The sequence below is a fragment of the Citrus clementina genome, unplaced genomic scaffold (genome assembly GCF_000493195.1).
Source record: "Citrus clementina cultivar Clemenules unplaced genomic scaffold, Citrus_clementina_v1.0 scaffold_6, whole genome shotgun sequence".
In the NCBI taxonomy this organism is placed as follows: Eukaryota; Viridiplantae; Streptophyta; class Magnoliopsida; order Sapindales; family Rutaceae; genus Citrus; species Citrus x clementina.
In genome coordinates this window covers 18,865,129-18,988,006 of record NW_006262139.1, presented here as the reverse complement: position 1 = coordinate 18,988,006, position 122,878 = coordinate 18,865,129, and the positions used below count along the sequence as shown (strand labels likewise).

Genomic DNA, 122,878 nt, shown 5'->3' with positions numbered 1-122,878 from the left:
AAAAAAAAAAAAAACCCCTTTTGGGGGGGGGCAAAAAAATTTTTTTGGGGGGGGAGAAAAATTTTTTTTTTTTTGGGGGGGGGGGTTTTTTTTAAAAAAAAAAAAAACCCCTTTTTTTTTTTCCCCCCGGGGGCTTTTTTTTTCCCCGGGGGGGGGGGGGGGCCCCCCCCCCCCAGGGGGGGCCCGGGGGTCTCAAATTTTTTAAAAAAAAAAAAGCTTTTATAAAAAAAAAATTTGGGGGTTAGTTGGGTTAGTTTCAGTTCTCCCTTAATTATTAAATAATTCAATGAAGACAAACTCTCCCTTACGAAATGTGAGTGGAATAGACATTCTTAGAAAAATGTAGATATTTTATCAAATAAGCTAACTAGCACCCATAACCACAAATGCTCAAGACTATAGTTTTTTATTACCTTTTAAATTTATAAAATAACAATACTTTACTAGGTATGAAATTCAATTGATAAATTGAATGATATAATAATAATAATAATAATAATAATAATAATAATAATAATAATAATTTTACTAGTTACAAATGCACTGCATTACATAACAAAAAAAAGATTGCCAATTTCCCATTAATAAATGCCATTTACTCCTTTAATATTTCCATAATATCCAAAGAAACCCCTAGCACAAATGACTTAAAGAAAAAGAAGGATAAATGGATTATTTGTTTGATAAGTTAGCTTGAGAATATAAAAGATATATTTATTATAAAAGTACTTTAAAAATAACAAAAAATTAAAGAAAAATGTTTTATAATTAATTTTATATTCAAACTGAAACATATATTTCTTATTTTTAGTTTTTATTTCAATTTTTGCTCATGCGATTTATTTATTTTGTAATAAAGATGAACAAAAGTATATTTGAAAATAAAGGTAATACTGTGAAATTATGTTGCCAAAGAGAAAATAGTAAGGGATAAGTGGTGCGAATTGATTTCTGTAAGAGAAAAACTGACAATCTCCCAAAAAAAAAAATACATTATATCAACATATCTAATAATTTTTACATAGATATACATCTTATTCTATTGGATGATATAATAATATTAATTTCACTAATTATAAAATTTACTATACAATATATGAGTGGAGCACGGAGCACATAGTTAGCATTACTGTATAAGTTTTTCTTGCTAAATTATGTCGACTAGTTAATGTAAATGTAAATATGTCAACATTTTGTTTATTTAGCAAATGGGTTTTATTAAATAATTTGGAGGGTTCAAATAGTCTCACCCTAAGTCTATTTGAATTTATTGATTTTTGAATAAGAGTTGGAGGGCCCTCTCCAAAATCTTTTTAAAACCCCTTCATTAGAAATTATTATAATTTCAACCCTGCAATGTTTCATACCTTAGAAGCACTGCATCATGATCAAGATCTTTTTAGATCAAGATAATTCTCTTTCTGTAATCTTTCAAATTCTGGGCACCTTTGTAAAATTACAGAAAAAATTATTTAGAATGTATATTGCCGAGCTTTTATGTTGCAAGTCCAGTGGCAATAAAAATTGAAAAGCAAATCCCCGCTTAAAAAGCAAAAGAAGTTAAAGAAATTCGAAATTGAAAATGATTCTTATTAATCGTATTGAAGCTTCATATTAACTAGTGAAACAATAATTGTTTGACTCACTTGATTCGTCATTAATTGACAAATTCATTAGTCAAACATATTTTAAATTGAGATAAATTTTTTTTTCCAATGGGATTTATTGAGATTGGAGAAATAAGAATACAGAGGGTTATTTTTTGAATTGAAATGGATGTCATTGAAAGTGGCGTAGTTTATAAATATTTTCAATAGGGTATTTTCAGAAGAGGGTTTATGAGAAATTTAGAAGTCCGGTAAGCGATTTTCTAACAATTTTCTTTGGTTGGCCGCATGTGATTGAATCTTCAGATATGCACTAGAAAATCAATTTGGATTTTGTCCACCTCCTACCTTTCAAAATAAATTAAACTAAATAAATAATACAATCTCTCTTAACTCCACCTCCTTTATTTCTTTTAAATTTTTTCTTTACCTCGAAGTTTTTTCGATGACTTCTCGATGGTGTTACTCCAGTATTAGAATCGAGAGGATATGCCCATGTTAAAGTCATTTTGTCGACTTTGATGATGGTTCATGGATCTTTTGATGTCCCTATGGCGCTAATGTTCGTATAGCTAGGTTCTTCGGCGATACATTTTGCGAGGGTGGCTTCTATGTGATTTTACAGTATGGTTCTTTTTTTCTTTTTTTAAAAAAAATTGTGTATAAGTTTCATTTTGTGAGTTGTTTATTAAGACTGATAGACTGATAGTTTGTGTTGTCTTCGTGTGCACTACGAAGAATTTTGTTTTCAATTTGAATGAAGTCTTCACCTACAGTTATTGAGGTAAGTCTCAAAACAAAGACTGGCTAGAGTTGAAAAATTCCTTTTGTGCGATCATTAAATCCTAGTTGTGAAATAGTTCATTTCAGTTTGGAGGACATTTTTAATGAACAAAGTGTCTCCTGTAAGTTAGGCAACTGTTCTTATGGAGATTTTTATTTGTATTTTTGTCCAATGTGGCATGCTTTGTAATTCTAGCCAATTTGGTCTTTGTTAACGAAGCTCCATTTTTCATCAAAAAAAGAAAAAGGAAAAATGTGCAGAACAAGGACGTTCTTCTCGCTTGCTAGATGCATGGCACGAATCCTCTCAAAACACTTGATAGTTCCAGCAATAAACACGAATATTGATGGCATCAAAAGCTGGGACTTTCCTCTGGGATGCGTCTGGAAGAAGATATAGCCAGCAGCAACAGCTTGGGCGGTGACTCCAAACAATTGCCTAAGGCATAGTTGGTTGTCTTCAAGAGAGTCTGCAGTTATGCTGTTAGAATTAGAGGTGTTCGCAGATCGGATTTTGCGGATTGGATATTAATCCATATCCGATCCGCAATTTTACGGATTATAAATTTTTAATCAAATTCAATCCTCGGATTAGTGAAATTTAACTCAAATCTAATTCATACGTCTGCAGCTTGGATGCAGATTTGACCCAATCTATATCAAATCCACCATTTTGCATATTGGTTTGTAGATTAATTTTTTTTTGTTTTATCAAATCCACGAACTAACTGAATAAAAAATTTAATATAAAAATTTAAAATATAAATTTTTTTACTACTAATCAAATTTAAAATTAAATAAGATTTAAATAAATAAATTATTTAAATAAAGCTAGAAAATAGATTTAAAGTTTCAAAATATAACACATCAAAAAGAAAAATATCACATCTGTTTAGATCAATACATGAAAATTAACTGTTTAGGAAGCTATATTTGTTTATTTAATTATTTTTATTTTATATATTATCGGATGAGATATAATACTGTGTTAATGTAGCTATATTTTAACTTATTTATTTACTAGTAAGTACTAATGCATATTTACAAGTTTTATTTTTAATTAAATAAATACTTTTTTATTTTTTGACGGATTCATGGATTTTTGCGGATTTATAGAAGTAAATCCATATCCAATCCACCGATTGCGGATTATCAAATTTTCAATCTAATCCAATCCATTAATCCACAGATCGAATTTCTATGGATCAGACGGATTGGGCGGATCGGATTGGATTCTGAACAGCTCAAGTCAGAACCCCCGAGATGTAATAGTAGAAATTGAGCCCAGATCAAATGCTCCAAGTTGATTGGTCCCACTCCCAGAGTCGTCGCCTTCACCAGTAGCAGCAACATAATGCTTCTAATCTGCAATGAGTTGATATAGGACTTTATTTAAGGATTTTAAAATTTTTATTATTTTAGGATTTTTTTATTTTTAATTAAAGTCAATTATGATATGTGTCTTAGTATTTTATTTTTATTATAATTATAATTATAATTTAATTTAGGAAAGTATGTTTACTCTATTATAAATAGAGGTCTTGTTATTGTAACTTCCATCTTTGATCAACTATTCAATAAAATCTCTTTTTATAATTCCATTTGAGACATTTGGGATTATTTATCAAAATTTCTCTTGTAAACTCGTTTGAATTAGAGCGTCATCTAATCTTACTTTATTTGTTAATAAAAACCTTATTGAGTTGTTTGGATTAGAACGAGATCATATCACACTTCAATAAGCTAATCGCGTTGGCTTGACCCGGTACTAAAATGATATCTACTGTTACCTATCCTATCAATTCTACTTCTGCCATGCCCACTCCATCATGAGCCCTGCGCCAAATTTAGGAGCCCAGTCTGCAAGCAAGTAAGCTGACTAAATGAGGAATGTGATCAGTGTGTTTGAGGTGCTTTTTCGGAGGGGACCAAACAGAATAAAGATGGTTTGCACTCACAGACTTAATAAGATAAAAACCCTTATATTCCATGCTTGCCAAATATTATTGGCGCTATCAAACAGCTCGTCGTTACCAATTTTTCCATTTCTCAAAAAAAAAAAAGTTTCAGAGGTACAAAAAGATAAATTTATTAAAGAGAGAGACCTAGCTAGAAGAATTTTTTTATTAGCTGCTTTACTTGTTAGTCTTACAGCACTTCGATATCATAATATATAATGTAATTGATTGATTTTACAATAATGCTACACATCCCAAATTTTTTATCCCAAAAAATTATCCCAAATGATGTGGCATTTATCAATTGGTTGATAATTCTTTACAAGATCCAAGTGAATTAATTGTATTATCTCACCAACCAATTGATAAATGCCACATCATTTGGGATAATTTTTTGGGATAAAAAATTTGGGATGTGTAGCATTATTGTTGATTTTAATAGGCTTCTTTCCTTCTGCCTGGCCTGGGGATACTTGTATCATTTCAGAAGAAAGAATTTAGAAAAGAGACTTTAATTGAGTAAAGGAGAGCAATTCTTCGTATGCTCATGCAGCAAGAATCAAGAAAAGAATAATTCTGGATAAGGAAAGAATACTTTTCTTTTCAAAACTAGCAAGATTCAAGCAAAGATTAATTAACTTGCAGTAAGAATCAGTTCTCCATTGTAAAATCAAAACTCTCATATATATTTTTTTTTTCACTTCCTCGTTCAATCACTTACTTTAATTTATTTTTACTTTTATTTTTACCTGAAGCTATTTACGTCGCTCATCATGATACTTATGCCAATACTTACCATAAAATTAAAAGAGGAAAACACACAACGTGATAATTAGTTTTCATATTAGACGGTATTGAAATAAACAACTTTGTTGTATTCTGATAATTAATTATGTCTTAGATAATTGTGTTCAGACTCCCATTGAGTTCTTTCTCATTCTCATTATGGCTCAAGATAAAGAAAACTTAAAGATGGATACAATTTTTTCTGCATCATTTTATGTTAGGATTTGGACGGTTTCAAACTGATTTTTGTTTTGCCAATTTAAATTCAATTTGATCATTAATGAAATGATTGATTATCGCTCATGGTAATATTTTAATTGATAATGGATATCTTACTCATAAATCTATATATATATATATATATATATATATATGAACTATAAAAGAGTTAGTTTCTAAATTAATTATAAAATTGTGGGGTTTAAGAGAGTTAAAACCTAATTTTCTTAAACCCCACAATTTTAAAGTGCATCCGCATGAAAATAAAATGAGAATGCCCGCACTAAAGAAGTACTATATATACATATATACTATCATATAATGAGATAGTTTGTAATGAGGATCTTTTATTTTATTAAAATGAGGATTAAATTAAAAGACAATAAAAATATACACTTCAATACAGTGTATTTTATTCTCTACTATTCTATCACTATGTGCAGCTCGTTCCCTTTGAATTTAATTGTTTAAAAATCTGCATAATGCAGGTTAGCTCTTCAATATCGAATGAATAGCATTCATATTGTGAATTCCACATAATAGAGGTTAAATCACTCTCGTGGATCAATTTTTTTTTCCTTGAAAATTTTCTACATTGCCTATTTCAGAGACTTAAGGAAAATGCTACATCTTTTCCGGTTGAAATAAAGAAGATTTCATTCAAAATGTGTCATCAATTTATTAAATGGTTGTATCACGTAAGATAATTTTATAAATATAAAATTGGGACTTAGGGCTAAGTTGGTAATATTATAATTTTTAAAATAATTTTTGTTAGCTTTATTGTAGAAATAATTAGCCGTGAAAATAATAAGTTAAACCTTTGGTAAAATTTATTTCTATAAAGTGTTGTTAGTTTTAAAAATAGTCGTATATATTTATTAATTCTTACTGTTAAATTGTTGTAATAATACAAATAACTGAGATGGATAAATGTTAAATAAAATTTATTTACATATTTATATACATGTATATATAATATTCTTTATTGTGTATATAAAATAATTGATAACTAAAATAAATATTTTATTTTATTATTTATTATTTTGTATTTTGTCATCTCAGTTATAATTAGTAATAATAATAATTGCTTTAAATTTAATGGTTTATTTTCTAATTGAATAAAGATAATATTGTATTAAATATAAAATGATTTTTAAAATCTGTTACAAGACTGAGTGATTTTGTTAAAAATAATTTTTTTTTAAATTTATTAACTATTAAAATTAACTTTTAATTTTTTAAAATTACTTTTGAAACCTCTTGAAAAAAATTCCAAACATTTTCTCAACCCATCTAACACGACAAATTATGTGACATTCTTAAAAGGCGCATGGAATGTTTAATGTTTTAAACTGTATCTTTAAGGGTTCGGGCCGAAAAATTAAATAGATGTTGGGCCCAAAAATGAAACCCAAAAATTGGAAAAATAGATATTGGGGCCAAACTTAAAAAGATATTGTCCACTGCCCTACTTTAAGCACATAGCTCCTCATGATTTTATTGTTGGACTATTAATTCTAAAACATATCTATTAACTTAGGAGAACGAAAGCTCAAAAAATAATCAAAATCATCTCTTTCTAATAATGTGAGATATTATAATCTTCTCTCTTAAGGCTTTATATTTTCGTGTGAGAATGGATATAAAATAGAATAATAATATACACACACATCGAGTCACGAGTTGCTAATTGTAACAATTTAGGCTCAGACAACCGATTATTAAGCACAATCTAAAGGATTCTCAAAGATGTAAAGAACTACAACTAGAATTTAATGCTTAAAATAAAAAGTATCAACATCCGGTTGTGGACTTTTATTGTTACGTTATCATTTCATAGCACCTGATTGGTGCGGTATTTAGTGCGACCAAATACATCGTGTGTTCCATTAATACTCTAGGTCAACAACTCACGCCACCCTTGAAATACAGTAACTAATCTTTTATTTCACTTGATCTCATGTTTATCTATATCGCTCTAAAAATCCTATGGTTAAGTAGCATCGGGAAGAAGAAAAAGTGCTTAATTTGTTAGTGCTTGTTATATATTAGATGTAAGTTAATTATGGCAGAAACAAGAAGAAGAAGAAGAAAGTGCATCGTGCTCGTCATTTCAGATGATCCCTTCTACAATAGTATCTGAAAAATATCTTCGGAAATATAAATCTTATTAATTAATTAAATTACTCATTTCATGCGTGCTTATTTTATACATACATACACTCAAGTATTTATATATATATATATATATATATATATATATATATATATATATATATATGTTCGAATGTTTGTTTCGTGCAATTAAACTTTGACAAAGGAATATAATTATGAAGAAAATATTGTCTCACACAAACGTGAAAGCAATTTAAGTCCTAACATTTAAATAAAGCAATAAGGTATCATCTTTTCTGTCACCAGACAACAAGTAATCAATAATACAGAAAAATATCAATAAATATAAGGAGGCAACTTGCACTAGCACGTTGACCTTGGTATTTTCCAATCAAATTCACAGGATTTATAGAACATTCGATCACAACTTTAGTTTAAATCATAGGGGTTGTTGTTTAATTATTTTTGAGATATATGGCTTCAAAGGGATCAAAATCAAAAGCTATTCGGCTTCCTATAAACCTCATGTTCTTCATTTTGCTCGCCTCTATTCCTTCGTCGGCGGCGGAGCAGACCACTTGGTCGGGTAATTTTATGGAGTTGGAAGAATGTGTTGATGTATTCAGGGCCTTGAGCCGTCAACGTACCCCGTCAAAGAACTTCTGCTGCAGTTTGATAGGCAATATGGTTCAGCTTGAAGCCATGGGCACTTGCCTTTGCACTGCCCTTGAAGATATTGTTTTAGATGTGATCAAACGAGAGATTCCTTCTGCTTCATTGTGCTTGTTGTGGAATTATTGTGAGTCTGAGATCCCACCTGACTTTCAATGCATTAATGTACCCTCTCATGGTTCTATGTGACGATTGCCGTTTAGTTTAGCAAATATTTTGAATGGTAATTAGTTCAGCCAATGTGACATACAAAGATTGTTATTGATTTCTTGCAATGTTACAGCTCCAGCTTAGCCAATTATATCGCTTTGTCTTTTTTTTTTTTTCTGTATATATGTATACTGAGCTTGGTGTTGCAGGCTATGCATATTAATATTGTACAATTACGATTTACCCATCCCCAGATTCAAGAACAGTAAACAAGGAGAACAGAGAAGATCATGACAATTTACCCAAAATAATATTAAAATCATAAAAGTGAATTTACAAGCAAACATTAATTACTCTTTGAAATTATTAATATAATTTTTATTAATCATTTAGGAAAGGAAAAAACTATGAAGCCCACCACCGACGGTCGTTGGATCACTACTAGACCGGTAACTTTTCGGTAGTTGCACAATGACTGTCAGGTGCTTGTAATTAACTGTTAACTATTTTTATTTTTTTAAATTTTTACAAAATAATTTTAATTTCATTTGGTTAAGTACACTTCCTTTGTTGACTTAAAAATTAAATTTCTGGTTATTTATATGTGATTGTAAAAATATCGGCGTTAGGAAAAAGAAAAGTATAAACCAAATACCACCTTAATCAGTTAGTCCTTTATCACCTTTGAATTAAATTTAAAAAATAATTATACTTTACATTTAGTATTGTTAAAGATTTACTATTGCAACTATAATTACCACAAGAATAAATGGTAAGTTTGGTGAATGGTTACAGTAATTAGTTACTTATCAAATTAAAAAGCTATTGTGTTTAAAGATTAGCTGAACTTGCTATATATATATATATACATAAATTTATATTTCTTTCTCATACTAATGCATCGTCCCGAAACTCGTATATGGTTTAATAACGATGAGATGGAGGCGGAATGTTTTTTTTTTAATGCTAAAATATGTGATTCGTGAGAAAAATGAGGAGAAAAAGGAAAATAAGCAGCTCTAGCATGGAGAGAATTAAATTAAAGATTAAAAATCATTATCCTCTTTTTAATTATCCCTTCTAAAATAATTATCAATATTTAAAAAGATCTCCAGAATTAGAGGAATCTTATTTTTTATACTACACGTTTCATGAGTGTACTACTAGAATAATCTGATGAACCAGACAAATATTAATTTGCTTTTAGTTTCTGGAATATCTGAAACATCTTATTGCTTAACGAGCATAATAAGAGGAAAATTGGAACGGGCTCCAGAATTAGAATTCTTTACTGATTGTAATTATAATTTTTAAAGGTTTACAAACCCCAATAATCCAGAGAGCTAGCTAGCGAGCTTCCCCCTATAAAACCTCGCAGCACGTTTATGCATTTTCATCAGTTACGCACACTACGTTAAAGTACGCTTCACTGTCAAAAGCCTCTTTGCTCTTCGTCAACCTCCCCTTACTTCACTTCCTCAGCAGCCGAAGACGATATAGAGGTGAGAAAAATTAAGTGAAGAAGAGAAGGTTGAGGGAGAGTAAAAGGGCTTCTGATACTGAATCCTTTGAAGCCATCAGCCATGTACATGTCAAACACAAACCCTTAGCATTTGAAAGTTTGTGAGCGTATTACCGTGTGTTATTTTGTTGCTTAATTTTTATACACATATATCCCTTCTCTAGTGCGGGCGCCCTCATTTTTTTTTTTCATGCGGACACACTTTAAAACCACTAGATTTAAGAAAGTTAGTTTTATCTCTTTTAAACCGCATGGTTTAAAAATGTATCTACATTAAGAAAAATGCAGGCGTATGCACTTGATATATATATATATATATATCACAACTGTGAATCACTGAATCTTCGTCCCTAGAAATTATTCTTATAGCTTTTGATGTATTAGCAATCACGCTTGTCTTTTGATTTATGAATTGATTATTTAGAAAGTTCATATGGCAGTTTCTTTTAGCCAAGTACTTCTTAAAAGCGAATAACATTTTCCTTAATTCATTAAAGGAAGTCGAAGCTTTCTTCTAAGGTGAGATGGGCTCTCGTCTTGCTTCAGATTGGGATCGCTCAATACAAAACTGCTTCTCAACTCATCAATTATTATAAGGATATTATCTCCAACCACCTTAAGAATATCGAAACAGTAAGTAACCACCACAAATTTTTGATAATATCTCAGAATCACCTCAAGTTTTAATTTTATATCAACTAATCGTGTTTCCATTAACTGCCGTTAAAGAATCTAGGAAAACTATTCCTCAACTATCTCAAGAATATCACAAGTGCGAGTAACCACCATGATTTTTTATAATATTTTAAAACCCTCTCAAGTTTTAATTTTATATCAATTAGCCACTTTTTCGTTAATTACGTCAACCACCATAAAATAATTTAAAATAAAAAAATTATTTATCCCAAGAGCCTCCGAAAACATTGTTTTATCCTTTTAAATGAATCCAAAGGTAAAATATTTTTTATTTCAGATTCTTTCACAGTGGTTAATGGAAATATGGAATTACGAGAAAAATGGTTAGTTGCCTCGAATGGAAAAAACATGAAGCTCGTCCACATGAGCTCAGCCTCAGTTATGCTCTTCCAAATAATGAGGCTCTGTCACGTTCTTGTGATATGTGCCACAGAAATTTGGACTTCAAGTTGTGGACATATAGTTGCAATGCAATTTTCATGGGCACACTACTCGCGCCACTACAATCTTTGATGTTGGACATGAAACGGTGCCGCATCTGGGATCTCATAAAGTAGGTATTGACAATGTTTCAATTATGATGAATCAACCGAAGCCAACATCGTCATCATCTGGACGCCCGGTTGTCGAAACTCAGAGTGATTCATTTAACCAGCAACTTGCCCAGATTAATGCATCAATCAATGCTCCTGGACATATAGGATGAGGACATCAATTAAAGAATCTTTTGCAACAAATTAAAAGATCTTTCAGTTCGTTTCATTTCATAATTTGATAATTAAACATAACAAATAACTCAGTAGAGTTATTTGGCTTTGCAGATAGAAATTAAATTATTCGTATGTTTTGGTTTTTTTTTTTTTTTTTTGGTTCGTTTCGATAAAAAGCCAAGAGATAATTCTGTGTCTGGTTTTAATGTTGACTTGGATACTTGCAAAATTTCAACGGGAGATGAACTTCACAAATTAAGCGTATGATAATGGAGCAGGGAGTAAAATTATTTACACTTTACACAGCCCTGACTCCATAGACTCATTTTGGTTTTGAGCTATGTTGATCATTTAAATATTTTGTGTCACCTGTTTAATAATGACAATATAACTAAGATCCAATTATGTTTATATTGTTATTTAATAATATCAAAGATTTTTCTCGACCCAAGGTCACGTTAGCATGAAATACGAGTCCCTCACTGAGAGGGTAAAATAATTCATTTTTCTTCCCCTCTTGAATAGAATTTCGATTATTTTTCCCCTTTTAAAACTGTATCAAAGCCATTGTAAATTGTCGGTGCTAGTTAATGGAACTAGCTAGGAGAACCTCTTAAAGTGCTACAGAGTTCTAGAGTTCTCAAATCTAACTGACACTAAAGTTGGAGCTTTTTTATTTCAACTGCCCTGGTCACAAGCTTTTTTTCTTTTTCTTTTTTTTTTTTGAAAAAATCTGCATTCAAACATGATGGTAATCCGAGCGAAAATTTGTAATAACAAATAGTCAAGGCGTGCCACAGTACTGTCCTTAAGAAACACTATGTTCTTAAGAATTCTTAAGAACATAGAAAGTATACAAAAATGAAGAGGAAAGAAGAAATAAAGAGACAAGTTTTGGAATAGTGATTGGGTGATAAAATAAATCAATTTGTGTTCTTTTCTCCAAGTAATATGGGATATTAGTATTTTGAAATAGCAACTCAAATCTTCAACAAAACAGCGACAACTTACGAAATTATCAGAAAATATTGGAAGGAATCTTCCCACCAAGACCCAAAAAATAACGAATTTACAAAACTAATTTAGCTAAATAATGAGCCGTAGAATTTGAGGTACGAGGGACATGTCTAACTTCAAAATCTGGATATGTTGATCTATCCAAATAATCTCTTTGCGAGTACCCTTTAGATTATTCACCAACCAAACAGCACTTATGACTGAAAGCTGAAGAGTACTTTATGGTTACAAACTTGACTCAACGTGGGCAAAGGGCAACGATTAATTAACAAATATCTTCCAACAATTCTTTTTGAAAAAGACTAATGAATTTTTTTTTTTAAGCTCTATTTGGTGGTCCAACCATCCTTTAGATCATTTGTTCAATATTCTTTATTTTCTTGTTATTGAATTCTTGTACTTTATGCTTAGGCTTTTTGCTGAACAGAGTATATTATTCTAATCTATTTTCTTGTCAAAAATAACACTAGCATCTTATGACTTCAAGCTCACATTTTTATCCAACAAAGAATTTAGCTATAAAGCGAAATGACTATTACCTCATCGCAGTATTTAATTTAGTCAATGCATAAGAAAACGAAAATAATAATAACATTGACTTATGGCATCATACTCTTGTAGGTTCTTATAAGACCTAACCACTTGAGATTAAAAGTCACTTGCAACGATGTGAAACTTCCCATAACTTGCTTGTAAGTCAATGCTTATATTCTATTGGCAGTTGAATTGTTCAACCATCATAGTTGAATATCATTAGTAATAAGTGATTAACAATCATCAACTTGAGTTTATGTACATGAACAAATCTGTTTATTAGCTAGCCATGAGCTATATTAATTGGTGAAACTTGACTTGGTCCATTTGATTTGAGAAATTAGCTACAGGTTTATATATATAATTATATATACTCTAGCTAGCTGATCTTGTTAATTAATCTAATCACAGTGAAGAAAACTGAGAGAAACTAAATCAATGGAGTACAAGCATTTTAGCCACCCACATAACCTAAGAATTTATCAAGTGCAGCACGGCAATGAATATAGCTGCTCAGCCTGCGAATTAATCATCTCAGGATCAGCATACGGATGCTGGGAATGCAAATTCTTCCTGCATGAACAATGTGGAAATGCAAGCCGCGCAATGCAGCACACATCTCATCCTATGCACCACCTCACCCTCGTCCCCACCACCACCTACTCCGCCGGCAACTTCTTGTGCAATGCATGCGGTGAACCTGGAAGTGCTTTTTCATTCTGCTGCCCCTTGTGTGATTTTGATCTCCATGTTCAATGTGCTTTCTTGCCTGAAATTTTAATCCATGATTCTCATTTTCATAGCCTTAACCTTAGTTATGCTTTGCCTGCAGCGCATCATTATGAGTCATCTAGTTATGTTTGCGATATTTGTCATAAGCAGCTTGACCAAAAGTGCTTTTGGTCTTATAATTGTTTTGCTTGCAACTTCCATGCACATGTTTCTTGTACCAGGAACCGCAACAATAGTGATAGTGCAAAGCCAGAGCCAAATTCTGCAGCTTATCAAAAGGAAGAAAGTGCTTCTGGGTCCAGTCAGCAGAATCAAACTGACCGAACAGAGATTGAAGACCCAGTTCTGGAAGCTCAGCTTGAACTACAAAGGCTTCAGCTTGAGATGCAGATGGCTCAGGAACTTGCTAAAATGATGTCTTCTTTTAATCTCAGTTCTCTTGTTTGAAATTGTTCTAATCTATCTGAAAATTTAAGCCTTAATTGAGTTGTTTTTAACTTGATAATAATGAATAAACTTGCTGTCTGAGGAATGTGGGAGAGAAAATTGTTTGAAAAGATCATTTTTGTTTTAGTTTTCAATAATTTGGTTTGTACTTGGAAATTAAACAATTGAGATTCTCTTTATATCGCTCTCTCTCTAGTTGATTTAGAAACAGTTAGAAACTTTAATGAGTTAATAAAATTAGATGTGCAAACTTCTTAAATCCTTAAAATCAATAATTAATCGTAATATAATAGTCATGTTCAGGATCAAGGGCATTTGGTCTAGTCGTATGGTTCTTGCCAATTCCATAGGGATTAGAAAGATTTCATCATACGCCCCAATATTTATAACCAAATCAAATCTTGACAAATCTGTTTTCCCGAAAAAAAAAACTTTAGAAAAGAATCTAAAGATTTCATCTCTTTAAATTATGTATGGGCTTCCAACTTTTGTAAATAAAAATCAATTGTAATTTTGCTTACTTCTCGACGACACTTAAAAGGGTTAATCTAATATCAATCTTCAAAATCTTAAACTTCTATAAACAGTTAACTTCCTCTTCTGTTAAAGTAGCTTTTTCTCTTGGATTGATTACTGGCCAATTGAGAGTTTCTATCTTCTGGCTGAAGCATTCAGGATGATATACTTGGTTTCGATCCTTTACCTTCTTGCTACAAATTTTTTCTTTTTAATTTCATTTTTTCCCTCGCGCATTGTTTGGGAAAGAAAGAGGACAGGGTCACTTATGGCATTAAAGTGAGTTTACTTCGAAAGAGAGTATTTTTTTATTTTATGATTTGATGGGTGTATTTTAATAAAGAGATGTAGTTGCTCTTGCTCCATTCTCCAGGTGCCAAGTTTAATTTACCGAATGCCCTTAATTTTTATTATTAAGAAAAATTTACTTTGTTTTTTTTATAAATAAAATACTATCTTTTATATTTTTCATGAAATATTTAAATATTACGTTCATGTTTTTTTAGGATTTAATTTTTATACCATCGTTGCCACATGGCAACATGTGGTGTATGTTAATTTGTGGACACCACGAAGATGATGGGGGGGGTGTTATCACCACAAAATATTCTCTCTATTAATCATAGAGTCATATGGGGGGAATTTAGTTGTGGGGCTTTGCACTGGAGCATGCTCAAATGATGCACCCAATCAATGAGTTGTTTGTCATTTGGACAAGTCAGATAGATTTTTTTAATAGGATCCACAAATTTTAATTATTATATTTTTTAAAAGTCAGATTTAATAGCTGACTATTAAATCTGACTTTTATGTAGTAACTGAATTTGAATAGTATGTGGAAAACCCTATTATGCCCTAGTATGTAGTAGCTGACTATTAAATTCATAAAAGTCAGATTTATGACTCAACCTAGCAAAAATCGATAGTGGTACAGCTGTTAATAATATTATTTGTTTACGTAATCGGATAAGGTATCCAGTGCTCGAAAGGCAAAAGCAAAAGCAAAAGCAGTATCATTCAAAAGCAAAAGCAAAAGCAAAACCCCATCACCATTTCCAGTCTCTCAGATGGCGAGGACGCCGGCAGTACTCACTGCTTCGGATGCGAGTAACGCATCTTGGGTCCATCCTGACGTTGTTAACGATGCAAGCTTTTTCTTGAGACAAAACATGCATCGAACCTTCTTGTCAGGTACCACACCCGTTCATCTAAAACAGGCTCCCACCTCTTAATTAATTAGAAGTTTTTTATTATCAGACGTGAGGGCTTGTTTTGGGTGAAACGGGTGTTGCACAAGGCTTGATGTTTCGGTGCATGTTTTGTAGAGAAACAGCTTTTGTTGCTTGTGACCCTAGGCTGAACCCATTATGCTTTAATCGCACCTGAAGCCACTATTAACTCCTTGATATATGCAGCTCGGTGGCTGAAATGTTTAAAGGCTTCAAGGACATAGAACTAATTGAGCTGAGAATAAAAATTTGCCAGCTTTTACCGAATATTTACATAGATAATCTGTTACTTAATGCTTGGTTTATTTGGTGCTTTTTTTTATTTTTTTTTTCAGGTACATCTTCAGAGTTTTTCTTCCACGCTCTGGAGAGAATCGAATCCCATCTTTCATATTTTGTTTTACTGATAGAAACCACTCAATTAGTGTATGGTTTATTCTTTTGCTTTTATGCGTTTCTTATATGTATACTTAAGTTGAGAAATTGTAATTATTCTATTTTAAGGTAAGGATTAAGGATTAGCTACAGCTCATCTTAGTTTTCGATTATTTTATAACTCAATTTATAGCAAGTAGCAACTACTCATTGTAATTACCAATTAAATTATTATTTTTTTCATTTTTGTTCTATTCATTTTATAATTCTTTACTATGAATCACTTAATTATTCATCATTATTGGTTTCTTACTTCAGGGTTTAGATATGATCTCTGTTTCTGGAATTCTACTAGGATTTTTAGAGCTCTTATCATTTATTAGTAATTTTATGAACACTTAGATTTTGATTCAGTGCCTTGGCTGTTATGAAGCAAATTAAAAGCTTCAGATTTTTTCATTCTCCAAAACGGATTCAATGACCGAAATTGCCGTGTTTGCAATGGTGAAATCATTGGAGACCATAGATGTTACTGCTGTTCTGAATGCAACTATGTTTCAAATGTGATTTACGGTTTTGACTTCCTTAATTGACACTACATATTCGTGCTCTGTGCTCTGAAGTAGAAGAAGCTGTAGAATTTGAAGATATGGAGCACAAAGCAAGGCTGGTGTGAAGGATATCATCCTTGATGATCGAGAAGATGAGATAGCAATAGAGATTGAATATTCAAACAATGATGGATGCTCCATTTTCTAAATGCCGTCTCAAACATTTTTGTGACAGGCATTGCATCCCCTGCTCTTCAATGAAGATAATAAGAACTACAACGAACAAATATTATGCTTTGGATGGGGGGAAAAAGTACTGATGGGTCCGAGTTATAATTGCTACCAATGCGATGACTTCATGCTTGATAAGACTTATGCGGAGCTGCCGCACAAGATTAAGAATCCTTTTAACGGCAAACGCCCTTTAGTTCCTTTAAAGAATCTCCATCTGCTGCTTGGATACATTGCTTTTGTTGTTTCTGCAGAAAATTTTGCCTTAGTTTTGTTTATGGTTGTTCTAATTGCAGGTATGAACTTGACATCAAGTGTGCTATGCTGCCTTGCATCATTGAGCCTGAAGTTCACAAGCACCAATACATTCACTTCATGAGATTTATGTCATTCACTTGCAATGCCTGAGGCAATGAAGGTGTCGATGAAGATGATCAATCTCCTTTCTTCCGCGCTGTGTGCAAGTTAAGTTTCACAAAAGTTGCATGTTTTACCAAAGAGTGAGACTATTGGCACCTCTCTAATTAGCTCTCAACACCTCTCTCAACACCTCTCTAATTATCTCTCAACACCTCTTTTCTTTAATATTTAAAAATATTATAAAATTCTTTTAACACTTCTTTAATGACAAAAATATCCTTAATTTAAATTTATTAATATAAACCCCATTTAATTTTGACCGATTTTGAGACAATTAATCATCTACTGAAAAAGAAAGAGAGAGAAGGAAAAAAAAAAAAAGGAAAAGGGAACTTGCTCCACGAAACTTCTACTTTAATGTGGCAAACCATTGAAACATCACATGGCCAGCACTTTAAACTCATTGTAATTGATAATGACACCTCGCAAACACTTGGCTACCATGCGTGTAATTCTAAGGCCAAGTGCTAATTTGGTTTACTGATTAAGATGTTGAGCACAAGCTTCTGAAATGCTCGAAAGACTTCGTGCCTTTGTGGAGAAAGACAACTGGGGCACTGGAAAACATGTCGGTGGGAAAATAATTCTGATGATCATTCAGCTCGTCCTTTGCTTCGTAATTACCTTCTTCTTTCTTAATTTCCCTCATGGGTCCCGGTTTCTTCTCTGAAGTTTGTTGATGATGAGTTGCTGATGCCGATAATTTCTCACCAGAAAATAAGATGAAAAAGTAACTTTCTTAATTTTTAAAATGCTGAATTTTAATTTCAGGTACTATTCATTTTGTCTCTTAATCAAGTTATTTTTTATTTTTCTGCTGATATTTTAATATTTACAGTCACTTGTGCCATTACTTAAATTTATAGTATGTAGATCATAATTCATAAATTAGTTTGCAGTTGGAGTAAACTCGAAAATGTTAAAAAAATAAAATAAAAACAAAAAGAAAGGGGTGTTAAGAGGTATTTAGAATTGTAAAATTCATGATTGCCTTATTATGTAATTTTAATAAAGGTTAAAATTGTAAAATAACTAAAGGAGTTTTAAGAGGTATTTAAAGGGGTGCCAATAGTCCCACTCTTTACCAAACACTGTCAAGATTGCACAGCATGATCATCCCCTGGCTCACATTTAATTTGCTGATGATCATCAAAATGAGTCATCCGGCTGGCTGGAGAGATCATGGAATTTGTCGAGAGTGAAGTGAATACAGAGTATGGAGGTTACTACTGTCCAGATTGCAATTTTGTTTCCCTATGTAGTTGTGCAATATAAACTTCAGGGACAATGGGCGTGGCCGATTGAATCTGAATTCACCTAAGTTCTGAGATATTTGTTCAATGAATTTTCTTTTTACAACTACAAATTACCAATGCGTTTTACTCAAATAAAACATTATATGAAGAGCGATTCTGTTCATCAATGATTAAATCAAACTCTTTCACTAACTATATGATATTTATTAATGGATTAGAATCTCCAATGATCTCTGCTTTCGCCCATTAGGAATAATAAAAAAATTGAATGAATGACTAGTCGCAAGAGGGAGTGAGATCCTCTCTTGATCTGATCACTCCTGATCTTTTACAGATCTTGTGTCACCTGTATTTTAGTATTAGTGAATAATTAAAATTTAACTTTTTTTTTCATTTATTAACCATTAATTATATTAATAGCACTTGCTCAAATAAAGATCCGATCAGGAGAGGATCCTGATCCTCGCAAGAGAGGCTTACGGTTGACTTCTGTTTAATATTCTCTCTCTCATTTAGTGGTCTTTTTGAATCAGTCCATGTAAGCAGCTCATACGTAATCTCGTTCACCCTTATTGCCGCAGGCATTGCAAGTGAATGACGTAATCTCCTTCACCCTTAAGCCTTTGATGAGTTTGATTATATTAAACGGCGGTCAAAAAGAGCTTATAGTTTCAGTCTCTTGATATAGAATCTAGATGACGTTAAAATTAAAATCTTGTTATGTGTACCCCTTAACTACTAATCATGAAACACTAAATACACACACTGCATGAATCTAATTGAAGTGTGTGCACGTACCGATTATGCCCAAAATTTTACATGCAGACATAGTTATACAGAGATACCTGTTACATAGTAGAAAAAACTTCGGTGAAACGTATGGTATGCCACGTAATGCAAAAGAAATTTTAAAAAGAATTCGGCCAGATCAAGAAAGATGGGCAATTATTTGTCAAAAATTACCCAACCAATTGACCAATTAAATACTCAAATCCCGGTCGAGAATGGCAATTGAATGTTTCATATTAGCCTTTGAACATATTTATGCACAATCGAAGCTAGGATGCTACCACAAATCTGAAGCCGCTTAACACAGAGAGATGAAAAAAAGATGGAGCTTCAACATTTCAGCCACAATCATCCATTAATCTTCAATAATGATAAGCAAACCAATAACCATAGTATTGACGAAACTTGCTGCTCAGCATGCGGGGAGAATTTATCAAGTACTAGCCCTGCTGGCCACTACGGTTGCGTTGAGTGCAAATATTTCCTTCACAAAACCTGCGCCGAGCTACCCAATGAGATCAATCACTTCCTTCACCCGCAGCATCCTCTTACTCTCATTGCGGAATTCAATAGCTATAACTATTGCAATGCTTGCACTGATCTTTCTGATGGTTTCTTCTATGATTGTGTCAAATGCAACTTCTGTATTCATAGCACATGTTCTTCGCTGCCGCGGGTTCGCAAATTTGAATGCCACCAGCATCCCATCACTCTCCATATTAATCCAGCGGAAGAATCAAGCATCGGTATTTGTCAAATTTGTAACATTAAGACCACGCCGTCTTGCGTGGCCTATTATTGTACTGATTGCAATTTTGCAGCACATTTCTTGTGCGTTCATGAAGAGATCTAGAATTCCAATCTCTATTTCATTTCTAAAAGCATTAATTTACTCCCATTTGTCATTCAAAAGATTATGGTGAATGAGGGTACATTGATGAAAGTTTTTTTTTATCTTCTTAATGAGGGGTAAATTATTGTTTTCGAAGCAGGATAAATTATAAATTGCCATTCTCGATAAGAGTAAATTGAAATTGACCAGAATTAATAATGAAAGATGCCATATTGTTGAATTCATATGATTCAACCACTCTTGCTCGTAAGAAGAAAAATTTCGAGGATGAAATTGCAGCCGAGAGCCTCAGAGCAAACACAATTTTAGCTCTGCAGGTTGCTTAATAATAGTCTTCTGAGTTCTAGTTAAATTTTTTTGAGACAGTACGAGATGTCAATGTTACGTCTTTTATGTCGCCAAATTAGTAACTACAGAATTTTAACTCCTCTCCAAACATGTTATCAAATTTGGCCGCCTCAAGATAATTTTATGGCTAAAGCGACAGTATTCTGATATTATCTTTTTAGTGGAATTTAATTAAACTTTGGCCTAAATTTAATGTGGGTTCTAATTTGCCTAGTTTTCTTGAGGTTAATTAAGACGAATATTAACCTGAACTAAAGTTATTTTTCACTCGGAAAATGTAGGTAAAGCCTATCTCTCAGGGTTTACAAATTGTCAATTCTAACATGTCATTTTAAAAAGTTAAATTTGCCCTATGATCGATTCCCAAATTTCCAATTTGACATACACAGTTAATAAAAAGTTTTTACAAGCCAATATCATAATTGCTTGGCAAAAAATTAATGAACAAGATTATCTAAGATTGACGTCATGAGATGACGGGATTAAATTAATCCAAGAACCTTCCTTATTGGCTACAAGGTAAGATGCATTCACATCAATATTCATTTTAAATATTCTTCCTCTTATCACTAACTCCCAATTGGCGACTTTTCTTTGGACCGTCGAATGGACTTCTTGAACAAGATTGAATATAGAATGCATCCTCGTAGAAAAGGGGGGGGGGAAGTAAAACATTCATTTATCCTTAGATTAAAGTTCATGGAAACTTCAATAATTTAGTATTCTTGCAAAATCTTATCATCGACCAAAAATCTTTATGGATCTTTTAAAATATCATTAAAGAATTCCCTTTACAACTGTATAACATTCATTGAAAGGGTCCAACATTTGCTAGTAAATTAAGATGAATATTACATTAAAAATAAATAAAAGAAAAGAGAAGAGGGACAAAAGTTGTTGGTCATAAGGAAAATCAAACTACACAATACTAAACCCCCCAAAAAAAAGTCAATAAGATCCTAACACCCCCCCCAAAAAAAAGTCAAAATCATGGGAAACAGCCACGTTTTCCTTAGCTTCATTTGTGTAGGTGCAATGAACATATAATTTGATGAGACCCTGTCCTCTTGTACTTCTGTAGTTTTGTTTACTACTTCTAGAATGCAACTTTCAACTTACACCAAAGAATTAAATTGTTACCGTGCGCTAATGTTTTATTGAACAACTTCACCTATTAGATGGTAAGAGTTATATATGTAAGTAACTTAATAACAGCTCATAAATAATGAATTCACTAGAGTATAGCACGCAGCATTATTCGACAATGTCATTTAATTAGCACAATATGAGTAGCGTTACCCACTATATCATTTACTATCTTTATAGTAGCTGAATCGATTCACTCATCAATTGAACAAAACATGATTATTTTAGTTAAAAGATAGCTCTCAATCCTACGGTGACTTCAAGTTTCTTAGTGTTATTGAATAAAATTTGCTTCATTTTCAACAGACTTAGGTTCTCTTCTTTCATTTCTGTAAATTCTAAACTAAATTAACGAAGAGGTAGACAAAGTTAATAACGAGGATGTCTTTATCAGTTAAGTTTCGTTGTAAGTACTGAGGAAAAGCACGTTCCAAATATATATATATATATAGAAACGAGGGGATACAATTAAACACATGACATAACACGATCCGTTGACTACCATTTTTTATTGAGACATTTAAGAGAAAACAACAAGTTGATTGTGGATTAATAGCGAACGTTTTGACGACGTTAATTCCTAGACTTGTTCTTCCTTGAATGTATTTTAAAATGAGTTCCACTACAATCTAACCGCCTACACTCAAAGATACATACATTCAACTCATTGCAGAAGAATTATTAAAAGAAAAATGATATTCAAAGCAGTAACAATTTGTCTATAATTTGTAATTTTTTTTGTACCCCAAAAAAAAAGAATGTGTCAGCATTTTAAGACACACGCATGCATTTCTATCTGCACTCGAGAATGTTAATCTTTAAAATAACGTACAATTAGCTTGTAGGAGCAAAATGTGTATAAGAGTTGTTATAAGCATTATTGTCAAAAAAATTAAGAATACCATCCTATCAAGTCAATAACTTCAAAAGTCAAATTGTAAAATTTAGTATATATGCAAGTCGCGTAATCAGATTATGAGAATTTAACAACCTTTCACAGAGTAATAATTAGAATATGTATGTTCAATTACAATAAAAATAAAAATAAAAAGATCAAGAAAACACGAGGAAGTTGCTCTCCGCCCCCTACACATGAATTCAACTTTATTATAATTTATAAGAACGAGTCTCACCACTTCACCTTCAACCTCACATTACCTCAAATCAAACCATCTCAAAAACAACAACCTGCAGAGAGATTCGCAAGCAAGATCATCATGTGCTTCGCTCTGATAGCTAAGTTCTTGATACTTGCAATCTTAATGGGGAGTGCTGCTCATATCCAAGTAAGCAGCCTTCATTTCAATTTCCAAAGCTTCACTGAACAAAATCGAAATGAGCTTTCCTTCCACGATTCAACGTTGGCCAAATCCGCCATCCAAGTTACGTATGATGTTCGAGGAGCTCCGATTACAAATCAATCCGGACGGGCCATCTACAAAGATCAATTCCAGCTGTGGAGAGATAATAAAAATGTCAAAGCAACTTTCAGACCACCTTTGTTCTTAACATCCTTAACCAGACAGCTCAGCCCGGCGAAGGCCTCGCTTTTGTAATAGCCGGGAACAAAGATCTTCCGGAGAACAGCGAGGGGCAATGGCTTGGAATTGTAAACGGTATCACGAATGGGACTAATCAATCTCAGATAGTCGCGATAGAGTTTGATACAAAGAAGAGCTACGAGCAAGACATTAATGATAATCATGTTGGCTTGGACGTGAATAGCGTCTACTCGATCAGACAAGTGCCCCTAACAAGAGTAAATCTTGCAAATGGCACTGATATCACAGTACAAGTTCGATATGACGGCCAAAATATTACTGTTTTTGTAGCAAACATGGAGACTCCATTGCTTTCCGAGCCTATTGATCTTTCCGAGTACCTTCCGGAGGAAGTCTTCGTAGGATTTTCGGCTTCAACAGGGGATGATACACAGCTGAACTGTGTGAAATCATGGGCATTTGATGGTTCAGATATTGGCGGAGATTCGAAGGCCTTTCGGGTTTTGATTGCTGTTCTAGTTCCAGCTGTGGTTTTACTAGCCGGTGTTGCTTTTTACTGCTGGAGGAGATACATAGCTAGGGAACTTGATGATGACATCGAAGGCCTAATCAATGGCACCAATCTGGCTCCGAAGAAATTCCGGTTGAAAGAGCTTAAGAAGGCGACGGGCAATTTTAACCCGAAGAACAAGCTCGGGAAAGGGGGATTTGGGACGGTTTATAAAGGAATCTGGAGGAACAAAGAGATAGCTGTAAAAAGAGTTTCAGAGACTTCGCGCCAAGGTAAGCAAGAGTTCATTGCAGAAGTTACCACAATCGGGAGCCTTCGTCACAGGAATCTTGTGAAGTTGATCGGATGGTGCTATGAAAGGCATGATTTTCTTCTTGTGTATGAGTACATGCCTAACGGTAGCCTGGACAAGTTCATATTCTACGATGAGAAGAACAGTGGCCCCGGGGAAGTGACACTGAACTGGGAAAAGAGGCTGAGCGTAATACATGGGACATCTCAGGCGCTGGATTATCTGCATAACGGGAGCGAAAAGAGAGTTCTTCATCGGGACATAAAATCGAGCAATATCATGCTGGATTCGGAGTTCAATGCAAGGTTGGGAGATTTTGGATTGGCGAGAACCATCCAAGAAAATTTGAAGACTCATCACTCTACGAAAGAGATAGCTGGAACTCCTGGTTACATGGCTCCGGAGAGCTTTCTGGTGGGCAGGGCCACCATTGAAACTGATATTTACGCGTTCGGAGTTCTGATCCTGGAAGTTGCTTGTGGGAGGAAGCCTGGAAATCAAAGTGAGCAGAACAGTTATAACAATAGCATTGTGCACTGGCTGTGGGAACTTCGTAGGAAGGGAAGAATTCTTGATGCGGCTGATTCAAGATTGGGAGGAGAGTTTTCAGAGAAAGAAATGGAGTGTGTTCTCATTCTGGGTTTGGCATGTTGCCACCCGAACCCGCACCTGAGGCCATCGATGAAGACGGTTTTGCAGGTTCTTTCCGGGGAGGCAGATCCGCCGGTGCTGCCACCTGAAAGACCCTCTTTCGTGTGGCCGGCCATACCTCCATCTTTCGTTGAGTCGGATTACACTCATACAGGAAGCCAACTTGATCCATTTTCAGATCTCACAGGGCGATAGACAGAAAGTGTGTGACAATTGCAATGACTTTTACATTCTTAGGAAGCTTGTTTTAGATATTTCATGGTGTGTTATTAGCGTGTTGTATATAGCAACTGTATATTATTCAACAATAGTATTTCCGTTGTCAGATTTTGGATTACCTTTTCAGAAATGTTGTCCAAACTTGGATTCTCTTTTGGAAATGTCAAATTTTCGTGCAGTTCATCGTATAAAATTTGACTTGCCAATATCTATGTGCGATTGTTGTTTTGCTTATTGTGACATGACACATCAATCAGACTCAGAAATATTGTACTAAACTATTAAAGCCGTAAAGTTGTCGGCAATTAACGAAGTAATAATGGGCATAAGGCAGCCAAATAACAGAAAAAGATGCTGAGAACGTTGCCAACTGACATTTTTTCAGCAAAGAAGAATGAATTACTTACAGTATGTGTATTGCTGAGAATGATGTTTTAATTACAGAGGAAATTGATTTATTGTAGACAATAACAGCTGAAGGTAATGATGAACTTCAATCTAAAGCTATTCTTTAAGCGTCAAGTATAAGAAATCCTGAAAAATGAAGATGAAGATCATGGGGAAAAAAAAATGTAAGTAGTAGAAATTAATTTTGTATTGGATGGGACAAAATCTGAAATTCTGATTGGTTGTTGAGTTTCTATGATTGTAGCCCATCATTGAACCAGTCTAGCACCATTAACCATCAGCCTTTTTTTACCCGCAACCTTCCTATCAATTAAGAATTATCAGCTTTCATTTTAGCAAATATAAGAATATAGGTTCTTGTTGAGTTACATCATCTTAAACTTACATCAACCATATATAATTAATTTATTTTTTTTATATAACTCAATTGTTGCTTTTCAAAAAATTGAGAGGTTATAGGAAATTGATTTCGGGTCAGCTATAACCTATAAGTTATAGATAATGTAACTCAGCAGCTACCAAAAATATGACGAAGTTAAAAAGATGTTGAGTTGTGTACTTTTAAAAATAGTCACTTAACTTATATGTTGGATAAGTCCATTTTACTAATAGGTTAGTCTTTTGAGTTAAGATATACAAAAATTATAGGTCCAACTCCTCAATAAGTGGTCTAACAATAATTGTGTTCAAAGAGAAATTGTTGAATTGTATTCTATATTGACTAGTAAAACAAATTACTTAGACTTATAAAAATAAGATAAATTCTTTCACCTAATAAATTAGTTGAGCAAAAAGTAGTCAAAAAGTAAAAATAATGAGAATATAAAAATGATAAAGATTAAGTTTATCATTTTTTTTAAATTAATTAAAAAAACTTAAAGTTAAGGACCGGAAAAGTCATTAGACATTATCATCAATTGGTGAATGATTTTTTTAATAAATTTTAAAATAATTTATTGTAATTGTCTTTAGCCACGTGATGGGAGCCGCCACATTTGAAATAAATATTTTAGGATAAGGTTTGGAATACCTAACATAACTTTTCCTTTTTTTAAGTAATTTTTTTACTAATGGAGGTTCTACAATGGAGCTTTAGAAAAATAATTATTAGATTGTTAATGAAAATTTTATTAAAAAATTAAAAAATTATTTTAATATACAATTTTTTTTTCCACGTAATGTTGTGAAAGGAATAAATATAATTATTAAATAAAAGGAATAAAGGTAAATACACCATAAGGTTTACTTAAATAATTACATAGGCCCCATTAATTTCATTAACCAAACAATCACCTAAATTTACTTAGCTGTCTAGCGTTAATTAAGACAACTATTAACTCAACTAAAGTCGTTTTTTACTCAGAAAATGCAGGTTTCAGGTTTTACAAATTGTCAATACTAACAGCATGTCATTTTATGAAGTTAATTTTGCGTAGGACCGATTCCAATTGATATAGACAATTAATAAATAAATACTTGTACAATCCAATGTCTTAATTGCCTGGCAAAAATTAATGAGCATGATTATCTAAGATTGAGGTTCATGAGATGATGTGATTAAATTATTTCAGGAGCCTTGCTTATTGGCTACACAGTCAAGGTCAGATGCCTTCACGTCAATATTCATCTTATTGATGGTTTCTTCTCAGAGCCCTACTACAGAATGACGTTCTTCTTATCACTAACTCGCTTATTCTATGAACTGTTGAATGGGATTCTTGAACAAGATTAAAGGGTACATTATTTGACTATTGAATACATCCTTAGAGGAAAACAAAAATATTAAAATCATTCATTTTCCTTAGATTAAATTTCATTGAAACCTCATTAAAAAAAAAAAAAAAAAAAAGAAGACACTTACATCTCCAAGATTTGAGAAGATGATCATATGTCTACTCCTAAATTTTTAATAAAGGACACCAAAACGCTAAGGTCCTCTTTTGATTGTAATAGCATTTGACTTTATTAACTCAACAAATTTACTCCAATGTTTTATAATAAATAGAAATATAATATTAAAATAAATATAACAATATATGCATTTGAAAATAATTTCAATATTTAAAAAAATTTAAATACTTTATAATCTTATATTATATGAAACTAAATTTTATTAAATAGAAACATAATGTTAAAATAAATATATAAAAAATTAAATTATTTTCAATATTATATAAAATAGTTTTGATATTATTAACACATGAGATATATTTTATTAATTTCAAAATCTATTTAACCCACGATTTATTTTAAATTTTATAATAAATACAAATATGTTACTATAATAAATATAATAATTTACATTTTAAAAATTATTTTATAGTTTAAAAACTTTTATATTATTAGTTACTAGACAAATTAAACCGCTTAAATTTTATTTTGTATTTATTAAAAAATTTTAAAGTCAATGTTTGTAGTTACTATTTATAAATGGTATTATAGTTAACCAAAAAAGAAAAAAGGTTTTGATATCCCTTATTAAAAACTTGATATTTATATGACTATTTCTACGAACCTTAGAGGTGTAGACATCCTTTTCCAACTAAAAAAAAGAAAAGAAAAGAAAAATTCATTGAAACCTCAATCATTTAGAATTCATGAATAATCTTATCATAGAATTCTAAAAATCTTTATGCGTATTCTATTAAAATATCATTAAAGATTTCCTTTTATAACTTAATAAAATTTTGCTAGTGAAATTAAGATGAATATTGCATTAAAAAAAAAAAAAAAAAAGAGGGTCAAAAGTCGTCGGTCATAAGAAAATTCAAACAATGATACTGCATCTGTCCCCTACTACGTAGAAATATTATGAGGAACAAAAACCACTTAGCCTCTGGTCAAAATTATATGCGTTGGCGGCTTGGTGCAATGAATTATTTGATGAGACTGTTGTCCTCTTGCACCTTTGTTCACTTCTTGCAGAATGCAAGTTGCACCGATGAATTAAATCAATTTTGAAAGCAAGTCTTTCGGGTTAAATTGTTACCGTACATAAATATTTTATTGAGCAACTTCACCCATGAGTATGATAGCATCTCTCTCATAAATAATTGATCATTAACTAGACATCATATATAATTATGTGACAACTTAACTTAACTTAATTATCATAACATAAAACAATGTCACCCACTGTATCATTAATTACTTTGTTACCATAACCGAACCATTTGACTCATTGAACGAACAAACATGATCATTTTAGTTCGAAGATAACAATTAATCCTACGGTGAGTTCATGGGGTTCTTTTTTTTTTTTTTTAATTAATTATATATATATATATATATTGTAATGAAATTTGGTTCGTTTTCAGTAGATTTATTCCCTTTCGTTTTTAGTAAACTCTAAAGTGAAGTAACTAATTAACGAACATGTAGGCAAAGTCAACAAAAGTGGATGTCTGTATGAGTCCAAGTTTCGTTGGAAGTTCCGAGGAAAAGGCAAGTGATCAAACAAAATTATAGAGGCGGAGGTGATACTTGTCATAAGCAACATTAGTTTGTGCGAGTAAAATGTGCGTAAGAGTTTGTATAAGCATTATACCTAGTAGAGGTCAATAACTTCCAAAAATCAAGTTGTAAAATTTAGTATATCTGCAAGTCATGAGATCAGAATACGGGAATTCAACTCCAACCTTTCATAGAAGAATTAGAATTTGTTCAAATAAGTAATTTTATAATAATTTATCCCTTATTTATAGAGTAAGGAGATACGTTAAAAGATAGTATACACTTTAATACAATATATTTTATCTTATAATATATTAAAATATATATATATATGTCTAACTTGTCACTTGCTTTATTTTCTTAGGGAAAATGACACGTAAACCCCTAAAATATGGCGAAATGGTCATCAAGACCACCGAGTTTTCAAAAAGGGATACTAACACCTATTTTTTACTACAATAACCTTTAAATATAGTAATTAGAAAATTGACTTTAAAGTTTTTCAATTAATAAGAATTTAATATAAATAATATAATCTATCTAGTGGACTAATAAAATTAAATTATTTTTAACATTTAAAATAATATTAAAATTTTAAGTTATTATATTTATTTTAATAATATATTCGTATTTATTATAAAGATTTTAAATAAATTTTTGGGCTAAATAGATTTTATAATTAACAAAATATCTACCAATTAATAATATTAAAATATTTTTTTACCTAATATTCAAAATAATTTTAATTTATTTATTTTAAGATTATGTTTCTATTTATTAATTTAATATAATAAAATAGTTCTAACAGATTGTAAAATATAAAAAAATATTTTTAAAAATATTAAAATTATTTTAACATGAAAAACCGCCTTTCAATTAAACAGGAAGCCAACTTTCACAATTTTTGTAAATCACAGGGAGACAGACAAAATGCGTAACAGTATCCATAATTTTTATATCATCAAGAAGCTTGTTTTTAATATTTACACAGCCACAGTGGCGGACCCAGAAACTAAAATGAGGGGGGATTTAGTTCAAAAACTTTTATTTAACTTAGATTTTTTTTAATGTTCACTTGAATACATTTTAAGTCTTATAAACTCTAATTTTATTACTTTTTTTTTTAATTCTAAATAATAATAGTAATAAATTATTTTTTTAAAATGTGTGAAAATATCATTTTTCGAAGTAGTTTCCACAAAATATTTAAAAAAAATAAAACAATGTAACTAATGGGATTTGAACCAAAGTTTTGAAACCATTAAATAACATTCTTACCATTGAACTACAAGTCTTTTAATATATGAAAAATATGTCCAAATTTTTTTATCTAACTTATTCAGAAGGGGATTGGGATACATTTAAAAAGAAAACTTAATGGCCCAAGGGGGGCTGAAGCCCCTCCTGGGCCTTAATTGGGTCCGCCCATGCATAGCCACTGTATTTTACGCAACGACAGTATTTATGTAGTCAAATTTTGAATTACCTTTTTAGAAATGGTGTCAAAAATTAAATTCTCGAATGTTAAATTTTACATGAAGTCCGGCTATGGTACAACTGTGGTACTATACCACAGTTACTTCCAACCGTTGGATCCAGCTTATGGCAACAACTGTAGCTGAATCTAACGGCTGGAAGTTTTGCCCTTTTGCATGTAGTTAATTGTATAAAATTGACTTGCTGATATATCTGTGCGAAGGCTGTTTTGCCTCTTATGACATGACACCTCAATCAGATTTGAAAAAAATATTGCGCCAAGGCCATACAGTTGTTCGTCATTAAACAAGTAATGAGCACAAGGCGGCCAAATATGAAGTTAATATGAAAAGATGCCAACTGAATTTGTTTCTGCAAAGAATGAATGAATAAATTACAGTATGTGTATTACTGAAAATGATCTTTAACTACATAGAAATTGATTCAAAATCTTGCTACTACTAACACAAGTGCTTGAGGGACAACAGCAGCTACAAGTGATAATGGCTTCAATCTAAAGCTATTCTTTAACGGTCAATTGCAAGAAATACTGAAAGACAAATGATTAAAGCTCAATCATAATCAATTTGCACTGTCAAATCTTGTACTCCTAAATCGTGGTATAAACCATGCACAAATTGAAGTATTGGGCGGTCATCCACTCCCTTCTTCACCTGTTCGTATCATCCACCAATGGAAATCACTAAATTACAACTTTTCACGACATATGGCCAAAGTTAAAGATATTTTAGACACCCAAGTGGCTAATAACTTGCTGCATCGTCTTGAATACACATAAAACAAAATTTTGGCAGCATACCTGAAGTGAGAGAGAACCAACAACATGGCCAGGCACTAGCTCCCAAAAACGGGCTTGGGAAACTTCTGTAACATCTTCCCGAGAAACAATCTGTCCAAAGTAGAATTTTGAATAAGATACTACGAACCATACAAGAAAGAAATAGTCTGATGGAAACTTATACTTTCAAATAAAAAAGGAAAGAAAAGAATCACCTGTCTCCAACATTTACTCAATGCTGAAGATGGAATGCTAGGAGGTGCCATCTGAAGCAAGATACCACCAGTCACTTTGAATAGTGGCATGACAAGCATGAAGACTGCAACTGAAACTATCCCCAAACACAAAACTTCAGCATTCTGGACCCTGCAGGGAAAGGAAATCAGAATCCAATAATTAAATTGAAGCCTGCAATCAACGCTGCAAGGAGAAAATATCTCTCTGTCCATACATGAACAACACTTGTGAGATGGTGATTACCCACCACCCACTTAAAATTTAAAAAAAAAATGAACAGAGACTTACCCAAGGGACAAAAACCAAGATGCCAATATCAAACCTGCACTGCAAATAATAATTGTAATCCAGCTTAAGATCGATATGTGGAGAATAATCTGAAAAGAAGCTTGAGAAAGAGCAAGAGAAAGAGAAAGAGAGAGAGAGAGTATTACACCTGCGAATAGAATCTGCAAGAACATGCAAGCAAACTGAGTGGTAATTCATGTCTTCTGGGTTCCGGTAAACTGTGACAAAATATGCATATCAGATGAATAATCAGAAGAGTTAAGGAATAAAGACTACATCATTGACTCAGTCCTCAACCTAGAGATAATAATGTTCCCTATATATGCCATAAACAAAGTTGCTATTCAATATATAAAACAGAGATCGCAGTCAATAAAAACGTGGGTCTGTTGACATGGTGAATTTAAAGAGTATGCTGAACAGATAGAGCTATAATCGCATCAGAGCACTCAAATGAGGAAAAGCCATCATATTCTTCTGGCAAGAAGCAGCTACAATCTCCCAATGACAATGCCCTTATATTCAAGACTCTGTAATAATTTATAAACTAAGCACCAACGCCAGATAAAGAAGCTCTTCCAGAGAGTTCTTCACTGCCTGGTGCTGGTTATCCACATAGAAGAACCCATCCAAAATCTTCATTTTATCAAAGCCTTGAATTCTTCATTAAACCCTGAGTGGAAGGCATAAACACGGTTTCCCTATTTATTTGAAGTTTTAAGGAGGTTAATTTACTTAAGACTTTGTGTTCTATGTTTAGCCCCACTTCTTATCTAGAAACTACTCTTGACTTTTAGAGGCTCTATCCCTATTGGGAATACCCCAAAGAATCTCCTAATTAGACTGATTGGAATATAGAACAATAAAATAGTTTATAGTTTGCTTTTTCAACTGTCTGACTGCACGGTTTATCAAAACCATGCTGGGTAACTCATCATGTCATTAATACATCATACAGAAACTGAAAAACTCAAATCAAGATATCAAAAACTCAGTCAGGTCATTAGATAAATTTAAAAAAATTGTAGCAGTCCCATCTAACTCAAATCAAGATGATCACTTAAAACATTTATAACAGTGCCACCACACTTACCAAGATTAATGCGAGCATAATTCCTGAAGAACCAAACCCCTATAAGATTTACCAATAAGTTTGTTACTGCTGAAACAATCAAATAATGCCTGCAAGCAATCAGATTGATCAGCCACTACGAAAGAAAAATTCAATAAACCAAAAGAAATCCTAAAAAAGCGAAATTGAAATTCAAGAGTCAACAGACTTCATAAAGATCAATGCATCCACTTCTCTAGATTTACCAAGTTTGTTATAGCATCACTAAAAAAGGTCAGATTGAACCAAGAAACTTACTTGTGCTCAGATTCGTCTTGTATGAATGCATGAAGTGCTTCCACAGCCAAGGAGAATGACATGAACAAAAGAAACAGCTGTCTAAACAAGTAGCAAACTGACAAAACATCAAAATGGAGGCCAGTCCAAAATTTTCACAGAAAAGAAAAATAAGAAAAAGAACATGTGACATGGAAAACCTTTGGATATGCAAAATAAAGAGGGACTGGCAAAAAAGAAGTATCAGAATCAAATCCCACTCGCTCCAAATTTTGATCAATTCTGTCAGGTTAACGAGAGTTTTAGCATATATGGCAATTATTGCTTTCGTTGGGATCAACATTCATGAAAATTATCTTCAAATGAAGAACCAAGTTTTGTCAATTTTTAAGAGCTGGTAATTCTAATATTAAAATTCATTCATAATGAAAGAGCTTACGGTGGAATACAGGTGCTTTCAAACACAAATTGTAATTTTTAAACAATCATTGTCTCATCCTTCAAAATTTTCTCAAGTTCATTACGTTATACTTGTTACTTAAGAGAGAAACCGAAAGGAAAATCATGCCAACTACAGTTTAATGCAAGCAGCCTGTACAGAAAACAATATATAAGAACAGCAAAAATGAAGGAAATGTAATATACTTACAGCATTGGTAAAAGCAGACAAAACTTCAAGCCTCTTGTACCTAAATATTGAAAATAAGCACAATAGTTACAAGCTAATCATTTACATTCATATGCACACGTTTCAGCACGAGTGAAACCCATATATTGTCAAGTGACTTCCGTATATTATTAAAATTCAAACCATGAAAGCTCTAACACATTGACTATGCAACTCTTTATACAACTCCATGTAGACAGAGCTGAGCAAATATTTGTCTATCAGCAATTCTATGTTTCTAATGCGAATTTTAACAAAATGTGAACTAACAACTTGTATAACCATTACCCGTAAGTATAAGCAAAATCAGGCTTTTGTCTCGAAGCAGCCATGGCAAACATCGAAAACGTCAACAATCCACAGCCGAACGTCAAATGAAATGCATCAGACACCAAACCTAAACCGCATAAAGCAAAAATTAGTAAAAATATAGATAAATTTAAAAAAAAAAAGAAAAAAGAAAAAAATTCTAAATTCATACCAACGCGGCCGGTGAAGAGTCCAATAGCCAATTCAGCTGTAGAATAAGCAACATTAAGCGAAATCAACAGAAACAATCGCTTCATCTGCCGATTCCCGGACCTTAAGGCGCGAAAACATGACAATTTCTCGAAGTACTTGTCGTGGTGAGAAATTGTATCTATGTTTGAAATTGAACGAGAAAGAAAGGGTTTTGCTGATTCGTCTGGGAATATTGAGATTGGCGTATGTGGCGGCTCTTGTAGCTGTGACTGGTTGTACGAAGCCTGCCGCACGTACGCTAATCTGCGATCGGTTGTACTCAATCCTAAATTGGATTCTTGTGTGTGATACTTGAATGATTTGGTTTTCTCCATTGCTTTTTCGAAGAAATTGGAATCGAAAATATAATAATATCAATAATAACAAATATAAATTTATGAATTTTATTTTTTTAAAAGAAAAAGTAAATACAGAAAAAATGAAAAGAAACGGAAAGACGATGAAATCAAAGCTCTCCTTCAGAAGAAGAAAGGAAAGACGAAATGGAAGAAGGCGACGAAGACGACTTCGACTTGTACACTTGAGTCTGAAGTAAACGAAGCGAGTAAACTCAGTTATACGAAGTTTCTTGGCATTTGTCAAAATAGTTCATATGATTTGCAAAAGTAACAAATAGATCCATGAACTTCTGGCAATTAGTTCATGAGGAATTTGCACCGATACGGCTATTTACCCAAATGACAAGTATGTATTTGCGTCTCACTATTTCAAATGTCACGAAAATGGCCGAATTTGAAGTGAAATTACCTAAATACCTTTATATTTAATACAACTTAATATTTTTAAATATTGTCGGAGACTTGTAGAGTTATGTTCCTCTAGACTTGTCTAGTATGATATCAATGAACGTCCGAAGAGTTTGCATGTAAAACTCTTTTTTTTTTTTTAATTTAAGATTTCATATTTTGCATTTATTAAAATTTCAGACTTCTTAACTTGAGATTTATCTAAAGATCCAAAAATCGAGAAATCTACATTCCAATATGAAATGAATATTCAAACACTAAACTTATTTATTAGCGATCAATATAATAAATTCTCCCCCCCCCCCCCAAAAAAAAGAGAAAGATATGTTTATTTACATACTTAAATATATTTCATCATATTTTACAAGAAAAAAGTACTAAATCAATAGCACCAAAAACTTACAAATTCAACACTAATTAAACAAAACAAAACAAAAACTTAAACTTAGAAAACCAATCTTATGATAAATGTGGAAGAAAAATGCAGCTTGTTAAACATGAATGTGATTTTTAAACTACTTTGAGATATGTCTATTGAAAAAGTATTGAATTTTATGTGAAATTTAGTAAAGAGATGCACAAACTTTTGTAAAGAGAGAGATTATTCTTGAAGAGAGGGGTATTTTAGATCAAATACCACCAAAATATCATATACATTATATTACGAAAATGTTGTCATATATTATGCAAAGTGAAAATTATTTTATTATATATAAATAAAAAAAGCCCTCAATATTTTAAAATGACAATATTGTCCTGAGTCAATTTTTTTTTACTAAATTGAATGGTAGGGAAGAAAGAACGTGTATACTTAACATAGCAGTTCTTTTTTTAAAAAAAAAAATTGTATGTGTATACTTAATATAACAATTCCTTTTTTGTACTATAATTTATTGCGTTTCTTCCCATTTTGTCTGTGTTTACCTTTTATAAAATTCATAATTTTCTCAAATTATTATCATTATTTTTATTTATTATCATTATTATTCAATTGTCGATTCCAATTTCTTCGAAAAAACAATGGAGAAAACCAAATCATTCAAGTACTACAGTAACTACACTCAAGAATACAAATTAGGATTGAGCGCAAATGTGGATTCATTTGTTACTTTTTTAAAAAGGCTGGGGTAAAATTGCTATTTACCTCTACTTCCTAGAATGGGCTTCGCAACTTGGATGAGTTTGAACGCAAAACGGGCAAGCAAGTACCAAACATTTTGGGTTAGCCCAACAAAATTTGCTGGGCATTATTTTTTTAATTTTAATTATCTTTTTTAAATACAACTACAGTACTACTAATATTTTATAATAAGATTTATTGGGACCAATCTTACATTATTTCTATTATGATACGTCAAAATTACTGCTCCCATTGTAAAGGGAGAAAACTACTTTCACCTTGGGAAAAATTGCAGGGGACTCATTGTCATACTCACTTCATTAATTAATTTATGCCATGTCAATTTGAATGACAAATCTCCAAATTAATATCGTATACTTATATTATAATCTTTATAGTTTTTATTCTCAATACCTGATTAATTTCAATTTTGTTAAAGAAACAACACACCCCTTAGCCTCAAGGGGTTGAACGAATAATTTCGAAGCCGTTTTCTTTAACTATTCACTCCAGTTTGAGTCATAGGTGAGGTAAGGAGCAAAAATTTGATTTGAGTACTGTCGACAAAATAAAAATAACAAACTGCTTAATCAGGAGGTTGGTGGCTCAGTCTCTCCAAACTTGGGAGCACATATCACCCAACCGTAGGTGCATATTTCACAGGCCGTGTTATAGCAACAGTCAATGAAAGTTGATTTCTGTTATTTAAAATAAAAATGACTTCTGTTTTTCATAAGATCCAGACTGAAGAAAAAAAACTGAAAATTGTTACTTGCAAGTTCCAACAACAACATGCTTAACCAAAATGATTCAAATGTTAATCCACATGAACTAACCTTAAGCTTGGACGTAACCCCTCTGCACAGAAAAGCTCCGAATTTGCTGCAAAAACTTCCCAATTTCTCTAAGTTGAAAGCTCTTGCTCTACTGAAAATTAACGAAGCAGTCGCCTATTCCGATGCCATTCACTTCATTATTACGGCGACTTCATTCATCAAAGACCCTTGATGATTGATCACAATAACATTAGGCTGATATCCAAAGGCTACAGTGGTGCAAATGCTGGAAAAGAGAGAGTTGAGTTTTAATGTCCTGTGGAAAACCAGAGTCTCACTTGATAAGTGCTTTCCAACTTTCAGGCTTCTATCGCCAAATGAGCCCTGAAACCGGCAAAACAAAAGAAATGAAACCAAATTCTTTGGTTGTAAAAGATTATATGAATTGCAATTGGAAAAGAAATAAATACACAATAGTATGTCTATACATGTTATCATAGATTTCAGCAGATAGGATATAAACCTATATATATATATATATATATATATATAACTAACAATTTAAGGCCTCATCTAGGTATTCTGTGTATTATATGAAAAACAGAAAGCCTCAGCACTAGATACCCTCAAACATTAGATGGAGCCACAATAACAATATATATGCCAGCATTCACTTACGTACAGTGATTCATTTCGCAAGATACAGAATCACATGTCAGGATTGCAAATGATACTCAAGAGAAAAGGCACACATATCAGAAGGACTTGATCCGGGCCTGCAATTGAGTGTCAAGAAAGAAAATTAACTTTGAGAAAAAATTCATAAAGAATGAACAAATGAACTAGTTTCATTTTACTTATAAAAGATTGAATTCTACAACCGAGTAAATTGAACTTATCGATTCAGGATTTTACACTAACAGCTCTAACAAAAGTTAACATAACGTTAGTAAAAAAAAAAAAAAAATCTTAATGGAAATATTGCCCACATACAAAGTAAAATACCTTTTATTTATGGTACCGTAGTGAAAATTAAGTTTTCCCATTCTAATATCATCAATAAACTGCAGCACGAGATATACAATAAAACAGCATAAGATAATATGAGTAATGCAAGATACTAATTAGAGAGACATATTAATGTCATTTGTTTAAAGTAGAATCTCACCAATTTTAAGGTAACAAAGATTGATGAAAATGCCAGAGAATCAAAAGGTATCTCATCAAGTGCAAAAAGCCGGCACTCTGATGATTCTGGACCAGGAGAGAAGTGAGGCTTTTTCAACTTGGCTAAGAATATTATGTAAGTCTGCTTCAACCAGGGATGGGAGAAATAAATGAACAAATTAAGCACCTGCAAAGGAGATAAATTAAGATAATAGGAGGGTTCTTCCATACTTGGCCTATACGAGGAATGTCCAGTTGAGCAAAAGGTGACTGCACTTCCACATCTGCACGTGCCTCTTCCCAGGTTTCCCTGATTGCCCCTTCTGCAGCCGACTCGCCAATTTCCATGTAACCAGCAGGAAGAGTCCTATGTTAACAGCATGCAGTTATGGGAAAAAAAAAATCCAGTGAGCATCAATGATAAAATGAAGAAAGAATCAGCATTAACATCTCAGGTTGTTAATGCCCCTGATTCTTTATTCTTTAGAGGGAGTTGGCGAAGAGAAGGAACACACAGGTGGATTCTATTCATGATCAAAACTCCAGTATACGTACCAAAGACCATAAGATGGTTCAATTTTTCGCTTGCAAAGTAGGATCTTCTTATCATGCTCAATGAGGCAGCCTACAACCTATAGCAATCAATTTTGAACAAATGTTAACAAATCTTGCATGACATTAAGAGGATCACAGGCATCACTAATTTAATACCCACAAGCAACTATTCACGTTATTCAACATTATGTTTCCATATTTTGCATATTTACTCACTCTAATTTACAGCAAATTATGGCAGTATCTCTAGACTACTTTTAAAATACAATAGAAAAAGTAAAAAAAAATCATAAATCAAATTATTTCTCCACACTTTCCAATGTATTATCATACATCTCAAAAGCCCACCATAGGGACACCAGTATGGAATATAATACTAATTCACAAATGTTGTGATACCATGTCCCAAAAGAATGATAATTTCATCAACCCAAAATTTAGTTTAGAACATACTCTGCCGCTCATTAAATTATTTGGCACATGATGATACAAATAAATCCTGTGATTGATATCCTGCCAATGCTCATATTGCAATCAGTGCAATCTTTGAATGCATAGTTTTATTTACATCGTGAACTGAGAAGCTAGATGAATAGTTCTTCAGTGAACTTAGGAGAAGCCACTATAAGTATACTTAACTTTGCAGTTTGCACCATCCAGAACAATTTCAAACGAAGCATAATAATAATTCCCCATCCCATAAGATTTCCAAACAACACCCAAGTGAAAACTAAAAATAAAAAGGTCATTTACTCAATGCTGATCTGAAAACTCAAATCTTTAACTACATTCAGAGTAATAAATGCCATGCAACTGCAATAACCGACAGAAAGCAACACTAATTGGAACAATGCAACGATAGACCATACCATTTTCGGATTTTGATAAGCAATTTTCCCACAAACTGTGCAAATGGCCCTCATTTTCTCTTCTCCATGAGGAACCTCATGCTTGGTTTGACCTCCACACCACTGACAAAAACTGATCTTGCGAACATTGCCCTAACAAAACATACATACAAGTTAAACTACGAGAATTGAGAATAAAGAGCTCCTATCTCCTCATATAAGTAATTAGCCGATTTGAGCTTATTTAATAAACTCGCTCTCAAAATTACACCGAATTCAAGATTTTCACATAATTCAAATGGAACCCATTTAAGTTAAGGACATAAACTACCAGAAAAAACTCACAGCTGAATGAACTGCAGCTGATGAAGGATGAGAAGAAGTGGCATCTTGGTTTGACTCAGACCTAGTTGCACACACTCGACTCGCTCTAAAACAGCGGGTTCTCCGAGTCAAAAACGCCGGCGAGACCAAAGAATCTGTCTTTGATACACTTTCATGTCTTCTTGCAGTAGAATACGGTAATGGATTTGTTGAAACTGCGACAAATGAAAGGCCGTAACAGCTATTATGTGATTTTTTTAATATAAGTGAAAGAAACCCAGATGAAGAACCCATAATCTGTACAGATTTTAGCATTTTTCACGACTGTATCGTGACTGTTTGATAATTTTACAAGGAAAAGATTGAAAGAGGGAGTTAGCTGAAGCCAAAGAAACTGAGCGTTTTCTTGTTTCTGTGATGAATGATGATTGGATCAGTTCGGTCAAGGCAAATGCCAGCCAACGAGAACCCGCGCCGATAGAATTTCTGAAAACTTGTGACAAGTTGATATTTGTCCAAAAATGAGGGGTCACTTGAAATTGACCTATTTTGCAAGTGATTTATCACCATCCCATTATAAACACTTGCCGCAAATTTGATTATTGAAAAAACAACAATAAACAATACATTCCAAGATGATAACAGGAAATTTGGAAATTCCATTGTCATTCATATTGTTTATTTATTCCAAAAATAATATATTTATGGTACAACTCAAATTTAAAACATAAAGAAAGAATGCACAGGAAACATATAAACTATAGCCATGCTTTGATAAATATGGCCTTGTAAAATCACATGCCATTGCTATAATTGGATTATCATGGCCTATTACAAGGTTTAGAGAACCTATTCTACTCATTCAAGCACCATTGCCTGAAAACTCTATAAACTACGAAAATTTTCAATCTCGATTTGATAAATAAGCATGATACATGTACTGGACTGCCCACAGAACTGCAGTCAATTTGATGGAACCCTTAATCCACAGCCAGCTTATCGCACAAAGATTGATATGCTGCACTGCAAAGCTTGAATTTTTCCTCTGCAACAGCCTGTACAAATTATGTCAATGGTTTTCAGCCTTAGAACAAATAAATTTGCTTTGAATAGTATGCCTAAGAGTTAAGACTATGACAGCTGATGCAATCAAACATTCCCATGAAAATGGCTAAAAGAGATTGTTTAATTAGGAAAGCAGTTTATTCATAGTGAAATGTGGACCGTGTATTAAGATGCTCTTATATCACTGTTTTCTATTTGAAAAGTTCGATAAACTGGAATTCCTGATTGATGGGGAAAATACCTTTGAAGACCCTTGATGACGATCAGGATGCCATTTAAGTGCACAGGCTCGATATCTGTAATTGGAGAAGCAAGATGAAGATCAGACAAATGAGGAAAAATCTTCCAGTTGGCAATAGCGATGCTCGGGAAAAACTGGATAATCTTCAAGAGCAACTGAGCAGTGACATAGATAATCTATCAAGAACTTACGCAAGTTTAACATCCTCAAGTTTTAGAGGACCAGAAGCACATAGTCCAAGAGTCTGCCTGTCTGAAGCCATATCTGACTCTGAACTCTCTGACTCCTCTTCAAACTCATAATCCTCTTCCACTCGGAATCTCCAGTTCTGACGATCCTGAGATCTCCAGTTCTGATGATCCCAATAATTATAACCATAACTATATGAGCTCCTCCGTCCAGTATTATCTTCGTAAGTGAAGGACCAGTGAGAGCGTTGTCTCCTGCCAAATAGAGATTCAAAGACATGCTCTATGTCAACAAAGCCTTCATCTTCATCTAGCTCTTCATTAATCCAGGCACCTCCTAATCAAGTGTTCAAAATACATAAAACATCCAAAAGTTAGTGAGCCATTCATATATTTAAGCTTACAGGATAAAAATTTTATATCAGATTATATCAGATTCAAGTCCTTGAGGTGTTCTTACTTCTACCCCCACCGTGGTGTCCCTGATATCGGGTCTGTTTGGATCTCCCGTAGTCCTTTTTAAACCATGATGTGCCTCTGCTTGACGATGGATCATCATCATTTATCTCCTCCTGCCAGTGCTGAAACACACAAAAACAACTTTCATATGTCGCAAGATCCCTTTATAACGAAAAGCCTTACTACTATAATAAAAATCAACAGTTCAGCTTGTGTCAAATTCCATGAGAGTAATGCTACACCAAGAGATTCCATAATTACAGCTCCATGGACTATTGGATAGACCAAGACCAACACAATAGGGTCATGCGCAACAACAAAATTTACATGACACCAATAGGAAACAACTCATAATAATCAAAATAAATTTATCTTTCTTCAGACATACATTCTGTATGGTCATTTTTCCTTTTACGGGTTTGCACCATCTCACTCATTATAAAGATGGATGCAATATTGGCAAACAAATAAATTTACCAAATTATGATCCTGAATAGAGAATTTTCATAAGGTCATAAGGTAATCAGTGGCGCAATTCAGATCTTTAAAAATTCATGATGTTTTGAATCAACAGCTAAACAGGGAACTATTTTCCATCTTTAACCCATGCCCTAATTCTGCATATCTGCAATAGTTTCAATGCCTCACCACCTCAATCATCTCTAACTTTCTATTAGTTAAGCATAATTAAACAAGGCAACACGCAAATCTGAAGTGATGACTATACAGAGTAGCAGTGCCATATCAACTCTAATAATCCTGCCAAACTTGAAGCAAACCCCTTTATGTAGATCACATCAATCAAAACAAGGAAACTTAAGCACACATATCCTCTCTGGGACTGGACCAGTATCCCAATGATAACCTTTGCAGCATGACAAAATTATCAATAGCCCAAAATAGTCCCTAAGATACTAAAGGCAGTACTATATGCACAAACTATCTGCAGACATAAGGCACACAGTTAGACTCAGATGAGTCTATTCCAAGTGGCAGTTTGGATGGTGTGACATCTGTTTTCCAATCAAGAGAATGGACTGTTTGAGCTTGAGACAACCTTGGAGCTGCCTACCTAGAACATTATATTATACAAGTCACCTTAGGATTCAACAGGGGATTTCTGAACTGCCACAATGAACATAAACCTATCAAGACTTTGATTACTACTTCTCTATGCAAGACTAGTAAGAGCTGTTTCACTGATTCTGATCCCCCAACTTCCAAAGCCAGATAGAAAGGCAAGCAGAAACTCTCTATTTCATCATAAGAAACACTCAGAGTTGTTTCATTGTAATGATTATAACCGTACTTGATGTCCACGAAATAAGCATCCTCATCATTTTCAAGGGACAAAATGGAGCTAGGGTGTAAACAATTCCATATTTAATAGTAAGCACACAGATATATAGATTTGTGGAGAATCAACTCAGAGCGTTGAGTTCCATATTAGCAAAATTGAGGAAATTGAGAGGCTGATACATGGCTTAAGGATTTTCCGAATTGGTCTTGAACACGTTATCAAGGGCCTCACATGTGCGCCAGCCTTGCCAAAACTCCCCAGATTGATAGATTTGATAAATGTTTAATTCTAATGAGAAAAACATTGGTAGTGTAAATGGATCATACTTAATATTCCCTGTTTACTTTACATTACCTTATAAGTAAGCCCTGTGTCAAAGCAGGGGCCTTCTCAAGCTAGCTATAGCTATGCACCTGTCTAGTAATAAAAAAAGAAGTGCCTAAGATTAACAACAGAAACTTCAGATCCTGATGGGAAACAATTAATAAAATAAAGTAATTAAAAAAATAAGTGGAAAATTCCATAATCCTGCTAGAAACCGTTTGGATTCCCAAAAGAAATTAATGTTTTAAACAAATCAATTATAAAGTCTAACAATTGCAAGCAAAACGAACATGATCAGGAACTCGAGTTTAAAAACTAGGGGATATAATTCAACGAGGAACGGAGGAATCAGTAACTATGAGAAACATAAGGAAACGAAAAGATAATAGTAGCACAACCAATTATCACTATAAATATTATAAAAAAAAATTAGCGACCTGCAAACTAACCTGAAACAGGTGGTCTGCAAATGCACTAATATTACGCAATAAAGATTTCTTTGATTGTACCCTTCTGAACCTTTTGGAATAAGAGTTGAAATTATGATGGGATCTCTGCGTGTAATCAATTTAAGCACCACATAAATTCGCATTTGACATCAAAGCTAATTAGGCAGAGATATCTGTCTGATTTAATAGAAAACTAAACAAAAACAACAGCATAATTAATAGAAAGAGTTGCTTACAGTCTGAAAGACCAATTGAACCATTTAGTTCAAAATACAATTGAAAACAAGATTAAGAATAAAGCCAATGCTTTAAAATCAAAACTACATAACATTTCGTGCAAGGGAAAAACCAGCTACCTTGGTTAAATTTACAACCAAAAGACAGGCCATTATGACAGCAAAACCGAAGATAGTCTACAATTCTCTAAGAGAATGTGATTCACATGGTAATCATGCCCATCTTCGTCACATACTGCTAAATTCAACTTTAACAACCTAATCCTTAACTAATCATCGACACCAATCATGTTCTACAATTTTTCTCTATTTGGAATTGCATCTTGCGCTATGTCTATCATGCTGTCTCTCAAAACTCCTAAACTAAAATTTGTTGACCATTCACGCTACAATTGCCCTCTTTAAGCGTGAATAAACTAAATAATCACAACCTTCATTAAACACTCTTTCCATTCATAACACAAAATCTTCTAATCAGGAACCCAGAACTGTTTGAGATTGTTTACATAACTCTCATAACAAGCAGAAGAATTAAACAATAATTGGCAAAGCTCTACCCTTGAGAATAAATCCCCAAAAATTAAAGTCGAAGGACGCATATACAATTTCCCATTACCCTTTCAGATTCACACAAAAAAAAATAAAAATTAATTTTTTCCACTTCACATTACATTAATATCCTAGAAACGTAAGAATAAAATTCAATACGAAATAACTTGAAAGATTTGAAAAAAAAAATCTTTTTTTCCTCCCACGAACCAATACCAATCAAACTATGGAGGACATAAACAAAATGCACAAAACCCACATAGGAAGTACAGAGAAAATGATAACGAGACTAACGGGTGTATGCCAATGACTGCGCCTTTTACGTTCAAGGACTGGAGTGGAATGGAAGAGAGCTGCCCGCAGACTAATAAAGTGGTTTTGTGGGTTAAAAATGGCTGCTTTTACAGCACTATTCATTTTCCAAAAATTTTGCAAAGTGATCCAGAAATTTGGGAGAAACAGAGTGTTTGTGTAAAGCTTCTCCGCTAAACTGGTAGCTGAAAAAATGAATTAGGGAAGAGAACCATGGGCGAGTCGACGGAGAGGCGACCCGCTTCGCTGGTGGCTTACATGATGGAACATGGTGCAACTTTTGCTTGGGCCGTGACCGGAAAATTCGTCCCAGCTGAGTCGGTCTTCGGCTTTGTGCTTTCAGACTAATTTGGGTTGATCTGGTTGGACCCAAAGCCCAAAAGAAAACTAGATAACATTGGGCCGGAGATTGAGGTTGGGCTAAATCCAATACTCCAGATCTTTTTAGGCGCAGTTTCAGGCTTCTAAATATGAGTTGATTAAGTGACTTTCTTTTTAAAAAAATTTGCTAATACATTTAAAATTAACCACCTCAAGGTCAAGGTCAATAATTATCTTATAGTTAGAGCGAAATTTACACCAAAAATTTCCAAACCCAATAAAAATGCAATTGTTTCTAATCATCTTAATTAAATTAAAAATTTTGTATGGCTTTTTGGTTAGTTAGTTGTGCAAGACTCCGTGGCAAAAAAGAATGGGAATAAATAAAAAGAAAGATTGTGGAAATTAATTAATAAAAAAGCACTTTTGAACACCACCAACCCATATGCCCAACGCATTCTGCTGTCGTTAACTTTAGGCAACAAAGGCTTCTCTTCTCTTCTTGCTACATATAGCTGGATCACAGGAGGAGACCTTGCTCAGAAGAAAAGCTTACTTTAGCGTACGTGCGGGGCCATATTTGAAATGATAGCGATCTTAAAGAAGGTCTTTGGTTCTTCACATGAATAAAGTTGTGTGAAAATCAAATTTAACTAGCTCGCTTGATGATGATGATGATTGTTTCCTGTTTATTGCATATGATTAAAGTAAACTGCAGTTTTGTTGCTTTCCCATCAAACAATATTGGGCGGGAATCATAATTCATAGAGAATTAGAATCCATTTTGACATGCTAATTTGGGTGAATTAATATCGGGGACCAACCTAGTAAGGTATCACCAAACAAAGAACCCCTGTCGACTTTTTAACTTTATAATTTCATTTATTGTTTTAAAAAAAATGGAATTTTTAAGGCATTTATATAATTAAAAACTACCAAAAAAAAAAGTTGACAAATTCCACAAACTTTGAAAAAAAAAAAAAATCTTCCATTTGCAATGCTTGATTAAGAAATATTGTAAATTGTTATGCCTTTTTTTTTTTTTGGCATTACATTCCTAAAAATAGTTTTTTTTTTTTAAAAGAAAAAGAAAATTAATAATTTATAAATTTGACTGACTCAACTCTAACACTTTTCTAAATTACATTTATCGCGACTAACAATCAGATTTTTCAATTTTCAATATAAAAATAAATAACTAAAAAAACAAGATTAGATAGGCCCTCCTCAACTTTGTGTTCGGGTGACCGACCAATGACCACGTTGTGTGCTAGGTTGGTGGTCATGCATGGCACGTAAGCGGATCCTACAGTTTATAACGGATCAAATCACCGTTGATATATTTTGGCATTGACAGTTTTAGTCGGTCAACTCTGACCGAGCCCACCGGACGATAATGAAGCTGAGGAATACAGGTGTCAATAGAACTGACCGCAGCCGAACAACACAAGCCGGCGTGATCTCCTGACAGTTGGAAACAGATTGCTGAGTTGGCAATCGAGCTTTTTCTATCATCCCTTGAATAATTACATGCACCCACCCCCCCCCCCCCCCAATAAAGTTATTTTAAAAAAAGAGGAAAAAAAAAGGCATTCTAAATTAGATTTTCTTCCTTTTATGGCGGGGCCACTATTTAAGACTAAATTGCCCCTATTATATTTAACAATTGACCATCGTATCCCGAAGGGTAATTTTCTACTAAAAGAAGGGTATTTGTGGAATTGAGAATGAATGCGGTCAAATTAATCATTCTAAGATAAATTTGTAATTACGTTAACTGCAATATTATCATATAGATTCCCTTATAATATTATGTCTCATTGCATATACAAAAAATATATTATTATATTCATATTGTATACTTGTCATGCTAATTGTGTCATTGTAATTATCAAACAACTTATTCAATTTAAAACAATTGATATAACACATAAATTCTTTAAAAAAATATCTTAATTGTAATTTATATAATCGTGCCATGAGTGTAAATTTAAATAAAAATATCTTATATAATTTGTGACTGTATAAAGGGATTTAAGATTTCAAATTTGAATTTCGTTGACATCAAGATACGATGATACAACCACAAACTCTTGTACAAACTGATGCGGTATCAATTCATTAGTTGAATGCAAATATAAAATGATGAAAATAAATCATGTGAGCCAAGAGATATTTAATTTAACTAATTTTATCATGTTACATCAATTTATATAAGATAAGTTTATACAAAAATTTATGACTATATTATTACTCAGACATAAAATAAAACGTTTGGATTGATTGCAATTTTACCTTAAAATCAAAGTAATATTTCTTAATAAAAAAAATCAAAATCGCTATATTAGGAATATGGTTAAAAAAAACGGTGACAGAAGTAGTTGAGGTATCTTAATAAAAGTAAAGGGTATAATAGTCATTGTGTCTGAAACAGACCAAAAGCGAGCCAGCTGTAGCCACGAATGCAGTGAGCGGAGAGATAGTCCGTAGATGTGATGATGTAGGAAAAGAACGGCCAGGATTTAAACAAACAGAATTTGAGGTTAATTTAAGTGGAATTTGATTTCATTTGAACGAGCTTCTCTTTTTTTAAAACAAGAGGGCGGGTAGCTTAACGCACAGCGCAAAGTCCGTTAGTGAGAGAGAGAATCAGAACAGAAACAAAAGAAAGAAAAAAAAATATTTTTTTTAGAAATTCGAAGGTTAGTTCTTTCAATATGAGCTTCTAATTTTGCTTGCTTTGATTGAATTCTTGTTCTTAGATCTTGGTTGTTTAACGGTGTGATCTTAATTATTAGATTCATTAAGCTCATTGATTGAGATTCGGTTTTAATGAATTACAATGCATCGACATTTTCAGATTATTGGCTGCTTTTTTTATTTATATGGATTGTTTTGATTTTGATATGGGTTTTTTTTTGCTTTCCAAAATTGAATCTTTATGCTTCGAATAGGCAGTGGGATTCTGTTTTGTTTTTTTTTTTTCCGGTTTCTTTCAAAAGTTTGAATTTTGGTGATCTGTTGGCATCGGGCAAATGCTGTAAATTTGTTTGATTGGTGCAATAAAAAATGATTTTTTTGTGTTTTTGCAGTTAGAAAATGGCAGATACTGAGGATATTCAGCCTCTTGTTTGTGACAATGGGACTGGAATGGTGAAGGTATTTATTCAAAATTCAAAATCCGATGTATCTTCTATTATTAACCCAGAAGTTGAATTTTGTGATTGATTTTAATGGCAATGTTATTATGTTAGGCTGGATTTGCCGGAGATGATGCTCCAAGAGCTGTGTTCCCCAGCATTGTGGGTCGCCCTCGCCACACTGGAGTTATGGTTGGTATGGGTCAGAAAGATGCCTATGTTGGTGATGAGGCTCAATCCAAAAGAGGTATTTTGACTTTGAAATACCCAATCGAGCATGGCATTGTTAGCAACTGGGACGATATGGAGAAAATCTGGCATCACACATTTTATAATGAGCTTCGTGTGGCTCCGGAAGAGCATCCGGTTCTTCTCACTGAGGCTCCCCTTAATCCAAAGGCCAATCGTGAGAAGATGACACAGATTATGTTTGAGACCTTTAACACCCCTGCTATGTATGTTGCTATCCAGGCTGTGCTTTCTCTCTATGCTAGCGGTCGTACAACTGGTAAGCACTTCTATCAATTGCCTGATTCTTTGTTGTGCAATCTGATTCGTGGATAATTGTGATATACAGGGTGGTGAAAGTTTTTGGACATTAGGGGATTTTAAAAAATTTTGTATATTTTAGGTGATCTATGAAGTTAGATATGATTTTCCTTTTTTTCCGTCAAAAAGATCAAACCCTTTATATACGCATCACATAGTCATTCCTTTAGTTAAAAAGTTGCCATCAAGGCAGGGTTCACATTTTCAAGTAGTTATAACTAGATCGATTATTCTCACAGACCTGATTAGTTGTGCCTATTTCCTGTGGAACTTCATAATCATAATGGTGACAATTGTGATCTCATGCTGACTGAATTATTAACCATAGAAGGTTGTTGGAAAAAAAATTATTTTTTTGCTTTGTGTTGAATAATACTTGCTTGTGGAGCCTATTGATTACATTTTGGACTCACTGTGATATTGGCAATGCATCTTAAATATCATGTTTATAATTGTGTGTGTTTAATTATTTAGGTATTGTTCTGGACTCTGGAGATGGTGTCAGCCACACAGTTCCCATCTATGAAGGTTATGCCCTTCCACATGCCATCCTCCGACTGGACCTGGCAGGTCGTGACCTTACAGACGCCCTTATGAAAATCTTAACCGAGCGTGGTTATTCTTTCACCACAACTGCTGAGCGGGAAATTGTTAGGGACATGAAGGAGAAATTAGCCTACATTGCTCTTGACTATGAACAAGAGCTAGAGACAGCAAAGACCAGCTCAGCTGTGGAGAAGAGCTATGAACTACCTGATGGGCAGGTCATCACTATTGGGGCTGAACGATTCAGGTGTCCAGAAGTCCTCTTCCAACCATCCATGATCGGGATGGAAGCTGCTGGCATTCATGAAACAACATACAACTCCATTATGAAGTGTGATGTCGATATCAGAAAGGATCTCTATGGCAATATTGTGCTTAGTGGTGGCTCCACCATGTTCCCAGGTATTGCTGACAGAATGAGCAAGGAGATCACTGCATTGGCTCCAAGTAGCATGAAGATCAAGGTGGTAGCACCACCAGAGAGGAAGTACAGTGTCTGGATAGGAGGCTCGATATTGGCTTCCCTCAGCACCTTCCAGCAGGTACATTTATAATTTTATATTTCTATCTTTAGTTTCAGGTGGCAGACAGAGATGAAATGTAAATCACTTCTAGCTCTAGTAACTTGACATTGGCCTGTTTTTTATTGCTTTGGTGACAAGTGACAAGTAATTGTCAAGATTGTAGTTGTTGTTTGTGATAGAAATGGAACTTTGAGACAACTGCAATCTATATTAGTATAGTACCAGGAGTATAAATACTTGTACAATTATACTGCATTAAACAGTGTCTTAATCGCAAAGAGAAATCTAAACAAAATCATAAAGACATAAAATATATTTGTCAAACTAGGACTTTCATAATTTTTCTTATCAACAGCTTCGACTTCTCATTATAAGTGAATGTAGTTTTGTGGAGGCCATGTCTTTTTTCGTAAGTTACTTTCAAGTATTCTTCACTTTTCCTTCTTTTTTGAGTGCAGATGTGGATCGCAAAGGCAGAATATGATGAGTCTGGACCATCAATTGTCCACAGAAAATGCTTCTAATCGTGGAAAGAGAAATGCAATGAGGAAACATATACCAGACATTTTGTATTAAGGAAAGGCTTCTTCCAATCAAGCGGTTGTTCGAAGTTTCTTTTTTCTCCTTTTTTCTCATCCTTTTCGTTCTTGTTTCTTTTTCGTGTTTTCGTCCTTTGATGTCTGAACAATGAATATGGGGGGATTCAATTCTTTACATTATTATTTGTTAGTAGAAGAGTATTGGATTGTTACTGATTTGGTTTGGGTTGAATTAAAGATTCTTTTCCCAATTCTTCTTCCAAGAGCTCATTATAATTTAGTGCCAAACAATTGTATTCCTTTCATGAGTAATATATATATATAGTCTTCTGAGTGAGCAAAGAGCCAGCTGTTTATTTACAGACAAATAAGACCAAATATTGAAATTTTCGGGGAACCCGGTCGACATCTTGCATTTGCCATTTGCGTAATCTGAAGCAAGTTTCAAAGTCATTGCAGAATAGAGGTTACTGAAACTGTAAAATCAAGTACAATATTATTATTGACATACAGTGAATAAAATACACGACTTTTGAGTGCACGCAGGCCTCACATGTGGAACTGCACAAAAGAGGTAAATCTTTAACCTCTTTGTATGCATTATCACCAAAGGGCATATCAAAATAATTAAGCAATCGAGGGACAATAGTTTTTGGGTTAAAGATAGCTCGGTAGGAGGAGATTAGGAAAAAGAGAAACCGACAGAAACAACAATCAAGTGCTGCAAAAACATCGTAGAAGTAGAAACTTCTTGAAGCCAATCTTCACGACCCAACTGACCATTTCAGGTGAATGGGCGGTATTTCAGATACTGGCTCAAGTTATGCATCAATTTTGTAGAATGTTAAAGTTTGACGGTCCAACAGTATCGACAAACCCTCGAACAGATAGCTCTGGTACAGAGATCTTGTTCCCCAGCAACTCATGGTTTATAAAGATGACAACCACAGTAATATCATCATGATAAAACCGCCTATCCCCCTTATCAATCTTCTTAAGCTCATCATAACCCATCTGCCTTTTCTTTGCTGCCGCATTTAAAGCTGTTTTAAGAAGCCGTCTGGCAACTCCCTGACATTTAAAAGAAAAAAAAATGTCAAAAACAAGTGAGTACAATGAAGAGAAAAGACAAAACATAAACCAGATGCATTTAAAGATAATACATACAGCTTGTGGGCAATTATAAACAATATCAACTGCCTCTTGATTTGTCAAGTGTTCCCACAGCCCATCAGATGCAAAAATGAGAAATTTGTCATTGGGTTGCAAAACTCTCGTGCATATGGATGGTTCTGCTGTTAGCACAGGCCGACGGATTGGCTCGGGGAGGTGGAATCGTGGAAATGAAGGATCGAGGGAAAATTCAGGTCGCTTCAGGTATGCATCGCCAATAGATCTGGATACCTGATGAAGATACACAAAGGAAGACAACGTAAAGACCAAAACCAGAGCAACTGTTTCAAGTAAGGAAATCCTAATTGACATCCAATTCAAGGAAATCACATATTGTGAATCTCGTGATGCAGCAAGTATTAAACTGAGATTGAAAATGAGAGTCAATTTCAATACAGAGAAGCATGCAACATATACAAGGTTAAGTTTGATATAATTCATGCCTAACAAAACAAAAAGAAACAAACAACTCTTAATTCATCTTATTTTGACGTTCATATGAATATTTCTGGCCAGAAAATCCATTGAAATAACTTGTGATTGATAATTATTGAGACAAAGCAACTCCAAGTTACAAATATGTAGTAATATATAGGACCATGGAATGGAGAAGTTATCTCTTCCATATTTATTGAGACAAAGCAACTCCACGTTACTGTAAACAATGATCAGTATAAAATTAAAACAATGTCAATTAATAAGCAAAGGTGAGTGAATGACAAGTAATACAAACATATTATGTTCCAGAATGTCTTTATCTCTTCCATATTTCATATGATAAAGAATTGCTCGTGTCAATGAGTCAAAAAAGCCAATTAAACTTCCTTGCATCATCAATTTATGCCCAAATGTTGGTCCATACATGCAACGATAAGCATGTGCACTTGAACATGGAATTGAAAATTGCAGTAACATCAGATAAAAGATAAGCAAACCTGAATAAGGCCTTTGATACGCCATACTCCTTGCTTCATCACTACAATATGCGAATCATCTGGATGCAAGGACCTGAGTTCTTGTCTAACCTCCTCCATGCAAGCATTGTGATCCATAGTCAATTGCTCGGCAACTATCTTACCTGATTTACCTAAAGAACCAATTACAGCTCGAGAATCACCCACATTGGCAACATATAATGTTCCCTTCCAGATAACTCCAACCAGGCAACAGGACCCAATTGCTGCGATTACTGGTTTTATTCCACATGTCCTACGTACAAGAGTAAGGAATCCATCCTCGGTTGCAGAAAAAGCACTTCTAAGAATATCTTCTGAAATGGTTCCACCTTCTCGAGCAAACCCTGTAGAATAACAAGGCACTACTTGGTGATGCCCAATAAAATACCTAGAGTCTTTAACAAAAAGAAAAAAAACAAAATCAAGCATATCAAATTAAAAAGAAAATTCTCCTTGCTCTAGAAGCATCCAATGAGGACAGATCAGTGACTGCATCACTGTGGATATGTCAAACATACATCTCTACTATTATCACACAAAATTGCGCCTTCAATATAGAAAACCATTTTTTCGTCTCTCCAATTATGTCCTCGTGAAAACTACAGTAATTCAAATACTTTTTATCCTTCACCCATGAGAGAATTTGTTTCATTCTCTAATAGAGATGACGAAACGAAACAGGATCCAGGAACCAGACAACAGCTTATACCATGTTTTCTTAAAAAGAATCCCGAGCTTGACGTGGAACCAAATTCTCAATTTCCAAATCAACATTAGGAGCGCTTTAAATTCACAATAAATTCCATTAACACACTCCAAATTCACAATTAGTTATAAACTTAAAAAATAATAATAATAAGAAACTCAATTTCCGTTCACAAACCAAATGCGCAAGTAACTCCAAATGAAAATGAATTCTGCACGACATCAGACTATTTGTGTCCACTATAGAACAAGCAATCAAGCATCGCATCCAGACAAACAAAGCGCACAAAACATTAATTTTAATATTCCAATTTTGTCCTAAACCGGTATTAAAATTCCAAGAAAATATATAATAAAAACAAAAACCAAAACCAATGCACAAAATCCACCAAAAAAAGAAAGAAAAAAGAAAGAAGAGATACTAACTCATCAAATGGCGAAAAAGATGGTCACGAATAAAGCGAGAGGCCTCAGGGCCGCCATGGCCGTCATAGACACCAACAAAGAAAGCATCACGGCCAGTCTCAACTTGGCTGTGATCCTCAATAACTTCATTGGCTTGAACAACAGCAAAGGAGAAGTCACCATAAGAGTGCTTCTCAAGGTCTTTGCACCAAAGAAGTGAGTCTTGATGTGAAGAATCAGAATCACTAATATCAATGTCATTGTAATTGAAATTATCCTTGTTCATACGCGCATATCGCCTCACTGATCTCCAACAAGCCATTGCTATCCTTGCCAACCAAGAAAGCATCCCTCATTTCCCTTACAGCAATACCCTTTTGATTCAAACCACTAATTCTTGAATTTCTCAAATTAGTTTTTATTTTCAAGTTAAAAGAACAAATAAAAAATTCAAAATTTAGTGAGAAAGCAAAATAAAGATCGCAAATTTAAAGCAGAGGAAGCAGAAAGATTGAATTTTTTATATGAAGGTGAATGAAAGGAAGTGAGTGACCCGATCAAAGTGAAGTAGCAAGCAGTACAGAGAGAAATTGATTGAAAGAATGAAAGAGTTGGATCAAAGTTTTTATTCTTTCTTTTTCTTTTAATTGTTGAGTTCAAGATTCTGATTCAAGAAAAAAGAAGGGGAAAAAGGTGGGAAGAAATTAATGGATCAAAGTGGAGAGAGAGAGTGTGTTAGTGTGAAACTTGAAGACTTCATTTTTTTTTTTTTTTTGGTTGGTTGAGAGAAAGACAAAGAGGACGAAAATGGCTGAAGGAGAAAGAGAAGAGAAAAAGAAGAAACAAAGAAAGTGTTTTTGGGAAACGTATTTTTAGAGTTTGTGAAAGCAAGTGGTCAATTTTTGAAAAGAGAGAGAGAGAAGTAGAGAAGAAGAAATGGAGTGGAAATTAGAGTGAAAAAATGAAAAGCTGGGTGTGTGTGAAATGTATTAATTAATTAATGATTTTGGGATATTGTTAAGTTGTATAATAACATGATTTAGTCATCAAATGTTCTTAGATTATTAAGATTAATTTTTAAATGAATGTAAATTACAGCTTGACCCCATGCCGCTAAATTATAGATGAGATGAGAAATGACCCAAGAGTTTCATGGGATCGGGACCAAAGCTAAAAGTTTTGTGCCAACTTGGAAACTTCTAAATAGATTGTAAATTTGAATGTTTTAAACATTTTGCGTATGAAATAGACAAAATTTCATCTGAATCACACCAGTGCGTTAAATTAATGAGAAACTAAAAATATCAGAAAACTATCGTTGAGACCTTAAAATCGTGACATATTGGAGTTATCTAAATAAAGTTTTGACATAGAGAGAGAGAGAGAGAGAGAGAGAGAGAATCAATAAAAAAAAGAAAAAAAAAAAACCGGAGAGTGAGAAAAAGATGTGCAATTAGAGCCTGGATCACAATCTGTCAAAATGAATGGAAATGGTGTAAAAAGTAATCTGAACCAGGAAACAAATTCACTCGATAAACTTTCAAAACCACCAACCAGAAAAGCAGAGATGCCCTGCTTCTGGAATCCAATAAAAAGTGCTTCTTTGATGGAGTAGGTGGCTTGTTGCTATAAGCTTCAGCAATTACCAGTTGGTAGATTGTAGAAGCCTGTTGTTTTCCAAATCTAAAAGTGCTTATAATACATGTGATATCGTGACATGTGAATCTGTCTTTTGTATCACAAGTCTATCGCCCGTATTTCTTCGTGTCTTCACCGATTTTTCACCCTTATTTTTTTTTTTTTCAATTTCATCAGCCCCGAAATTAATTTTGATGTAATCGTAAGACAGTTGCAATAAAGATAAAGGTGCCAGCTTCCCAAGCCACGACCCTACCAAATATTCATCAAACGTTTGTGATATATTTATTGGTAGGGTCGCCATCGAAGTCCAATCGGACAAGTGCTTCCTGTGTGTGTGTGTGTCTCACGTTCATCCAAAAGTACTTCCAATAGATTGGGGTTTTCTGCAGGCTTTTTATGAAAGCTTTATTGTTCAGTGCATGCTTTTTTGTGAACTTTGTTTGGATTTACATATTTTCCCAATTGTATTTCTATGAAATCGTTCAAACGGCCTAATTTGATTTTGTCAATGAAGTTCTTGGCACAAGAACATGAAGCAAATACCTCAAAACTAATTGTTTGAACAGTACATGTTGACACTTTATTGCAAATACCTTGTAAAGCAGGGGCGGCTCAACTAATTTTAAAATTTTAGACAATTTATTTTAATCAAGTATTTTTTAAAAATTTAAATTAAATATATCTATTAGTTTTACTAAAAAATCATTTATTTAAAATCAATTTTTCTAACTTTCTTAGGTGCAAAATTATTGATTATATTTTTATATTCTAATTTCGCTAATATATTTTTATTAATATAATTAAATCATTTAACTTTTCTTTTGACTTAGTTGATCTTAAATAAGTTTTTATCAATTTTAATTTTGGAAATTTCGTCAATTACTAATTTTTCACTCTAATTTATATCTTTTTTATTACTTTTGACAAACTTATCAAGAGCTCCTTTTTTAGATCAAACTAATTTTTTATTCTTCTCTTTTTTTCCCAAGTTTTTTTGTATCTTTATGCACATTTTCTATTAGAAAATTTGTCTTTTTTGGTGAAAGAAGAGTAAACAAGCAAACAGTTATGCTAGATAATTAAAAGAAAACAACTATACTATTTAAAAAAGAAACAACAACAATTGAATAACACAACTAATTAAGAAGCGAATAGGAAAAAAAAAACCTGAATATTTGAAAATTTAACTTTGATGGATTGAAATTTTAAACAACAATGATCAATGGAAATAGTTGATTTTTTTTTCTTAAGCAAAAATTAAAGAAAGCTTTTTTCCCCCTTATGCACTAAAGCATTGAATGCGTCGTGCATTTTTCTTTTAATTGATAAAAATAATAATGGATAACAAGTTAACAAATGTGTGACTTTTATAGAGTTTTAAATGAAATAACATTAAACAGAGATTTCGTAGGAATTTGATAATTTATTTGAGCAAAGATTATTATAGATTATAGAATAATAATAATAATAAATATAAATAAATAATTTAATAGCTATAATATTGAAGAAAATTTTGGGACCTTCATATATAGTGGGACTCTAGGCAACTGCCTAAGTTGCCTAGAGGAAGAGCCGTTCCTGTTGTAACGAAGTGTTTTTTTTTTTTTTTCAATTTAACCACACTAACATCGGTGATAGTCTTAAAATTTACAACACCAACTATCTATTTGTAATATTATATCACAATTTATGGTTTTAAAACATATACTAATATTGTTTTATTTTTGTTACCAGTTCATAAGTTCATATTGCATTAACATTTATAATAATATTAGGGATCTCAACATTTGAACTTGAATCCCAATAACATGTGTCACTTATCTATAAGATAATGAATTTCATAACTTGTAAAATTAATTAACCTCCATCTAATTAATGAATGTCATATTAGTTGGAATTTAAACTAGGATACTCTAATAGTTATGGTCTTCACCTTCCCACTATGTAAAATATGGACTTAAGTTAGTTTTTAATATAAGACAATATTATTTAATTGTACACATTTTCTTAATATTTTATTATTGTACATCATAATAATTTAAATGTTAAAAATTTTCGGTATATAATACAAAATACATACCCACACGATATTGTGCATAGAAAGAGGAACCATCAAGAATTGAACTTTGATTTATTCCTTGCAATAGAGCAAGCAATTCTATAATCATTATAGAAGGAAAAAAAAAAGAAGGGAAAATTATGTTAAAAATATACAAAACTATGAACTCTCTTCAAAATGAAATTTCAAAATCCTAGAAAAACAACCATGAGAGCTAAACGACATCGTTTATCAAACGCTTGTGCCTGTTGTAATGCTTCTCCATGAAAACTCTCGATGCCCCTTCCACAGTCTTACGCCATGTCTGCACGAACTTCCAAAAAATAAATAAATGCAAATAATTAAAAAAAGAATTCATTAAATTTCAGAACATATTAAAAATGCAAAGAAACTTTTGGTGACTTTATAATGTTAATTTTTTTTTATAAAATGTATCCCCAAAAAGAACCGACGTAATAAAATGTAACCTTTTCAATGGTGCCAAAAAGTGATTTATTTCTGATGTCCCTAGCTCTGAGCTGAGACCTCCCAATCCCAAGTTGCCGGAGCAATGGCGGCCGCCTCGCCGCCGCGGCCGGAGGAAGAAGCCATTTCCTCTCTACTAAGCTTCCACTGCCGTTATTATTCAAAGGGCTCTCACAATACTCACCTCCTCTTCTTCCACTGCTCGACATTATCCTTTTTCGCCTTTTCGCAAGCCTAAGCTCCTTTCTTGCTTCTTTTTTTTCATCACCCAGTTCGGCAAATTTTCTCAGCAATTCATCCGAAGATTTCTTGTTCACATGTTGAATTTTAGCATTTGAATTTTCAGAATCCATTAGGGGGAAGAAGAAGCAGATTGATTGTTAAGAGGGAGAGAGAGCAACGAAATGTCGTAAGAGACAATTTTATATGAGGCGCCATTTTGTTTTGTTGTGTGAGAAATGGACCGTTGGAAGGATATTTTACATAAATAATTGAATTATTATTTTTTTTAGAAAGGAGAGATTTATGAATGTAGCCGTTAGGGAGGGGCATGTAAGTTTGGGCATGTGAGTCAGTGCACAAGAGAATAATTGACTGATGAATTGGCAGTTTGTGTTGGCAGAAAAATGGGACCTCGTTTTTGATAGAAGCAATAAGCAATTTGGGCGAAAAAGTGATTATTGCTATCTAGATTCTATGGGATTTGTAAGAGTTATGCCTAGCAGCACTCTTTTTTCTCTTCAAGCTCCTGTAACCCACTCACTCAACATAATAACATTTGAAAATTTTGCCTAATCCTTGCTTTTTGGCTCAAATGGAATCAAACGATGCTACGATGATAAATACCAATGCCCACCAGAAAATTTCAGTAATACAAGTCTAGTTGAGTGTGAATTTCATGTCTATTAATAAATCCTTTTTCTAGAAAGCACTTTCCTTTTCATTTTCCCCCCCCTGATGTAACAATGAAAAATCACCTTTGATAAAGCAGCATGCTGATACTTTTACCATCAATAGAGCTTGAAATTTAACATCAAACGTTTATAATGGTACAAGTTAACATACATTACATCGGTGTTAAATGAACAAAGGTGTCACAAATGCAAAAATTCTACAATCAAATGTTAGGCTGCCAGAATTTGTGATTCAGGTTCCGGTTAAAGGTCCGAGCATGATGCTGGTTCCGGTCAACTTGTGAATTTATGGCACATCAAAATCCTCCCACACGAAACTACTACTTTTCTGCAGGAAATGTTCATTGAGGTAGCTGCTGGTATCCTGTCAAGTAAAAATTGTTTTGAACTCGGATTAGAGTTTAGCAGTATATTTCAACGATGTTTCTTTTAAAAGGAAACGAGGTCACATAAAGAAGTTTGTCACAGGTTATCCATGAATCATAAAACTTAATTCCTTGCAAATTTCAAAAGAACTCATGCTACCTGCCAATCTAGTTAACTTTCTGAAATGGGCTTTGAGTTAAGTCTTGAATATGGCTCATTCGTTCCTTTCACCAATACAAGAATCACATGGAGCCAAGCTCATGCATCAAGGAACCTAACAGTCTACATCTCTAACCTTCAAATTATGTCTTATGTGCAGAGTTAGTCATTTGATAAGTAACTATGGATAATCAACGTTGTGCTCAAGTAATTTGCCAACATACTTCTATGTTGCTCTCTAAAAATATACACAAGAAGACACTCCTAAATTAAACATGTGACATTTTTTAAATGCACATTGCAAATTTGCAATGATGTTAAACATGCATAAACATAGTGGCACGGAAGACGATACTGTAGAGCACTTCAATGGAGTGAATCTTATGAGTAATCAATTGAAAATGCCTTGTATCTTTCTCTGATGCAGGTTTCATTGTATTTATTTCCCAATTAAACTTGTTGCTCAAATTAGTACACCGGGCAATACGCAACGGTGAAAATTTATCAAGTCAAATATTCAATTTCATACCATGCCATCATCAGCTGAATTGAGTCCCAAAACTGAGAGTGTGGCACTCGAGATTTTTGAGGTTAACCTACAGATAAGAAAACAAATTTAAGCAAGAAAAGATGACTGTTGTCCAAAAGAGGGGGGAAAAAGGAAAACAACAGAAACTTAAGAACAATTATTCAAGAACTTTCCTTAAGCAACAAGTTGTTAGTTTTAGTTTTCCTTTATCATTTTTGCAGTTTTCCTGAACCAATGGCAGCGTGTTAAGGGAAAAGGTAAGCAAAATTCTTGTGTTTTCTTAACAATCATAATTCAATTTTAAGCTAAATATAGGAAATGATATAGGACTGAAATGCTAGATCTTATACATTGTAACTTCTATCACTTCTTTCTTTTGTTTCCCCATAGACTTTGTTAAAGAACCTAAGATTTTGTAAAATATTACTTAGAATTTCTCACTTTTTTAAAGTGACCAAAAAGATTTCTATCTTTTAAAAATTAAAAGGATTGGCATCGACCACCAGATTATTTTCTGTTTAACCATGAGAAAGACTCCATTAATCATGGTTGAAAAGCATTGCAAAGCAAGGCAAGATCTAAACTTAAGACCTCCCCAATTTCTATCCCAAGCAACAATGAAATGAGTATGATGCATGAAAAACAAACAAACTTGAAAGTTATGTTGAGATTTCTGAGTCAACCCAGTACCCTTGATGATTCTCAGCATTCCTGAGAAGATACATAAACTTACCACTACAGCAACTCCAGTCTCGCTGAACTTAGGAATGCAAACCAGTCTAACCAACTGCCTGTCTGATCCTACACATAAGTTACAATTGTAACTTACCGGAAAGGAACCCAATAACAGAAACTTTTCTGCTTGAAATGTAATATATACCTTTGAGCAAGCGAGTTTCAAATTTTTGTTGATTACCGGCAAAGTAAACATGAGGACAGCTCTCAACCAGAAAAGGATCCCTATCGGTGAAAGGGTAACATCCTGACGATAATGATTAGCAAGCTCATTAAATGAAAATCATACTTTTAACCAAGAAACTTTCCTTATTTTTGTAATGAATACATTCCGTTATCCCAGATCTGCTGGTTTAGAATAAAATATTTTCTAAGACAAGCTACCAAGTCCATGTGGGGATGTGATACAAGTACAAAATCAGACAAATTATAAAACAAAGGGGCGCAAACTATCAAATGTACCAAGAGTATTGGGTGCTGTTGGTGCCAGATGCCTCCACCTTAATGTTCTTTCCATAAATTCAAGCTGATCGTTTGCCTCTGAATATTTCTGAAGATCGTCTATGGTTTGACCTGATGTTCCAAGAAATCTGGAAACCCAGAGGATGGCATAGTCAGTATAGATTTTGAAAGTAATAACAGTCTACTAACATAATAATATCTTACCTAACGTTGTCAAGCTCAAAGCAATGGGGATTAGTGCAAGATCTAAATGTGTTATAAGTGGCAGACCCAGGGAAAAGGCATCTGTTCAATGGCTGAAAGAAAAAGGACACTAGAACAAATTAAATTTTACGCCTTGGAATTAAGAGGAACATATACGCATTCAACGCACTAAATAACCTGCTGAGGTAAAGAAAAGTTTGCTGGATCATTAGGTCCAGGCATGATATCCAAAGGTACCCCTGCAGCAATCTACAGACAAGTAAATAAACATCAACTCAATCACGATGAGAGGACATATAGCTGGCAACTTAAATTAAGACATCAAATTAATGATAACAACCTGGGTCAACAAGATATCTAACTCTTTAATTGGCTCAAAAAGCCTTGATTGATCCTTTGAAGCCAAGTTCTGCAAAGAAATATAGGACTTGATAAAAATAGAATGTACAAATACGAAAAGCCTTTGTGATTAAGGACCGCTATATATATATATTGAATTACATAAGACTAATGCTCAGATTACAACTCATATTACATGAGATAATTACTGATATATTTTGTTAGAAAATTAGAAAAAATATGTGCTGTAATTATATATTAGCTGTAAATTAGTCATTAGCTGTAACATAGCTATTTAGGTGCAAATCCATGTATTTTAGGAAAATCTACCTAGAAATTATTCTTTCCTTAAATCGGTGATTTAGTTTCCTGATTTAATGGTTTTATGTGTGCTGTAAATCTCTATAAAAGAACAATCTCAATGACAGAATAATTAATTCTGTGCAAACCTATTTTTCAAGTTGGTATCAGAGCAGGAAGAATATCTTGCCGGAATTCCTTTTTTCTTCCTTTTGATCCCTGCACCCTAAAACCATGTCTGACTCTTCATCCAATTCCAGTACTGTCCCTCAATCCTCTATGAACAATCCTAGTAGCACGGATGTTTCAAAAATCAGTGCTACCTCCTCAGAATCTCATTCTGTACAAATCACCACAATTCGTTTGAATGGTGACAATTTTCTGAGATGGTCTCAGTTAGTTAGGATGTATATTAGAGGGCGTGGAAAAATGGGCTATTTGACTGGTGAAAAGAAGGCTCCTGCAGTGGATGATCCGGCCTATGTTACATGGGATGCCGAGAATTCCATGGTGATGACGTGGCTTGTGAATTCAATGGAAGAAGATATTAGCTCTAATTATATGTGCTATCCAACAGCACAAGAGCTTTGGGAGAATGTAAATCAGATGTATTCTGATCTCGGAAATCAATCACAGATTTTTGAGTTGATCCTCAAACTCGGAGAGATGCGACAAGGGGAGCACAATGTCACAAAATATTTTAATTCCTTAAAGCGAATTTGGCAAGACCTTGACCTTTTCAACACCTATGAGTGGAAATCTCCCGAGGATGCTCAACATCACAAAAAGACTGTAGAGGATGGCCGCATTTTTAAGTTTTTGGCTGGACTGAATGTCGAGTTTGATGAGGTGAGGGGGAGAATTATTGGAAGACAGCCCCTACCTTCAATTGGTGACGTTTTTTCAGAGGTCAGAAGAGAGGAGAGTCGGAGGAATGTGATGCTTGGCAAGAAGGGAACTAGGGTTGCTGAAGGTTCTGCCCTGGTCTCCATGACTGGAAGCAAGGCTCCTATTTTGCAACGCAAATCTGATGAAAAACAGCAAGTTTGGTGTGATTTTTGTCATAAGCCTTGCCATACCTGTGAGACCTGCTGGAAAATTCATGGGAAACCTGCAAATTGGAAAGGGAAAGCTGGCCGAGCCAACTCTATTGCCAATGAGGTTGAGACCAACCCCTTCACCAAAGAGCAGATGGAGCATCTTCTTGCACTGTTAAAATTTAATTCGGTACCCAATGTTCCCAGTGTTTCTGTGGCACACACAGGTAATAAATTCTATGCTCTATCTTGTCAATTTAAATATGCTCCATGGATAATAGATTCAGGAGCATCCGACTACATGACCAATTCCTTACATTTGTTTGAGACTTTTTCACCATGTCCCGAAAATAAGAAGGTTAGGATAGCCGATGGTAATTTCTCACCAATTGTAGGAAAAGACCTTATTAAACTTTCTGAGAGAGTAGATCTTAAATTTGTTCTCTATGTCCCTAAACTTGCTTGTAATCTCTTGTCAGTTAGCAAACTATCTAGAGACTCTAACTGTTCTGTTATTTTCTATGAATCTTATTGCATTTTGCAGGACCGGAGCTCGGGGAAGACGATTGGCAGTGCTAGGATGATTAATGGTCTCTAATATTTCGAGGATAAATTTCTTAGTAATAAAATAGTTCAAGGGCTAAGTAGTATTAGTTCTTTATCTGCTTTGGCATTGTCGTTTAGGCCACCCAAGTTTTCCTTATTTAAAACATTTATTTCCAGTGCTATTTAAAGGGATTGATCCTTCATCATTTCAATGTGAGAGTTGTTTAATGGCAAAAAGTCAAAGAAAATCTTATATTCCAAAACCTTATCATGCTTCAAGACCGTTTTATTTATTCCACAGTGATGTTTGGGGTCCTTCAAAAGTGACCACAATTTTTGGAAAAAAATGGTTTGACTTTTATTGACGATCATACACGTTTGTGTTGGGTTTACTTAATGAGAGAAAAATATGATGTAGAACAGATTTTTAAAGAATTTTATAGGATGATTGAAACTCAGTTTCAAACAAAAATTAATATTTTGAGATCTGACAATGGAACAGAGTATTTTAATAAAGTTTTGGAAACTTTTTTAAATGAACAAGGAATTTTACACCAATCCTCTTGTTCCGACACACCTGAACAAAATGGCATTGTTGAGCGTAAGAACAAGCACTTGTTAGAAGTAGCTAGAGCCATGATATTTTATATGAATGTTCCAAAGTATCTATGGGGTGATGCTATACTGACAGCTTCATATCTTATTAACAGGATGCCTACCAAAGTTTTACAATATATCACCCCGTTGGATTGCTTAAAAAAAGTATTCCCAGAATCTAGAATCAATTCTGACTTACCTTTGAAAATATTTGGTTGCACAGCATATGTGCACACTCCAAAGAGGCTAAGGTCTAAATTAGACCCAAGAGCTGAAAAATGTGTTTTTATAGGGTATGCACCCAATAAAAAAGGTTACAAATGCTTTAATCCCCTTACAAAATGTTTTTTTGTCACTATGGATGTTTCTTTCATAGAAAATACATCATACTTTACCAAAAATTTGCTTCAGGGGGAGAAGATAGTTGAACCAAATTTTTGGGAAATTGCTGAACCCTTACCTAGCACACTACTTGATACCTTTTTTGAAAAAGAAACCTTGGAAACTAGGCCTAAAGAAACTGAATCTGACATTGGTCTGACAGAAAAAGAAATACTACGAATGGAAAAAAATAGAAACAATCTTGAGCCTGTGGTTTATTCTAGGAAAGGTGTCCTTAGAGGTGGTAGAGACCAGGCCATTATCCAAGCACGTGGTCAACCGAAAGCCCTAAGCAATGGTCATCCAAATGCCTCAAGTAATCCTTCTTTTGTTCCTTCCTTTTCCTTTCCTATTACTGACTTAAACTTACCATTACGATCAAATTCTAGGGAAGAGAACTCTGCACCTGAATCTATTTTGGAACCAGCCCCTGTTATTCTTGAACAGAATCTTAATCTTGACCTCCCCATTGCCCTTAGAAAAGGAACCCGAACCTGTACCAAACATCCTATTGCCAAATATATTTCCTATCAAAACCTTTCTGACAATTATAGAGCTTTCACTACAAACATTTCAAAATTTGTTGTGCCTAAAAATATTCAAGAAGCACTTGGTGATCCGAATTGGAGGTTGGCTGTGTTTGAAGAGATGAATGCCTTGAAGAAGAATGATACTTGGGAGATGGTAGAATTACCGAATGGAAAAAAAAGTTGTGGGGTGCAAATGGGTGTTTACTATCAAGAGTAAGGCAGATGGGAGTGTCGAGAGATACAAAGCCCGTCTTGTTGCAAAAGGTTTTACTCAAACCTATGGGATAGATTACCAAGAGACCTTTGCTCCGGTAGCTAAAATCAACTCAATTAGGGTCCTGTTGTCTTTTGCTGTTAACTCTAATTGGCCCTTACACCAATTGGACGTTAAAAATGCTTTCCTTAATGGAGACCTTGAGGAAGAGGTATATATAAGTTCCCCACCAGGCTTTGAAGAAAGGTGTGGAAATGGGAGAGTGTGCAGATTGAAGAAGTCCTTGTATGGACTTAAACAGTCACCAAGAGCTTGGTTTGAGCGCTTTGGCAAGGTGATTAAGCGCTATGCATATATTCAAAGTCAAGCTGATCATACAATGTTTTACAAGCATTCAAATGATGGTAAAATAGCTATCTTGTAGTATACGTGGATGATATCGTGTTAACTGAGGATGATTGTGATGAGCTAGCAAAGTTAAAAAAGAAATTGGCTGAGGAGTTTGAGATTAAAGATCTCGGAGCATTAAAATACTTTCTTGGGATGGAGTTTGCTAGATCTAGAGAAGGCATTTTTGTAAATCAGAAGAAGTATGTTATCGACTTGTTAAACGAGACAGGTATGCTAGGGTGTAAACCTGTTGAAACCCCTATAGAACCTAATGTGAAACTGCAACCTGCAGAAGCTGAGAATGTGAAGAATAAGGAGCATTATCAGAGAGTTGTTGGGAGAATGATTTATCTATCCCATACACGCCCAGATATATCCTTCTCTGTTAGTATGGTTAGCCAATTTATGCATGTCCCAGGACCGGCACACTTTGAAGCTGTCTACAGAATTTTAAAGTATCTAAAAAGGACACCGGGCAAAGGACTTATGTTTAAGCCACAAGGACACTTGCAGATTGAAGCCTACACAGACGCAGATTGGGCTGGAAGCATAGTAGACCGAAGATCCACTTCTGGATACTGTTCATTTGTAGGTGGTAATTTGGTTACATGGAGAAGCAAGAAACAGAATGTGGTAGCTAGGAGCAGTGCTGAGGCTGAATTTAGAGCTGTAGCCCATGGTATTTGTGAGATCATGTGGATTAGGAGGCTGTTGGAAGAGTTAAAAGCGACAAAATCATCTCCTATGAAGTTGTACTGTGACAACAAGGCAGCAATCTCAATAGCACACAATCCAGTCCTTCATGACCGCACAAAACATGTGGAGATTGACAAGCATTTCATCAAGGAGAAGATAGATAATGGATTGGTTCATATAGAGCACATTCCTACTGGAGAACAAGTGGCTGATGTCTTTACCAAAGGACTACACACAAAACAATTCAATTTTCTAGTTGGCAAGCTGGCTATGGAGGATATCTTCAAACCAGCTTGAGGGGGAGTGTTAGAAAATTAGAAAAAAAATGTGTTGTAATTATATATTAGCTGTAACATAGCTATTTAGGTGCAAATCTATGTATTTTAGGAAAATCTACCTAGAAATTATTCTTTCCTTAAATCAGTGATTTAATTTCCTGATTTAATAGTTTTATGTGTGCTGTAAATCTCTATAAAAGAACAATCTCAATGACAGAATAATTAATTCTGTGCAAACCTATTTTTCAAGTTATTTACATTCAGACAATTACCGAGACTAGTCTTACATGAAATCTTATATAGCACTGCTCAGATCTTTAACCCTCTCTAATATTCGAGGACGTCTACTCCACTCTCATTTCGAAAGGGAGAAAACTGTCTTCACTAAAATATTATCCATAATTGGGAAGGGATAGAAACCCCCATAATGCTTTGTGGGGACTCGAACTGCTGCCCTCACAATTGTGAGGGCAGTGGCTCTTTGGTCGAGTGGTTTGACCACTACAATATTTTGAATCTACACCATCAGATAAAGTTTAGAAATATAGATTCTATCCCCAGCCTAGGGAAAATAAATACATAAAATGAGAAGTACATGGATCTCTATAAGGTCTTTAATTTTGAGTTTATGACCGTAGATATCTCAAGGAACCATACAAACACTCACATTTACTATCTAGTGTTTTCATGCACCAATACATTCAATCAGTAATTTCTTCTGATTGGCATCAAGTTCAATCAAGTCGAGTAAATTTAACAAGAAATTTTAACAGACCAAAACTAACCAAGTTCTTGACACAATTAAATAAAATATAGAAAAAAAATATCTGTAGCGGCTTATTCACAAAGGAGATCATAAGAGAATCAATAAATTAGCAACCTGTCCATTCAGCAGTCCACGGGGAATTTCAATAGAGTTTCCAGCAATAACAACATGAACTATCTCCGCTGCAATACCTTGTTCCTACTTAGTAGATGTTTAGTAGATGTCACAAGTTAGCAAGATGATGTCACAAATAAGCCACAAATGAGAGGAAATCTGCAAAAACCTTTTCATCTCCCAGATGTCCTGTTATATGATCAACAAGAAGCTGAAACTGGAGTGGGTTAGATGTGCCACTTCCAACATTTAACCCTGACACAAGTACAACATATTTGTCTTCTCCTGTATAAATCAATATCAAAACACTATGAGACAACACTTTTACATACTGATTGGCCTGGTTTAAAGATTCAATTTAAGTACATAAACTATATCACCAGGGCTATCATATATGCACAAGCCAAACTGAATACGGATATCTATATAAGAAAGGTCCAAACTCCACCTAATTTTGTTCTGTGCTAAACTAAAAGTCAGACCTAGTTCCCAAAAGTTTGATAGCACGAAATGCATAACAAAAGAAATACTTGGAGCTAGTTTCAAAAGGGAAAATATCAAGATTAAAATAGCAAGGTCCAAGAACCATTTCAAACTAAATAGAGACCAAGAAGGCTAAATGACCATCAGAAATGGGACTATGGGAGAAGAAACTACTAAGGATTGCTTTGAATTTCCATAAACAGCACACATCCAGAAGAATGTTATACTGAAAATTTAGGTCACTCTATGTGGTTACAATATGCAAAGGTTGATGAACGCCTAATATGGAAACATGTAGGAAGAACGTTAATAACCGCCTGATTATTTAGTTTATTGCAAGGTGCAAACATCAGAGAGAAAAAACAAAAGAGAGATAATTTGAATTTCTGACATACCTGAGTTAAGTGGCAACTCTTTCTGAGGTGCCAGGCCAGCATCTAAGACATCCAGAACCAAAAACTCACCAGCACTAGTTTCCTTACCATGCAAAGCAACAACAATGCCTGCAAATGTATCATCTCAGTGAAACCATCACCATCCTTTGTACAGATGATAATTATAGTTAATTTCAACAAATAGCAATTTAGGACAATCAAACTAGGATTTTAAGAGAGGAAACAAAAACATAAACAGCTTAATAACCTAATAATTAGATTATATCATAAACCCTCCCAACAGTAACTAAACCTCCTTTTCTGAAACTAGCCAATAGACTCGCTAAGTTCATCACCATACTGAAGGTAGCCCTCTCAAAACAGCTAAAGACAGACTACAATCCCCTCATTCGAAGATTTTCATATATCACTATGACAAATTTCCCAGTACACAGACCTGTTACATACGCTGAAGGCAAAAGTTCAGCACCACCAAGTTTAACTCTTCCACTCTCATCTTCCAGAACTAAATGATCATCTGGATGCATAAAGTTGTGAGGCTTTACAAGTGGGGTTGTAGATCTCTGTAAATTGCAAAATCAAAGCTCTCAAAACCCAGAACTTCAATCTCAATTCCAACAAACAAAACAATGAAAGAAACCAAAAGTGACAAAACCAATTTACTAATGATTGTGGTACCTCCTTGGAATACTCATCAAGAATTGAAGGCTTGAGTTTCATGTGCTTGTACAGGGTCCCAATGATGACGCATTCCCTGCCTTCTTCCAGTTCCAATACCGTACAAACTGAAACACAAGTAACCATGGTAAGGAATTAAACTGTCCATGGTAAAGCCTTATCATATTACTCCAGAGGTCAAAATTTTACATACATTTTATCAGTTTAACAGTAAGATTGCTAAACCTCTTGAAAGCAGATCCATGAAATATTAAAATACCCTTAAAATCAAGAAAAAACCTACCAATGGCAAGCCTAAACACTAGTCTAACTCTACCAACTAGCATCAGTTTCCATCAATTCAAGGAAACTTCTATCAAAACTTTAACTTATTCAAAGTACATTCGGGTAAATATGCCATGCTGCTTTCAGGCGTAAATTCCTGTGATCGCATTTTCCCGTTAAGAAATATAGTAATACTACTTATAAACTATCATGTCATCAGTACATTACTCCACATCAACTCATTAAACCAACTTCATTTAATTTTTCACTTTCACCCATCCCCTATTTTCACACCATACCAGTTTGTGTGAGAAGGATTTGTGCACGAGCTTGTACCCTTATTTTTATTTAAAATTATAAATTGCCCAAATTAACTCGGTGTTATATTAAAATGGCTCATACAACCTCATTATGCAAAAAACTTAAACCCTAAATAAACAGCTAAAGTAGAACAGTTGAAGATAAATACCCATAAAATGTACAAACAAGAAGTGGCAAAACATTAACGATTATTGATAATTTATAATATAATCTTTAAGAATATGAAAAGAAAGAAATAATCAGTACTTGGCAAATGGGGTTTCCAATTGGGAACAAGAGAATAAAGCAGAGCTCGCATCAAGTGAAGACGAGCAAAATAAATTTGGCTGTATTGTTGGCCCCTGTATGTCTCCTTTTGTATTTCAAAAGGCTCGTCCTGCAGCAATAATAATAATAAAATTTACAAATTCAACTTTGTAAGAGAAAAAAAAATCAAATTTTGTTAAATTACAAATACATGAACGAAAAATTAAGTGAAGAAAAGAAAAGAGAATAAGTTACCAAGAAGATATAGGTGGCTTGCTTTCTCTGAAGACGAGCTTCTTCCCCGTCGATTTCCATGGTTTCTGGCGGGAAAAAGATACTAAAAATAATGATAAATTTTTTTTCGCTTAGCTTATAACGAGAGGGAGCTTCCATATGTTTATGCGTTGAATAATAACATTTAGATCCCTACATTGTAAAAGAATTACAAGTAAAACAGTTTGTTCTTTTTTTTCCCTGAAACCTACACGCGGCTGCCAAATCATTACAAGAAAATTAAGAATTCGTTCATAAATTCAATGGTTTGATTTTTGTAGTCCCGAGTAACTTCGAAATAAATCAGTTATTGAATATCTGACTTAAGAAAGATAAGAATTAGTAACAGATGGTGGAATCATAGACAAAGTACCTGTTTGGTATGAATTATTTAATGGGTATAAATATTTATTTAATCTCATAAGTTTTTATTATAATTTTTGTTATTGTTTAGTTGGTTTTTTTATAAAACTTTTGAAGCTTAAATAAGCTATTTTACTTTTATTGGCAAGAGCTCAAATTTTGAGTTTTTAGGAGTAGAGGTTGAAAAGTTATTTTTAAATGTTAAAATATCTAAAATATCATCTACTTATTTAATTATTTTATTTTATTATTTGATTCTTTCCATAACATAACTTTAAAAAGTTTGACTATAAAAGTAATTTCATAAAATTTTAATAAAAACTCTTATTGATAACTAAACAATAAAAATTTTTTGAGTAAAAACTCTATTTATAAAAGCTCTACTTATATAAGTTCTACTTAAAAAGCTGTATCAAACGGAGCTAAAAATTTATGAGGATTAATTTTCAATATTCGCACACCTTTCACGGCAATAATTTAATAGTGTTATAAACATTTTTATTAATCATTAACTTTATTCTTTATAATGATTGTATTATTTGATAGGATTTCTCATTTCCTCTTATGTTTTAAAAGTAATTTTTTTTATTAGAAATGGAATCTTAAAAAAACTAAAAGACTTAATACGTTATGATAGATATTTTAAATTTCATTCCAAATGACGTGGTAGGTAATATTTTATAAAATCCAAGTAAATTAATTATACTATCTTACTAATCATTTGATGGATGTCGCATTATTTAAAATAAATTTTTGAGATAAAAAATTTAGAATATGTAACACTACTCTATATATATATATTTATTTATTTATTTATGATTTTCTTTTAATATTATGGTGAAATGACAATCAACTTCTAATCTCTATCCATCTTTCATCTAATATATTAATAATGCATCATAAGATGTGTTATTATTGAGGTTTTATTGTGTCAATCATAAATAGAATGTAAAAAAAATTATCGCTTTTTTCAAGTACATGCATAATTGTTTTTCTAATATCCTTTCTTGCGTGAGCCCGTGAACACACACGGTTTCTAATGTATAAGGGAAAATAAATAACTATATTAAAATAATATTATTCATTAAAGGCCAAAAAAAGGGGGTAAAACGTGAAAACGATTCTAATTTCTATATATAGGGAAAAAGGTTAAAAGCGAAATGTGCCTATGAAAACGCACACAAAAAAAAAAAAGGGAAAACGTTTCAAAATAAAACCGGGTTTATTTATTTTTTTTAAAGCACCGATTAAAAAAAAAGAAAAAAAAGCAACGAGCAGCTCACACAAATACTCTCTTCTCTTTCCACGTAATTCTTCTTGCTTCTTATAGCCAAAAAAAAAAAAAATCGTCTTGCTTCTTTATTCAATGGCTTCGTTACAGGCTTCACTGCCTTCAATTTCGGCGATTTGGTCCAGCTTCCCAGATTCTTCGTCGATCAATTCAGCTTCAATCGTCACTCTCACTAGCTCGCCGGCGAATGATCGGAGAATTCGCCGGAGACTGCGGTGCAAAGCGATGGTTCAGCAGGCCGTGCAAGGAGCTCCCGCCGCTTACGCCAAGGAGATGGAGAGACTCTCCGCCAAAGAATCTCTTCTTCTCGCCGTGAGTTTTTGTTTTTCTATTGCCAATTCTCTATTTTTGTTTAGTTGAAATCAATCTCTGAAGTAATTATTTTTAAATTTTATTTAATTTCTTTTCACTTTGGAAACTACATTTCTGATGCTGCATTTAAGAGAATGCAGCATATTGTGAGATTTATTAAACGATAATAAAGAAATTATTTTAGCAATTATCAAATAGTTAGCGAGAATGACTTCTAGGAAAACTGCTTTCCGTAAAAGCAGTTTCTGCAAAATCACTTATCAAGTGCTGCTTGAGAATGCATTTGAACTATTTTGCTAGAATGACGCAAAAATGCTTTCAGTGATTTCTGCAAAATCACTGCAAGAATGACGCAAAAATGCTAAATGCTTTTGATGATGCCGAAGGCAAGCACATTGATATTGGGTTTTGCAAATCTTTGAGCTAACTCTTTGCTTCTTGTTTTAGTTTAAGGATGCTGGGGGCTTTGAGGCCTTGGTCGCTGGAAAGACAACAAATATGCAGCAGATTGATGTGAATGAGAGGATAACTGGTCTTGAGCGGCTCAATCCAACCCCAAGGCCAACAACGTCGGTGCTTAATCAAAACCTAGCATTTTTTATGCACTTGCTTTGGGATGAGACTTTTATTTGTCATTTAGCTTTCCAGGTCTCCATTTCTTGAAGGTCGATGGAACTTCGAGTGGTTCGGATCTGGAAGCCCTGGATTTTTTGTTGCTAGATTCATCTTTGAGTGAGTAATTTGGTACTATCTACCATTAAATGTTTTTGAATCAATTTTATACTTACCATAAACTTACCATTTGTTTTTGTCTGTATTTAGAGTTTGACTGAATGGGCTAACTTCTACCGTTTGCTGTTGCAATCACTTTCCTGTAGGAGATTCCCCCCAACATTGGCAAATTTGTCAAATATGGATGTGGTGATTAAGGATGGAAAAGCAAATATTACAGCCAATTTCAAACTATTGAACTCGGTACTTTCTCTTGATGAATTTTATATGCTCACAATGTGGATGATCTGACAAATGTCCATTGCATTTGCTATTTTGCATGTTATGCAGCATTACTAAGATCTGTTAGAAATGCATGTGTAAGGATATCAAGTAAATCCCACTTCATAAAAAAGTAAGATTAGTAGTTGACTATGTACTTGGAGTTGGCCTATGACCCATGGTTTAAGCTTTTGGGAGTAGGGACCTGATGTATTGCTTTCCCAACTACTTGTGCCACTAATAAGTGTTATTAGAGCTACATGAGGGTGAGATTGCTGGATATGTATATTGAAAAAAATGAATTTGTATACAAGGAGTGCTTATGAGTGATGACCATTGGTTTAAGATTTTGGGTTTACTGGTGAATAAAAGAAGTGAAGCAGTAATATAAGAGGGGTTAGTTCATTACACATTAGCTTAAGATTTTACTCAGATGGTCATCCAATTCATGTGTCTAAGATCCTTTAAAATTAGTTTTGAGTAGCTTGTAAGTGGTCCCCATATTGAATGGCTGTCATCCAGTTTCATATTTATATTTCAATTTCTGCTCCCAATCTATTGTCTGAAGATGAGATATTTACTGATAGCTTGTTTATCTGTAATGATGAGAGGTCAATGCAGATAGAAAGCAAATTTAGTCTCTCCACCAAACTCCTTGTTGAGGGACCACTTAGATTGAAAGAAGAATATATAGAAGGAATTCTTGAATCGCCAACAGTTATTGAAGAAACAATTCCTGAGCAGCTAAAAGGAGCATTTAATCAGGCAGTTACTACCGTGCAGCAGCTTCCTGCTCCTATTAGGGATGCAATTTCCAGTGGTTTGAGAATTCCTCTCAGTAAGTGTTTCATCATCTTTAATTTACCTTTCCTCTTTTGATTGAGGACAAATCTATTGACTTGTCTACCTTTCGGATGAACTTGCCCGGAGGAGTGCTAGATAGTTGGTTTGAGAATTCCTCTCAGGAAGTGTTTCATCATCTTTAATTTACCTTTCTTCTCTTGATCGAGGATAAATCAGTTGACTTGTCCACCCTTTGGATAAACTTGCCCTGAGGAGTGCTAGATAGTTAGTTTGTAATTAAAATCACTTGCTATTAAAATCAGCAGCAGAGATTACTGCACTGGAATCCAGTTCAACTGATTTTTTTGAGAAAAATTTATGTTTTAGAATTCTAATTCCCTGCCTAAATCATTTTTGTGGGTGCTATCGTGTTTCTGATGGATGTGATATTTGATTATCTGAATACCCTTTGACATTAAGGTCTTTGAAAATATATGGATTCTCCGCCCCTACATACCTTTCTCATCTTTTATATCTGTGGTGGTCTTGTTTCTTGTTTCCAAAGAGTTCCCTTCATTCATCAAAGATGTTGTCATTGTTGCTGTTCTAAGACAACTTTTTCTTGCTCAGATTTTATAATTGATTAGCACATACAGATAGTACGATATACATTACAAACCTACAATCATGTATAGAGCCATTGCTCTCTCTGATGGTTCATGATAAACTCCACGTTGTCATTTAATCATTGTACACTTGCTGCAACTATTTGAAAGTGCACCATTTTAGGTTATCAGTGTTAATTTTTTCTTTTTTCTTTTTTTCAAAAAAAGAAAAAAAAAAAGCTGGAGAAAATTTAACTTGTCACATGTATTTCTTTCAATATGTATCTTCAGCCTTGATTTATGTATCTACGCTGAGTACTACTCTTTTTCTACTCTGAGTTCTACTCTTTTTCTCCTTCAGGTGGAACTTTCCAGAGGCTGTTCATGATTTCTTATCTTGATGAAGAGATACTTGTAAGTTCGACTCTATAATCTCATGTTCATAGCTTCAAAGTATTATCTTGATGGTATCTTGTTAGAAGTAGATAATGCCATAAAATGTATGGAGCTCGAATTCTTTGTTTTTGATGGCAATAAATGCAACCTGAGCTGGTACAGGATCAGAGGTGTTAGATGACCATTTGAGATCAACATGGATACCGCCTAAATTTGAAATTATCCCATTCATTTTTCACCTATTTTACGTACTAAGTCATCCATAAACTGGAGTGCTGTCCAAATGAAGTGGATTGATGTCTCTTAATGTATAATTAATGACTAATTTTTCAGTATTTTTACCATCTGTTACGCGGGTGAGTCTTATTGTGACTTTTCACCTATCAACTGCCATGTATATTCTATTATCTTTTGTCTTTCTACCTCTATTGTAATTCCATAACTCTTTTTACTTTTCTATGCCTTGTACTTGCCTAGTTGCAATAGCAAAGACAAATTAGACCCCGCCAGTTGCCTGGTTAATTCTCATATTGCAATGAAGAAAAGATTTTGATAGATGTACAATAGTTCCGTATAGACTGTCACCTACCATCCTCTAACCAAGTTTTTCATTCCTCTATTATTCATCTATCTCTAAATAAATTTGTTAATCAGCCTTAAACTTTTTGAGTATTTGATAAGAGTTGAACCAGTGCATTCATGTGAAATCTAATGTAGGTTAAGTGACTAGCTAGCATGCAGAACTATGAGCTTTCTCTAAGACCGGTCTATCTAATGCCAGTAACAGATATCACGTACTAAAATCTTTTACGGGTTTTGACACAGATAATAAGGGATGCATCTGGAATACCCGAAGTTCTTACAAGATTGGATCCACCCTCATCTCCCATAGAAGAACCTATCACCGAGTATGAGAGTTAAAGATGCTCTTATGCATAACTGAGTATTCATATCGTCTCATTCCCTCAGATGTGTTTTGTTTTGTTCCATTTTGATGTTTAGTTCATTGTCCTTTATTGTATTCAAATGACCAGTGATTAGAAGAAATCCTTCATCCCCACAGAAGCATTAAACTTTTTTTGTTCTCTGTTTTCTCTTAATTGAATTGACTGGAGATTATGTCTCTAGGCTTGTGTTCAAGTCGTGTGGGCATTGTTTTGACCATCTTGGTCACACAGTGATTTAGTTTTACAATTTGCAATATTTTCTAAACTTTATTCTTTAGAAAGATTGCTATTAGGTAAATTTTACTTGTAGATTATCAAGACTTGTGCTGAAATGTCAATAGGAAACAATAATTAATTACAATTTGGTGTGAAATGTGAACATTTTTGACTTGTCGCAAACACTATTGTTGTTGCCTGGCTGTCATGTTGATTAAGTTTTGTCCGCAGAAGCAGATACTGTGTATTGAGATATCTTTCCTGAGCTCTGTATTTAGAACCTTCTTCTGTGACATTAAATAGTCTTTTATTTGTATTTTTTTTCCATTTATTTGTTAGGATTCATATTGACCTTGAGGAAGGGGTCTTTAATGTTTGTTTGCTTGAAATGGATTTGTTTTTCAAACTTAACATTGAAAACTTGGTAATTAGTATGTCTTAATAAATTTATAGTGGTTTTTTTTTTCTTTTTTTCACTTAATATGAATGCATATAATTTATTTTCATAGCAGACCATATTTATTTTTATCTTATTAAAACCTTACATTTCTATACCAAAAATTTAAAAACAAACACATTCAGATTTTTTTTCCCCAAAAGATATGGTGGTGAGCAAAGCTTAAATTCAATTTTTTTTAGTCCTTTATCTCCCTAAGATATAAATTCGGGTATTAGTTAAATAAAGTTGTTTGAAAATCACTCAGTCATGCCTTTAGGGCACAAAGATATTCAAAACTGAATGTGAATCAAATGACATTCATATTTATTAAGAGCCTAGATAAAAAAATAATGAAAGCTTACCACATATTCCTCTTTAGATTAATAGAGACATTTTTTTTGAAATTAACTAATCATGGAAGGAGATGAAGAGGGAAAGTTTCAAACACGGGGTAGGATTTAATTGAAAAAAGCATATTGACTAACTTTAGCAAGAATTTTACTATATCAAAAAACCTAGTGAATTAATTCTTCTAACACAAGCTCTAATTTTCCACAAACCAACATAAGAATCCCACGATGGTGGGTTCAAAGTCTTCTATCATCCTAATCATACTTTCAATTTGTAATGTGTATTGGATCAGTTGTACCACCGTCCAAGTAGATTATATTACAATTTGTTTGTGACATTAAGTAGTCTTTTTTTTTTCTTCCATTCATTTGTTAGGATTCATGTTGACTTGGAGGAGGGAGTGTTTAAGGTTTCTTTGCTTTAAATGGGTTTATTTTTCAAGCTTAACATTGAAAACTTGATAAATCTAGAGTGGTTTTTTCTTTTTTCACTAAAAATGAATACATATAATTTATTTTCACAGTGAATCATATTTATTTTTATCTTATTAAAATCTTATATTTCTATACTTAAAATTTAAAAAAAAAACGCATTCATATTTCTTTTTTAAAAAATTAAGGTGGTGAGCAAATCCCAAATTTATTTTTAACTCTTTTTCACTCCAAGATTCAAACTCGAGTAGTTAGCTAACTAAATTTATTTGAAAACTATTTTGTCATGCCCTTAGAGGCACAAACATATTCACATTTAAACTTTTAGATGTCAATCAAATGACATTCATGTTTATTAAGAGTTTAGATAAAAATAACAAAAGCATACCACATATTCTCTTTGGATTACTAGAGACATTTGTTTATTTGAAATTAACTAATCACGGACGGAGATGAAGAGAGAAATTTTAAAAGAAAATTAAAACATATGTGGTATGATTTTATTCAGTAGACATATTGTTAAAATATATCAACATCATCTTCTTAAATTTTAGATTTGTAACAGCTGACTTTAGTGAGAATTTTACTATAACAAAACCCTAGTGAATTAATTCTTCTAACATAAGCTCGAATTTTCCACAAAACAACGTAAGAATCTTATGATGCCGAAAAATTAAAAGATCAATATTTAAGAGAAGCCAAGTTTCTGAATAATAAGAATATTATTGAAATATCTGAATGAACAAAATTAGAGTTTTAGGGCCCTTTAATACCAACCTTAAGTATAGCAAATTTGTTAAAGTAGGTAAATCTGAAATATTGTTTATAATAAAATTCACCTAATCTAAATAAGGAAAACAAAACAAATGCCACCCAAATTTGATATCTAAAAACAAAAGATTAAAATCCTGAAAGTAATAAGAAAAATAGAAAAATAACCTAAAACTGCTAAACAATTAAGAAAGAAATGAAATTTCTGGTTTGACCATAGGACATAACAACATAATTAATTCTAAATTCAATTCGTCTCGTCATAAATTTCAAAATAGTATATATATACAAAAAAAAAAAAAAAAAGGGACACTCGTAGCCAAGTTGTGACCTCCTGAAGTACTGTACTCACCTTACGCAAGCAAAATACATCAGAATTCGACGGTGGTTGGTTCAAGTTCTTCTATCATTTGATCATACTTTAATTTTGTAATGTGTATTTAAACAGCTGTGCTTACCGTCCAAGTAAATTATTTTACAATTTGCAAATAAACTTTACCAAAAATGTTGACTTGAGCCTGCCATGCCTTTAAGTCAATATTTATAGTAAACCCTTATCTCTAAACTTAGTTTTCTTAAGCAAACGAGAAACACAATTAGAACTGTTAATGAAAAATATCTTCTAAATCATTACTTTATAAAATAGTTTGCTATTTTTAATTTTATCTGTCGGCATCAAATATGTCACTACAACCATGTTTTCTCTGTGTATCAAGCACACGAAGCAAACCCATATAATGTTAATGGAGATGAGTCTCCATAAAAATTAGTAAGGATCTCGGCGACACATTCTAGTGAATCACTTTTAAGTAACTTTTTAAAATACCCAAAATTATTATCCATGTATTACTAAAATGAAAAAAAAAGAAGATATTAGCTCTTACTAATCATATATTTTGAGTAAAAAAATATGTTTTCTTAATTTGAGTTTACTAAGCTTGGATCGATCTATGAATACGGATAAAAAATTATACGATGGTCCATTTCGATTTTTTTTTTTTTACATATCTTAGATGATATATTTATCATTATTTCTTAATGTTAACATTATGGGAGACAAAGTTATGCTTTTAATGTATTTAAAAAAAATGTTTAGTTTTTTAGACCAGGGGCATAATGGCCTAAGTATAGAAGATTCTATTTGTATGAAATTTGGGAAGCCAATCAAAATGTTCGCTCTAGGTATTAAGGTTAGTGTTAGTGGGGGACGACTTGGTGTAATGAAAAAAGATTATTTTCTTGTAAATATATAATAAGTCTTGCAAGAAAAGAAATGCAATTTTAAAATAATTAATATACAGTAATGTAGTTTTGCAATTTGCACGTTCATGTTTGGTTTGCCAAACAATATTCTTCTGTAAGAGATCGTCGAATACATTAATTAAAAGAGAGATATATATATATAATTAATTAAGACAAGGGTCACTGCTCACATCCAATGGGAAATGGACAAAAATTGATCCAAAATTAAACCAAAACTATATAAGGAAAAAAAATGAATAAATATAATAATTAATCTCAACTAATTGATTTACATCCAATTGGAGAATACACAAGTAATAAGAACAAGTAATTAATTTCAATATTCTCTGCAGAATGATTAGACTAGCCATTGAAAGTGTTAAGTTATAGCTTGTACCATTTACAGCACAGAGAAATTAATTAACGCCATGAGCAGATAAATATAATTTAAGTTAAATTAAGCATCTAAAATTAAAAAAAAATAATAATACCCTTAATAACCAAAACATTTAACCAAGAAAATGAAAGATCACAAAAAAAAAAAGGGTTAAGCATTAATGAGTTTCTTCAAATTAAACCATGCATATGATGAGAAGTATCCACTGGAAGCAAAGAAAATTCATCAAGTTCTTGAATGAAACCATCAAAATCCGCAAAACCATGTAAGAATCCACCTGAATTTGCCCCATTCCACAGGATTTGTTCTTCTTCTTCTTCTTCTTTAACCTTTTCTCTTGTCTCAAAACCAAAAAAAGTGCTTCTGAGTTCAACATTTTTGGTCACCAAATCCGGCTTTTCCAGTACCGAAGTGCTTCTTGGCTCTTCCTCTCTTGTAGGGTTTCTTGGTCTCTTCTTGCCAACCTTTTGATGATGATGATGATGATCATGCTCAGTTGGCTTTCCTGTGAGTCTTTGCACAAGCTCTCTAAAGTTTTCCACATCGGTCTTGATGATTTCTGGTGCAAATATGTGAATGATTCTGATCTTCGGCTTCGTTTTGGAGATTGGGTGTGAATTCTTATGCATAGCTAGTGGTGATGGTGTTGAATGTGAGATATAAGGCGGTTTCTTGATGATACGCTCCATGGAAAGTGCTTCTGAGAGAAACTAAAGAGAGAGGGGTGATGATCTGAGGAGTTGGTGAATTTGTTTAGATGAAAAGGAGGGAGAGGGCTGCTTATAAATACAAGAAGAATAAGTGGCAATGGAGAAATTTTGGAAGGAAAAAAGAGGCTGTCTATTGAGAACAAAGATTGAATGAAACAAATCGTTGTCTGCTAATTAAAATGCAAGGAGTCAATTAATTACTATATAATAAAAATTGAGTGGTCCCTCTTAATTCCCAAATTGGATTAGCTTAATTATTGTATATTTTATGGTATGTGTACATGTCATATACAATTTGAGACATTGAGGGAGAGAGGATTTGGAACATAAATATTTCTTATATTTCCCACTTGGAAAATGACTGGAAGAACCCTCATTTTGTTCTTTAAACTAAGTTGTGCTAATTATGTATATTATACATTGGTTCACTTGCATTGGCCACACGCTACTTGCATATATATTATACCTTTTTTTCATGGTCCATGCTTTGTTTTAGTTTTGTTTAATAGGAAAATGAGAAAAAAAAATGATAATTATCATGAGATATGAAATTTGAATATCATTCACTTAAGTGGGTGGTCTTTTTTTTTTTTCTTTCTTTTTTTAATAGTGCAAGTTTACTTGATTAATTTATTTTAGCAGATAAAATCGAAATCCTGAACATTCAGTTATATTTTTTTTCTTTTTTTCCCCCCAAGAAATACCCTTTTAATGGAAATACTACTTTACTCAAAACATAACTGCTAAGTAATGCAATTGCTTTTCATCGATATAATATAGTAATTGAAATGAAACGAAGTAACATTTCCTCGTGAGATAGCAGCAAAATAGTGAGCGGATAAGCAAACTCTTAGAAAAAAGGATTACAATAAGTCAAATGAGTTCATTGCCTTTGTCTACTAATTAGGTAACTGTGAATTGTGATGACAGAACAAGGGTAGTTTGGTCATTAGCACAAAAACCTATTTTTGCTATGAGATTCCATTACCTATTATTATTACGCGAATTAAGCCGCGTAGGGTTGGAAGAAAATCAATGCCATGGGCTTGCATTAACCCTATTCCGAATTCAGAGAGAATGAGGAAATTTTTCTTTCTTTCTTTCTTTCTTTCCCCCCCCCCCCCCCCAAAAAAAAATTCTGCTTCTATAAATATTTTCGTCATGCTTATGTTATAATTACGTCATAATTAAGCAGCTACTTACATGGGTAGCTTGGTTTTATTAACGAAGGTAAAAGACGGATCCTGGAAAATTGTTAGCATGGATTAGATAAGCCAAATTAATTGACTATGTGCTGGCATGCTTTTTGTCGTTACACATTCCGTACATATTTAGTTAGGTTATATATATATATATATATATATATATATATATATATACGCATATTTTTTTTATTTATTTGTGATTTGCTTTCGTTTTTGCACCATCGATGAATCAACAATGTTTCACCAATGTTAAATTGAGAAGTAAATTATTCATTTTCACTTATTTGTTTTACTTTTTTACCAATACATGACTTTTACCCCCTTTTTTTTTTTTACTATGTGGATCCCCTCATATTTTAGCAACTATTAAATAATACTTAATTCATAAAAGTCATTCTCCAGTATGGTTGTTTATATATACATTACATAAGCGAATGACTAAAACATTTTTATTAACTATATATGAGCAAATTAGGGCCCTTTAATAAAATAATTGATGGGTGATTCCAAATAATCAAAATTATTTTATGTACTGATAAGACAGTAAAATGCTTTCAAAATAAACTAGTGTTCCAATAAAGTACTTTCTGAACCCTAACTGAAACTCAAAATGGTTGATGCAAAAAGTGATGTGTTTTGATGCATGTTGTTTACTTTGTCAACTCACACGGCTGTTGTACACAGATTATACAATCTCTCGAACTTATACATTCCAAATTGAAAAAAATAAAAAATTATTTTAGCCGAAAGTATAAATTAATATTATGGAATCTCACTGGCTCTATCTATGATGTACTTGAATGTGTTCATTTGTCTTTGAGCTGCACCATTGCCTGCCGCTAATTAGCACATTTAATTAAAGTAATTAATTAACTACATTTAAAAATAAAGTTAAATTGTATTTGCCGTTTGTTTAAATGACTCTGTCATTATTTACTAATGGAGCTTTCGATTAAAAAAAAAACCCAACAATCATAATCTCCAAACAATTTGGCAAAACATTAAAAATATTTTTTTTGTTTTTTTTTAAAAAAAGATCCAGTATGTTTCAGAAACCTAGCATTTAGATTTTTTATTTTTTTTTTGTCTTTAGAAATAATAATTAACCTGATATTACAATTCCACAGCTCATCATTTTCACTCAAATTTGTTCATATTGTCACAAAAAACAAGGACAAGAGTTTTTAATAAACCGGCTTGAGCTTATATTAATGCCAAAATATTAATTTTCCTTTAATTCAGATATCAAGCACGATTTGATTGGTTTTTTTTTTTTTCATAAATAGTGATTATATATATAAAAGGTGTTTTATATATAGTGTTGCATTTTATGTGTAACCCTAGTCCATAAAATGATATATATATATATAAAAGGTGTTTTATATATAGTGTATGTGTAACCCCAGTCCATAAAATGATAAAAGTAAGGGAAAATACTCCATTATCATATTCTACTCCTAGTTCAAATGATGCATAATGAATATTGATTGATTGATTTCACATATACCAAAAGAAACATCATTCCTTGATAAATCATCATTCCGTGTTGACGTAATTGGCGTAAAATAATAAAGATTCATTAGTCTTAAATCTTTTTTTATATACAAATATGTAAAATGATTTTAATTACTAGAAAGAGATATAATTTTGTTTTTATAGTAAATTTATTTTAATGATTGAGAGGTACGCGTGATAAGAGTTTAGTAGGACAGAACAATGCATTGAAGTGTCAATTTGTTTTTTTTTTTGCCCGAAATTTGAAACTTGTGATTTATTTTTGAATATGTGAAATTATAATTTTCTTTTGGTATGGGGGGGGGGGGGGATATTTTAACGTGTGTTTGATATTTTTAAATATAATTGAGATTCATTCCTATGCGACAATGTGACAGTTGTATTATATTAAAAAATAATTTTGCAAGCATTAAAAAATAATATTGATTAGTAAATGGATTTCGGAAAAAAAGAGGGAAAAGAAAACAATTTGAAGTAGTATTAAATTATGCGTGAAAATTAATTATTATTAAATAAAAAAAGGGAATTGTATGGGTGGAGAGCATGATAGCCGGCAGCACAGAGGCATAAACGCGTACGATACAGCCTTGCGGCCAGTGAAATCACTGCTGAAACAGAATAATAACCGTATGATGTGCACGTGAACTGAACTGACAGATTTGATCGCACGGATACAAGGATTTGGTAATCGTGTTACGTCAGCGGCAGAGCATGAGTCTCGTGTCGTGCCTGCCGGCTTGGCTTGGCTGGGCCGGCCCTAAGTAAGTACATAACATGACTGACACGTGTCAATGGTCAGCCATCGTGAGTGCCTGACGTGAATGCCACGTGGCAGGATTTTTCTTATGTGAACACCCCACTGCACCCGCGATCATGAGTTCCCTTAGCGGGAGCCAGCCAACCAAACTCTTTAACTGAATTTCGTGTGGTGGGGACCACCCGTCGATGTGATTCTAAGTTGCGGCAGTTGCTCTGCATGACTCGTATCTTAGCTGGACCCAGTTATCTTTTACTAACGTGCGCATCGCACATCATTTTTCTGGTTTTTTTTTTCTTTTTCCTTTTCTGGCTACAGGCTTAATTACTTTCTAATATAAGCACCGCCTGAAGAAATTTTGGATTATATAGACATAGTTTGAGTCCACACCTTTTGACCCCCCCTCAAAATTCTGCATAAAACTCTTTTTAATTAAAATTACTCAAGTAACCAAAAATAATTTTCTTTTTTTTATAAAAATTCAATTAAACTCTTAAATTGATTATTCTTCTAAAAAAATTTTACACTCGACCCATTTCATAATTCATATTTATATTTATATTTTATAATTTAGTTGAAAAATAGTTATAAAAATAGTTATCTTTTGAGAAAATTGTAAGGGTTTAGAGTTTTAGAGATTTATGTAGCAAAGAAAAAAACAATTTAAGATTTTAGAATTTTTGTGTATTTTATAATAAAAACTTAAAATAAATACTTTTTCTAGAGTCATATTTTTAGGGAGATGGTTAATTTTAATATATGGATTTCTATTCTATAAATTAAACTTGGGTATTTAAGGAAATAAAAAGTTTGTTATAATTTATAAGGATTATGGAGGGGTGCTAACAACTCTGCTCATATAGGATTACGGAATGAGTGTACCTTTTGACACGCATCAAAATTTCTTATATGACCTCTTTTTAATTAAAATTACCTAAATAACTAAAGTCAAATTAATTCATTTCTTATTTTGAATTAAAATTCAATTGAACACATAAATAAAATTATTCTTTTAAAAAACTTTTTAGACCACCTTATTTCATAATATATATTATGATTTTAATTTAAAATATTTTTTTGAGAGAATTATAAGAATTTAGAATAATGAAGATAGAAACTATATAATAAAGATAAAATTTTTATTATTTTAGGATTTTTACTTATTTTATAAATAAAACTTAAAGGAAATGCTCTTTGAGGGTGAAGTTTTATGTGGCAAGATGGTTAAATTAATACGTGGGTTTATTTTTTAAAATTAAACTAGGAATATTTTAGAAAATAAAATTCAAAAAGAGTGTTATAAGAATTTTAGGGGTGTTAAAACTCCACTCTTACAGAATATCTTCGCTCTATTAGTGTATCAATTTCAAGCTCACCTATGTTACATAAGAGATTGAGTAGCAAGACAACCCAGTGGACCCAAAAGTCAAAGAATTACCAACACAAAGTGTTTATAAACAAAGGGGTGTCCTTCGAGTTCTTTCACAATACAAAAGCTTTAGTATTGCTGTGCATGATCGTTTCTGACTTTTCTTTTTGCGTTACCTAATGACAATTTTTTTTTTTTTGATAGGGGGTTACCTGATGATGTTGAAGCTTCAAAGACACGATAGTGCCGTACCATCTGATTATAATGTTGCCAAAGACTCAAGCAAGGGGCAATCTTTTGAGTCTCTTGCAAGCTAGAGAATTAATTTTTTAACACCAAAACAAAAGATGTCCAAAATTTTACTGAACAGAGATGGATCCTCTCTGCATAAGAAACTTAACAAGTAGGATAACAAATTTTACTCGTAGACATTTTTGTTCGTGGTTCATTTCTAACACAACCAGGGTTAACGAAATTATTGGAGGAAACATAACTAAAAGTCTATAATTAAAGTTCAATTAAAAGTAACAGAACAACCTCAATTACCACAAAAGGGAAGCCAAATTACCCGACAAGAAACACAAAACTTCCCATATGGCATTTTTTGCTACAACTTTTCCTCAAATTCAAATCTTATTTCTGTACCAGAAGACACCTTTGTTCTGGTCACCTTCGTCTGGTTCAACGTAAAGACACTCCTTTGCTTCCCTCCACATTGCCTTATAAAATGGAGTCCCATCGAACTGATAATATTCTCCCAAAATTGGCTTTATTGCCTTCGTAGCCTCCATTGCATGATAATGTGGCATTGTTGAAAACAAATGGTGAGCTACATGAGTATCAGTAATGTTATGGAAGACCTTGTTCAAGATCCCATAGTCTCTATCAACAGTTGCCAGGGCTCCTCGGAACCAGTCCCATTCTGAAGAATGGTAATGTGGCAGTGAAGGGTGAGTGTGCTGCAACAATGTGATCAAAACGAGAAATCCGTTCACTACCAGCAAAGGTCCTCCATAGATGCAGAACACGTACACAAGTCCTTTTGCTGCTACAAGACAGTAGAGACTGTAAATCATAGCTAAAATTCCAGCATCAGAAATGAAAATTTGGAGCCTCTCGCGGTGTGAGTAGATGGGGCCATAAGGATCAAAATGGCAAGCAAATCTATCATAAGGCCTACCGGATACATTGAATGCCAGGTACAAAGGCCAGCCAAGGGTGAGGGTGACAGTAAGTGTTATGACTCGGCCAAGTGGGTTGTTAAGGTACTTGGCGTACCAACCAATGGCGGTTTTTTGCTTGGGGACAAATACTTCATCACGATCAAGGGATCCTGTATTGGAGTGATGGCGGCGATGGCTATACTTCCAAGAGAAGTAGGGGACAAGGAGGCAAGAGTGGAGGATAAGGCCAACAGTGTCGTCAAGCCATTGATAGTCACTGAAGGCATGGTGGCCACATTCATGAGCTACAACCCAAACTCCAGTTAAAATGCAGCCTTGAAGAGCCCAGTAAACTGGCCAGGCCAGATAAGAGAGAGGGTGAGGAAGTTGGTGAATGTAAGTGTCGGCAATGTAGTAAAAGATAAAGGCAATGGTGAGGTCATGAACAACGTAGGAGAATGAACGGAGAACAGACCGCTCAAAACAGTGAGGTGGGATAGCTTTCTTTACTTGGCTGAGTGTGAATGGTGGCTTTGAGCATGGAACTCGCTTCAAGGGATCAGAATCCACCTTCATGGGCGTTGAAGGTACAGCCATTCGTCCACCTGCACCCATTGTTCCTCAACCTGGCCACAGTATACAAGTATACAATCAACTTCAAGCAAACAGCTGTTTGTAAATAACGCTACACAGAAAAAATCAAAAGCAGAAATTAAGGCGCCCACTTTAAAGACCAGATTATGGCCAACCAAAGGCCTAGTTCAACTAAAAAATAACCTTAATATTAATTTAATTATTTTTCCTTTCTAATATGTCATCAAATTCTGAGTCCAACTGAGACTACTTTCATAAATTAAAAGGTGCCAAATTTCTTACAGAAAAAAAAGGTAAGGGAAATTATTTATATGACTAATAAAGAGAGAGGATTTTAAAAAAAAACTGAACAAAAGTAATTATGTGAAGCATAGAACTGTAAAGCAACAAATGCTTTGTTGAAATTGCTAGTACCCAAGATAAAATCTACTACTGTATATAAAGCTAGTAATTCCAAATGTTAGTCACTGGTATTACTCTATCATCCACAATGGTGACAAGTTAATTGTCAAATAAATGATCCCATAGCAAATTTCCCATGAGGAAAACGACCATACTTTAATTGATTAGCGTTAACTATTAGAACTCATTTGGTATGCAAGATAAGCTTAACAAAAATATCTTGGAAGCTTAAAATGGTAGTCACAATTGTATTATCACACCACCACCCAATAAAATTTTGTCACACATACACAATGCACTAATGATATATTTATTATAAATAAGTTAATAAATACATTATGCATATGTATGGCAAAACATCATTGGGTGGTAGTATGGTGACATAAGAGTGATGACACCAACTAAGACTTTTTCGAAAGACAAATTATTGTGAATCTCATTGGGGGATGGAGATCCTCCCCTAGTTCTTTTTTTTTTATTCTCCTCATAACTCTCTTAGTTTAATGAGTGGCTAAAATTGACTTTTCAATTTTGGTGTTGATAATCAAGTCAGTTTTTTTCACTAAATTTAAAAAACTTAAAAGAGACTAAGCGAGAATAAAATTAAGAGAGGATCCTAATTCTTTATTGGGACACAGATCCAGGGTTCAAATCTCCAATTTTGGAGCGACTTAATTGATTATTTAGTAATTTTCAATTGAATTTTTTAAAGCATGCATCAAAATTTCACAACTAATACTTATTACTTATTATTTACAATAAAATAATTAAATTACAATAAGAGATGCATTCTGTAATAGGAATTATAGTAACTTGACGATGAAAAGGGGGCCACGCTTGAATTTTTCTTTTTCTTTTTAATCAACATCTAATGATGCAATTTCCACACGTGGACAGTTACAACAAAGCAATGAAATTTCAAATTATGAACAAGTAAAGATGCATAATTATTTACAAATAAATTTATGATTATTCCTCAATTATAATGTAAAGACGTCAAAACACTTGTAGTGATTAGACTATATGCTCACTACAAGGCCTCAAAAACAGAGATTTGAAGTGAATTCAGCGGCCCACTTCTAGATCAGATTAGACAAACCAAAGACCCACATTGACCTACAATTATATTTTATAGGGATGTTCGCGGATCGAATTTTGTGAATTGCATATTAATTTATATTCGATTCATAATTTTACGGATTATAAATTTTTTAATCTAATCCAATCCACGGATTAGTGAAATTAAATCCAAATTCAATCCATACATCTATGGATCAGATGCGGATTTGACCCAATTTATATCCAATCCACCATTTTGCGAATTGGTTTGCAGGCTAAAATTTTTTACTTCCATACTATCCACAAACTAACTAAATAAAAAATTAATATAAAAATAATTTTCCTACCGATCAAATTCAAGATTAAATAATATTTAAATAAATTAGTTACTTAAATATAACTAGAAAATACATTTAAAGTTTCAAAATATAACACATCAAAAAGAAAAAAAATCTCATTTGTTTAAATCAGTATATGAAAATTAACTGCTTAGGAAGTTATATTTGTTTATTTAATTATTTTTATTTTATATTATTATCGAATAAGATATAATGTGGTATTAATGTAACTATATTCTATAATATAATATTAATGTAACTATATTCTAACCATTTATTTATTAGTAAGTTCTAATGCCATATTTAGAAGTTTAATTTTTTTAATTATATGTATAGATTCATTTTTACATATCTAATCTACCGACTATAAATTTTTAAAATTTCAATCAAATCCAATCCAATCTACGAATCAAATTTTTACAAATCAGACCAATTAAACAAATCGGATCGAATTAGAATCTAAACACCTTTAATATTTTATATTTTTCCTTTCCGAGTTGTGAGTTCACATGACACGGTCCATCACTTTCATAAACCAAAAAAGTGCTAACTGTTTAAAGCTAATAAAAATGATATCAATAAGTTGTGAAAACCAAGGCTGACCAAAGACATGTAATCACGTGACCCATAGAAGTTTAGCAAAGATTAGAAAACAAGCAGTTGACACTGAAATTGCCACGGCCCCACCATGCCAGTATCTGCTAATGACAGCTATTGCATTATATAATTATAAGTAGCCACTGAAATCACTCAGCATCAGGTGAGACTGATCAGTGATGTCCAAAAAATGGTGTATACGCGTAAAGCGCACTCATACCATTCGTGTGGTAGCTTTTATATCATCGTCCTTCCCCTTTATGGTCGGTCAGCCGAGCTTTTGGAAAACGATGTGCAATAAAAAAAAATATCAGCACATTCAATGGAGCTTATTAATCGGAATTGTACTGTTTAAGTTAAAAATATATACATTTATATAGTACACAACAAATTCTATTAGTCAGAATTTTATTATAAGTCTAAAATCAAATATTTGCAGTACATTTTAAAAAACTGACTACTAACTTAAAAAATTTGCTTCCATAAATATTAGGGTAATGATACTTTACATCCAAAATTTCCCCATGAGAGAAATTGAATCCTATTAGGGGAGGGTGTGAGTTCACCATTTGACAACTAAGCCCAATAGCTATCAAGGGATTCTATTAACGAAATGAAAGCCTACCTTACAATAACCATAAGAAATCTTCTTGTTCTTCGTTTATTTATTTATTTATTTTGATGAATCTTGTTCTTCTTGATCACAAGTTTTTATCAAATTCTTACGCGACCTAAACTCTACAATAAGAGTCAAAATGAAAAGGAAACTCTTCCGAACACTTGAGACTAACATTTCAAAAAGTCATACTTAATTATTAAACATAACGCTGAAAATTCGTGTATAACTATGCAGAAGATATAATCGTGCAATGAACCGAGCCATCTTCCACAAAAACTCTGGGCCATCGTATTTAATTAGTGCCGATTTATTGGAAAAACAAGGTCTACTCTGAATGCAACTTTACACGAAGACTCAAAAGAAGCCGTCTCAAATTATAAACGTATAGGTTTATCAAGTGATCAAACAGAGTCTACATCAGCCGATAACGTGGAATTAGAGCATAAATACCAGTATTATATGATATTAGCCTAATTAATACCTCTTAATCAAATTCAAAGTCCAAAATTTTGACAATTATTATTGTTATTATTTTCACACGATTTTGAAGGGACTCAGACCTAAATAAAGGAAAAAGGTATCAAGCAACTCAAAAAATTGTAATTTTGTGACAATTAAAGTCACACGTTCCGTGCAAGCTAAACTATAATTACTACCTGAAGAAATTCTCTGTTTTCAGACTTACTAAGTAATAATAGGTAAGATACTACTAACTTATAATTGACATAAAGTTTGAACAATTATAACCAAAACTTTAAATTAACAAATTTATGATGGAAAAAAATTAAGCATACAATTCAAAAGCATGCCACAGACTTGGACCAGATATTTTTATGGAATAAAAGAACAACTTGCTTTTTAACATGTTTGGCCCACTTGCGAGTTGCAACTTGCTTCTAATTTTTATTATAAAAGTATCATGAGGAAAAGAGTTGAAATTATTTATTTATTTGATTATTATTAATTCTTTTTGAAGTGCTTATGAGAAGACGAAACAGGACAGACAACAAGATGGGATTCTTTGCAAACACCGAGGAGTGACAAGAGTCGCTTCTACATCCTAGTGAGTAGTGGGTGCATGTACAGACCGATTTTATAACAAACGAAGACTATAATAATAATGTTTAATAAAATAAAATACGAATAATTCTTTTAAAATACCATCATAAAAATTGACATTAAAGACTGGCCGTCGCCCGTCAGAGCTCAACATAAATAATAATAAAAAGTATGAAAACTGACAAATAGATTTCAAAAGTAATGGAATGCTCTCGGCGAAGACGGACAAATGCACTTCGTGATTCTTAAAAAAAGATGTTTAAATTAATAAATCAAATTCACATGAGAGCATCATTTGTTTTCTGAAAACAAAAACAAAAGGAATCTGCAGGCAAGGGATCCAGGACTTCCAAATATCACGCACATAATCGGCAAAAAAATGAAAATCCAGAAAAGCACACACGATTTCCAGAAATGAGGCTCAGATCCGGCGCATTGAACATTAAAACGAAAAAAGAAACTCAAAATTCAACAATATCTCGGCCGCATTATATTCAAATCTCAATCGAATATCGATCCAGATTTTAGACGAGCTAAAAATCTGCGCATGACAGCGCAAAATCAGAAGCTAACAAGATCTCATAATCGATGAAAAATGGAGCTAGATCTAGCCTATATATTTCGCCATTGAATTTAAGTACACATTTTTTCATCTTATATTTACTCAAACAGAAACAGAGGAATTAGAAAATGCGAACGAATAAATATGGAAATTTAAGAATTTAAAATAAAGCAAAATAAAAGAATAATAATAATAATAAGTACCTGAAGAAGCGAAGCACTTGGACTGCAAAGAAGAAGAAAATGAGAGACCTCACTTTCTCTCCCTCTCTCTCTCTCGCCTTCACCGACCGCGTTGTGAGTTGTAAACGTTCGGCTCTCTTCAACTGAAAGCCCGAGAGCTCCGTATTTAAGCTGATCTTTCCCTCCTAGAGTGGGCCCCACTTGATTTCAACACGTCGTTCGGATTTTTTTTATACCCAAACAGGACTGGTCCGATCCCATTTCTTTACGTGGACGGACCCAAATAAGTGTGCGTGGCCTCCCTTCTCAAAAGAAAAGAAAAGTGTGCGTGTCCTCAGTTATTTGACCGAATTACCCTTTCATTCTGTCCGTCCATACACGGCATCTTTTCTTTTTAAAGACAACCACCAGTGGAAATTCGACTTTTGGTTTGCTAAAATATCTCGGAGTGTATCACGTTCACGGGGAGATGCTGATATGACGAAAATGCCCTTTTTAATTGGCTTAGTATTGAGATTGGATAAGTAACATCATTAAATTGTTTAATAAATATTATTTATTGTAACTTAAAAGTTAAGTTAATTTAATTTAGTACTTATATAATAATAAATTTAGGTCTTATTTAAGTTTTGTTTGGTATTGAAGTGTTGTAGTTTTTAACTTATAACTATTATTAAAAAACTATAACTATAAAATAAATATTATAGTATGTAGTAAATATAATTTTTAAATTATAATTTTAACAAAATTAGTGAAAATATAATATATTTTTCATCACACAATGATAGAATCAAATCAACTTAAAAGTTACAATAATTCAACACCAATCCTAAATAAAACTTTAATATTGATGTTAGTCAATTATAACTTAAAATTTTTTAAATTATAATATTAAAATATTTGATAAATGTCAGATGTTGTAGCTTTGAAACTTGGTTAATTTAATCAAACACTTACATGAACAAAAACTTAAAAATATTATAATATTATATTTTTTTTCACGACAACGATGGTTTAAAAGATACTGTATTTCAATACCAAACACGATCTTATAATATTTATTATTTTTATTAATATTATTACTTAACAATCATATTTACCACATTTTAGCTATTTTTATTTTATAATTATAATTTATTTTACAATACAATTATAACTTATAAGTTACCGTGCCTGACATTAATGGAACGCCGTATCATCTGATTTGATTTCGAGTATATTTCGAGTATCTTAAGATTTTATTAATAATTATATAGGGGAAAAAAAATTGTGCGGAACAGTCTACTACTAGATTAGTAGACCTCACATTAGACCTATTAGTTTTAATAATTAAAAAAACTCAATGGGTCTCACTACTGTTTTATTGTATAAGAAAAAAAAATTCGCAGACTGTGTCACGGGGATAGGCCACGCAAGCTTTTTTAATATATAAATCAACCGTTAACCGTAAACCTTACAGTAATCTCATACGACGCTTGAGGGCGCGCCTACTGCTACTATTTTTCAAATTAAACTGTTCAAATTGTTTTGAAACTAAACAAATACTTTGAATTTAAATTTTTTTAAATTTACAAATAAGCTTGTTGATTTATTTAAATAAAAAAAAGAAAGTCTAATGCAAGAACTAAAAAGTCATTTGATTTATAAAAAAAATTATAGCGGCCAAAAAAAAAAAGTTGCCAAATAAATTTCTTTCGTAATTTTTATCTTAAAAATTGCGTTGCGTGAATAAAAATGAAAATATTTATTTCGTGAGCAACATTGTTCAACTATCAACTACAGTGAATTGTTGTAATCAACGACATTAATTTTATATCAAACAACTAATTAAATAAATAAATCATGTGCGCAAGCATGCTCCGCAATATTTAGGGATGGCAATGGGGTGGGGTGGGGGTGGGGAGGCCTACCCCATTCCCCACCCCGTTAGAAATTTTTGCCTCTATTTCCCACCCTATTTCCCAATAAATTTAGTAGGGTGGGGAATGATTTCCCCATCCCCACCCCATTTATCTATTTTATAATATGTATAAATATATTATTTTAGTAAGTTAAAAATTAAAGACTTAAAATAAAATCATCATCATATTATAAAGTATTTAAATTCTTTTAAAAAAATATCTAAAAGTTTGAAACAATATCTTAAAATGATATTAAAAGTGAAAAATATTTAAAGAGCGTAGCACTTTAAAAGAGAAAAGAAAATATAACAACGTTTCAGAGTTGAAAAATATTATAGGATTTTCTTTCATTCATATCTTGTTTATATTGCATAAAAATTAAAAAAAATTATTAATTGACATTATAATTGATAAAATAAAAATTATTAAATAATTTTTAAAAACATATTTATATTTAATGGGGATTGGGGTGTGGGTGGGGTGGGGAGTACAAAACCAAACCTCACCCCATTAAGAATTTGGGGATTATTTTCCTCCCACTCCCCACCTTATTTCCCAAAAATTATTCAAAATTTTTTCCATTTGGGGTGGGGCTCCATGGGACCCCAAACCCGTGGAGGATTTTGCCATCCCTAGCAATATTAGCATTAGCCCCCTAATAAAATGTTATTCAAACATTTATATTTTTATTGTTGATTATTTGGGTATGGCATTAAAAATAGAAAGTCAGCATGAAGCAGCAAATAATTAAAATTCAAAGCATGCGAAAACAGTTATCACAAGTTGTTTTGGCGGTGGGATGCATTATGCAACTATTTGTCAAAGGCAAATTAATTAGGCAAGTGGCTGGCATTAAGTTGTATGCAAAGATTCAAACGCCGCGCATTTTGCGTGTGTAATCCGACAAGGTGATCAATCTGTCGATTGTTACGTCAACTCAAGCATGAACTTTAAGATTGAAGAACGCCGTTGTTGGACAACTTTACGAAAGAATGTTGTTTGTTGATTTGTGCACATGATTTTTAACGCTAATAAATTTCTTTTTTAATGTTGGATAGCTAGTTTCAATTGTAACTGCGAACCAATCATTGTACCCAATAAAATACCCAAAAAAAAAAAAAAACGAAAATTGGTTTTTCTTTTTCCTTTTTTGTTTTTAACATATTGCCTCTTCACACCGATAACCTATACACATGTTATGACCTTACGGGACAAGAAGGGCAAGGGCGGATTCATTCCACTTGTATGAATTTAACATATAATTAAATCACGAATGTTTTTGTGACACATAAACACGAAAGAAATTTATAACGAGTAATTTAGGTTTTGTCGTATACTCAAATTGAACAGGTCCCCAAGTAATTTTGTCAAGAGAAGAAAGAATGAATTGGCACGTCCCGGAAAATTTGAGCTGTAATTAATTGACTTGACTTAATACACATAATTAATTTATGCCGAAATTAATAAGTTTACCAAATTACGTTAAAATTCATTTTTGGTCTCTTTAACCCTTCGCTCATCCTAAAGTTGAGGGAGTCCCATTTTACATCAAACTAATATTATTATCATTTTTTCTAATCTCTTTCTTCTTCTTTTATAATTACGAACTGTCTTTTTCTTAGAATTAGGTTGCGTTTGAAATTTTCCTTCTCCAAAGTGGAAAAAGGGCGAAACATTGTGAAATCCATGTAAAACATTTTCAAGTCATTTCAAATTGGTTTGGCCGTCTTCAACATTGTGAATCATGAGTTATTATTGAAGATAATCTTTAATTTTCCTGCAAATAGTTAATTTGGCTTGAAATAAACTTCTCTCGTTCCAAAGGTAGATAGGCTGTCCTTTTCAAATTTCATTATTTGAATTTAACAAAGAACGTGAAATTTACTCAGAATTTTACAACTAATTAATTAAACGAGTTTAATTATATTTCACTTTCAAATTTAATCAGCAAGAAAAAAAATGAAACAATAAGTCCTTTTCATAATATATGTTATGGTCAATAATATATATATATGAACTGTAAACTCTTCGAACAAACTCATACAATATAAGACTATTGATTGGATGAAAATATCACGTAACAATGACATAATTCAATTTTATTATCTTATGTTTCTATATGACCAATACTTTTATAGGCTCGACCTATTTTAATTAAAAATTTTGACGCAAATTATAAACAATCTATCATCTACAATCTAAGGGTGGATATTTAATAGTAGAAGTAGTATTTAACGATGACAAAATGTTTATAATTAGATTACATGAGATCAATGGTACAACCACTAGGGGACTTGTGGAGCAGCTGTCCCTCACGTCCCAAAAGCTCCAAACGTTCGGTTAAAATTGCAGACTTACTCACATTAGATTAATTATTCATTAATTTAAGTTCAAATTATTTTAAAAATATCTCATCTATTTATAATTTTTAGCTCAATTGGCTTGATGGACGGTTACAAATAAATATAGCCTCATAATCTTATTTCATGCACTTGACAGTTGAGAGCAGTAAAAACCGTGATCTGGGATATGTCTTTTGACTTATTTTATATAACTCCATTCTATCTTAAGTTAGGGTACGTTTGGTATTGAGGTGTAAATTTTACAGTTGTTGTCGAAAAATAAAACTGTAACTATAAAATAAAAATTTGTAATATATAATAAATATAAAATTTAAAGATATAATAGATTTTTCATTATACAAGTAAAAAATTATATCAATATAACTTCTAAATTACACCAACTAGTGTTTACCAAACACTTTAATGTTATAATTTTTAAGTTACAACTGCCGAACCCCCTTCCCAAACGCACCCTTAATTACTTCCAATATTTTCAGTATACAACACAAATTACACTCTCTTGAAACTTAAAAATCTTTTCCATTGAAACGCTAGTGGATCAAAACCGGTAAACGATAATCATAGGTGGCAACATCCGGCCTCCACGTATCAGGTGAACCCACCCGTCGTCGTGGTCACCGTCGTGAGGAGATACGTGGCCTCACACGTTCAGAGGCAGTGAATTATGGGCTCTCCATCTGTCATTTATCCTTGAAACGTGTCAAATACTCAAATCCCTGCAACTCCTCCTCCATCTATTAAATCAAAGAAGAAAACATGAAAATTTTAAATCTAATGTAAATTAAATAATTGATCGCTAAAGATAAGATGCAGTCAGGAAAAGACGCAGCGGAGTCATAAAGGCCAACGCCGCGGCTTCTGCTAATTAGGCAGGCACGGAGAAGGCCAAGGCCTTGGTGATAGGTCCCAGTCAGAATTACACTTATACAATGCGTATGATTCTCTTTGGGTGAGAATAAATCACAAGATAATATTTAGATAATTTACTGACTGACTTATTATTGCACTCGAAAACTTATTTATACATTTAACCACAACCCACTACTCTGATATACAGCCGAAAATAAAGGCTTCTAGTGCGTACACTAAGCAAATAACAGAATATAAAACAAATGCAACAACCTACTTATTAAACCATTCAGCAAAACAAATAGCACAAGATGATTTAAATTCAACAACTAAATAAGCTATGAATCCTCCAACGTCTACTTGAAGTCGATAACTATGCAAACTAACCACTAGTGAATATTGCTCTGGTTCCTACTCCCTTGCATGCATGAGTTTCACGTCCTGCATGGCCATGTCACACGTCTAGACCTCATCCTTGATACTTGGAATTTGGTTTGGTCACACTTGTTGTCTTACATGGCTCTCCAGCCTCATCACTCCGTCAGAGAGAAGGCAGAGAGAATGAAGAGGAGTGATCCGGCGGAGAAAGAAGCAGTGACAAGGGAGAAAGAGGAGAGGGATAAACAAGCACAGTGGAACAAGAAGGAGGCACATTTCCACAATGAAGAAGCCGAGCGGGTAGCCCAATCAGGGGGCGGGGGCGCGCATCCTGGTTACAAGACATGGGGTTCTCATTCTCAAGCTCGTGATGATAGTAATGCAACTGCCACTGCACCTGCACCTGCAACTGGGACTGAAGGTCGTTACACCCCGGCCACGATGGGAGTTGGGCATGCCACTGTTGCCGGGGATTCACGTCAGCCCAGGGGCCCTGTTAGAAGTGATGCTCCTAGGTTTACTTAAGATATATGTAATATGTAGTGTGTGAAGAATCTACATGCATGTGTAGTCGTTTTGAATGATGTGTCCCTGTTGTCTAATTTCGAATGTCTGTTTCTTTGAATGGTCTGTCTGTTGTTCTTTTGAGTACTTTAGCAACAAATTGTTTCTGATGATTAAGCTTTAATTAGTTCGGTTGTTGTTAATTGAACGCTTACATTAAATTTCAAGAACAAAAGAAAATGAGAAAAAAAAAAAGGAAACTTCAGAAAGAGCCTGAAAACCATCAGCTGATCACTGTAGCATCTATATAAGATGATGATTTTTCCAAACCAAAATCATATTTATGTACGCATTTGATTCGGACGAAATAGAAAATGCCGTGACATGGAACATTTGAGATAAAAAAATAACGCCATTTTACTCGCGTTTTTCTTTTTCTTGTTTTTTCCTCAGTATTAATATTATACCTTCGAAGATCAAAAGGGGACTGAGAGGGCGTGTCAGGTAGGTCAAGGACAGAGAGGTGTGTTTGGCAGGTTGGTTCGCTGGGATCAGCAGGGCATTATTCAAGGTTATAATTTGTGTTATATGAGTTGCTTTTAGGCGTGTAATATATTGTTTAGGAAAATGCTAGGGAGCGAGAGGAACGAGAGAATGGCGAGAGAAATGGCATTCTCTGCTGCCGTTTTGCTTCTCGTTCCTCTCGCTACCTAAAATATTAAAATAATAAAAGAATGAATAAAGAAAGAGTACTTTATCGCCGCGTGCAGAGAGAAATCTTATCAACTTATCTCCAGCCCTGACTTTCCTCTCTCCCTCACGCTCCTCTCTCACGCAAATCACCATTACCTCACGCAAATATCACCATCTTCTCAACTGGTCGACATCCTCTCTCCCTCACGGCTTCCGGAAAAAATATTTTGGATTGCAGAACAAATTAAAGTACATACCTTTTTTTTTCATTTAAACGGCCACATGTAATAAGCTAAGTTGTAGTTTCAGTCTCGGATTTGGATTTATCAAAGTGGTATCCAGAAGTGCCATCCTCAGGTTTTGATTTGGAAACCCGACCATTATTAGTTGGTTTTGTTTTTCGTTTTGGGACTGTAAGCATAGCCTTCAGGATTTGGTTTTTCAGTTTCAGGATTGGAATTGTAAACTATAAACACTTGCAGAGGCAAGGATTAGCAATGACAAAGAATCAAAGAAGCAATATTGAAAAGGAAGCAGGTGGTGATTTATAGCCATTAATTACAAGAGAAGCAGATAATTAAATAGATATGCATGTCATAAGCTGCCACCATATGGATGATCCCCAATGTATAAGTAACTCGGCAGCGCTTACGATTGATTTTCAGGTGGGTGTAAAATGGGCGAACTTGAATTATTAGGCTCTCATAAGGAAGGCTTTCATAGTTATGTGTGGCGACGTGACATCCAAAAATTTTAGACTTTGTTGTTGCTCATCAATAATTACAGACGAAGCAGATCATCCAACTCTAATATCCTTTTGCTCATCAGTAACCCTAGGTTGATTCATTAAGACTTCATTTAATTTTCAATTGACTTTCGTATTTAAAAAATGAGCCGATACATCCTGTCATCACTTATATTTGTGTTAAATGTTTAATTTTGATGGCCGTGAGCAGTTCGTGAAAGGCTGGCTGGAGAGAGAGGAGGCCGTGAGCAGTTCATGAAAGGCTGCCTGGAGAGGCCGTGAGCAGTTCGTGAAAGGCTGCCTGGAGAGGCCGTGAGCAGTTCGTGAAAGGCTGCCTGGAGAGGCCGTGAGCAGTTGCTGCTTGCTGGCTGGAGAGGGAGGAGGCCGTGACCGGTTGCTGGGAGAGGGAGGCCGTGAACAGTTGAGAAGATAGTGATTTGCGTGATTTGCGTGAGAGAGGAAAGTGAAGAGTGAAGCCTGCGTGAGGGAGAGAGGAAAGTGAAAGCCTGCTAGATTTCATGCGCCATTTCTTTATTCAATTTTTTTTTTTATTTTTTTAATGTTTTAACGAGTGAGAGGAACGAGAGGCGAAACGGCAGCAATTGCTGCCGTTTCTCTTGTCATTCTCTCGTCCCTCTCGATACCTAGCAGCACTCTATTGTTTAAAGTTTGCGTCAACGAATCAAATTTAAAATCGCTTATGTCATTATTATGTCTCATGTATTATTATGCCTTAGGTTGAGTTGAAAATTCGATTTTTTTTGGTTATTTTATAGTTTTAAGTTAGTTTCTTACTTTTTTTATTGTTTTTGATATTTTTATTTTTTTAAGATATCATATTTTAGTGACATTTATTTTGTTTTCTTTATTTAGATTTGGAAAGTTCTATTATGAAACAATATTTCTAATTTATCTATTTTGATAAACTAACTACATTTAGAATTAGTATTAAAAGGATTTAAAGCCTTAGTAACGTTGATTTATTTATTCGTAATTGTGGGTCATATCATCGTATTTTTTATTAATATTTTAAGTAATTTTAATTGAATTATGAAGTATAAGTGGATTATTTTATAATCTTAAAGAAGGATAAATTTTCATAAGTCTCATTCTATTATAAATTAAAGTGAATTGATAATTAAGATTTGAGACAGTATTTTCTTGAGAAGTGAATTAATAATTAAGTGATTTGACACATTAGTTTATAGATCGATAAAAAAATAAAAAATAAAAAAATGAGTTCGAAGGCTATACGTAGGAAATACACATTTAAGTTGGTTAAATCACTGATCAAAAGTTTAAACTATAAGTCAAAAAGTAAGAGTTCAATAATTGTACTGAATAAAAGTTTTAAACCTCTTAAAATTTATTTTTATAATTTAAGTCTCGAATAAATTTTTTAATGCTTCATTGTTCTCTTATGTTAAAAGAGTAAAATAAAAATTACAATGTTAAGGATAATATTATCATGACATTTTCACATACTGTCGATAGCAAACTGATTAAAAGACAATTTAACAAAGGCAAGGCGAAAAAAGAGAAATGAATAGAAACAAGTGCAATAATTATACAAATAGATATAAACTGAATCTAAAAGAAGGCAAATCATTAATTAGCGTCGTTATGAATAAAAGAGAGTAAGCGAGTGTGAAGCATCGATCATTCTTTTTCCTTGTTTTAGAAATATATATGTCGGTTTCAGAAATTAATAAGATAAATGAAAACTCGTTTCTTTTTCTTAAGAATAATCTCCTAGAAACGAACTTGAATTAAGTCTCACTTTTGCGTGAAATTGAGTTCACAGAAGTTGCAAACTTCCAAAATTATTTTCAGATTTACGTGAAGCCCCATCATATCTATCAAATTAAATTAGAACTACAACTCTTCTGGATCGAAACACATGCAAGTGGATCAAAAGCATTCAACGGCAACGATCATACATGCAACTGCCGGCCTCTTGTCGCCACCGGGTGCCGCCACGTCAGAGAAATATTCTCAACAACAAACATCCTTATCATCCTAGTAGTCAAAGCCATAGAAGACACGTCGCCTCACGTGTCATGGATAGTGATGTTTATAGAACTCCATTTGTCACTTGTGTTGTACACGTGTCGAAAACCCAGTATCCCTCCAAATCTATTTAAACCAGACCAAAAACTTGCAAAATTTTTCGAGCACGGTTGTTTCTTTAACATCAGTACGTACTAATAATCAACACAGCCAGCTTAGTTCAACAAGAAGGAAGATGCAGTCAGGAAGAAACACAGTAGAATCCGCCAAAGAATCGGCCGCCGACGCGGCCGCCTCTGCCAAGGCTGCCATGGAGAGGGCCAAGGCCACCGCTAAAGAAAAGGTCTTTATTTATTTATTTATTTTTTTTAATTATTAATCCCACAGCATTACGCAGCGACGTTACCTATAAACGTAATCTGATGCAGGGGGAGAAGTTAACGACGAGGGACCCGATGGAGAAGGAAGCAGCAACCCTGGGGAAGGAGCAAAGGAAGACGCATGCAGAGCTGAACAAGGAAGAGGCAAAAGCACACAACGAAGCGGCGAGGCTGCTGGGGGAGACGGGAGGGCCCCATCCGGGTTACGAGACACGGGGTACTGAAGGTCAAGAATACAGGACAACAACTGCAACTGACACTGCGCCTGCGACCGGCCATGAGGGTTACGCGGCCGATTCCCGTTATCCTAGGGGACGTAATCCTCCTAGCTATAGTCTGTTGGTTTTTTGTATATAGATTCTCGGAATGTCCAGGCGCTTATGGCTTCTTGGAGTGTCGTTAATAAGCGATGGTTATTTCTGGTTTAGTGTTTGTATACTTCGGTGTGTTTAAATTTGTTGCTTGGGCTGTACAAATAGTATTGCAGGGCTTATGTTGTATGTTTCTGTTGTTCTAATTCAATAAAACTGGTATGGTGTATATAAGTTTAAATACCACTTTGCTTAATTTTATGATGTTTTAATTTGTTGGCTAAGCCAATTAATTAATTATTGGATTGTTCCATTAAATGATTGTAAAATTCATGGTAACAACATGAACTGGAAAAAAAAGGTAAGCGAAACTTGTATCACATGGAATATGGCGATGATCTAATGATCAAATATCCATGAATCACAAATCCCGTTATTGCTTACAAGCTCCTATCTTTTTCATTCGACCCCCTACTCAAATTGGGCTTTAATTATTTTTATCGTGTCCAAACTTTTTTATGCAGGATTTTGTATCTGGATTTTGCTAAGTTATAGTAACCTACAGCCCCTTCAAAAATATGCGGGTTCCACTATGTGTTACAACATTTTACAGGCTGCAAATTACAGCAGCACCCTTTTATGCAATCAGTATTTTCATCGATTGAATACTTGCAATTAATTTCAACATACATTAAGACCAATTTATGCAGTCATAATTACGATTATTTTTTTAATTTTTTTTTCTCGAAAACATTTATGAAAAAGAGAGATTAAGATCCATGGTGACACAAATATAGTGGCTGTTTTTTTAATTCAGATTCACCTCTTTCTTCTCGTTAGGACCCGTCGGGTTTGGTATACATATGTTGAATATAGAGACTGGAAATTGGGCATTGGGGTGATTGGAGGGAGGATACATTGTTAGAACATGTTGGGGATAGAATTGACCTGGTATGTTAGGCAGGCGTTCGTTGCTAAGCTTACCATACGTCATTATCGAACATTGGGCGGCGCTCCACAGCTGCTCGCGTGCTATGAAACAAAATATAATCAGATCTCGACTTGTTGACAAAACAAAGAGCCTAGTACTCAACCCAAGCAAGTTAAACCATCCCGAACTATTATATTTTAGCCCAGCCCAGCAATCGTATAGCCCATGTGACTAAAGGCCTACAGCTAGCCGAAATAGAAACTTGTGTAATTAGTCTCACTACATCGTATGATTAGTCGCAGATGACTAGCGTCGTCTGCAGCTAATATGCATTCAGCCAAGAGGCTCCGTGTAAACACCCACACCTAATGGATTCTCACACAATAATCTGCACTTAATGTATTAATATTTATTAAAAAAGAAAGCAACAATGATATCCGCTGATATCAATTTAAAAGACCTGACCTACATTATAAATTCGGTACCCGAAATACCTGATCCACACTATAAATTCGGTACTCAAAATATCCAACCTACTTGATACTTGAGGTACCCGACCTACATCATAAATTCGGTACTCGAGGTATCCGACATACACCATAATCTCGGTACTCGAAGATTAAGAAGGTATGAGGGGTACTGTTAGACCTTGATCAAAGTTAATCAATCAAGATTCCCCAAGATTAACTAAACGCTCTGATGTTTTGATTAAGAAATGCAAAGCAAACACACATGAAAGATAAACGAAACCAGAAAGAACAGTAATCAACAGAGAATAGAGTTATAGTGGTTCGGCTTGGAGATAGCCTACATCCACTGAAGAACAGAGCAACAATCTTTATTCAATCACCAGGAACAAGATACAAGCTTTAAGATGAAGTTACAAGCAACACACACACTGATTCCGCATCACTTAAGGCTATATATACATGCTTAAGTGAGCCCATAAATTACCCCCACCAGTCAGCTCTCCTTTTTCAATCAAACCCAGATCTTCCCGCTCTTGTAACAGAACTTAACGACCTTCAGAGCCACGTGTTTGCTTCACGTTAAATGGAGACTCTAAAACGGCACTCAGCAAAGTCGTATAGATAAGTGAAAGCATGTGATGGCCACGTGCTTTACTTACTCTCAGATGAATGAATGAACATCTTGTCATACGGCTTTGAAAGACTTTAACCGACCAGTCATATTCTGTTCCAATCACGAACTGACATGTCGTATGAATTTCTGGAAACCAGTTTCACAGCTCACACTTCAACAGGTACCATAGATCAGACGCGAAATGGTCAAAGAAAAGTCTCCAAAGAGTCAGTTGTTAAAAACGCCTCTATTAATATAGAGTTTTGTAGCCGGAGTCATCAAAATAAGGTTGGCTTACACCGGGTACCCAGATGCTTTGTGGGGTACCATGGGTACACCGAGTAAGGGTAAAAATGTCATAAAAATATTTGAAAAAGTATCGGAGGATGAAAGAGATATTATCCAAAAAAAAAGATTGACTGATTTTCTAGCTTAAAATAAGGAATCGACAACAAAATCTTGCGCTACAAAAGAGGAGACAGTCGCCCGTCATGCTAGCAAATAAGGCAAAAGGTTAGGTATTACTATTATGACAATTGAGATCACCAACTTTTCCTACCATGCCTGTAAATTTACAACGGAATTACAGAGGTACACGGGACCACTCCACTACGCCCAGCACGTGAATACGCCTCAAACTTGCTCTCCCACACATATTTTTGAAACGCTCAAGCCACCATACGCATGAAAATAAGAATATTCATGACATAACAGCAAGGAACGCTAATAAGATAACGCCAGGTGTCACGACGATCGAGTACACCTTATAAATACTCAGGTTTAATTTTTTATCACGTAAGTTAACACATACACCACAAAAATTAAAGTTGCTTCAACCTTTAAACCTAAAAGTCTCCATTACCGAGAGCTTGCAAGCTCTCTAACTTAAGATAATCCAACTCTGACTTGAGCATCGGAGTGTGATCGTCGACCACCTCGACTCCATCTCTGACCTCTTTTTTTTTCGTTATTTTACATGTTTAAGACGATTTTTTTCAACTTTCCGCACCTGAAGTCAGACCCCCACCGTATTCACCACCATCTCAAATCTCATTCACTCCATAAAAAATCCAAATAATCCGTACACGCCGAATAAGCGAGACACCCCGCTTCCTTAATAAAAAAATTATTATTCTTAACTTGATTTTGTGGTGTGGTATTCGTACACGTACCCAAAATCCGCTGAAAGCAGACACTTTGAAACTCAAACAGTAAAAAGCCTGACATAATTGTAATCGCAATATTGCATGTGTTAATGGACCTGTCTATGGTACAGATTCTGTAACAAACATCTCCCGTCATCCCACCATCCGATTTTCTATTGTTTAGTTTCTCACTCCACATCCAACCACATCCAACGGCTGATGCTGCAGTCTGTACCTTACAGATTCTGTAAGCTAGTCGAGTCCTGTTGATGTGGAGTGAGAAATTAAACCATAGAAAATGGGACGGTGGGATGATGGGAGATGTTAGGTACAGAATCTGTACCATAGGCGGGTTTGGACCTTGCTACGTTACAGACTCTGTATGTAACGCAGCAAATGAGGAGCATCCACGCGTTGCAGGAGAGAGGAAAAGTTGTTGGAATTTAGCTGATACAAGACTAATTTCCATTGAGCTGTTACATACAGAGTCTGTAAGGTAGTTTTGTCCGTGTTAATAATACTTGTCCCCACAATTTTGTCACACAAATTGAGGTCGTACACCATTATCAGCGAAGCAGCTGTAATGATCTTTATCCAAAACCGCCCTGTTTATCTTGTAACAATAACCCGAGAGTGAGTAAGTCCATTTCGATGTTGGAACAAAACTGCAACACGTAACGAGTCAAACTGAGAAGTTATCGGATGAAGGAAGACCATCCAGAAATCCGGACACGACACGCGTAGAAACAGCCGGTTTCCTATCGCCACAAATCTTATCAACCACCCACGTAAGTTACAAATTATCCAAATACTATTTAAACAATATGAAACGTGGCGAAAAGTAGTAAGAAGTAAAAGAAACAGCACCTACGTGTATTTTTTTTGGGCACGTGTCATAACCTCTGAGACCCCTCTTCCTCTATTTAATGAAACTACGAGGCTACTATCTTCTTCGTCGATTACACAAAACGATATTGGTTGACGGTTAGCATAATTGCATTCAAGGCAAAGAAGAAATTTGAAGAAAGTGAAAATGCAGTCCATGAAGGAATCGGCAGCTAACGTTGCGGCCTCTGCCAAGGCTGGCATGGAGAAAACTAAAGCCACGGCCCAAGAGAAGGTTTCACTCTCTTAATTACTATTGTTTTCGTTTATTTATGATTTGACCCCATAACTTTCAGCAGTTTAACATTTATGGTGCAGGTTGATAAAATGAAAGCGCATGATCCAGTAGAGAAAGAAATGGCGACGGAGAAGAAAGAGGAAAGAAGAATGCAAGCGGAGCTCGAGAAGCAGGAGGCTCGTGAGCACAATGCGGCGGCAAAGCAAGCGACGGGTGGGCTTGGCTATACAACAGCTGACAGCTACTCGCAGTCGACCACTGGGATGCACGGTCGTCCGACTGGAGGCCATCAGATGTCGGCCCTTGCCGGTCATGGAACAGGGCAACCGGCTGCGCAGGTGATTGAAGGGGTGGTGGGGTCGCATCCGATTGGAGTCAATGCTGGGACGGGCCACAACCCCGCACATAACACGCGAGTTGGGGGAGGTGGGGGAGCCACTGGATATGGCACTGGTGGTTCTTACACTTAGATTTTTTTTTATGAAGTTGGCCTTTGTGTTTTATGTAATAATGGTCAATTTGTAAGAATGAGGTTGCATGATCCTCAACTGTACTTTCTGTTTGGCTTCGTGTTTATCTGGCTAGCAGCGTATTATCATGTGATGTAATGTGTGATGTGTTGTTGCCCTTTTATTATATATGTTGAATAAAAAGTTGCTTGTTTTGTGAAAAGATTTCCGTGCATTAGAGTGAGTGAACAAAAGAGTATTGGGCAAGGCAATTAGAAGAAGTCAACAGGGGAGGCTGAAACTGAAATCCATTTTTTTTATTTTTTTTAAGATTAAAAGTTAAAACTATCATTCAAGTGTGAGATATCGGATATAGCATAAGATTAGAAAACTAGACCAGCATCGCTTTTCTGGAATCTGGCGCGCGAGTGCAAGATTAAACAAACTGAATGGTAAAGATAAGATGTCACAGGTACAAGAGGCTTTCCATAAATTAGTGTGGAATTTCCACTAAAAGCATTTAGAAATTGGAATAGTTGGGTGGCCTACTTTGCACTTCCGGTGTTAAAAAATTCTTTATTTCTGATTGGGATCCAGGGTTTCTCTTTAATATTGGACCGACAGAAGTCTATTTATTACCTTATCGTCTCCATTCTCAGGGTGACGAGAAATTTTATGTTATGATGGAATTATTAACTAATTATAAATTTGATATGTCAATAACTTTTAAACCTGAAGATTAGTGTGGTAAAAGTCAAAAAACTTTTTTTTTTGCCCTTTCACTCTCTTTCTTCTGATCTGACTTCCGTTTCTTCTCGCTTCGGTGCTCGTTCTTCCCATTGACAACTCTATTCCTGACAGAAACATGCCTAATCACACTTTGATGCTCCTTATGCTTCTTATTAACAAATCCATTTCCCTGCAAAACATGTCGCTAGCTTTGTTAGAGATGTCACGACATCCGATTTGTAAGGACTTCCCTCCAGACTCCTCCATTATTCTCTCTCTCCAGCCCTCAATTTATTTTTGCCTACTGATTAATCACGTAACAACATCAAGTCTGGACAATTATTATGCCTCAGCGAACTGATGCATGCAGGAACTGAAATTTATAGTATAGTATTAGCATCATTGAGTGTTTCTAGAATAAGGATTGTCAAGGAACAATTAGCGAAAAGCTTTTGGAGGATGATACGGAAACAATGAGTATATTCGAGAATTCAAAGAAAATAGATGACCGTTCCAATCTTGATGTTCTTGTTAATGAGAACTTGGTTTTGAATCCAACAATTGGCAAATGCTAGATTAAAAGTTAATTTTAAGAAGCGAAAAAGGAGGACTACAAAAAGTACAAATTTAATTATTTGTCTTTTTTTCTTTTTTTTTCCCCATCAAGTGCTCTACTATGACAATGTCTCTCAGATAAGCTTCATCTGTTAGTAAGTACTCTCTCTTATGCAAAGCAAAACAAAAATGCAACCTCTAATGGTCCATCACATCCAACAGCCATGCAGCAATTTTCAACATTCAGTCCATCGATTCATGACTTAACTTATACTAGCATCTTCAAGGAAATTGATCGAATGCCTCATTTGAATTAGGTAATACTTGAAAATCAATATGCACACTTAAATCTCTTAACTTGTTTTAATCAAAAGAGCATATTTATCTATATAGCGAACATGAGATTACCAAAAAATAATACATGTCAAAAAATAATAAACTAGTAGTTCTGCATTTTCAGATGACATGGAACATGAGATTACCAAGGGGAGAGCAGCCACGCTTCTTGCTGCCATCGAACATACGGTCATATAAGATCTTTGTGTCTCCAAAAATGATTTTTTGCATTTTGCATAAACCCCGAATGGTCTTTTAAAAGATCAAAACTGCAAAGCTCAGTCCCATCCAACACGATGTAATGTTTGAAAAGAAAAGCCCATGTTCTGTAGCTTTTTCTTTAAGCTCATATAGTCCTGGGGAGAATATATTCAATATAACCAAATGCAAGGAAAATTGTTATCTCCAGCACTAACTAAACTCACTGTCACAGCATTAAGGCATCAAAGTTACAAAACATAAAATCATCTACTCCCAAGAAAATTACAAGGCAGAGGCAGCGCACAAGAATACTGGCTTTCAAGATTGCAAAAATGCTGCTAACTGAAGCTGCAATTGTTGTAAAATGGAAACTAGCTGGCAAAATTTTCAGGCACTACGATCTTTGTTACTGTCACTAAGTCACATTTCACAGCCAACATTACAAAACAGAACTTATCTCTAATACAAGACTGCAAAAACAGGCTTAGGCCAAATGGCATATAACTGAAACAGTCCTTAAATCGCTGTTTTCCGCAACTCCGCAGCCCCATGTGCAAAATGACATCTATCTCCGAAGGTGCAAGATCCTTTGGCAAAATTACCGCATAGCTTTGTTTTAAAGTTGCTACTTAGAGGATGAGCTGCGCTTCCTGCCGTTGCAGGGTTCTTTGCATGAGCAGGACCGATTCTTACAATTAGTTCTCTCACCATAGCACTGGCTTGCTTGATCTGCTCAAAAGAACCTTCAAGCTCAATGTTCCTGAGATTGGGATCCGCCTCGTGATCTCGGATGGAAAGCTTGGCTCCTGTTTGGCGACAGATTTGCTTAGAGTTGACACCACCCTTCCCAATAATAGCTCCAGCTAGGGAAGCATCTACACTGATTTTTGCAGTAGCTGAGGCACCGAAGCTAGCAGCAGGTCCTGGTGCAGGTGGTGGCTCATATCGACCACCCATACGACCTGGAACAGCTCCAAAGGCGCGCGGATCATCGTGGGATATAGCAATGGGCTTGCCAAGTTCCCATTCACCATGTGCAAAATGGCATTTGTCGCCAAATTTGCAACCTTCAGCAGAATTTAGCCTGTTGCACATACGGGATTTAACTACAGTGGGACCATTAGAGGCAGGTGGTGGCACAGCCATATTTCTGGATGGTGCAGGAACAGCTTGTGGTAGATTCATCATCTGGGCCACAGCATTGTAGCCACCAGGAAAATAGTGCAAGAAATGGCAGCTCTCACCAAATGGACAGCCGGCAGTGCTGCATCCAAAGAAAAACAAAAATCAGACGAATAAATGCTGAATGACCACCAAACTAACTATCAGTACCCATAGGCGCAAACTACATACATCAGGAACCCTAAACCCAAATACAATTTAAATACCCAGAGGACCACTTATCAAAGAGGGAAAAAAATATATATGGTTCTAAAAAGCTTAAACATGCCGCCATTTTCCAACAGTACTGCAACTTATAGCGAGCTGAAATATCCTCTTTCCTCAGCTGAGACGACAGAATTCTCACATACCTTACTCCTGTTATGTTTCGACAGATTACCTTGTCTGTATACTTAAGAACAAAGTATTTGTCTCAATAGCAGTGATCATATACTACAAGCTGGATGATTAAGATTAACGAATATCTTAGTCGAGGAAACAGGGTACAGATCATTGTATAAATTAGATCAACGTATATAGAGTGCCTTAGCATCAGTAGTTATACTCATTATCTTTCTGTACTTGGTTCTCACTTCTATAAACCTGTATAAAAGCTAAATAATTTCATTAGTGCACTTGGAAAAATTTTTATCTTGTAAATTTATTACTAATAAATTGTAAAAACCAATATATAGGTAGTATCCAATCCACAGTACTTATTAGATGGGTGAAGATCTGAACCTGAAAAACTTGGTGCATGGCTTCGATTTGCTTCCTACACCAGACTCTGATTCTGTTGCAAAACATTAATTACTCTTTCTTAGTCCAAGTTTCTCCAGATTCTTCATAAAATTAATCTAGGATATACTCATCATTAAATTCTTAAAACCCTTCAGGAAACCATAATTAAATTCATAAATTGAAAAATTAACACGGTTATATTTCTAAATTTTAAATGTAACAAGAAACTCGAACCACACGTTCCTTCAAAACTCCCAGTTAAAATAACCTACAAATTACTTTTTTTTAAAAAAAAGAAGCCAAAAAATTCAATGAAAAAAATCGAAGCCATAAAAAATTAGTTTTCTTTAAACTCTAAAGGCGACAAAGCACTGAACTTTCTGTTCAAATGAACATATTCTTTACAACAACTAAACAGAGCTCATAATAAATAAATAAAAAATCTATTTTAATGAAGAAAGATTATGAAAAACGAACCATGCTTTGATTTCTTGAACACGCCATTAGCATTGATGCCAGTTTCAGGCTTCGTTCTCTTTCGTGTATCCATCAGATCTAAATCCAATCAACGAAGCAAAATATTAACCCTTTTCGCTAGACACCCAGATCGAGTAATTTTGCTGAAACTCAATGAAATGAGAATATTTAGAGAAAGAGTGGACAGCGAAAGCAAAAACCCTAACCCTAATTGAAGGGTTTATGAAGCTTACAGTGTTTGGAGCGTCGGGGCGCAGGCGAGAGTGATAAGTGAAAAAAGTTGAGGCCGGAAATAGTTAATAATTAATTGCAAGGTATTTATAATTTTATTATTTTGACGCAAATAATATTTATATCTTCATGATTTTTCGTTTTTGGTTTTTCCTAAAACAAAAAAAAAAAAGTTTTGAGAAAATTAAATGGAGTTATTTCCGGATCTGTCAGCCGCACGCGCGCTCCCTACAGATTGCACGTCGGCTCCTTTTTACTTTCTTTGTTTTTTTTTTTATATAGGTCGGTTATGTTACGCAATTGCTTTAGAATAAATGCTCTGGGATTTGTCCCAAAAGCCCATTTTTATTGGGCCATTTTTTGGATTGGATTTGGGCCCTCATTTAAAACATGATCCTATCCAATTTCTTTTACAGGAAAAGCATTAGTTCTTCATGTAACCGGAGATTCATCAACTCTTCAATACGTGGCAGAAATTTGCTTCGTAAGTGTCTTTTTGGTCGTGTGTTGCGTGTTGTCAGTACAGTAACTCTCAGTGTTGATCGGGGCTGATTCGGTGTAATAAATACCAAATCAATTTTACACCTGCAACCAACTTGTCAAATAGTATGATTCTCCAAAACGACATGTTCGTACGAGTCTCATTTTTCATATTTGAACTTCATTTTACAACGCATTCTTTTGCAAACCTTCCTTCATCTGATTACGTCGTTGGGAGTCAAAATCGATTAAAATCAATGGACATCTTACCTCGATGAGCACATCTTTGCTGCGAATGGAAGATAATCTTCTACGGTTTGATTCGGCCACAGCAAGGCTAGGCTTCGGCTCTTCTCTCTTGTTCCGCCAAATTAACTTGTTCCAATTTCAATTCTACGTCTAGTGCCTAATAAAAGAACCTTTATCTTGTATCATTTATTGGCACTTATTTTGTCTTGTCTGGAGATTAATAAATTGGAGCCATACTATGTTACATCATATGTAATATCTAATAAATTTTAAATTTGAAGGATAAATAAGAATTATATCTTTGAGAAAGTTGAGAAAATCAAATTACCGAATCGCCCTTGAATTAAAAATATATCTTTTTGGAGAATTATGTCATCATGACATAAGCACCCCTAAACCAGCCAAAACGAAGTTCGACATTTTAGTACCCACACCCATGCTCCATGCCGTATGCAATGTAAGCGGGGCATGGGACAAAGACAGCCAAAATCCTTCTCAAAGGGCTTGGTCACACATGGCATAATGCGTGGCCAAAGTTGCCAATCTAGAAATCTTTCGGCCACCGTGACCCAGCCTAATACAACTTGCATTAATTGAATTATGTAGATCAAAAACGAAAGAGGGAAAACAATAATCATAATAATAATAATTGTGTCAAAGTTAAGACAGCCCCAAAATCCTATAAATAGGGGCATATCCTCGCACCAAGAAAACAAAAACTAATTAACAATATCAACAAAAATGTCTCTCAAATACAGTTTCCTTCTTTCTTTATGCTCTCTTATTATTATCTCTGTATCTCCCATCATAGCCCAAACATCATTCCGCCCCAAAGCCCTCGTTATTCCAGTGGTAAAAGACGCTGCCACTCTTCAATATGTTGCCGAGATCAAGCAAACAACCCCTCTAGTGCCTGTAAAATTAACTGTTCATCTTGGCGGTAACATTCTCTGGGTTTGATTACGAGAAAGGCTATGTGTCATCTACCAATAAAATAGCCCGCTGCGGCTCAGCTCAGTGTAATCTTGCTAATGTTAAAGCCTGCGGAGGTGGCATATGTGGCGCTGACCCGGAGAACCCCATCTCAAACACTGGCACATTTGGCGACATACGCATAGATGTTTTGTCCATCCAATCTACCAACAGCCGTAATCCTGGTAGAGCTGTAACGGTGCTTAATTTTATCTTCCTTTGTGGTTCGGAATTTGTCTTACAAGGCCTTGCTAATGGCGTTGTGGGTATTGCTGGCCTTGGAACGAGTAAAGTTGCATTGCCTTCACAACTTGCTGCTGCTTTTAGCCTCAAAACAAAATTCGCACTTTACTTGAGCCCTTTTGGTAATGGTGTCATCATTTTCGATGATGGACCTTATGATCTTAATTTTGATGTTTCCAAGTCTTACATATACCCCATTTTTCATCAACAAAGTAAGCACTGCCTCAGGTTTCTTAGGCGAGCCTTCCGTTGAATACTTCATTGGCGTCGCGTCCGTTAATGTTAACGGAAAAGCAGTCCCATTAAGCAAAACATTGTGGTGTTGACGGAGCAAAGATCAGTACTGTTAATCCTTACACAGTCCTGGAAACTTCAATGTACAAGGCTTTCGTTCAAGCCTTTGCAAATGCCATGCCTAAAGTCACCAGAGTGGCTCCTGTGGCGCCATCTAGGGCGTGTTTTAGATTGCAAGACATTGGTTTTACCCGTATAGGGCCATTTGTGCCTCAAATCGATCTTGTTTTGCAGAATAAGAACGTGGTTTGAAGTATCCATGGACAAAACTCAATGGTGCAGATTGGAAATGATGTGTTGTGCTTAGGGTTCGTGGATGGAGGAGTAAACCCTCAGACTTCCATTGTCATTGGCGGGCGTCAGTTGAAAACAATCTGCTTCCGTTTGATTTAGCCACTTCAAGACTTGACTTCAGCAATTCACTGCTGTTCGAGCGAACCACTTGTTCAAACTTCAACTTTACATCTAACATTGCATAAGAATTTTAAGAGTGTGTGTGTCTATATATATACAGTACACACATGTTTGTTCTCTTATTTGTGCATTTGATGAATAAAATGGTCATGATCACGGTCATGGACCCATGATGATATAAAGGTCAGACCAAATAATGTATCATGTTGTTCTTTATTTGCTCAATTTTATTGTTATGAGAATATATAAAAGCTATTTCAAGTATATACAAATGGTGCGAATTGTAGGGATAATAATATCTACGACTATGATCGTACCAAATTGGGAGGCGCCCCCCAGAATTCATTTCTAATCTTCTTACCCATTTTGGTGATTTGAAAGATTTTGTGAAGAGTCATTTCTTTATCTATATCTACTGGGTCCTCAACATTGTTTTCATCTAGTAGCTCGAAGTTTGGTAGCACATAGCTTAGATATAGGGATGACAAAATCTTCTATAGGTTTGCAGCTTCACGGGACTGTTGGAGAAAAATCAGTTTTTTTTTTTAAATTTTATAAAAACTTTTAGGATCGATCTCATACAATATATAAGAATTCGTAATCTAGAAATCGTACCTTGAAAATCCGATTTTATTTTTTCGCTGAGTTAATCAAGGCTCCTAGATCACAATCTGTCACCACCACGCTTGTTAGATCACGATCCGTTACCACCACGCTGGTTAGATCATAATCCGTCACCAAATAATTTTTCGAGTTATGACTTAGGTTTGATCTGCACTTGACATGTGGGTGCCTTTATCACCACTATAAGCAACTAGCAGGAGAAAATTTTTCTCTCAAAATTAGAGAGAAAAATTCTTTTTCTCTGATTTATATAAAGTGACTGCTCTATGCTTTTGGGAGAAAATAAACCATTTTATATCTCTATCTAGTGGAAAACCCCAAGCTCCATATTTTAATATTTTAATTCTATTAAATCAAATTTGATTTAAATTAAAAAAATAATAAGCCACAAGTAACATTACTCGTTCTTGTGTTATAGAGGCCCACCTTGTAAAATAACACAAGACCCCTTACACACAAGCATATTATATGGAGCCTCCCACTAAATAATATATTTAGGCTTTTAACCCAAATAACTAGTTATCTTGCTTATTAATTTAGTAGTGGTGCAATTAATTAAATGAGCTAACCCGAGGATCATTTGGGTACATATAATAGTGGTTACAATAATTAGACATGTAATTAAACTAGCCCAATTATTTAATTCCAAATCTACTCCACTAAAAGATTTGAATTGACCTCCATAATTGTATGTTATCTAGGATAATGTACTCGAATAATAATTCGACCCATACCACATTGATTTCTTTAGTACACAATCCTTTGTACCACATCATTAATTAAATCGATATCTCAACTGTCCAATCAATTTAATTACATCTTGTTCCTTGATACTGATTGGTTTTCTCTAATGATCATTTTCAACATACTAAATATGTTGACACACTATGGCTAGAGAATTCTATGATCAAGTGGCGAAAACTCATCAAGAGATGTGTTGTACAAATTCTATATTGTTAATCTATAACTCCAATACTCATAATTGCTCCCACCAAGATACCGGGTAATCTTGACTTCAAATATGTGTCGTGCCCATTGGTAACTCAAATGGAATAACAATTACAATCATGAAATTATAATTAACTCAAGATTAAGATTACAGTAAAATCAATGCCTATGAGATTTAATAAGTCTGACAGTAATTACAAAGTTAATTAAATCTCATATGTAATCATGTTCAATGTAGTCGTACTACACAATGACTTCATACATGATTAAAACAAATCATTCAATGAATTCATTACAGTCTATACCTAAATAAAGTGTCCAACTTTATTTATCAATTGCGAACTAAATTTATTTAATCATAAGATAACTTGTATTTATGTCTTCTGTGAATCCACACGGTGATCACATAAATACATATAATATGATTAAATTAACTTTAATCAAAATATTAATGCAATTAAGATATTTGAATAAAATACCTCATTTATTTTATTAATCAGAAAAATTATTTATTATAATTAAATAAACATATATGCTTTTAAAAAGCACATTTTCCCAACAGGGACACCGCCTCAAATGGGGTGATTTTTTAATAATTTTTAGGGAATAAGGTGGGAAATATGAGAAAATAATCTCCAAATTCTGAATAGGGTAGGGTTTAGTTTTGTACTTCCCACTCCACCTCCACCCTAATCCCCATTATATATGAATATTTTCTTATTTTTTGTTCAATAATTTTTTTTATCAATTACAACTTTATATTGTTTCAACCTTTTATTGTCTTTTTTAAATAATTTAAAACTTTATAATAGGGTAGTGATTTTATTTAAGTCTCTAGTTTTTAATTTATTAAAGTCACTTATCTATACCTACTATAAAATAAGTAAATGAATAATAAGATGGGGATAGTAAAATCATTCCCCACATGCGGATTTTCCATCTTCACCCCCTTAAATTTATTAGAGGAAATGATGGGGAATGGAGGCGAAATTTTTAATAGAGTAGGAGAATGAGGTAGGCCTCCCCTCCCCCACCCTACCCTATTGTTATCACTACTGAGATAAGGAATTTATAACTAAATAAAACTAACCAGTATAATTCTTCAAAACCTTCTTCTTCTTCTTTTTTCCTTTTTCTTTATGATATACGTTCTAAATTTTTCAGCGCAAATCTGATCACAAAGGTATAGGTGCAAGCAAGTGCTAACTTTAAGCATATTTAAAATAAATAAAAATAAAAATTAAGAGCATTAATTATGAATTTATTGCGCTTTTGAATATTACGCGTACAAGCAAATTGTATACGACATTAATGAGATAAAAAAATTGACATAACAATATAATTAATAAATAAATAATGTTACAGGACAAATGAGCTGGATTGATTAAAGTCAAACTTAGACGACACCTCAGCAATTGGGATACATCAGAGGTTTGCATGTTCCCTTTTCGCCATGATTGACATCTCCACCCCGCGGATTACTTATGTTGTAATTACATTAAATCAACATGTTAATCATTATTATCATTAATTCTTATTCTTTTGGACTGCCCATAAATTGTAAATGAGACACAATCAAGTATATCGTGCGATGACCATGTGTCATCTTATTATTGATTAACATCTTACAATATTTTTAATAATTCAGTAAAATGTGATCTGCCGCGCTCAATAACATACATTTAATCAAATTCAATACATAATTATGGTTAAGTATCTCCTCTAACGACCTTCTTCTCTTTTGCTCTCTTCACCCTTTCATCAATCCCTCTATAGCCCAAACATCATTTAGACCAAAAGCATTACTTCTTCTGGTCACCAAAGGTGCATCAAGTCTCCAATAACTCACTCAAATCAACCACCTCTAGAGTAAATGCATAACAATGAGGATTAATTAATAAAAAATGTAGAAATTATCATTATTAATTTATTGACATTTATTTATTTAATTGAAGGGCCTATTTCATTATTTCCCTTTAATAAAAATAAATTTCAAAATATCGATTTATTATTGAAAATCAAAATATTAATGTAAAGGAGTAACATGACTCAACATGATTCACACAGTCATTAAACAGCAGCTAGACATCTCCCTTCAGGGCCGGAGCTAATAAATTCAGCTTTTAGAATATAGTTTTATTTTTTAATTTGGCCCATGTAAGTTACTTTAACAGTTTAACCCAATAATTAAACACCTTTTTTTTTTACTTTAACTCCTTAAAGTTTACTTTTATAAAATTTTGGCCCCCCTGGAATTTTATTCTCAGCTCCCACCCTCGTCTCCCGTCTCCTTTCCTTCATGACATGCCTCCTTAAGCCTGGTACGTGAACATTTGTAATGTAATGCTTCCAATCAATGCTCCCCATATCAAATCCAAACTTTTTCTTCTCTTCTTCATTCATGATCTGCATTAGCCCCAGTGTATTGCTGCTATCAAACCTGGCATATGGAGTTCATGCAACACTTTAGGCCAAAGAATAATTACAACAGAGTTATATACGAATGCATTAACCTCAAATTAATTAATTAATGTTACCTTCCAACATAAATTCCGTATGGATGGTATATATTAGCGAACTCCTTTCTGCGTAAAATTTCGTATTGATTCTGAACCAGCAGCTCCCCCTTTGAAGATCCAATAATGCTTCGCTGCATAGCACCTTCCAAAAAGTGAGCTGAAAAATCTTCCATGGAAGTGAAAAGCTTCATTAATGGAACACGAATTGGGCTTCCCTTTGAGTCCAAAAAAGGCGAGGAATCGAAGTGTTCGTGAAGAAGGCTCGTAAAATATTTGATAACTAACGGATTTGTAACAGAAGATGCGATTTGATAGACCTTGATTTCTGGTTTTTGTATGATCGCCTGTCCATGCTTTGCAATGGCTGCCAACATTGCGTTCACAACCATGTCGACTGGGACCTGCAGCAGCCAATATTCATGTTAAAGTAGTGAGCACTGACATTTGGATAAAAAAATTGACAAAAACACTGACGAAATGAATTACAATATCATACGATGGTAGACAAAATAATTAATTAACACTATAATAGCATGCTCTGTTATAATTTATTTTATCAACATTTTATTACTCTTTAATTTTTTTTAACATTTTTCTACAATGACAGCAAATAGTTAAGATATCAGTAAGTTGTATATGTATGTATGTATGTATGTATGTGTGTGTATATGTGTGTGTGTATGTATATGTATATGTATCCTTATTAATTATCAATAGCTTAGATGAGTGCAGAATCATGGTCCACCGTGAAAAAGCCACATGAATAAAACGGTTGATATTACTTACTAGATCAATTATTCCACTAGGGTCTCCTACAAACCCATTTAGCTAGCCCTTTTCCATAGTACGAAACAATAAGATCCAACATCCTACGAATCAAGAAGAAAAGATATAAGATATCTAAAATCTCATATTCAAATAATGGAAAAATTAATTTTTGGTTTTATGGTGTCATGTCGGTGTATTTACTCTTAATTTATTGGTTATTACGCATGATAAGAATCTAAGATATATAAAAGTACACATGATAAGCGTCCGTATATACCATTAATATCATAAACTTTCTCATAAACAATTTATATACACACACAAAGAATGTTTATTTTCGATACCTATTTCCCTCGATCCAACCAGGGAATGGTTCTTTGTAAGTGCTCTCAATAATACCAGGTCGAATGATTACAATCGGTATATTTTCTTTCATGGTATCAATCAGCATTTCACCCATAGCCTTTGTGAAAATATATGTGTCTTGCCATCCATGTTTTCTTGCCCTAATTAACAATTAGATGTTAATTAAATGAAGCAGCAACAAATCTAAACAAAGAAAATAATAAAGACAAGAGAGGAATTCTATCACCTTTCTAAACCCAATTCCTTCATTTTCTTAAGAGCATCTTCATCATTTTCCAGGGCTTTTTTGGATTTCACGGCCAACTCTATTTCTTTTCCAACGTCCAATTTTGTTTCAGTTTTGGAGTTACTGAAGTTTAATTCCCTTGCTATTGTATCCCCCATGCAGAATGGCTTTTCCATAATTCTTCCTTGTCTCTTTCCATTAACATATGCTGCAAATAATTTTGAAAGAAGGGTAACAACATTTTAGTCGTCGATTTCTGGCAAAAGCTTAAGGAAAATAAAATTGCAATTTTCTTTTCACACGGGTTCTTGCTGACTGCTGCGAACATTATAGGTTTTAGACACTTGCCTGTTGATACGTGCACAAAAACCTTAACCTTCTTGCACTTTTTGGCAAAAGTCATGATATGGGCAGGTCCTCTTGTGTTTATATCGATTGCGATGTCATATCTGCAATTTCAAATTAAACTATATATGTGATGCCACTTATATATCTAAATAATTACGTACAATATTTTAAAAATATATATATTATGGCGTTGCCAGATTTCAAGATCAGTAGGAACAAATTTAATTTACTGTAAAAAATTAGATTTTTCTCTCAAGTATGTTTACATAATTTTAAATTTAACAAATTCTTTAAAGAGATTTTGACAATGAAAATATAAATTTGAGCTTATTTGTTTATATATATTATTCAAAACCGATGGAAATAAATCACAATTTTTATTGAGGACAAATAAAAATTTTAATTGAATTTTAAAAAAGGTTTTCTGAAAATTTCATGGCTCTACCACACGTCTGTGGAAGAGATAGACTCGTTAACTGATATCACTTTCTATTTATTATATAAGTATGAATAAATTAAGCTCATAAATGATTATAACCTTTCATGAAAGGTTATGCTAGCCGCAGAATTTATAATTACGTCGACCTCATTTGCGATCACAGTGGCCAAATCTCCTTCTAATCCAAGGTTACTTTCACTTATATTTCCTATCACAGGAACCAATTTATTTAACATGAAATCATGGTAGCATTCCCCATAAGTTTGCTGAATACACTTGAAAAGTTCTGCATTGATGACCTGAAAGTACACAACCACATAATAATAATAATAAAGAAATTGAAGATTTGGGACCAAATTGTAAAATCTAAAAAACTAGTGAATTAACAGTAAATAGTTATAACTCTATAACCAACATACTTCATTTTTCAATCTTTCCGATGCAGCTTCTTCACTTTCTGCCTTGATTAACAGAAATATCTTACCCACCTCAGGCACTGTTCTTAATATCTTCTCTATAAGAACTGAGAAAGAAAAAAATTAAAAATTATAATAATAATACATTTCAACGTTATAGCTAGTCGGTTCCTATACTATACGTTCCAGAATAAATATGCACGAGTTCAAAGATAAAACTTTGTCTTAAGAACTTAATCGAGTGATTGTCATATAATTTTATTTGGCTGGCTATTTGAATTCAAAACTCCAGCCACCTAAGTTTGAATCCTAAAGAAGGTAGGGGGTAAAAAATTTCCAAACTTAAAAAAAAAATTAAAAATATAATAAAACAAAAAGAATGTGTTAAAGATAAAACTTAAAAGATATATATACCCTCTGCAAGAAACCTTGTTGTCCCAGTAACCAAAAAGCTTTTACACACACACACACATAAGTGTGTTAAAGATAAAACTTAAAGGATATATACCCTTTGCGAGAAACCATGTTGCCCCAGTAACAAAAAAACTCTTCCCTACAAGAAATTTTTCAATACCAATACCATATTGCATTGAGCATTGGCTTGAATTTTTTGACATTTTCAAGTGAAGATACAAAGATAGAGTTCTACGTTCGATGTTTTATAGCAAAAGGAGATGAGCGTATACGCAATCATTTTAATATAATAAAAAAATGTGGTACCCTAGACATTATACATAAATGTTCACCAAATTTGAACATTTAATAAAACATTAATTTATACTTATTTAGAATATGCGCTTTGTATCTCAATTGATGTGTGCCTCCCAATTATTTATTGTCCTACATATTAAACGCTCATGTATATATAACACAATTCAATCAACAGAAATCACATCAATTTTGATACAAACTTAATATCTAGTTGAGTAAATATAAGAAAATTTTCATTGGGTATTCTCTTGAGGTGAATTTGACGACAAGGACAATGTTATTATTATTATACATGCCTAGATGTGTTGTCGGTTCGTGACTTCATAGTTGTCGGTTTGTGACTTTGGAGCTGTTGGTTTGTGACCTTGTTGCCACACATGGATCTAGTACTCTTGCCTTAGATTAGGCAATTAAGATTTGGATTTAGTATCGAGCTAATTTTATTTTTTTTGCTAACTTTTTCGAAAGATACAATTAGTTGTTATTGGATAAGAACATAAGTTTAATTAAATTCTAACTATATATTGTTATATATGTATAAGTGATAGAAAATTATGAAGAGTTGAGCACAAATCAACTTAGCACTAAATCCAAATCATAAACTATTTTTTTTTTCTAATAGTAGGTCAATTTTATCTATTTCACATATGACATAATCCAAAATAATAAGAAAATCTTTTTGCCCATTGTTTCTCTCTCTTGTCGCTCCCCTTTAAACATCCAATCCTCTTGTGTTTATGCTCTTATCAAAATTCATTACCTTTCTTTTGTCTCATCATGTACAAGCCACAATTGTAAGTTTGAAGATTTAAGGATACTTTTTTTAAGAGTAAAAGTTCGTTCAATCCATATATTTTAATGTTAGTGGCCTGTTCAGTCTTTGTATTTTTAAAAATACCTTAAAAATTCATTGTTATTAAACTATTGACATCTCTACCGTTATCTTTTGTTCGTTTTGGCTTGTTTGTATAATATTACCCTTTTACAATAAGTTTTTGACATTAATAGAAAGAAAAAAATTAAATTACTAATTTAACCCCAAAAAATATTAAAAAAAGAATATTTGTTAATTTTTGTGGAAGCTCACGTATGTCCAAAAAATATTAATAAAAAAATTAGTATATTAACTCCTTAGTAAAGTATTCTACAAAAATTAATATATATTCTTTTTATTTTTATTTTATTTTTGAAGTTAAATTGATAATTTAATTTGTTTATTAATGTCCCAAAAGAATTATTGTAAGAGAATAATATTGTAAAAGTAAGTCAAAAAAGAAAAAAAAATAATAACAGGTGTATCACTGGTTTAATGACGGAGATGTTTTGAAGTACTTTAAATGAACATGGGCTACGCACATACTAACTTCCAAAATATAGGAACTAATAGACTTTTACCTTTTTTTCATATATATTTACAATTTTTTTATATTATAATATTATCCATGTCATTCAACCATCTGTCTTCAAAACAATTCAAACTCACGGATGCAGATAACTATATAAGCCTTAGCCTGGTAATAAGCGTTCATGTCATGTGCCTCAGTTCCCGGGATTATTTTCTCTTATTTCCTCAAAGAGTTCATACAAAGGAAATAACTTCAAATACTAGGGCCTTTGTGAAATCCTACAAGCCATGTTGTGAGGGCTTCTTGGAATATACCATGGGCGCCAAAAAGCCAAACACTGTGTTTGAAACACAGCTCAACAAACGAAACAACCTCTCTTCGACATTCCGAAAGTTGCCATGCAACTGTTAACGAACAATCATCAAACAACAAAACCGACTAATAAATAAAACTTGGTTTTTTTTTTCTGATGAGTAATGATAGACAACCTAAATATTTTGTTAATTTCAAGCGATGTTTCATTAATTGAGTGGTTAATAATTTTTTATAAGATCCAAGTGAATTAATTGTATTATCCATACCAATTGATGAATGCCACACTATTTAAAATATTT

General features: G+C 33.6%; 17 protein-coding genes and 2 pseudogenes across 29 annotated transcripts; 9 read left to right on the top strand and 10 right to left on the bottom strand.

Moving 5' to 3' along the window:
• The first annotated feature begins 7,945 nt into the window (after positions 1-7,945).
• On the top strand, positions 7,946-8,332 carry LOC18037965. Its single transcript, XM_006429826.1, has one exon. The coding sequence runs from the start codon at positions 7,946-7,948 to the stop codon at positions 8,330-8,332; it is 387 nt and encodes a 128-aa protein (XP_006429889.1).
• A 5,046-nt stretch (positions 8,333-13,378) lies between these two features.
• On the top strand, positions 13,379-13,951 carry LOC18037964. Its single transcript, XM_006429825.2, has one exon. The coding sequence runs from the start codon at positions 13,379-13,381 to the stop codon at positions 13,949-13,951; it is 573 nt and encodes a 190-aa protein (XP_006429888.2).
• Positions 13,952-22,731: 8,780 nt separating this feature from the next.
• LOC18040078 (probable L-type lectin-domain containing receptor kinase S.5) lies at positions 22,732-24,979 on the top strand. Its single transcript, XM_024181491.1, is given in 2 exon segments — positions 22,732-23,143; positions 23,146-24,979. Coding segments are annotated over 2 exon segments (1,932 nt in total). The 5' UTR covers positions 22,732-22,882; the 3' UTR covers positions 24,817-24,979.
• A 5,538-nt stretch (positions 24,980-30,517) lies between these two features.
• On the bottom strand, positions 30,518-34,444 carry LOC18038438 (metal tolerance protein C2). Of its 2 annotated transcripts, XM_006429822.2 has the most exons (10): positions 33,998-34,444; positions 33,805-33,913; positions 33,499-33,538; positions 32,871-32,947; positions 32,595-32,683; positions 31,650-31,719; positions 31,502-31,540; positions 31,192-31,342; positions 30,998-31,087; positions 30,518-30,851 (listed from the first exon to the last, which is right to left on the bottom strand). In XM_006429822.2, the coding sequence occupies exons 1-10, from the start codon at positions 34,350-34,352 to the stop codon at positions 30,750-30,752; spliced, it is 1,122 nt and encodes a 373-aa protein (XP_006429885.1). In that variant the 5' UTR covers positions 34,353-34,444; the 3' UTR covers positions 30,518-30,749. The 2 variants fall into 2 exon arrangements, with proteins under 2 accessions (XP_006429885.1, XP_024038007.1); XM_024182239.1 differs by lacking the exon at positions 32,595-32,683 and having other exon boundaries at positions 32,871-32,967.
• A 2,088-nt stretch (positions 34,445-36,532) lies between these two features.
• On the bottom strand, positions 36,533-40,082 carry LOC18038437 (nudix hydrolase 23, chloroplastic). 4 transcript variants are annotated; one of them, XM_006429821.2, is made up of 8 exons: positions 39,596-40,082; positions 39,272-39,403; positions 38,403-38,479; positions 38,079-38,214; positions 37,849-37,989; positions 37,686-37,744; positions 37,363-37,456; positions 36,972-37,064 (listed from the first exon to the last, which is right to left on the bottom strand). In XM_006429821.2, the coding sequence occupies exons 1-7, from the start codon at positions 39,887-39,889 to the stop codon at positions 37,396-37,398; spliced, it is 900 nt and encodes a 299-aa protein (XP_006429884.2). In that variant the 5' UTR covers positions 39,890-40,082; the 3' UTR covers positions 36,972-37,064; positions 37,363-37,395. The 4 variants fall into 4 exon arrangements, 3 of the variants coding, with proteins under 3 accessions (XP_024037256.1, XP_006429884.2, XP_024037257.1); XM_024181489.1 differs by having other exon boundaries at positions 36,985-37,064; positions 37,359-37,456; XR_002904803.1 differs by lacking the exons at positions 37,363-37,456; positions 37,686-37,744 and adding an exon at positions 36,533-36,648 and having other exon boundaries at positions 36,741-37,064.
• Positions 40,083-40,260: 178 nt separating this feature from the next.
• Positions 40,261-45,002, bottom strand: LOC18038213. Of its 2 annotated transcripts, XM_006429820.2 has the most exons (6): positions 44,680-45,002; positions 43,601-43,705; positions 41,529-41,649; positions 41,072-41,405; positions 40,881-40,935; positions 40,261-40,629 (listed from the first exon to the last, which is right to left on the bottom strand). In XM_006429820.2, the coding sequence occupies exons 1-6, from the start codon at positions 44,800-44,802 to the stop codon at positions 40,555-40,557; spliced, it is 813 nt and encodes a 270-aa protein (XP_006429883.1). In that variant the 5' UTR covers positions 44,803-45,002; the 3' UTR covers positions 40,261-40,554. The 2 variants fall into 2 exon arrangements, with proteins under 2 accessions (XP_006429883.1, XP_024038191.1); XM_024182423.1 differs by lacking the exon at positions 43,601-43,705.
• A 2,614-nt stretch (positions 45,003-47,616) lies between these two features.
• LOC18038212 (actin) lies at positions 47,617-50,567 on the top strand. 2 transcript variants are annotated; one of them, XM_006429819.2, is made up of 5 exons: positions 47,617-47,720; positions 48,111-48,177; positions 48,273-48,666; positions 49,182-49,795; positions 50,236-50,567. In XM_006429819.2, the coding sequence occupies exons 2-5, from the start codon at positions 48,118-48,120 to the stop codon at positions 50,299-50,301; spliced, it is 1,134 nt and encodes a 377-aa protein (XP_006429882.1). In that variant the 5' UTR covers positions 47,617-47,720; positions 48,111-48,117; the 3' UTR covers positions 50,302-50,567. The 2 variants fall into 2 exon arrangements, with proteins under 2 accessions (XP_006429882.1, XP_024037987.1); XM_024182219.1 differs by having other exon boundaries at positions 50,231-50,567.
• Positions 50,568-50,793: 226 nt separating this feature from the next.
• On the bottom strand, positions 50,794-54,480 carry LOC18039647 (probable protein phosphatase 2C 68). 2 transcript variants are annotated; one of them, XM_024182217.1, is made up of 4 exons: positions 53,577-54,480; positions 52,425-52,840; positions 51,484-51,720; positions 50,794-51,387 (listed from the first exon to the last, which is right to left on the bottom strand). In XM_024182217.1, the coding sequence occupies exons 1-4, from the start codon at positions 53,902-53,904 to the stop codon at positions 51,145-51,147; spliced, it is 1,224 nt and encodes a 407-aa protein (XP_024037985.1). In that variant the 5' UTR covers positions 53,905-54,480; the 3' UTR covers positions 50,794-51,144. The 2 variants fall into 2 exon arrangements, with proteins under 2 accessions (XP_024037985.1, XP_006429881.1); XM_006429818.2 differs by having other exon boundaries at positions 52,425-52,789.
• Positions 54,481-57,432: 2,952 nt separating this feature from the next.
• Positions 57,433-58,132, bottom strand: LOC18039646. The gene is made up of 2 exons (XM_006429817.2): positions 57,723-58,132; positions 57,433-57,559 (listed from the first exon to the last, which is right to left on the bottom strand). The coding sequence occupies exons 1-2, from the start codon at positions 58,071-58,073 to the stop codon at positions 57,470-57,472; spliced, it is 441 nt and encodes a 146-aa protein (XP_006429880.1). The 5' UTR covers positions 58,074-58,132; the 3' UTR covers positions 57,433-57,469.
• A 512-nt stretch (positions 58,133-58,644) lies between these two features.
• Positions 58,645-70,015, bottom strand: LOC18039883 (DNA polymerase delta small subunit). Of its 4 annotated transcripts, XR_002904876.1 has the most exons (16): positions 69,920-70,015; positions 69,665-69,794; positions 68,834-68,940; positions 68,592-68,718; positions 68,156-68,263; positions 67,447-67,562; positions 67,278-67,361; positions 61,430-61,498; positions 61,267-61,338; positions 61,090-61,181; positions 60,886-61,013; positions 60,569-60,670; positions 60,422-60,489; positions 59,689-59,755; positions 59,160-59,295; positions 58,645-58,998 (listed from the first exon to the last, which is right to left on the bottom strand). XR_002904876.1 is itself a non-coding variant. In XM_024181911.1 (15 exons), exons 1-14 carry the CDS (start codon positions 69,977-69,979, stop codon positions 59,699-59,701), a joined length of 1,320 nt encoding a protein of 439 aa, XP_024037679.1. In that variant the 5' UTR covers positions 69,980-70,015; the 3' UTR covers positions 58,647-58,998; positions 59,689-59,698. The 4 variants fall into 4 exon arrangements, 3 of the variants coding, with proteins under 3 accessions (XP_024037679.1, XP_024037681.1, XP_024037680.1); XM_024181911.1 differs by lacking the exon at positions 59,160-59,295 and having other exon boundaries at positions 58,647-58,998; XM_024181912.1 differs by lacking the exons at positions 58,645-58,998; positions 59,160-59,295 and having other exon boundaries at positions 60,379-60,489.
• A 1,535-nt stretch (positions 70,016-71,550) lies between these two features.
• On the top strand, positions 71,551-76,063 carry LOC18037966 (probable plastid-lipid-associated protein 13, chloroplastic). Its single transcript, XM_006429812.2, has 7 exons — positions 71,551-71,903; positions 72,351-72,472; positions 72,552-72,635; positions 72,782-72,878; positions 73,518-73,734; positions 74,646-74,698; positions 75,506-76,063. The coding sequence occupies exons 1-7, from the start codon at positions 71,667-71,669 to the stop codon at positions 75,599-75,601; spliced, it is 906 nt and encodes a 301-aa protein (XP_006429875.1). The 5' UTR covers positions 71,551-71,666; the 3' UTR covers positions 75,602-76,063.
• A 3,581-nt stretch (positions 76,064-79,644) lies between these two features.
• Positions 79,645-80,266, bottom strand: LOC18038228 (VQ motif-containing protein 17). Its single transcript, XM_024182613.1, has one exon. It carries the CDS (start codon positions 80,161-80,163, stop codon positions 79,645-79,647), a length of 519 nt encoding a protein of 172 aa, XP_024038381.1. The 5' UTR covers positions 80,164-80,266.
• A 5,242-nt stretch (positions 80,267-85,508) lies between these two features.
• Positions 85,509-91,756, bottom strand: LOC18038227 (delta(12)-fatty-acid desaturase FAD2). Of its 2 annotated transcripts, XM_006429810.2 has the most exons (3): positions 91,627-91,756; positions 89,404-89,460; positions 85,509-86,819 (listed from the first exon to the last, which is right to left on the bottom strand). In XM_006429810.2, the coding sequence occupies exon 3, from the start codon at positions 86,806-86,808 to the stop codon at positions 85,657-85,659; it is 1,152 nt and encodes a 383-aa protein (XP_006429873.1). In that variant the 5' UTR covers positions 86,809-86,819; positions 89,404-89,460; positions 91,627-91,756; the 3' UTR covers positions 85,509-85,656. The 2 variants fall into 2 exon arrangements, with proteins under 2 accessions (XP_006429873.1, XP_024037975.1); XM_024182207.1 differs by lacking the exon at positions 89,404-89,460.
• A 5,478-nt stretch (positions 91,757-97,234) lies between these two features.
• On the top strand, positions 97,235-97,621 carry LOC112097398 (18 kDa seed maturation protein-like). Its single transcript, XM_024182612.1, has one exon. The coding sequence runs from the start codon at positions 97,235-97,237 to the stop codon at positions 97,619-97,621; it is 387 nt and encodes a 128-aa protein (XP_024038380.1).
• A 3,578-nt stretch (positions 97,622-101,199) lies between these two features.
• LOC18039889 (11 kDa late embryogenesis abundant protein) lies at positions 101,200-101,988 on the top strand. Its single transcript, XM_006429809.2, has 2 exons — positions 101,200-101,391; positions 101,477-101,988. The coding sequence occupies exons 1-2, from the start codon at positions 101,284-101,286 to the stop codon at positions 101,783-101,785; spliced, it is 417 nt and encodes a 138-aa protein (XP_006429872.1). The 5' UTR covers positions 101,200-101,283; the 3' UTR covers positions 101,786-101,988.
• Positions 101,989-105,842: 3,854 nt separating this feature from the next.
• Positions 105,843-106,693, top strand: LOC18039724 (late embryogenesis abundant protein 46). Its single transcript, XM_006429808.2, has 2 exons — positions 105,843-106,018; positions 106,102-106,693. Exons 1-2 carry the CDS (start codon positions 105,932-105,934, stop codon positions 106,489-106,491), a joined length of 477 nt encoding a protein of 158 aa, XP_006429871.1. The 5' UTR covers positions 105,843-105,931; the 3' UTR covers positions 106,492-106,693.
• A 1,734-nt stretch (positions 106,694-108,427) lies between these two features.
• Positions 108,428-111,141, bottom strand: LOC18037920 (zinc finger CCCH domain-containing protein 14). Of its 2 annotated transcripts, none has more exons than XM_006429804.2 (4): positions 110,904-111,141; positions 110,671-110,813; positions 110,194-110,245; positions 108,428-109,555 (listed from the first exon to the last, which is right to left on the bottom strand). In XM_006429804.2, the coding sequence occupies exons 2-4, from the start codon at positions 110,741-110,743 to the stop codon at positions 108,808-108,810; spliced, it is 873 nt and encodes a 290-aa protein (XP_006429867.1). In that variant the 5' UTR covers positions 110,744-110,813; positions 110,904-111,141; the 3' UTR covers positions 108,428-108,807. The 2 variants fall into 2 exon arrangements, with proteins under 2 accessions (XP_006429867.1, XP_006429870.1); XM_006429807.2 differs by having other exon boundaries at positions 110,671-110,748; positions 110,904-111,114.
• A 1,230-nt stretch (positions 111,142-112,371) lies between these two features.
• On the top strand, positions 112,372-113,618 carry LOC18039666 (annotated as a pseudogene).
• Positions 113,619-117,342: 3,724 nt separating this feature from the next.
• LOC18039665 lies at positions 117,343-120,824 on the bottom strand (annotated as a pseudogene).
• Positions 120,825-122,878: the final 2,054 nt, after the last annotated feature.

Coding starts and splice junctions, on each gene's coding strand:
- LOC18038213 (XM_006429820.2), bottom strand. CDS start 44,802: ATGAATAGTGCTGTAAAAGCAGCCATTTTTAACCCACAAAACCACTTT. Junction 43,706..44,679: donor GCAGTCATTGGCATACACCC/GTTAGTCTCGTT, acceptor GATTACACGCAG/AGATCCCATCATAATTTCAA. Junction 40,630..40,880: donor GTCATCAAGGGTCTTCAAAG/GTATTTTCCCCA, acceptor TAATTTGTACAG/GCTGTTGCAGAGGAAAAATT.
- LOC18039724 (XM_006429808.2), top strand. CDS start 105,932: ATGCAGTCCATGAAGGAATCGGCAGCTAACGTTGCGGCCTCTGCCAAG. Junction 106,019..106,101: donor AAGCCACGGCCCAAGAGAAG/GTTTCACTCTCT, acceptor TTTATGGTGCAG/GTTGATAAAATGAAAGCGCA.
- LOC18037964 (XM_006429825.2), top strand. CDS start 13,379: ATGCAGCACACATCTCATCCTATGCACCACCTCACCCTCGTCCCCACC.
- LOC18038437 (XM_024181488.1), bottom strand. CDS start 39,889: ATGCTAAAATCTGTACAGATTATGGGTTCTTCATCTGGGTTTCTTTCA. Junction 38,480..39,271: donor CTTATCAAAATCCGAAAATG/GTATGGTCTATC, acceptor TGATTGCTATAG/GTTGTAGGCTGCCTCATTGA. Junction 37,990..38,078: donor ACATTCCTCGTATAGGCCAA/GTATGGAAGAAC, acceptor TGGTTGAAGCAG/ACTTACATAATATTCTTAGC.
- LOC18037920 (XM_006429804.2), bottom strand. CDS start 110,743: ATGGATACACGAAAGAGAACGAAGCCTGAAACTGGCATCAATGCTAAT. Junction 110,246..110,670: donor GTTCAAGAAATCAAAGCATG/GTTCGTTTTTCA, acceptor GTTTTGCAACAG/AATCAGAGTCTGGTGTAGGA. Junction 109,556..110,193: donor CCATGCACCAAGTTTTTCAG/GTTCAGATCTTC, acceptor CTTTGGATGCAG/CACTGCCGGCTGTCCATTTG.
- LOC18037965 (XM_006429826.1), top strand. CDS start 7,946: ATGGCTTCAAAGGGATCAAAATCAAAAGCTATTCGGCTTCCTATAAAC.
- LOC18038438 (XM_006429822.2), bottom strand. CDS start 34,352: ATGGAGAAAACCAAATCATTCAAGTATCACACACAAGAATCCAATTTA. Junction 31,088..31,191: donor TGAGTAAATGTTGGAGACAG/GTGATTCTTTTC, acceptor TACTTTGGACAG/ATTGTTTCTCGGGAAGATGT. Junction 30,852..30,997: donor TTGGTTCTCTCTCACTTCAG/GTATGCTGCCAA, acceptor TGATACGAACAG/GTGAAGAAGGGAGTGGATGA.
- LOC18038228 (XM_024182613.1), bottom strand. CDS start 80,163: ATGGAGCGTATCATCAAGAAACCGCCTTATATCTCACATTCAACACCA.
- LOC112097398 (XM_024182612.1), top strand. CDS start 97,235: ATGGCTCTCCAGCCTCATCACTCCGTCAGAGAGAAGGCAGAGAGAATG.
- LOC18039646 (XM_006429817.2), bottom strand. CDS start 58,073: ATGGATTCTGAAAATTCAAATGCTAAAATTCAACATGTGAACAAGAAA. Junction 57,560..57,722: donor TTTTTGGCACCATTGAAAAG/GTTACATTTTAT, acceptor AAGTTCGTGCAG/ACATGGCGTAAGACTGTGGA.
- LOC18038227 (XM_006429810.2), bottom strand. CDS start 86,808: ATGGGTGCAGGTGGACGAATGGCTGTACCTTCAACGCCCATGAAGGTG.
- LOC18037966 (XM_006429812.2), top strand. CDS start 71,667: ATGGCTTCGTTACAGGCTTCACTGCCTTCAATTTCGGCGATTTGGTCC. Junction 71,904..72,350: donor AAGAATCTCTTCTTCTCGCC/GTGAGTTTTTGT, acceptor TTCTTGTTTTAG/TTTAAGGATGCTGGGGGCTT. Junction 72,636..72,781: donor GTTGCTAGATTCATCTTTGA/GTGAGTAATTTG, acceptor ACTTTCCTGTAG/GAGATTCCCCCCAACATTGG.
- LOC18039883 (XM_024181911.1), bottom strand. CDS start 69,979: ATGGAAATCGACGGGGAAGAAGCTCGTCTTCAGAGAAAGCAAGCCACC. Junction 68,264..68,591: donor GCCTTCAGCGTATGTAACAG/GTCTGTGTACTG, acceptor ATACATTTGCAG/GCATTGTTGTTGCTTTGCAT. Junction 67,362..67,446: donor GACATCTGGGAGATGAAAAG/GTTTTTGCAGAT, acceptor TCTACTAAGTAG/GAACAAGGTATTGCAGCGGA.
- LOC18039889 (XM_006429809.2), top strand. CDS start 101,284: ATGCAGTCAGGAAGAAACACAGTAGAATCCGCCAAAGAATCGGCCGCC. Junction 101,392..101,476: donor AGGCCACCGCTAAAGAAAAG/GTCTTTATTTAT, acceptor AATCTGATGCAG/GGGGAGAAGTTAACGACGAG.
- LOC18039647 (XM_024182217.1), bottom strand. CDS start 53,904: ATGCTTTCTTGGTTGGCAAGGATAGCAATGGCTTGTTGGAGATCAGTG. Junction 51,721..52,424: donor GTATCAAAGGCCTTATTCAG/GTTTGCTTATCT, acceptor TATCTTCATCAG/GTATCCAGATCTATTGGCGA. Junction 51,388..51,483: donor TTTATAATTGCCCACAAGCT/GTATGTATTATC, acceptor TTTAAATGTCAG/GGAGTTGCCAGACGGCTTCT.
- LOC18038212 (XM_024182219.1), top strand. CDS start 48,118: ATGGCAGATACTGAGGATATTCAGCCTCTTGTTTGTGACAATGGGACT. Junction 48,178..48,272: donor ATGGGACTGGAATGGTGAAG/GTATTTATTCAA, acceptor TTATTATGTTAG/GCTGGATTTGCCGGAGATGA. Junction 49,796..50,230: donor CCCTCAGCACCTTCCAGCAG/GTACATTTATAA, acceptor TTCTTTTTTGAG/TGCAGATGTGGATCGCAAAG.